Here is a 144,179-nt window from a genome sequence, read left to right as displayed (position 1 = left end):
AAATCCTCAAAAATGATGAAAAACGGCGCGCTATAGTATGCCGTACGATATGGGCTATAGCCCATAATCCAAAATGATGAGAAACGAGGATAACTTTTTTTTCCAAAATTTCAAAAAACATGGGCTATAACCCATCGTTTTTGTCATTTCGTCATTTTTTTCAAATCTTCAAAAATGATGAAAAACGGCGCGCTATAGTATGCCGTACGATATGGGCTATAGCCCACGGTCCAAAATGATGAGAAACGAGGCTAACTTTTTTTTTCAAAATTTCAAAAAACATGGGCTATAACCCATCGTTTTTGTCATTTCGTCATTTTTTTCAAATCTTCAAAAATGATGAAAAACGGCGCGCTATAGTATGCCGTACGATATGGGCTATAGCCCACGGTCCAAAATGATGAGAAACGAGGCTAACTTTTTTTTTTTTAATTTAAAAAAACATGGGCTATAACCCATCGTTTTTGTCATTTCGTCATTTTTTTCAAATCCTCAAAAATGATGAAAAACGGCGCGCTATAGTATGCCGTACGATATGGGCTATAGCCCATGGTCCAAAATGATGAGAAACGAGGATAACTTTTTTTTTCAAAATTTCAAAAAACATGGGCTATAACCCATCGTTTTTGTCATTTTGTCATTTTTTTCAAATCTCAAAAATGATGAAAAACGGCGCGCTATAGTATGCCGTACGATATGGGCTATAGCCCACGGTCCAAAATGATGAGAAACGAGGCTAACTTTTTTTTTTTAATTTCAAAAAACATGGGCTATAACCCATCGTTTTTGTCATTTCGTCATTTTTTTCAAATCCTCAAAAATGATGAAAAACGGCGCGCTATAGTATGCCGTACGATATGGGCTATAGCCCATAATCCAAAATGATGAGAAACGAGGATAACTTTTTTTTCCAAAATTTCAAAAAACATGGGCTATAACCCATCGTTTTTGTCATTTCGTCATTTTTTTCAAATCTTCAAAAATGATGAAAAACTGCGCGCTATAGTATGCCGTACGATATGGGCTATAGACCACGGTCCAAAATGATGAGAAACGAGGCTAACTTTTTTTTTCAAAATTTCAAAAAACATGGGCTATAACCCATCGTTTTTGTCATTTCGTCATTTTTTTCAAATCCTCAAAAATGATGAAAAACGGCGCGCTATAGTATGCCGTACGATATGGGCTATAGCCCATGGTCCAAAATGATGAGAAACGAGGCTAACTTTTTTTTTCAAAATTTCAAAAAACATGGGCTATAACCCATCGTTTTTGTCATTTCGTCATTTTTTTTCAAATCCTCAAAAATGATGAAAAACGGCGCGCTATAGTATGCCGTACGATATGGGCTATAGCCCATGGTCCAAAATGATGAGAAACGAGGATAACTTTTTTTTCCAAAATTTAAAAAAACATGGGCTATAACCCATCGTTTTTGTCATTTCGTCATTTTTTTCAAATCTTCAAAAATGATGAAAAACGGCGCGCTATAGTATGCCGTACGATATGGGCTATAGCCCACGGTCCAAAATGATGAGAAACGAGGCTAACTTTTTTTTTCAAAATTTCAAAAAACATGGGCTATAACCCATCGTTTTTGTCATTTCTTCATTTTTTTCAAATCCTCAAAAATGATGAAAAACGGCGCGCTATAGTATGCCGTACGATATGGGCTATAGCCCATAATCCAAAATGATGAGAAACGAGGATAACTTTTTTTTCCAAAATTTCAAAAAACATGGGCTATAACCCATCGTTTTTGTCATTTCGTCATTTTTTTCAAATCTTCAAAAATAATGAAAAACTGCGCGCTATAGTATGCCGTACGATATGGGCTATAGCCCACGGTCCAAAATGATGAGAAACGAGGCTAACTTTTTTTTTCAAAATTTCAAAAAACATGGGCTATAACCCATCGTTTTTGTCATTTCGTCATTTTTTTCAAATCCTCAAAAATGATGAAAAACAGCGCGCTATAGTATGCCGTACGATATGGGCTATAGCCCATGGTCCAAAATGATGAGAAACGAGGCTAACCTTTTTTTTCAAAATTTCAAAAAACATGGGCTATAACCCATCGTTTTTGTCATTTCGTCATTTTTTTCAAATCCTCAAAAATGATGAAAAACGGCGCGCTATAGTATGCCGTACGATATGGGCTATAGCCCATGGTCCAAAATGATGAGAAACGAGGATAACTTTTTTTTTCAAAATTTCAAAAAACATGGGCTATAACCCATCGTTTTTGTCATTTCGTCATTTTTTTCAAATCTTCAAAAATGATGAAAAACGGCGCGCTATAGTATGCCGTACGATAGGGGCTATAGCCCACGGTCCAAAATGATGAGAAACGAGGCTAACTTTTTTTTTTTTAATTTCAAAAAACATGGGCTATAACCCATCGTTTTTGTCATTTCGTCATTTTTTTCAAATCCTCAAAAATGATGAAAAACGGCGCGCTATAGTATGCCGTACGATATGGGCTATAGCCCATAATCCAAAATGATGAGAAACAAAGATAACTTTTTTTTCCAAAATTTCAAAAAACATGGGCTATAACCCATCGTTTTTGTCATTTCGTCATTTTTTTCAAATCTTCAAAAATGATGAAAAACGGCGCGCTATAGTATGCCGTACGATATGGGCTATAGCCCATGGTCCAAAATGATGAGAAACGAGGCTAACTTTTTTCTTCAAAATTTCAAAAAACAAGGGCTTTAACCCATCGTTTTTGTCATTTCGTCATTTTTTTCAAATCTTCAAAAATGATGAAAAACGGCGCGCTATAGTATGCCGTACGATATGGGCTATAGCCCATGGTCCAAAATGATGAGAAACGAGGCTAACTTTTTTTTTCAAAATTTCAAAAAACATGGGCTATAACCCATCGTTTTTGTCATTTCGTCATTTTTTTCAAATCCTCAAAAATGATGAAAAACGGCGCGCTATAGTATGCCGTACGATATGGGCTATAGCCCATAATCCAAAATGATGAGAAACGAGGATAACTTTTTTTTCCAAAATTTCAAAAAACATGGGCTATAACCCATCGTTTTTGTCATTTCGTCATTTTTTTCAAATCTTCAAAAATGATGAAAAACTGCGCGCTATAGTATGCCGTACGATATGGGCTATAGCCCACGGTCCAAAATGATGAGAAACGAGGCTAACTTTCTTTTTTTTTTTTTTTTTTTAAACATGGGCTATAACCCATCGTTTTTGTCATTTCGTCATTTTTTTCAAATCCTCAAAAATGATAAAAACGGCGCGCTATAGTATGCCGTACGATATGGGCTATAGCCCATGGTCCAAAATGATGAGAAACGAGGATAACTTTTTTTTTCAAAATTTCAAAAAACATGGGCTATAACCCATCGTTTTTGTCATTTCGTCATTTTTTTCAAATCTTCAAAAATGATGAAAAACGGCGCGCTATAGTATGCCGTACGATATGGGCTATAGCCCACGGTCCAAAATGATGAGAAACGAGGCTAACTTATTTTTTTTTAATTTAAAAAAACATGGGCTATAACCCATCGTTTTTGTCATTTCGTCATTTTTTTCAAATCCTCAAAAATGATGAAAAACGGCGCGCTATAGTATGCCGTACGATATGGGCTATAGCCCACGGTCCAAAATGATGAGAATCGAGGCTAACTTTTTTTTTCAAAATTTCAAAAAACATGGGCTATAACCCATCGTTTTTGTCATTTCGTCATTTTTTTCCAATCTTCAAAAATGATGAAAAACGGCGCGCTATAGTATGCCGTACGATATGGGCTATAGCCCACGGTCCAAAATGATGAGAAACGAGGCTAACTTTTTTTTTCAAAATTTCAAAAAACATGGGCTATAACCCATCGTTTTTGTCATTTCGTCATTTTTAACAAATCCTCAAAAATGATGAAAAACGGCGCGCTATAGTATGCCGTACGATATGGGCTATAGCCCATGGTCCAAAATGATGAGAAACGAGGCTAACTTTTTTTTTCAAAATTTCAAAAAACATGGGCTATAACCCATCGTTTTTGTCATTTCGTCATTTTTTTCAAATCTTCAAAAATGATGAAAAACGGCGCGCTATAGTATGCCGTACGATATGGGCTATAGCCCACGGTCCAAAATGATGAGAAACGAGGCTAACTTTTTTTTTCAAAATTTCAAAAAACATGGGCTATAACCCATCGTTTTTGTCATTTCGTCATTTTTTTCAAATCCTCAAAAATGATGAAAAACAGCGCGCTATAGTATGCCGTACGATATGGGCTATAGCCCATGGTCCAAAATGATGAGAAACGAGGCTAACCTTTTTTTTCAAAATTTCAAAAAACATGGGCTATAACCCATCGTTTTTGTCATTTCGTCATTTTTTTCAAATCCTCAAAAATGATGAAAAACGGCGCGCTATAGTATGCCGTACGATATGGGCTATAGCCCATAATCCAAAATGATGAGAAACGAGGATAACTTTTTTTTCCAAAATTTCAAAAAACATGGGCTATAACCCATCGTTTTTGTCATTTCGTCATTTTTTTCAAATCCTCAAAAATGATGAAAAACGGCGCGCTATAGTATGCCGTACGATATGGGCTATAGCCCATGGTCCAAAATGATGAGAAACGAGGATAACTTTTTTTTTCAAAATTTCAAAAAACATGGGCTATAACCCATCGTTTTTGTCATTTCGTCATTTTTTTTAAATCTTCAAAAATGATGAAAAACGGCGCGCTATAGTATGCCGTACGATAGGGGCTGTAGCCCACGGTCCAAAATGATGAGAAACGAGGCTAACTTTTTTTTTTTAAATTTCAAAAAACATGGGCTATAACCCATCGTTTTTGTCATTTCGTCATTTTTTTCAAATCCTCAAAAATGATGAAAAACGGCGCGCTATAGTATGCCGTACGATATGGGCTATAGCCCATAATCCAAAATGATGAGAAACGAGGATAACTTTTTTTTCCAAAATTTCAAAAAACATGGGCTATAACCCATCGTTTTTGTCATTTCGTCATTTTTTTCAAATCTTCAAAAATGATGAAAAACGGCGCGCTATAGTATGCCGTACGATATGGGCTATAGCCCATGGTCCAAAATGATGAGAAACGAGGCTAACTTTTTTCTTCAAAATTTCAAAAAACAAGGGCTTTAACCCATCGTTTTTGTCATTTCGTCATTTTTTTCAAATCTTCAAAAATGATGAAAAACGGCGCGCTATAGTATGCCGTACGATATGGGCTATAGCCCATGGTCCAAAATGATGAGAAACGAGGCTAACTTTTTTTTTCAAAATTTCAAAAAACATGGGCTATAACCCATCGTTTTTGTCATTTCGTCATTTTTTTCAAATCCTCAAAAATGATGAAAAACGGCGCGCTATAGTATGCCGTACGATATGGGCTATAGCCCATAATCCAAAATGATGAGAAACGAGGATAACTTTTTTTTCCAAAATTTCAAAAAACATGGGCTATAACCCATCGTTTTTGTCATTTCGTCATTTTTTTCAAATCTTCAAAAATGATGAAAAACTGCGCGCTATAGTATGCCGTACGATATGGGCTATAGCCCACGGTCCAAAATGATGAGAAACGAGGCTAACTTTCTTTTTTTTTTTTTTTTTAAACATGGGCTATAACCCATCGTTTTTGTCATTTCGTCATTTTTTTCAAATCCTCAAAAATGATAAAAACGGCGCGCTATAGTATGCCGTACGATATGGGCTATAGCCCATGGTCCAAAATGATGAGAAACGAGGATAACTTTTTTTTTCAAAATTTCAAAAAACATGGGCTATAACCCATCGTTTTTGTCATTTCGTCATTTTTTTCAAATCTTCAAAAATGATGAAAAACGGCGCGCTATAGTATGCCGTACGATATGGGCTATAGCCCACGGTCCAAAATGATGAGAAACGAGGCTAAATTTTTTTTTTTTAATTTAAAAAAACATGGGCTATAACCCATCGTTTTTGTCATTTCGTCATTTTTTTCAAATCCTCAAAAATGATGAAAAACGGCGCGCTATAGTATGCCGTACGATATGGGCTATAGCCCACGGTCCAAAATGATGAGAATCGAGGCTAACTTTTTTTTTCAAAATTTCAAAAAACATGGGCTATAACCCATCGTTTTTGTCATTTCGTCATTTTTTTCCAATCTTCAAAAATGATGAAAAACGGCGCGCTATAGTATGCCGTACGATATGGGCTATAGCCCACGGTCCAAAATGATGAGAAACGAGGCTAACTTTTTTTTTCAAAATTTCAAAAAACATGGGCTATAACCCATCGTTTTTGTCATTTCGTCATTTTTTTCAAATCCTCAAAAATGATGAAAAACGGCGCGCTATAGTATGCCGTACGATATGGGCTATAGCCCATGGTCCAAAATGATGAGAAACGAGGCTAACTTTTTTTTTCAAAATTTCAAAAAACATGGGCTATAACCCATCGTTTTTGTCATTTCGTCATTTTTTTCAAATCTTCAAAAATGATGAAAAACGGCGCGCTATAGTATGCCGTACGATATGGGCTATAGCCCACGGTCCAAAATGATGAGAAACGAGGCTAACTTTTTTTTTCAAAATTTCAAAAAACATGGGCTATAACCCATCGTTTTTGTCATTTCGTCATTTTTTTCAAATCCTCAAAAATGATGAAAAACGGCGCGCTATAGTATGCCGTACGATATGGGCTATAGCCCATAATCCAAAATGATGAGAAACGAGGATAACTTTTTTTTCCAAAATTTCAAAAAACATGGGCTATAACCCATCGTTTTTGTCATTTCGTCATTTTTTTCAAATCTTCAAAAATGATGAAAAACTGCGCGCTATAGTATGCCGTACGATATGGGCTATAGCCCACGGTCCAAAATGATGAGAAACGAGGCTAACTTTTTTTTTCAAAATTTCAAAAAACATGGGCTATAACCCATCGTTTTTGTCATTTCGTCATTTTTTTCAAATCTTCAAAAATGATGAAAAACTGCGCGCTATAGTATGCCGTACGATATGGGCTATAGCCCACGGTCCAAAATGATGAGAAACGAGGCTAACTTTTTTTTTCAAAATTTCAAAAAACATGGGCTATAACCCATCGTTTTTGTCATTTCGTCATTTTTTTCAAATCCTCAAAAATGATGAAAAACGGCGCGCTATAGTATGCCGTACGATATGGGTTATAGCCCATGGTCCAAAATGATGAGAAACGAGGCTAACTTTTTTTTTCAAAATTTCAAAAAACATGGGCTATAACCCATCGTTTTTGTCATTTCGTCATTTTTTTCAAATCCTCAAAAATGATGAAAAACGGCGCGCTATAGTATGCCGTACGATATGGGCTATAGCCCATGGTCCAAAATGATGAGAAACGAGGCTAACTTTTTTTTTCAAATTTTCAAAAAACATGGGCTATAACCCATCGTTTTTGTCATTTCGTCATTTTTTTCAAATCCTCAAAAATGATGAAAAACGGCGCGCTATAGTATGCCGTACGATATGGGCTATAGCCCATGGTCCAAAATGATGAGAAACGAGGATAACTTTTTTTTCCAAAATTTAAAAAAACATGGGCTATAACCCATCGTTTTTGTCATTTCGTCATTTTTTTCAAATCTTCAAAAATGATGAAAAACGGCGCGCTATAGTATGCCGTACGATATGGGCTATAGCCCACGGTCCAAAATGATGAGAAACGAGGATAACTTTTTTTTCCAAAATTTAAAAAAACATGGGCTATAACCCATCGTTTTTGTCATTTCGTCATTTTTTTCAAATCTTCAAAAATGATGAAAAACGGCGCGCTATAGTATGCCGTACGATATGGGCTATAGCCCACGGTCCAAAATGATGAGAACCGAGGCTAACTTTTTTTTTTAAATTAAAAAAAACATGGGCTATAACCCATCGTTTTTGTCATTTCGTAATTTTTTTCAAATCCTCAAAAATGATGAAAAACGGCGCGCTATAGTATGCCGTACGATATGGGCTATAGCCCATGGTCCAAAATGATGAGAAACGAGGAAAACTTTTTTTTCCAAAATTTAAAAAAACATGGGCTATAACCCATCGTTTTTGTCATTTCGTAATTTTTTTCAAATCTTCAAAAATGATGAAAAACGGCGCGCTATAGTATGCCGTACGATATGGGCTATAGCCCACGGTCCAAAATGATGAGAAACAAGGCTAACTTTTTTTTTCAAATTTTCAAAAAACATGGGCTATAACCCATCGTTTTTGTCATTTCGTCATTTTTTTTAAATCTTCAAAAATGATGAAAAACGGCGCGCTATAGTATGCCGTACGATATGGGCTATAGCCCACGGTCCAAAATGATGAGAAACGAGGCTAACTTTTTTTTTTTTAATTTAAAAAAACATGGGCTATAACCCATCGTTTTTGTCATTTCGTCATTTTTTTCAAATCCTCAAAAATGATGAAAAACGGCGCGCTATAGTATGCGCCGTTTTTGTCATTTCGTCATTTTTTTCAAATCTTCAAAAATGATGAAAAACGGCGCGCTATAGTATGCCGTACGATATGGGCTATAGCCCACGGTCCAAAATGATGAGAAACGAGGCTAACTTTTTTTTTTTTAATTAAAAAAAACATGGGCTATAACCCATCGTTTTTGTCATTTCGTCATTTTTTTCAAATCCTCAAAAATGATGAAAAACGGCGCGCTATAGTATGCCGTACGATATGGGCTATAGCCCACGGTCCAAAATGATGAGAATCGAGGCTAACTTTTTTTTTCAAAATTTCAAAAAACATGGGCTATAACCCATCGTTTTTGTCATTTCGTCATTTTTTTCAAATCTTCAAAAATGATGAAAAACGGCGCGCTATAGTATGCCGTACGATATGGGCTATAGCCCACGGTCCAAAATGATGAGAAACGAGGCTAACTTTTTTTTTCAAAATTTCAAAAAACATGGGCTATAACCCATCGTTTTTGTCATTTCGTCATTTTTTTCAAATCCTCAAAAATGATGAAAAACGGCGCGCTATAGTATGCCGTACGATATGGGCTATAGCCCATGGTCCAAAATGATGAGAAACGAGGCTAACTTTTTTTTTCAAATTTTCAAAAAACATGGGCTATAACCCATCGTTTTTGTCATTTCGTCATTTTTTTCAAATCTTCAAAAATGATGAAAAACGGCGCGCTATAGTATGCCGTACGATATGGGCTATAGCCCACGGTCCAAAATGATGAGAAACGAGGCTAACTTTTTTTTTTTTAATTTAAAAAAACATGGGCTATAACCCATCGTTTTTGTCATTTCGTCATTTTTTTCAAATCCTCAAAAATGATGAAAAACGGCGCGCTATAGTATGCCGTACGATATGGGCTATAGCCCACGGTCCAAAATGATGAGAATCGAGGCTAACTTTTTTTTTCAAAATTTCAAAAAACATGGGCTATAACCCATCGTTTTTGTCATTTCGTCATTTTTTTCCAATCTTCAAAAATGATGAAAAACGGCGCGCTATAGTATGCCGTACGATATGGGCTATAGCCCACGGTCCAAAATGATGAGAAACGAGGCTAACTTTTTTTTTCAAAATTTCAAAAAACATGGGCTATAACCCATCGTTTTTGTCATTTCGTCATTTTTTTCAAATCCTCAAAAATGATGAAAAACGGCGCGCTATAGTATGCCGTACGATATGGGCTATAGCCCATGGTCCAAAATGATGAGAAACGAGGCTAACTTTTTTTTTCAAAATTTCAAAAAACATGGGCTATAACCCATCGTTTTTGTCATTTCGTCATTTTTTTCAAATCTTCAAAAATGATGAAAAACGGCGCGCTATAGTATGCCGTACGATATGGGCTATAGCCCACGGTCCAAAATGATGAGAAACGAGGCTAACTTTTTTTTTCAAAATTTCAAAAAACATGGGCTATAACCCATCGTTTTTGTCATTTCGTCATTTTTTTCAAATCCTCAAAAATGATGAAAAACGGCGCGCTATAGTATGCCGTACGATATGGGCTATAGCCCATAATCCAAAATGATGAGAAACGAGGATAACTTTTTTTTCCAAAATTTCAAAAAACATGGGCTATAACCCATCGTTTTTGTCATTTCGTCATTTTTTTCAAATCTTCAAAAATGATGAAAAACTGCGCGCTATAGTATGCCGTACGATATGGGCTATAGCCCACGGTCCAAAATGATGAGAAACGAGGCTAACTTTTTTTTTCAAAATTTCAAAAAACATGGGCTATAACCCATCGTTTTTGTCATTTCGTCATTTTTTTCAAATCTTCAAAAATGATGAAAAACTGCGCGCTATAGTATGCCGTACGATATGGGCTATAGCCCACGGTCCAAAATGATGAGAAACGAGGCTAACTTTTTTTTTCAAAATTTCAAAAAACATGGGCTATAACCCATCGTTTTTGTCATTTCGTCATTTTTTTCAAATCCTCAAAAATGATGAAAAACGGCGCGCTATAGTATGCCGTACGATATGGGTTATAGCCCATGGTCCAAAATGATGAGAAACGAGGCTAACTTTTTTTTTCAAAATTTCAAAAAACATGGGCTATAACCCATCGTTTTTGTCATTTCGTCATTTTTTTCAAATCCTCAAAAATGATGAAAAACGGCGCGCTATAGTATGCCGTACGATATGGGCTATAGCCCATGGTCCAAAATGATGAGAAACGAGGCTAACTTTTTTTTTCAAATTTTCAAAAAACATGGGCTATAACCCATCGTTTTTGTCATTTCGTCATTTTTTTCAAATCCTCAAAAATGATGAAAAACGGCGCGCTATAGTATGCCGTACGATATGGGCTATAGCCCATGGTCCAAAATGATGAGAAACGAGGATAACTTTTTTTTCCAAAATTTAAAAAAACATGGGCTATAACCCATCGTTTTTGTCATTTCGTCATTTTTTTCAAATCTTCAAAAATGATGAAAAACGGCGCGCTATAGTATGCCGTACGATATGGGCTATAGCCCACGGTCCAAAATGATGAGAAACGAGGATAACTTTTTTTTCCAAAATTTAAAAAAACATGGGCTATAACCCATCGTTTTTGTCATTTCGTCATTTTTTTCAAATCTTCAAAAATGATGAAAAACGGCGCGCTATAGTATGCCGTACGATATGGGCTATAGCCCACGGTCCAAAATGATGAGAACCGAGGCTAACTTTTTTTTTTAAATTAAAAAAAACATGGGCTATAACCCATCGTTTTTGTCATTTCGTAATTTTTTTCAAATCCTCAAAAATGATGAAAAACGGCGCGCTATAGTATGCCGTACGATATGGGCTATAGCCCATGGTCCAAAATGATGAGAAACGAGGAAAACTTTTTTTTCCAAAATTTAAAAAAACATGGGCTATAACCCATCGTTTTTGTCATTTCGTAATTTTTTTCAAATCTTCAAAAATGATGAAAAACGGCGCGCTATAGTATGCCGTACGATATGGGCTATAGCCCACGGTCCAAAATGATGAGAAACAAGGCTAACTTTTTTTTTCAAATTTTCAAAAAACATGGGCTATAACCCATCGTTTTTGTCATTTCGTCATTTTTTTTAAATCTTCAAAAATGATGAAAAACGGCGCGCTATAGTATGCCGTACGATATGGGCTATAGCCCACGGTCCAAAATGATGAGAAACGAGGCTAACTTTTTTTTTTTTAATTTAAAAAAACATGGGCTATAACCCATCGTTTTTGTCATTTCGTCATTTTTTTCAAATCCTCAAAAATGATGAAAAACGGCGCGCTATAGTATGCGCCGTTTTTGTCATTTCGTCATTTTTTTCAAATCTTCAAAAATGATGAAAAACGGCGCGCTATAGTATGCCGTACGATATGGGCTATAGCCCACGGTCCAAAATGATGAGAAACGAGGCTAACTTTTTTTTTTTTAATTAAAAAAAACATGGGCTATAACCCATCGTTTTTGTCATTTCGTCATTTTTTTCAAATCCTCAAAAATGATGAAAAACGGCGCGCTATAGTATGCCGTACGATATGGGCTATAGCCCACGGTCCAAAATGATGAGAATCGAGGCTAACTTTTTTTTTCAAAATTTCAAAAAACATGGGCTATAACCCATCGTTTTTGTCATTTCGTCATTTTTTTCAAATCTTCAAAAATGATGAAAAACGGCGCGCTATAGTATGCCGTACGATATGGGCTATAGCCCACGGTCCAAAATGATGAGAAACGAGGCTAACTTTTTTTTTCAAAATTTCAAAAAACATGGGCTATAACCCATCGTTTTTGTCATTTCGTCATTTTTTTCAAATCCTCAAAAATGATGAAAAACGGCGCGCTATAGTATGCCGTACGATATGGGCTATAGCCCATGGTCCAAAATGATGAGAAACGAGGCTAACTTTTTTTTTCAAAATTTCAAAAAACATGGGCTATAACCCATCGTTTTTGTCATTTCGTCATTTTTTTCAAATCTTCAAAAATGATGAAAAACGGCGCGCTATAGTATGCCGTACGATATGGGCTATAGCCCACGGTCCAAAATGATGAGAAACGAGGCTAACTTTTTTTTTCAAAATTTCAAAAAACATGGGCTATAACCCATCGTTTTTGTCATTTCGTCATTTTTTTCAAATCCTCAAAAATGATGAAAAACGGCGCGCTATAGTATGCCGTACGATATGGGCTATAGCCCATAATCCAAAATGATGAGAAACGAGGATAACTTTTTTTTCCAAAATTTCAAAAAACATGGGCTATAACTGGAGGTTACGCAGTAACCGTGGTTATATTAGGGATATGAGTGAAGCGATTCACTATGGGAGCGCTCCCTCTGAGCGCGAGACACAGAATAATTATTAATAAACTCACATTCTACTAGTCGAATGGGCCTTTGCGACATGCCGTATTCCGTCACCTCCCCGGGTATAACCGGCGAAATACGCGCATGCGCACTAATTCGGTGAACATTTTCCTTCTGCCGTAACAAGCTAGAAGGGTATCTTGGTGAATCGCTTCACTCATATCCCTAATATAACCACGGTTACTGCGTAACCTCCAGTTATATAGCGGAATATTCGCTTCAGCGATTCACTATGGGAGACTTCATAAACTCCCTTCACCATATCACTGACGTGACACACCCATCCGACAGGTATACCTCCGTGGCCACCTGCGTCCCTGACACAGTGACCACAACCAGGATTCGGGAAGACAGGCAGACGAAGGCCACCCGGGTCACCGACCCGCTGGCCATGTCCCTACCTAGTGAGGCGCAGACAGCCCAAAGGCCGTCTAGAGCACCTCAGGGCTAACTGGGCTGATGGTCTTGGACCACCTCATGGCTCCAGGGCCTAAACCTATGCCCCAGGCTCTGGGCTAACCTAAGTTACCTGAACCAGGGCCTACCTATGCGAACCGCCGCGTGCAGACGCGACACCAAGGACAGCATGAGCCAGAGCCGGCTCTGCTACGTCCAGGTTATAAAACCTCGCAAACGTTGACGGGGACGACCAGCTCGCCGCCGTACAGACGTCCTGTATTGAGACACCCTTGAACAACGCCCAGGATGCCGCCACACCCCTCGTGGAGTGTGCCCTCAGGCCATCCGGCGGGGGTGTACCCGTACTAGCATAGGCCAGTTGAATGGCTTCCACAATCCACCGGGAAAGCCGCACCTTCGTGACAGGTTTACCTATCGCCCCAGCGCCCCATGCCACAAACAGCTGGCTACCCTGCCTCAAGGGAGCTGTTTTCTGCATGTATATCCGTAACGCCCTCACTGGGCATAAAGAGTGTAACTTCCTATCCTCCTCCCCCGCATGAGGAGGTGGATGGAACGACCCCAGATCAACAGGAACACTCCGAGCGAGAAAATTCTTAGGCACAAAGGCTGGGTTCGGTTTCACCGTCACCCTAAGTCCATCTACACTGAAGAACATGCAGTCCGCACTTACAGACAAGGCATGCATGTCACTAACCCGCTTAGCGGTCGTCAGCGCGATCAACAGAGCGGTCTTGAGCGATAGGAACTTTAGCTCCACCAACTCCAGAGGTTCAAACGGCGCCCCCATAAGAGCGTCCAGAACCAGAGATATGTCCCATGGCGGAGCCATAGACCGAGAGACCGGACGTGCCCTGTTCGCGCCCTTCATGAAGCGACGTACTAGGGGGTATTCACCCAAGGTCTTCCCCTCAATACCTATGTGACAGGACGAAATGGCTGCCAGATTGACCTTCACCGTGGAGAAGGATTTTCCGTCGTCCAAGAACTCCTGAAGGAAGGTCAGAACTTCCTTCACCGAGGCCAGGTACGGGACTACTTGCCCAGGCCTCTTCAAACACCACCGTTCGAAGACCCGCCAGGCTACATCGTACTGTTTTCTGGTCGACTGGGCCCTAGCTCCCTGAATAGTCGCTATGACGTTAGGAGGTAGGCCCTCATCCTGCAGATTCAACCTCTCACGGGCCAGGCCCACAGGTCCAGCGCGTGCGGTTGGGGATGGAATATTTCGTGTCTCACTTGAGTGAGCAGGTCCGCCCGCAGCGGGAGCTGCCAAGGGCGGTCGTACAGGAGCGGAGTTATCTCCGACCTCCACGACCCCCATGACGGAGCGATCAGGATCAAGGTCAGGCCCTGAGTCCTCACCCTGTTTAGCGTGGGAAGGATCAGGGACAGTGGGGGGAACGCATATAGCAGAGACCGAGGCCACCCGTGAGCTAGAGCATCCAAGCCCAGAGGTGCCTCCCCCCCGATAGAGAAGAACAGGGGACATTTCGTGTCCTCTGTCGAGGCGAACAAGTCCACCTCGGGAGTCCCGAACCTGTCCCAAACCTGTGCCGCTACCGCGGGATGTAGAGACCAGTTCGCATACCTGAGCGGACCCCTGGATAGCAGGTCGGCCCCTGCATTCAGGAGACCTGGGACGTGACATGCCCTGATCGAGAGGAGGTGCTCGTCGCACCACAAAATCAGCTGGCGTGCTAGCATGTGCAGCTGGCGTGACCTGAGTCCGCCCTGTTTGTTGATGTAGTACATCGTCGTAGTGTTGTCCGTGCGTATCAGCACGTGGCAACCACGTAGAAACCGCTTGAAACGGTGTAGAGCTAGTAGAACCGCCATTAACTCCAAATAGTTTATGTGGGCGGTTCGGAGGCCGGCGTCCCATGTCCCCCTGGCCGTCCTCCCATCGAGGGTGGCACCCCACCCCGATAGACTCGCGTCCGTAGTGACCACCTTTCTGGAGAGGACTATCCCCATGGGGACGCCCTCTGTTAGGACATTTTGACCATTCCACCATTTCAGAGCCAGCACACATTCCGCTGTCACTAGGACCCGTCTGTGTCGCTGACTGCTGGGGATCCGCAGAGATCTCAGCCATGCCTGAAACGGTCTCATATATAACCTGCCTAGGCGTACCAGGGAGATGGCCGAGGCCATGAGGCCCGCCATCCTCAGACAAGTTCCAAACGTAATCTTGTGACCTGTTCTGAAAAGAGTCAAACATGCACGGAATGACTTGACTCTCTCTTGACTCAGCCTGGCCGTGAAAGAGAGAGAGTTCAGTGTTATGCCTATATAGTCTATTATCCGTGCAGGCACTAAAATACTTTTCACGTGATTTATGCTGAAACCCAGAGAAGATAGGAGACTCACCACTAGTTGAGTGTGGGACAGCGTCTCCGGTGGTGAGCTCGCGCAGATCAGCCAATCGTCTATGTAGGTTGCGATGCGGACCCCCCGCCGTCTCAGTGGAGCGATGGCGGCTTGTGTGCATTTCACGAAAACCCTGGGAGAGAGGGACATCCCGAACGGCAGCACCATGTACTCGTATAGCTTCCCCTCGAAACCGAAGCGCAGAAACTTCCTGTGCGGTGGATAGATAGGGATGTGAAAATAGGCGTCTTTTAAATCCACGCTGGTGTACCAGTCGCCCTGGCGCAGAGAACGCACTAGCGAGTCCGCTGTCAGCATCTTGAAGCGGAAAGTTTTCATGTGTCGATTGAGAGCACGGAGGTCTAGGATAGGCCTTAGCCCCCCCCCCTTTTTTGGTACGAGAAAGTATCTTGAATAAAAACCCATCTTGCTCTCGTTCGTGGGAATCTCCCTGATGGCTCTCTTGTTTACCAAAGAGACTATCTCCGATCGTAGTACATCCGCCGCCTGACCACTCGCGTGTGACATAACAATCTTCTCGAACACGGGTGGTCTCATTGCAAACTGTAGCTTGTATCCGCGGGCGATGGTGCGCAGCACCCACGGAGATGCACCAATCTGTTTCCACTGTTCTAAATGTAGAGCTAGTGGATTCTCTATAACTACTGGAGAATTTTTCTGTGGTACTATGCTGCCCCCTGTTGGACAGGGGCTGGCAGCGGCCTGACTCACCTTGTGAGATGACACAGAATTCTCCGCCACCGGCCTGGCGCTCATTGATGGTGCAATGGCGCCCTCTGGTGGCGGGGGCGACCAATCCTGGAAAATTTGGCCGTGACGGTGCCAGCAAGTGACAGGTCTGAGGCTGTGACCTGTCACTTTGTTGACACGTCCCCCCACACTTCCCGAGAGCCGCAGTGGCTCTCTTGAAGGTGGGTTCATGACCCTCTGGGTTCGGGTTTGTATTTGGGTTTTTTGTTTGTTTTTTATTTTGCAATATTTTATTACAGAAAAAACATCCACAGAACATTTTGCAATATGACATTCTTGTACATTTACAGAATATTTCACAGTGTGGAAATTGTGTACACTCTGAACACCAACGTCGTCTACTGCGATCCGGTGTGAGCACAATTTTAACCTCTTTGGAGGTGGTCCGCCGGCGAGGTCCGAGACCACTCCCGACGGATTCAAACCCAGAAACAGGGGTGCTGGGGGGCTGGCCCTCTGCGGCCCCCCGAGGCAGGGCCAGGCCTGCTATTTATTGCGGCCACGCCCGCGTCCCCTGAATCCGCCTCTGCGTGATGGGGAGTTCTGGCGGCGGCGGTCGTCTCCACGAGGCGTTCGCTGTCTTCCACGGGTCTGGTTGAATGCACGTGACCCCTCCCCTCTCCCCGTGAACGGGGGGGGGCGGGAGGACGGACGCTCATTGCGGACTCTCCAGGCCTGACGGCTGTGCCTCTCGGCAGGCTGGCGAGCAGGAGGAGGCGGGGCTGACTGAGCAGGTCTACCCGGGCGGGGGAGGTGGCTCCCCGCTTCGGCTTGCCGTTTCTGCTCCTCTCCGGAGGCGATGAGCTTGTTTAGAGCGTCGTGGAACAGGCCCTCATGGGTAATGGACCCTCTAAGCATTACAGAGCGGACGTCACCTGGGTTTGGAATTGGAAACACGTCCAGCCATCTCACTCTTTCTTGTTGGACTGCGTTGGCCATGCCTCGTCCAACAGCCTCCGTGACGGTCAGCGTGAGCTCTATGATCTCATCGACGAGGCGTTGGGCCTCGGCCAGTTGGTCCGGAGTGGGAGCTGCACCCGCCTCGGCCAAGAGCATCGATAGGGAGCCCTGCAGTAGGGCCCCTGCGTTGGCTGACTTGGCAATGGTCACCATGTTGTCGTAGAGGCGGTTGAGAGCTAGCGAGGCGTCCTTGTCTTTCTTGTCAGGGAAAACCGGGTCCCTATCCATGGGGAAGTAGTGAGGGCTGTGAGGGTTCACCAGGTACCCTGCGGTGGCCCTGTCTATTTTTGGGAGTCCTAGCAAGCCCACCTCGTTGGCGAGCTCGGTGTCTAGGGCCAGCCCCCGACGGCGCTGTTTCTTGGCGTCAGAGGCAGGTTCGGCCCAGGTGTGGGTCAGTACACTTTTAAAACCTCCGGCGAGCGGCAGCGAGTCTTTAGGTGGAGGCTCGGTCCGCACGACTCTGCGGCATTGCCAGCCGTCCTCTGGCGGTAGGCCAGGGTCCTCTTTGGGCCAGTCTCGCCCGCACCTGACCGCTGCTGTTCTGTATAGATCCAGCAGCTCGGTCTCTCGCTTACGCAGCTCGGCTGTAGGTGGATTGGCCTCTGGTGGTGCGATGGCGCCCTGCACGGGCGCCACTTCCTGTCCAGCAGGGGCTGCCTGTTCGGCCGCCATAGCAGCTGCTTGGGCGTCGACGGCCGGAGGGTCCTCGGCCCGCTGCTCTCCGTCCACATCAACATATTCCTCCTCAACAATGACGTCGTCGTCGTCGTCGTAGTCGGAGTCGTGGACCTGGTCCAGCACTTTATAGTGTTGGTAGGAGGGAAGGCCGGTCTCCATGTCGTCGCCTTCGTCCCCGTCTCCGTCCCAATCATGGTCGGCACGTGGGGTGTGGGTCAAGGGCGGGAAGTCCTTGTCCATGTCAAAGACTGGGGGGGTCTTGGCCATCGCTACTGGGGCCCCCTGGGACTCGGAGTGCCTAGACGTGGAGGCTACTTCGTCTGGTGGAGGCCTACTTACCGTGGCCGACGCAGTGGAGCGGGGCCTGGCGCCTTGCCTGATGAAAACATCTTTCTGGTCATTATTATTATAATCAGCAGAGGGTAAGGGGATCCCTGAGCTCATTGGTACACACGAGGGACTATGGCTAGGCCGTGTGTTATTTACCGTGGCGGGGCCTGCACGGCATCCATCTTGTGCGTCTTCGAGCAGACGCTCCTCGAAGTCATCATAGTTTTCGTCGTTGTCGCGCTCGGGGGACTCGTATAACTTCCGTACACGGGTCAAACGGCGCCAAAGGTTGCGTTTGTCCATGTTCGCGCACTTAAGACATTTATCCGGAAAATCTAGGGCCTCTTCTGCGTGGTCGAGGCCCAGACAGTAGGCGCACAAGTTGTGCTGGTCCCATCCGGACATGGAGTTGCCGCAAGAGCGGTTCTTACATGTCTTTTGTTGCATCGGGTACTTGTCGCCTTGATAGCGGCGGGCTGAAGCTCTAGAACAGCTCCGTTCAGACATGCTGCTGTGGTTACAGTACACTAGCAGCTAATAGGTACAGCAACGGAGATAAACGACACGGCTTGTGCAGCACGAGACAGTGTATGGCTTATACAGCAACCCGAACAAAAAGGCTAGAAGCTATCGCTTATGCAGCGGGGCTAACTAGTTAACAAAGGCTAGGCTTATACAGCAGCTAACAGGCTAGAAGCTATCGCTTTCACAGCGGGGCTAACTAGCTAACAAAGGCTATGCTTGTACAGCAGCTAACAGGCTAGAAGCTATGCTTTCACAGCGGGGCTAACTAGCTAACAAAGGCTTATACAGCAGCTAACAGGCTAAGCAGTTTTAGCTTACACAGCGAGTACTTACTTAGCGATAGAAGTCTTAAATTCGTGAGCTTATATCACCGAGGTGAGATCACCGATAAAGGAACCTCGCGGTACAGGTCGAATTGCAGACCCGTCCTTATTGAGATTAATTGTTTTATTTAACCAATATCGGAAAAAGGATCTCAGTGATATGAAAGCTTGTGTCTCACGAGCAGAAGAAAATCGAATTAGTGCGCATGCGCGTATTTCGCCGGTTATACCCGGGGAGGTGACGGAATACGGCATGTCGCAAAGGCCCATTCGACTAGTAGAATGTGAGTTTATTAATAATTATTCTGTGTCTCGCGCTCAGAGGGAGCGCTCCCATAGTGAATCGCTGAAGCGAATATTCCGCTATATAACCCATCGTTTTTGTCATTTCGTCATTTTTTTCAAATCTTCAAAAATGATGAAAAACTGCGCGCTATAGTATGCCGTACGATATGGGCTATAGCCCACGGTCCAAAATGATGAGAAACGAGGCTAACTTTTTTTTTCAAAATTTCAAAAAACATGGGCTATAACCCATCGTTTTTGTCATTTCGTCATTTTTTTCAAATCCTCAAAAATGATGAAAAACGGCGCGCTATAGTATGCCGTACGATATGGGTTATAGCCCATGGTCCAAAATGATGAGAAACGAGGCTAACTTTTTTTTTCAAAATTTCAAAAAACATGGGCTATAACCCATCGTTTTTGTCATTTCGTCATTTTTTTCAAATCCTCAAAAATGATGAAAAACGGCGCGCTATAGTATGCCGTACGATATGGGCTATAGCCCATGGTCCAAAATGATGAGAAACGAGGCTAACTTTTTTTTTCAAATTTTCAAAAAACATGGGCTATAACCCATCGTTTTTGTCATTTCGTCATTTTTTTCAAATCTTCAAAAATGATGAAAAACGGCGCGCTATAGTATGCCGTACGATATGGGCTATAGCCCACGGTCCAAAATGATGAGAAACGAGGATAACTTTTTTTTCCAAAATTTAAAAAAACATGGGCTATAACCCATCGTTTTTGTCATTTCGTCATTTTTTTCAAATCTTCAAAAATGATGAAAAACGGCGCGCTATAGTATGCCGTACGATATGGGCTATAGCCCACGGTCCAAAATGATGAGAACCGAGGCTAACTTTTTTTTTTAAATTAAAAAAAACATGGGCTATAACCCATCGTTTTTGTCATTTCGTAATTTTTTTCAAATCCTCAAAAATGATGAAAAACGGCGCGCTATAGTATGCCGTACGATATGGGCTATAGCCCATGGTCCAAAATGATGAGAAACGAGGATAACTTTTTTCTCCAAAATTTAAAAAAACATGGGCTATAACCCATCGTTTTTGTCATTTCGTCATTTTTTTCAAATCTTCAAAAATGATGAAAAACGGCGCGCTATAGTATGCCGTACGATATGGGCTATAGCCCACGGTCCAAAATGATGAGAAACGAGGCTAACTTTTTTTTTCAAATTTTCAAAAAACATGGGCTATAACCCATCGTTTTTGTCATTTCGTCATTTTTTTTAAATCTTCAAAAATGATGAAAAACGGCGCGCTATAGTATGCCGTACGATATGGGCTATAGCCCACGGTCCAAAATGATGAGAAACGAGGCTAACTTTTTTTTTTTTAATTTAAAAAAACATGGGCTATAACCCATCGTTTTTGTCATTTCGTCATTTTTTTCAAATCCTCAAAAATGATGAAAAACGGCGCGCTATAGTATGCCGTACGATATGGGCTATAGCCCATGGTCCAAAATGATGAGAAACGAGGATAACTTTTTTTTTCAAAATTTCAAAAAACATGGGCTATAACCCATCGTTTTTGTCATTTCGTCATTTTTTTCAAATCCTCAAAAATGATGAAAAACGGCGCGCTATAGTATGCCGTACGATATGGGCTATAGCCCATGGTCCAAAATGATGAGAATCGAGGCTAACTTTTTTTTTCAAAATTTCAAAAAACATGGGCTATAACCCATCGTTTTTGTCATTTCGTCATTTTTTTCAAATCCTCAAAAATGATGAAAAACGGCGCGCTATAGTATGCCGTACGATATGGGCTATAGCCCATGGTCCAAAATGATGAGAAACGAGGATAACTTTTTTTTCCAAAATTAAAAAAAACATGGGCTATAACCCATCGTTGTTGTCATTTCGTCATTTTTTTCAAATCTTCAAAAATGATGAAAAACGGCGCGCTATAGTATGCCGTACGATATGGGCTATAGCCCACGGTCCAAAATGATGAGAAACGAGGCTAACTTTTTTTTTCAAAATTTCAAAAAACATGGGCTATAACCCATCGTTTTTGTCATTTCGTCATTTTTTTCAAATCTTCAAAAATGATGAAAAACGGCGCGCTATAGTATGCCGTACGATATGGGCTATAGCCCACGGTCCAAAATGATGAGAAACGAGGCTAACTTTTTTTTTTTTTATTAAAAAAAACATGGGATATAACCCATCGTTTTTGTCATTTCGTCATTTTTTTCAAATCCTCAAAAATGATGAAAAACGGCGTGCTATAGTATGCCGTACGATATGGGCTATAGCCCATGGTCCAAAATGATGAGAAACGAGGCTAACTTTTTTTTTCAAAATTTCAAAAAACATGGGCTATAACCCATCGTTTTTGTCATTTCGTCATTTTTTTCAAATCCTCAAAAATGATGAAAAACGGCGCGCTATAGTATGCCGTACGATATGGGCTATAGCCCATGGTCCAAAATGATGAGAATCGAGGCTAACTTTTTTTTTCAAAATTTCAAAAAACATGGGCTATAACCCATCGTTTTTGTCATTTCGTCATTTTTTTCAAATCCTCAAAAATGATGAAAAACGGCGCGCTATAGTATGCCGTACGATATGGGCTATAGCCCATGGTCCAAAATGATGAGAAACGAGGATAACTTTTTTTTCTAAAATTAAAAAAAACATGGGCTATAACCCATCGTTTTTGTCATTTCGTCATTTTTTTCAAATCTTCAAAAATGATGAAAAACGGCGCGCTATAGTATGCCGTACGATATGGGCTATAGCCCACGGTCCAAAATGATGAGAAACGAGGCTAACTTTTTTTTTCAAAATTTCAAAAAACATGGGCTATAACCCATCGTTTTTGTCATTTCGTCATTTTTTTCAAATCTTCAAAAATGATGAAAAACGGCGCGCTATAGTATGCCGTACGATATGGGCTATAGCCCACGGTCCAAAATGATGAGAAACGAGGCTAACTTTTTTTTTTTTAATTAAAAAAAACATGGGCTATAACCCATCGTTTTTGTCATTTCGTCATTTTTTTCAAATCCTCAAAAATGATGAAAAACGGCGCGCTATAGTATGCCGTACGATATGGGCTATAGCCCATGGTCCAAAATGATGAGAAACGAGGATAACTTTTTTTTCCAAAATTAAAAAAAACATGGGCTATAACCCATCGTTTTTGTCATTTCGTCATTTTTTTCAAATCTTCAAAAATGATGAAAAACGGCGCGCTATAGTATGCCGTACGATATGGGCTATAGCCCACGGTCCAAAATGATGAGAAACGAGGCTAACTTTTTTTTTCAAAATTTCAAAAAACATGGGCTATAACCCATCGTTTTTGTCATTTCGTCATTTTTTTCAAATCTTCAAAAATGATGAAAAACGGCGCGCTATAGTATGCCGTACGATATGGGCTATAGCCCACGGTCCAAAATGATGAGAAACGAGGCTAACTTTTTTTTTTTTAATTAAAAAAAACATGGGCTATAACCCATCGTTTTTGTCATTTCGTCATTTTTTTCAAATCCTCAAAAATGATGAAAAACGGCGCGCTATAGTATGCCGTACGATATGGGCTATAGCCCATGGTCCAAAATGATGAGAAACGAGGATAACTTTTTTTTCCAAAATTAAAAAAAACATGGGCTATAACCCATCGTTTTTGTCATTTCGTCATTTTTTTCAAATCTTCAAAAATGATGAAAAACGGCGCGCTATAGTATGCCGTACGATATGGGCTATAGCCCACGGTCCAAAATGATGAGAAACGAGGCTAACTTTTTTTTTCAAAATTTCAAAAAACATGGGCTATAACCCATCGTTTTTGTCATTTCGTCATTTTTTTCAAATCTTCAAAAATGATGAAAAACGGCGCGCTATAGTATGCCGTACGATATGGGCTATAGCCCACGGTCCAAAATGATGAGAAACGAGGCTAACTTTTTTTTTTTTAATTTAAAAAAACATGGGCTATAACCCATCGTTTTTGTCATTTCGTCATTTTTTTCAAATCCTCAAAAATGATGAAAAACGGCGCGCTATAGTATGCCGTACGATATGGGCTATAGCCCATGGTCCAAAATGATGAGAAACGAGGATAACTTTTTTTTTCAAAATTTCAAAAAACATGGGCTATAACCCATCGTTTTTGTCATTTCGTCATTTTTTTCAAATCTTCAAAAATGATGAAAAACGGCGCGCTATAGTATGCCGTACGATATGGGCTATAGCCCACGGTCCAAAATGATGAGAACCGAGGCTAACTTTTTTTTTTTTAATTTAAAAAAACATGGGCTATAACCCATCGTTTTTGTCATTTCGTCATTTTTTTCAAATCCTCAAAAATGATGAAAAACGGCGCGCTATAGTATGCCGTACGATATGGGCTATAGCCCATGGTCCAAAATGATGAGAAACGAGGATAACTTTTTTTTCCAAAATTTAAAAAAACATGGGCTATAACCCATCGTTTTTTTCATTTCGTCATTTTTTTCAAATCTTCAAAAATGATGAAAAACGGCGCGCTATAGTATGCCGTACGATATGGGCTATAGCGCACGGTCCAAAATGATGAGAAACGAGGCTAACTTTTTTTTTCAAAATTTCAAAAAACATGGGCTATAACCCATCGTTTTTGTCATTTCGTCATTTTTTTCAAATCTTCAAAAATGATGAAAAACGGCGCGCTATAGTATGCCGTACGATATGGGCTATAGCCCACGGTCCAAAATGATGAGAAACGAGGCTAACTTTTTTTTTTTTAATTTAAAAAAACATGGGCTATAACCCATCGTTTTTGTCATTTCGTCATTTTTTTCAAATCCTCAAAAATGATGAAAAACGGCGCGCTATAGTATGCCGTACGATATGGGCTATAGCCCATGGTCCAAAATGATGAGAAACGAGGATAACTTTTTTTTTCAAAATTTCAAAAAACATGGGCTATAACCCATCGTTTTTGTCATTTCGTCATTTTTTTCAAATCTTCAAAAATGATGAAAAACGGCGCGCTATAGTATGCCGTACGATATGGGCTATAGCCCACGGTCCAAAATGATGAGAAACGAGGCTAACTTTTTTTTTTTTAATTTAAAAAAACATGGGCTATAACCCATCGTTTTTGTCATTTCGTCATTTTTTTCAAATCTTCAAAAATGATGAAAAACGGCGCGCTATAGTATGCCGTACGATATGGGCTATAGCCCATGGTCCAAAATGTTGAGAAACGAGGATAACTTTTTTTTTCAAAATTTCAAAAAACATGGGCTATAACCCATCGTTTTTGTCATTTCGTCATTTTTTTCAAATCTTCAAAAATGATGAAAAACGGCGCGCTATAGTATGCCGTACGATATGGGCTATAGCCCACGGTCCAAAATGATGAGAAACGAGGCTAACTTTTTTTTTTTAAATAAAAAAAAACATGGGCTATAACCCATCGTTTTTGTCATTTCGTCATTTTTTTCAAATCCTCAAAAATGATGAAAAACGGCGCGCTATAGTATGCCGTACGATATGGGCTATAGCCCATAATCCAAAATGATGAGAAACGAGGATAACTTTTTTTTCCAAAATTTCAAAAAACATGGGCTATAACCCATCGTTTTTGTCATTTCGTCATTTTTTTCAAATCTTCAAAAATGATGAAAAACTGCGCGCTATAGTATGCCGTACGATATGGGCTATAGCCCACGGTCCAAAATGATGAGAAACGAGGCTAACTTTTTTTTTCAAAATTTCAAAAAACATCGGCTATAACCCATCGTTTTTGTCATTTCGTCATTTTTTTCAAATCCTCAAAAATGATGAAAAACGGCGCGCTATAGTATGCCGTACGATATGGGCTATAGCCCATGGTCCAAAATGATGAGAAACGAGGCTAACTTCTTTTTTCAAAATTTCAAAAAAGATGGGCTATAACCCATCGTTTTTGTCATTTCGTCATTTTTTTCAAATCTTCAAAAATGATGAAAAACGGCGCGCTATAGTATGCCGTACGATATGGGCTATAGCCCACGGTCCAAAATGATGAGAAACGAGGCTAACTTTTTTTTTCAAAATTTCAAAAAACATGGGCTATAACCCATCGTTTTTGTCATTTCGTCATTTTTTTCAAATCCTCAAAAATGATGAAAAACGGCGCGCTATAGTATGCCGTACGATATGGGCTATAGCCCATAATCCAAAATGATGAGAAACGAGGATAACTTTTTTTTCCAAAATTTCAAAAAACATGGGCTATAACCCATCGTTTTTGTCATTTCGTCATTTTTTTCAAATCTTCAAAAATGATGAAAAACTGCGCGCTATAGTATGCCGTACGATATGGGCTATTGCCCACGGTCCAAAATGATGAGAAACGAGGCTAACTTTTTTTTTCAAAATTTCAAAAAACATGGGCTATAACCCATCGTTTTTGTCATTTCGTCATTTTTTTCAAATCCTCAAAAATGATGAAAAACGGCGCGCTATAGTATGCCGTACGATATGGGCTATAGCCCATGGTCCAAAATGATGAGAAACGAGGCTAACTTTTTTTTTCAAAATTTCAAAAAACATGGGCTATAACCCATCGTTTTTGTCATTTCGTCATTTTTTTCAAATCTTCAAAAATGATGAAAAACGGCGCGCTATAGTATGCCGTACGATATGGGCTATAGCCCACGGTCCAAAATGATGAGAAACGAGGCTAACTTTTTTTTTCAAAATTTCAAAAAACATGGGCTATAACCCATCGTTTTTGTCATTTCGTCATTTTTTTCAAATCCTCAAAAATGATGAAAAACGGCGCGCTATAGTATGCCGTACGATATGGGCTATAGCCGATAATCCAAAATGATGAGAAACGAGGATAACTTTTTTTTCCAAAATTTCAAAAAACATGGGCTATAACCCATCGTTTTTGTCATTTCGTCATTTTTTTCAAATCTTCAAAAATGATGAAAAACGGCGCGCTATAGTATGCCGTACGATATGGGCTATAGCCCACGGTCCAAAATGATGAGAAACGAGGCTAACTTTTTTTTTTTAAATAAAAAAAAACATGGGCTATAACCCATCGTTTTTGTCATTTCGTCATTTTTTTCAAATCCTCAAAAATGATGAAAAACGGCGCGCTATAGTATGCCGTACGATATGGGCTATAGCCCATAATCCAAAATGATGAGAAACGAGGATAACTTTTTTTTCCAAAATTTCAAAAAACATGGGCTATAACCCATCGTTTTTGTCATTTCGTCATTTTTTTCAAATCTTCAAAAATGATGAAAAACTGCGCGCTATAGTATGCCGTACGATATGGGCTATAGCCCACGGTCCAAAATGATGAGAAACGAGGCTAACTTTTTTTTTCAAAATTTCAAAAAACATCGGCTATAACCCATCGTTTTTGTCATTTCGTCATTTTTTTCAAATCCTCAAAAATGATGAAAAACGGCGCGCTATAGTATGCCGTACGATATGGGCTATAGCCCATGGTCCAAAATGATGAGAAACGAGGCTAACTTCTTTTTTCAAAATTTCAAAAAAGATGGGCTATAACCCATCGTTTTTGTCATTTCGTCATTTTTTTCAAATCTTCAAAAATGATGAAAAACGGCGCGCTATAGTATGCCGTACGATATGGGCTATAGCCCACGGTCCAAAATGATGAGAAACGAGGCTAACTTTTTTTTTCAAAATTTCAAAAAACATGGGCTATAACCCATCGTTTTTGTCATTTCGTCATTTTTTTCAAATCCTCAAAAATGATGAAAAACGGCGCGCTATAGTATGCCGTACGATATGGGCTATAGCCCATAATCCAAAATGATGAGAAACGAGGATAACTTTTTTTTCCAAAATTTCAAAAAACATGGGCTATAACCCATCGTTTTTGTCATTTCGTCATTTTTTTCAAATCTTCAAAAATGATGAAAAACTGCGCGCTATAGTATGCCGTACGATATGGGCTATAGCCCACGGTCCAAAATGATGAGAAACGAGGCTAACTTTTTTTTTCAAAATTTCAAAAAACATGGGCTATAACCCATCGTTTTTGTCATTTCGTCATTTTTTTCAAATCCTCAAAAATGATGAAAAACGGCGCGCTATAGTATGCCGTACGATATGGGCTATAGCCCATGGTCCAAAATGATGAGAAACGAGGCTAACTTTTTTTTTCAAAATTTCAAAAAACATGGGCTATAACCCATCGTTTTTGTCATTTCGTCATTTTTTTCAAATCTTCAAAAATGATGAAAAACGGCGCGCTATAGTATGCCGTACGATATGGGCTATAGCCCACGGTCCAAAATGATGAGAAACGAGGCTAACTTTTTTTTTCAAAATTTCAAAAAACATGGGCTATAACCCATCGTTTTTGTCATTTCGTCATTTTTTTCAAATCCTCAAAAATGATGAAAAACGGCGCGCTATAGTATGCCGTACGATATGGGCTATAGCCGATAATCCAAAATGATGAGAAACGAGGATAACTTTTTTTTCCAAAATTTCAAAAAACATGGGCTATAACCCATCGTTTTTGTCATTTCGTCATTTTTTTCAAATCTTCAAAAATGATGAAAAACTGCGCGCTATAGTATGCCGTACGATATGGGCTATAGCCCACGGTCCAAAATGATGAGAAACGAGGCTAACTTTTTTTTTCAAAATTTCAAAAAACATGGGCTATAACCCATCGTTTTTGTCATTTCGTCATTTTTTTCAAATCCTCAAAAATGATGAAAAACGGCGCGCTATAGTATGCCGTACGATATGGGCTATAGCCCATGGTCCAAAATGATGAGAAACGAGGCTAACTTTTTTTTTCAAAATTTCAAAAAACATGGGCTATAACCCATCGTTTTTGTCATTTCGTCATTTTTTTCAAATCCTCAAAAATGATGAAAAACGGCGCGCTATAGTATGCCATACGATATGGGCTATAGCCCATGGTCCAAAATGATGAGAAACGAGGCTAACTTTTTTTTTCAAAATTTCAAAAAACATTGGCTATAACCCATCGTTTTTGTCATTTCGTCATTTTTTTCAAATCCTCAAAAATGATGAAAAACGGCGCGCTATAGTATGCCGTACGATATGGCAGTGCCGTTTCTACGGGGGGGCACTAGGGGGCGCTGCCCCCCCAGATAGACTTTGTGCCCCCCCAGTCCAGAACCCTACCCCACCATTATTTTTAATGTTTTACAGGTTTAAAATATATATAATGTGTTATTTTCATGTTCTTTGTGTTTATAATAAATTTACATTTTCTAATGAATTCATAGTAATAAAAATGCAATAATAAAAAGTACACTGGCACCTAGTCGGTGCACCTAGTCGGATTCGTTTTGATGCAGCGCACCAAAAGCTACGTCATTACCTGTGTTGACACGCAGGGCGGGTCAATTCAAATATTTTCAGACTTCAGTCACAGTGAAAACAAACCCAAACCGGTAAAATTGAATCATGGATATTAGGAACTGGCTCAAAGCCAAAACACCAAACTCTATAAACCCACCAGCACCTTCAGAAAGGCAGACTGATGACGATACTGAAACCACCGCCATGTCGCCTGTTGTTGTTAATATTGCGGGGAGTCGTTCGAGCACCGAGCACTACTAAATGCGCAACGAAATTCGGTCGTCGGATCACATTACTGGGGGTTCGCGAGTGTCGGATAGCATTATTCCAGTGAGGCAGAGGGCTGCGGTAGCAACTTCCACAGCAGCAGCTCAACTTTCAGACCTCCACCACCACCGCATGCTTCTCCACCAGAGGTTCTTGGTTCTGGCACACCGTCACCGAATCAGGTAAAACGGGACAAATACCCAAGTAGCCTTCATAATGGCAAAAAACGCTCGTTTATGAGTGCATGGTTTCAGGGCAGGGACTGGCTGGAGACAGATGTTACATTTTGTTTCCCATGCAGGAAATTCCGTGCAGCATGTAATGGCAATGTTCAGATTACATTCACGTTGAAAGAATTTCGTAATTGAAAGCACGCAACAGAATCAAACAAAGGCTTAAATAAGCATGCGCTCTCTAAAGAGCATTTGATGTGTGCCGACATTTGGAGGGAGGGAGACAGACGCGCAGATCCCCCCCCCCCCCCCCCCTTTGCCTCCCGACATAAATACACTATTGTTTTTGGTTGGTGCATAAACTTTTACTCATATTCCCCTACCGTGGAGATGGCGACATATAAAAGACACTATAAGCCTAAATGCTCAACTATTTGTTGGTGATTAATGGTTGGTGCATAGGCTATAGTCTTTTTTTTCCTACTTTCCTCCCGCCGTGGAGATGCTCATTGTGTTCATTGTGTTGTTGGTGCGATGCGATCGTGTTTCCACATGACAGTATATAGGCTATGTTTGTTTGTTTGTTCTATTGGCTACAATAATTAGGCTATATTATTTGTTTTGGTGTATAATTGGAACCTATACTTGTAGCCCTTCTCCAAGCCTTTTGTGTTGTTTTATTGTATAGGCCTATGTGAGAGCTTAATTGCTATATATGGATGTGAACTTGAAAAATCAAGTGCCCCCCTTGGAAATATGAATGCCCCCCTGCTGATTATTCCCTGGATACGGCACTGCGATATGGACTATAGCCCATAATCCAAAATGATGAGAAACGAGGATAACTTTTTTTTCCAAAATTTCAAAAAACATGGGCTATAACCCATCGTTTTTGTCATTTCGTCATTTTTTTCAAATCTTCAAAAATGATGAAAAACTGCGCGCTATAGTATGCCGTACGATATGGGCTATAGCCCACGGTCCAAAATGATGAGAAACGAGGCTAAGTTTTTTTTTCAAAATTTCAAAAAACATGGGCTATAACCCATCGTTTTTGTCATTTCGTCATTTTTTTTCAAATCCTAAAAAATGATGAAAAACGGCGCGCTATAGTATGCCGTACGATATGGGCTATAGCCCATGGTCCAAAATGATGAGAATCGAGGCTAACTCTTTTTTTCAAAATTTCAAAAAACATGGGCTATAACCCATCGTTTTTGTCATTTCGTCATTTTTTTCAAATCCTCAAAAATGGATTGCGGTGCGCTATAGCAGTGATACTCAACCTCAGGCCCGCGGGCCACATCAGGCCCGCGGGACCATTATGACTGGCCCACCAATGAAAATCTAAAAAAAAGAAGAAAAAAAATCTGGAAAATTAAATAAAAATAAATAAATCTGAATGAAGTTATCTTTAATTACATTATTATAAGTAATACTATTAGAGTTGTACTATTACTGGAACGAAAATAAAAGCTTGGGGGAGGGGGGGGGGGGAGATGCAATGCAAATGAAAGACATATAGGTGTGTGGGCCTTCCAGCAATAGCATTTATGAGATGTGATACAGTGATAATGATGTAGTTATATAATGGCACCTCTATTAATTATGTTGAAAGTTTATTTCATTTCTTAACTGACTGAACTCCCCCCCCCCACACACACACACGCGCACGTACACACACACACACACACACACACACACACACACACACACACACACACACACACACACACACACACACACACACACGCACAAAGAAAGAAAGCCCTGGAACCCAGTCATTTTTATAACATGCAAAAAAGGTATAGTTTCCCTATATCTATGTTGGAAAAGGGGGTATTATAGTTGACTGACATGGGGGCATATTCACTGCTAGCTGCTGCATTTCCACAATGATATTCCTAGTCATATCCCTAAGTCCTGTTTGAGTCCTTCCAAAGCAGCTTAATAGCATAAAGGTGTGCAATGAAAGCAAGGGCTTAATTTCACAGGTGTACATTTGATTCAAGCCCAGCACAAAAACTTTCCCATGAATATAAATAAAACATCCTACTTTGGTTATGAAGAAACATTCCATTTTTGTCTTTTGCTCTGAACTTGCTGTGGTTTGAGTCTGTGATGAAATAAGATCTACTGTATCTTTATGTATCACTCAATATTTTTGGCAATCAATTTTGAGTGTTTTTGATGTGTGCTGAGTTCTGACAATAAAATGGAATTTTATAACGTGCCCTGTCTTGGTGTAAATTAATTATGGTTGCGGCTGGTACAACACTTACACATTTGCATGTAATTTGAGTGAAAGTAGAAAAATGCTCTCTTCGGAGTGCAGATCTCTATGGACTAAATCAGTGATACTCAACCTCAGGCCCGCGGGCCACATCAGGCCCGCGGGACCATTATGACTGGCCCACCAATGAAAATCTAAAAAAAAGAAGAAAAAAAAATCTGGAAAATGAAATAAAAATAAATAAATCTGAATGAAGTTATCTTTAATTACATTATTATAAGTAATACTATTAGAGTTGTACTATTACTCGAACGAAAATAAAAGCTTGGGGGGGGGGGGGGGGGAGATGCAATGCAAATGAAAGACATATACTGTGTAGGCTATCCCTATTCCCTGACATAATTTTATAGCTAAACGGACAGAATTCTATTCTATTTGAATGATGAAACCCAGCTGCCATTAATAGTGGGAAATGGAAATTGCGGAAATGGAAATTTCTAGTTTCACAATACAATCTCCCCAAAAGCATGTTGCCTTAGAAATTAATTCCAACACACATTAAATATTTGATGTCTTTTATTGCATTTCCATCTCTTTTGTACTCCTAATCAAAAAAGTCGGCACGTTAAAAGCAGCCACTCTATGCCTAACTAAACCTGTTACATGGATAATCTACCTGGATTAAAACGTTGTCTTCTCATATACAAATTCTCCCATTACAAACTGCATTCACAAAGCCTTATGAAAGTATAGTTCCACTAAATATTCACAACAGAGGAGCTAAAAGATATAGATCCCGTCGGCAATCTCCTGTATACTAACACCATTTAGTGTGCCAAATTACTTTTTGTCTGCAAGCTTAGTAGCTATTAAATAGTACATGAGATGCATACTAAATTCTGGCAATTTTGTAGAAGTGAAAGCATACCGTTTTGAAGATACTATACAGTAGGTTGAAAATAACGTACTGTTTAGTAGGTAGTATGTTTATCATGTGATTTGATGAAACCATACAGTACCAATTTGGCTATTATCTATTGTGTGTGCTGTCTTTTCGGAAGGCAAGTAGTGAGAGGGACATGCCCTTGAACATGTTCAAGAATTGGTACCCTTGATTCTCAACCTGTAGGCCGTGAGGACATTGCAAATTATCATTTAAAATATTATGCACTAAAAACAAATGTCATGGACTGCGTCCGGAATCACATACTAACATACTATTTAGTATGTCAAATGACTTAGTATGTCCGAAAGCTTCTATACTACATAGTAAATTTAGGCAATTTTGTAGAATTCAAAGTAAAACCATACTGCTTAGTAGATACTAAACAGTAAACTGGAAATAGCAATTATGTAATATATAGTACGTTGTGTAGTTTCGGACGCAACCATGGTTTTCTTTTTTTACAACTTTTTGATACTGATAAATATAAACTTAATGTTAAGTAAACATGCCATAAAAATGCACGTGACCCACAGACCCACCCATTTCCGTTGCCGTGTTAAGTGGTCAGATAGATGGACCACGAACACTTTCAAAATTTTCAAATGATTTTCAATTTCCACGATCCAGAAAAGGTTGTGAACCCCTGTACTAGAACCATGTTGAAACATGTCAGATGGTACCAACATCAGCTGGGATCATCAGAGACAGACTTTAACATACTGGAAGTAAAACTATGGATTAAGAGAATAATTTCACTTTAAATGCTTTTGATCCAATTACATTAATTACACCAAAGGATACAGTAGAGCACATTTTACAGCATGTGGGATAAATGAGACCGCCTTTAATTTGAACTCAATGGAGCACCTTTTTAGGCAATATGTTTACATGGTAAAAAAGAAAAAAGTGAACAAAGGCCTCCATATCTCATCAATCCAATGAACCAACCTAACTATAATTTAACATGTTCGTCAGCCAAGCTGGATTTAATAAAGGCATCTTCCCAGCTACTGAGCAGACAGCCTGTGGTTCAGGCACATATCAATACACCTCGTAATCACATATTCACATTCCTTCTGAGTAAAACCCAACAGAACAGCAACCACGTTGTGGGATATTTCAGAGAGATGCCACTGAGCACTTTCGCATAGTACAGTAACGGTACATGTCAATCATACAAGACTGATGTTGATGCTGCAAGTAGTTCAAGATTTCAGATGACTGTGAAAAATGGCGATGTGGTTGCACGTTTGTTGGATTTACTGTTGAGTGTTTGGGTATGCAGCAGTTAGGATTACATGGCAGGTCAGTCACAAGCAGGCTCAACAAAAAACAAACCTTCAAGTTTCGGCTGGATAACTACATTGTTTTTCTTCCTTCACTATATACAGTACATTTTCACATCAAATTATATCCACAACCTGTGTGTGTGTGTGTGTGTGTGTGTGTGTGTGTGTGTGTGTGTGCACGGCTGCGCGCATGTGTAAAAATAATGTATGTCAGACACAGTTCACATTACAAGGGGAGTTTAAGTAAAGCAAACTTAAGGAAAGTTGTAATGAGAAGATGTATTGGTTTCTGTTCTAAATCACTGCATGTTGCTAGGCTAGGAAATGTTTGGTGTCACAACCACATAATGCATGCAAAGCAAAGTGTGTGTATGTGTGTGTGTGACTCTGTGTGTGTGTGTGTGTGTGTGTGTGTGTGTGTGTGTGTGTGTGTGTGTGTGTGTGTGTGTGTGTCCAAAATGCTTACAAAACAGAACCACAGGTGGTCTGTGAAAAAAATAAATAAAGAACTAAATATAACCAACATACATGATGTTCTAAAGACAAACCACTAACAACATACTGTATACTATAGTATAGCCATATTCAAACTCATTCCCTTTCTCACCATAAATAAATACAAAGAACACATATATACAATAAACCAGTTGCTAGCCCTCCAGACATGAAAAACATCCTTTCACTCTCCTGTATCTCCATGTATACAGACCACAACATCGTCAGTGTTAGTTTAACTCTAAGAGTGTAAAAATAGACCACTATAGTGTCACTTCCACCACGGTCACAGTTAAGAGTAACACTCAGGATTTTGCAGACATGACAGAGTTGATATAGAGAGCAACAGTGACCTTCAGTGTCTCTGCAATGGTCCCTGGAGTTTGGAAGCAAGGTCAAATGAGAGTACTGGGACTGGACGAAGTACTGCTGTAGTCTTCAAGCTCTCAGGATGTCCTACTGTAGTTGTAGTGTTATGATGAACCAAGTAGGCAAAACATGGTTTAATTTGTCTCAAAATACTGTATACAAAATGTGTCCAAAACCTGTATTTTATTTTGGACACAGCAGATAGGAGGAAACATTAGAGGCCAAAATACATCTAAACTGTTTGTGAAAATGTACTTCTACAGTATAAAGTATATTTTCAAATGTATTTTTGGTCAATCTGTATAGATATTTGTATACATACAGTATGAAGTAATCTATTTGCAGTTCAGGGACCCAGGGAAGGACAGAATGGATGGAATTAGCAGGAGTGGGTGATCTGAACAGACCTGGGTGCTAAATCAGTGTTTCTCAACTAGTAGGGCCCGACCCCAAATTCCCAAATGGGGTGGCAAATATTCAATGACTTCGTTAGAGGAATACTGTGATGTTTAACACATTAGGGCCAATGTCACTGAAGACCCAGTGGGAAACTACAGTTGCTGAGAAGCATTGTTCACTATATCACTTGTGATACTGATTAGAATGCAGGCGAGGGTGGGGAGGGCAGGCCCAGGGGAGAGGGCGGGGTGGCAGCTCTAGGGGGCGTAGGAGGAGGGGATGGAAACATAGCCGACTCAAAGGGAGAGGTGGGGGGTTTGGTAGGGGAGTACGGAGACGAGGAGGCAGCAGCAGCAGCCGCCTTGATGGGAGAAGATGGAGTTGAGGAGGTGCATTTGGTGGGGGAGGCAGGGAGAGGCCGGGTGGGAGAGGAGGGAGAGGAGAAGGCCTGTTTGGCAAGGGAAGAGGAGGTGGGGGAAAGAGGAGAGGAGGCTGGCTTAGGGGAGGTCGGTTCAGTGGGGGAGGAAGGAGAGGAGAAGGCTGCTTTTGTGGTGATGGAGAGATAGGGAGAAGGCGAGGCAGATGTTGTGGGAGAGACAGAAACCGGGGAGGCTTGTTTGCTGGGGGAGGAGGGGCTAGGGGGAGCTGGTTCTACAGGGGAGGAAGTGTATTCAGTAGGAGGAGACGGACTGGGAGGATCTGGTTCGACAGGGGAGGAGGTGTGTTCAATAGGAGAAGATGGGCTAGGGGGAGCTGGTTCGACAGGGGAGGAGGTGTGTTCAATAGGAGAAGATGGGCTAGGGGGAGCTGGTTCGACAGGGGAGGAGGTGTGTTCAATAGGAGAAGATGGGCTAGGGGGAGCTGGTTCGACAGGGGAGGAGGTGTGTTCAATAGGAGAAGATGGGCTAGGGGGAGCTGGTTCGACAGGGGAGGACGTGTGATCAGTAGGAGGAGCTGGTTCTACAGGAGAGGAGGTGTGATCAGTAGGAGGAGCTGGTTCTACAGGAGAGGAGGTGTGATCAGTAGGAGGAGCTGGTTCTACAGGAGAGGAGGTGTGATCAGTAGGAGGAGCTGGTTCTACAGGAGAGGAGGTGTGATCAGTAGGAGGAGCTGGTTCTACAGGAGAGGAGGTGTGATCAGTAGGAGAAGAAGGGCTGGGGGGAGCTGGTTCAACAGGGGAGGATGTGTGTTCAATAGGAGAAGAGGGGCTAAGAGGAGCTGGTTCTACAAGAGAGGAGGTGTGTTCAGTAGGAGAAGAGGGGCTAGGAGGAGCTGGTTCTACAGGAGAGGAGGTGTGTTCAGTAGGAGAGAAGGGGGCAGGGGGTGCTGACTTGGCAGGGGAGGAAGAGGGGGGTGAGATCAGTGTCAGGTTGGTGGGAGACGACGGAGACGGGTAAGAGCCGGATGTGGTGGGTGTGGCATGAGGGACACAGCCAAAGACAGCAGGAGGCGCAGCAGGCGACAGGCTTTCAGGTGCAGGGTTATGGTCCATGGGTGGAGCAGAAGGTGAGGTGGGGAGGATGGAGGTGAAGGGGAAGGCCTGGCGCGAGGAGGTGGGAGAGGGTGAGAAATGAAGAGCGCTTACGGGGTCTGAGGGGGGTGGAGAACAGTTGAGCCTGGAGGGAGACAGAGGGGGAGAGGACTGAGCCCTCAGAGACTCTGAGGTCCCTGGACTCCTGGCATCCTCGGTGGGTGTTGTTAGCTCTGGCGGTGGCGCTTTGGTGGGAGAGACTGGCTGGGGAGAGGGTGCCGTCTTGGTTGGCTTGACTTGGAGGGCAGAAGAGGCTTTTCCAGCTGAGGGCTGAGGTGGGCCGTGCCAGCGGTGGGTCAGTTGGATGTCCTCCTTATCTAGAGCTGTGTTCTGGCAATGACAGAGATGGGAAGAGAGACAGTTAGCGGGCACTCACAACCTGCAGACCCCATACAGTACCAGTGAGAGAGAGGTATACAGAGGGTCAATCTATGGGGAAGACGCAAAAGTCCTTGAGAGTTTTAAATTGAGATTCATCATCAACCTTTCATCCTTTTCTTTAAAGGGCTGAACTCTATTTCTGATTTGTTTTACAACTCAACCTTTTCTGCAAATAATGTAGTGACTGCTGCCCAAAAGTTTTACCAATTATGTACCGTTTAATCAAGTTCTGTGAATGAGCAAACAGAAGATGAAGCACACCAATGGATATGGACATAAATAACTGAAACATGGCCCAACAGATACATCCAGGATATTTCCCACAGTAGACTGACCCCGCCAGAAGGCAAATCACAGCGTTGTGCAGAAGGGAAAATGAGAAAGCGAGGCTTTGCTCATTTTATTCAGACTTTACACAATGTTATTGATTGATTTGGAAATAAGGTTGGGACAACCTAATCCCATTGAATATAATTTCTCTTTTTCCCTTGTGCTAAATCTTAGTAGCACAACATAGGAGGTGGAAGCGGCAGGGTGTTAGTACATACCATTGCCTTGGAGCTAATTCAGGGGATGGTAATGCAGGTTGCATGTTGGCAGAGGGGGTGAGGGAGAGAGGAAGAAGCAGAGAGGGACAGAGACTAGTCTTACTCACATCTTCACAAACATAACAAGTTGACACAGAAAATAAAGCGTGGTGGTTAGCGGACAGGTGTTGTTCCAGCGCAGTGCCAAATTGGACATCAATATGCTGTTCAACAGTCAACACCAGCTGAACTTTTTCTACGTTGGAACAACAAACTTAAATGTGTGCACTCTTCTGGGGATTTCTAGGACTGTTCGTGTTTATCAAAATGTTGAGGTTTCAGGTTGCTGTACTCGTGAACATGGTGCTCTTCAAAGTGTAAGGGAGTACACTTTGCATTCCTAGGTCAATCTTAGAGCAGTAATTAGTGCAGTACTAAGATTCGACCACAAGGTGGCGGTAAATGACTATAAATGAGTATTAGAATTGTATCAGCCAAATGTGTTTGCAGGCTTTGCAAATGCAAGTCATGCCTATTAGATCAATGTAATTCACAGTGAATGTAGATAAATATGCACAACTTAGATTTGACCTCAAATGAGCTACATTACTTTGAATGAGACAGCAAATAGGTGCAATTTAGAGTAAAATGACAAAGAGGAAGGCAAATGAAAGTGATGTAGCATTTGCAGAGTGCCAGGCTTGTAGACATGCCAATTGCCAAATAAATAACCTCAACGACAATGTTACAACATAATGCCACAAAACCCTTTAACAATTTTTTTTTTTCTCACATACATACCACAATGGAGTTGATCAGAATGAAAACAAATGGACTTTGGGACGAGAAGAAGAGAGTGAATGACTGACTATACTATAGGATGATTGAAACATGTGTGTTTATGGGCACAGGAGGTTGCTGTAGTGTAGAGAGTTAGCCATGGACCCACAACAATCTGTTAACTGAGAGCCGGCAGCCTGGGGAGGGGAGAAGAGGAAAATATAAAGAAGAAGAGAGACAGAGGCACACTGCAAAACCCTGAGTGTTCATTTAACTTTACGGGTCCATTGTTGGGTACAGGCTTTTGTTCCGACACCATTATTGGTCATTAGACAACCTACCTCAAACCATAACCTAACCATAACCGCAAACACGGGAGCAGCGCATGTTCAAGCGCTAGTCCGACCGTTGTTCCCGCATGTCGTACTAATTCCCCGTCGGAATTACCATCGGATCCCCCATTGTTACACCGGAGAAAAAATACTGGGGTTCTCTTACAAACTCAGGGTTTTTGCAGTGCAGGAAGACAAAGGTGAAAGAGAGAAAAGTGGTGATGAAGGTAGACTGGATGGAGAAGCCAATGGAGAGAATGGTAAAGGCTAAAGCGCATGATTTATACTTTGTCGCATAGTGGTGTCACACACCAACAGAAGCAGATCTACAAGTTCACCCTTTGTGAGCTTGTAGATCATCTACTTTTGGAGCACGACAAGGCACCATAAATTGAGAGAGAAGAGAGAAAGAAATAGAGAGGAGGGTGGAGCATGAAGCGTGTACCCAGCACTTTGCTGCAGGCATCCCCTCTGGTCCTGTGGGTGGAGTGGAGGAGGGGTGTGGATGAGGAGGAGATGTGGGGGAGGAGGAGGAAGAGTGGGAGGAGGAGGAGGAGGTGGAGCCTCCAAGGCCAGGCCTCCACCATTGATTCACCTCAAACTGTCAAAAAAGATTTACAACAAAATGAGGCTCCAGTGGCGATGGGAGAAATCAAATCCAATCTCCGACCAAAAGAGGCCTGTAGTGCAAGTGTCCTCAATACACGGGACGTAGGGTTGAGGAAATGCTGCCATGTCACCCCGGGACGGAGGACAGGGTGGCTGATGGGAGCATGTAGGAGTTGATGTAGTCAGCAAATCAATGCCCTACATACCCACGTCATACTACAATGTAACAGGACAGGAGCATAAATAGCCGATCTACAAGCTCACAATGCATTGCGAGCTTGTAGATCAGCCATTTTTTCTGTGATGTGTCTGTGGGTTTTTATACATATTATTTTATAACTATCGAACCAATGCAAATTTAACAAGATATTGATTGTGACTAAATAATAATGACATTGGATCTATTGGAACACAGGTTAAATGTTCCATTTTCTGACAAGTAACAGTTTTGGACATACAAGGTTTTCACCCGACATTGACAATATGTACTAGTGTGGTTCTAAAGTGTAAAAGTATAGAGACTAGAATGAACCACTATATCTGTACTAGTGCAGTACAGACAAAGGCAGACAGATGGACAGACAGACAGGCTGAGCAGCATGGCTATAGGGGAGTGACATGGGGGAGGGTGACCTGATGTGACAGGGAGGAAGAAGAACAGGGAGGACATCCGCCCCCCACCCGCCCCACCCCTCAACAATAACAGGAAGTGATGTAACCCGAGGACTTGAAAAGGAACGGGACAGGATGGAGAGGATGTGATGTTGTGTGTGTGTGTGTGTGTGTGCATACGCCTCAGAAAGGCTGTGTACCTCTGGGAGTACACTATATTTATGGCAATGAATGAAAAGCCCACTCCGCCACCCCTAGCTGGCTGTAGAATCCTGATTAGAGCAGCAAAGGTTGCCTTATCCAAGATTGTGCATTACCTTCACCCATTCATACACCAATGGCGGCGGAAACCATGCAAGGCACCAACCAGCACATCAGGAGCAATTCGGGATTCAGTGTCTTGCTCAAGGACACTTTGACACTTACTCTGTTCGAACTGGCAACCTTGTGGTTACCATCCGGCCACTCTACCCCTGGAGATTTGAGATGTTTTCACTTATATTTTGATGTCAAAACATACATCCTTCTACATTGTGGTTATGCCTCTTTAATCTGTATACTGCATCAGGCTTGTAAATAATCTTGTATATTATATTATATTATATATTTGTATGTATGAGTGTATGAGGATATACTATGTGCGCAGTATTTAAATCAACAACATTTGAGTCAAACCATCACTGCCAAGCAGTGTACTAAAACATTTGACTTTGGAAACATTTCTTTGTAAAATAACCTGACATCCAGTATTCAATTTGTCACTATCCTGTCAGACATTTAATATCAGAACTTTGCAAAGTACAAACGGCAACCAGGAGATCAAACTAGACAATTTACTGCAAAAGCTCAGCGATAAGATACAATTAATTGTGTGAGTGCGTGTTTGTTTGTTCTTACCATAATGACTGCCACCCCAGCAGAGGTGCTGTTGTGCTTGGGTGCAGTGTTAAAGTGCGTCATCAGTTTACCTGTCACCTCCATTTTCATATTGCTTTCCATGGCCATGTCATCCTAAAAAGAAACACACAGTGTACAGTCTATATAGATATAACAACATACCATACAGGTTGTATTCTGAATATAATTATTATATTATATAGTATTGTTGTCTTTTCCTTAGACGTACACACACACACACAACTATAGTCAGATGCAGGACGTTACCGTGACCCATGGGTGGCAGAGGACATCATCTGCTGTGTAACGAGCCTGAGCATTCACCTGCAGCATCTTCCCAATTAGGTCCTGCACACACACACACACACACACACACACACACACACACACACACACACACACACACACACACACACACACACACACCTTATAATATCCATGTTACTGACCATGATATACTTAGTTTGATGATGTCTTGTTGTGATCGTTTTTGACTTTGCCATCATGTGAAACTCTACGCAGACAGATCCAATTATTCAGCTCACCTCTAGCCAGCTGGAGGCGCTTTCTTCACAGTGAGAGCCATCTCTAATAACAGCCCTGCATGAAGTCGAGGTGGCAGCATAAAAGCAGCTCATTAAACTATAGGAGCTCTGCCTGGCATGGTAATCAGGGTTTGTCTCTGTAGTACATGACATTAATTTACAGGGTTCTGCTGGCTAAGTGTTCTCTTGCTAAAGAGTAGTCATTACGTGCATGTGCACGTGTGTGTGTGTGTGTGTGTGTGTGTGTGTGTGTGTGTGTGTGTGTGTGTGTGTGTGTGTACACGTGCCAAGTGGCAGAAAGAGGTTGTCCAAATGTTTAGACAAACAACTGTTAATGCAGCAGCACAGCATGCTGCCATCTTGGACCATATCAGCTGTGCTGGGATTGGCTCTCCTCTAAACACACGACAAGGATCTCTGCTTGTTGAAGAACTCTAACTGAATTTTGCTGACTTTAGCAAATACATTTAGTAATTTACCATATTTAGTAATTTGAGGACTCACTGTACACACAACGACGAGGCACTGGAGTGCGAAGTGCGAAGTGTGAAGTGAAGTGTTAACTTGGAAGTAGTGAGATTTGGCACCAGGGCAACGTGCAACAGTATGAATGTTTACAATAGCTGTCCATGGTGTGCATCAGAGCTCCCAACCTTGACTGAGTCGCTGATGTTATCCCAGTAAGGAGAGGGGAAGTCCAGCTGACCTACAAGGATCTGGTCAAACAAGTCTTCCTGCAGGTCGCTCTCACTGGACGGACGGACGGACGGACAGACACACACACACACACACACACACACACACACACACACGTATGTAAATGTAAGGACAATTGTCAGAAGTAGTTGCAAGCTTGTAGATATAGTCTATATTCACTAATTAAACGTTTTGCCCGGCTGTAGAGCACCGAGTTGGTAACAATGGATACCCGTGGTACCCGTGTCAGAGTCTGTGTCCCATTTATGCCCATATATGGAGATTTCCGTGGGCCCGACCGACTCGACACTGGGCACTGCACTCCCTGTGGGGGTGTGCAACGTGTGTGTCGAATTTGAAGTCGGCGGGGCGAACGGTTCTCGAGTACACACATACAGACAGACGTACAGAGATGTGGTGCATTTATAGATAGATATAGTTATTAGTGTATATGCAGTGATCTGTTGCATCTTCCAGTTCCTGAATTAGCCATTGATGGTGTACTGGCCGGAAATCAAATAGCTTAGAATTAAATTGGCTAGAGGCCAAACTTACATGCCGACTCCTGCTCTACTATATTATAGTAGATATGTTAACATAATTATAACATAATTAATAGTGGGATGTTAATCTATGTCACACCACACATAAAAAAAACAACACGTAGGTTCTAATCATCCGTGAATTTGCATCTAATGAAAATGCATTGGTGAATAAAAAGCAGGTGGACACACACTTGAGCTGCTACTGGATATGACGTAGCACTGAAAACCTCATTTAACATATTTAGAATTCATGGCGGCATGATGAAGCTGCACATGATAGACCAATAAGATCATATGGTTTGAATAAGTCATGCAAAAGCTTATTGAGCAACCTGAGAAAGGGCTGTGCAATTAACATGGCACGCTTTAATCAATATTTGTAAAATATTAGCAAGTTATTACTGCACTTTCATCCAATTTAAAGCATCTAGTTTTCTAGTAGATGAAAATGCAAAGATTGTTTTCTTCCCCAAAGGACATATTAGAGATTAGACTGTCAAATTGTGCCAACAATATCCTGAAAAAACATTATCATGCAGTCCTAATATAAGCTGTACCTTCTGAAGGGAGGAAAGCCACAGAGAAGGATGTATGTTATGACACCAGCTGCCCAGATATCCACCTTCAGTCCATACCTGACAAAAAGGAGCGAGGGATGGAACAAATGAATAGAGGAATAATGAGAAATAAAGAACATAGTAGAACATGATAGGGGGAAAGGATGGGGGACACCCGAGCAAAAGGTTAAAGGAAAACTTTGTAGATTGTCAACATAAATCCCATTGTTCTGATGTGAGGAAAGTAATAATTAAGTGTGGCAAAAAATCATAATACACCTTTAATCCTCTGAAGTTACTTCACATAAATTAATGAGTAACTAGCCCATTTAATTTTCAGTAACTGTAATTGTTACTGCCACAATATCACTACTACCAGGATCAGAATCAGAATCTTTATTGTCATTGTACAAGACAACAAAATTGATTGGGAATCCAGATCAAGTGCATTAAAAAAAACATACTCTATATAAAGAAACAGACATTAGGACATATCCTAATGTGCTATGACTGCTCTGCTATTTTTCATTTATGTCTATGCAGCCTTATGCAAAGGTTTAAATGTAATTTAGAAATAATAATTTCTATCTTTACCCAGACTCAGCAATGATTTCGGGGGCCACATATGTGGGGGTTCCACACACAGTGTACAGGGGTCCCTCCACCACAGTGGCCAAGCCGAAGTCCCCCAACTTCACAGACTTGATACCGTCTGGGTACTCAAACACCTACAACACACATAAAGTTCAATGTCACTGTGCTGTTGTGTGCAAAAGTAACTGGAAGTTATGTATATGTGCATATTGTGTATGCACTGGGAGTACATACAAACAAATCATGAATTGTTTTTGTCTGTATCCATGTGTGGGCGCAATGTCACAGTGAAGTTATAGGCAAACTACAAATAACATCATGAAGACAGTTTGATGTAAACTAGTTTGCTATCGTCTGCTCGTTATTACAAAGACTATTATTGTTGTTTGAGACAGAAATAATTATACAGCGTTACACTGGGTGCACATCACTGCCAACAGCTACCAGTTGTTGATTTAGGTGTGTATTCAAACCTATCAACCATTTCTGTGCTCGGAAGTAGTCTTATATGATGGTCGGACGGTACCAATTCTGGCCACTAGTGGCGCTAGTGAGCAATTTAATGCATAATTTGCATAATTAATTATGCAAATTAGTAATTAAAATTCTCGACATTCCATGAATTCCATATATATAATTAGCATAATCATAAATCATAAATATCCATAAATATAAATATCCATAAATATAATTAGCATATAATAGTTTATAATTAAATAATAATAAAAACTAATGATAGTTATTTATAAAATGCATGATGTGTGTGTGATTAGCTGATCTCATCTCTCTCTCTCCCTGCGTCTCATGTGCCATGCCTCCCCAAAAGCCAGCAGAGATGCTGACTCGAAGGTGTGAAAAACAAACAAATGTAAATTTGTTTGTTTGTCCCTGGGGGTGAGGTGGGGGGGATGGGCTCCCAGTCTTTGTGGAATGCCATGGGCCAGACATGCAAATTAAATGAAGCGCGGGGGTGGGGTGGGGGGATGGGTTCTGACCAGGTGCCAGACATGCAAATTAGATAAACAAGGGGGGGATGGGCTCTAACCAGGTGCCAGGTGCGACATGCAAATTAAATGAAGAGCGGGGGTGGGTTGGGGGGATGGGCTCCCCCCTTTGTGGAATGCCAGGTGCCAGACATGCAAATTAGATAAACACAGAGGTGGGGGCTCCACTCTTTGAAGTGAATTGTATGCATAAATTAATCAAGTTAGTATTTAAATTCCTTACATACATTGACAGTGGGTGTGTGATTCCTCCTAGTGGTCAATCTCTATATATATATATAATTACACTGCAATACCTACTATGCCCTGATGTGATCTCAGTCATCTAGGGCAATGTTTTTTCAATCAATGGTCTGGGGACCACCAATGGTCCTTGAATGTAATTCTTGTGAAAAATCAATGATACCCCCCTAGTGTTCAATCTCTATATAAATATTTACACTGCAATACCATTTATGCCCTGATGTGATCTCAGTCATCTAGGGAAATGTTTTTCAATCATTGGTCTGGGGACCACCAGTGGTCCTTGAATGTAATTCTTGTGTAAGTCAAGGATACCCCACCTAGTGGTCAATTTCTATATATATATATATATATATATATATATATAATTACCCTGCAGTACCTACTATGCCCTGATTTCAGTCACCTAGTGCAAATGTTTTTCAATCATTGGTCTGGGGACCACCAGTGGTCCTTGAATGTAATTCTTGTGTAAGTCAAGGATACCCCACCTAGTGGTCAATTTCTATATATATATATATATATATATATAATTACCCTGCAGTACCTACTATGCCCTGATTTCAGTCACCTAGTGCAAATGTTTTCAAGCAATGGTCAGGGGGGGCTACCGGTGGTCTTTGAGAGGGTATAGGTGACCCCACCAGCTAAATCATGGAGAGTTGGTAACCAAATAGGCTCCTTATAGATCTTTAACTCTATACTTTTCAATATTTGGTGTTTTGTGCGGTGTCTTTGAATTTTGTATGTTTCATATGGTACTAATGTGTCGGGGTAATGGTATGTCTAGTATTATTTTTGGTGTTTTGTGTTGTGTCTTTGAATTTTGTATGCTTCATGTGGTACTAATGTGTTTGGGTTATTGTCTGTCTTGTATTATTTTCGGTGTTTTGGGTTGTGTCTTTGAATTTTTTATGTTTCATGTTGTCCTAATGGGTTGGGTATTGTATATCTTGTATTACTTTTTGTGTTTTGTGTTGTGTCTTTGAATTTTGCATGCTTCATGTGGTACTAGGTGTTTGGGTTATTGTCTGTCTTGTATTATTTTTGGTGTTTTGTGTTGGGATCTTTGAATTTTTTATGTTTCATGTTTGTCCAAATGGGGTTGGGTATTGTATATCTTGTATTATTTTTTGTGTTTTGTGTTGTGTCTTTGAATTTTGCATGCTTCATGTGGTACTAGGTGTTTGGGTTATTGTCTGTCTTGTATTATTTTTGGTGTTTTGTGTTGGGATCTTTGAATTTTTTATGTTTCATGTTGTCCAAATGGGGTTGGGTATTGTATATCTTGTATTATTTTTGGTGTTTTGTGTTGTGTCTTTGAATTTTGTATGATTCATGTGGTACTAGGTGTTTGGGTTATTGTCTGTCTTGTATTATTTTTGGTGTTTTGTGTTGGGATCTTTGAATTTTTTATGTTTCATGTTGTCCAAATGGGGTTGGGTATTGTATATCTTGTATTATTTTTTGTGTTTTGTGTTGTGTCTTTGAATTTTGCATGCTTCATGTGGTACTAGGTGTTTGGGTTATTGTCTGTCTTGTATTATTTTTGGTGTTTTGTGGTGGGATCTTTGAATTTTTTATGTTTCATGTTGTCCAAATGGGGTTGGGTATTGTATATCTTGTATTATTTTTTGTGTTTTGTGTTGTGTCTTTGAATTTTGCATGCTTCATGTGGTACTAGGTGTTTGGGTTATTGTCTGTCTTGTATTATTTTTGGTGTTTTGGGTTGGGATCTTTGAATTTTTTATGTTTCATGTTGTCCAAATGGGGTTGGGTATTGTATATCTTGTATTATTTTTTGTGTTTTGTGGTGTGTCTTTGAATTTTGCATGCTTCATGTGGTACTAGGTGTTTGGGTTATTGTCTGTCTTGTATTATTTTTGGTGTTTTGTGTTGGGATCTTTGAATTTTTTATGTTTCATGTTGTCCAAATGGGGTTGGGTATTGTATATATTGTATTATTTTTTGTGTTTTGTGTTGTGTCTTTGAATTTTGCATGCTTCATGTGGTACTAGGTGTTTGGGTTATTGTCTGTCTTGTATTATTTCTGGTGTTTTGTGTTGGGATCTTTGAATTTTTTATGTTTCATGTTGTCCAAATGGGGTTGGGTATTGTATATCTTGTATTATTTTTTGTGTTTTGTGGTGTGTCTTTGAATTTTGCATGCTTCATGTGGTACTAGGTGTTTGGGTTATTGTCTGTCTTGTATTATTTTTGGTGTTTTGTGTTGGGATCTTTGAATTTTTTATGTTTCATGTTGTCCAAATGTGGTTGGGTATTGTATATCTTGTATTATTTTTTGTGTTTTGTGTTGTGTCTTTGAATTTTGCATGCTTCATGTGGTACTAGGTGTTTGGGTTATTGTCTGTCTTGTATTATTTTTGGTGTTTTGTGTTGGGATCTTTGAATTTTTTATGTTTCATGTTGTCCAAATGGGGTTGGGTATTGTATTTCTTGTATTATTTTTTGTGTTTTGTGTTGTGTCTTTGAATTTTGCATGCTTCATGTGGTACTAGGTGTTTGGGTTATTGTCTGCCTTGTATTATTTTTGGGGTTTTGTGTTGGGATCTTTGAATTTTTTATGTTTCATGTTGTCCAAATGGGGTTGGGTATTGTATATCTTGTATTATTTTTTGTGTTTTGTGTTGTGTCTTTGAATTTTGCATGCTTCATGTGGTACTAGGTGTTTGGGTTATTGTCTGTCTTGTATTATTTTTGGTGTTTTGTGTTGGGATCTTTGAATTTTTTATGTTTCATGTTGTCCAAATGGGGTTGGGTATTGTATATATTGTATTATTTTTTGTGTTTTGTGTTGTGTCTTTGAATTTTGCATGCTTCATGTGGTACTAGGTGTTTGGGTTATTGTCTGTCTTGTATTATTTTTGGTGTTTTGTGTTGGGATCTTTGAATTTTTTATGTTTCATGTTGTCCAAATGGGGTTGGGTATTGTATATCTTGTATTATTTTTTGTGTTTTGTGTTGTGTCTTTGAATTTTGCATGCTTCATGTGGTACTAGGTGTTTGGGTTATTGTCTGTCTTGTATTATTTTTGGTGTTTTGTGTAGGGATCTTTGAATTTTTTATGTTTCATGTTGTCCAAATGGGGTTGGGTATTGTATATCTTGTATTATTTTTTGTGTTTTGTGTTGTGTCTTTGAATTTTGCATGCTTCATGTGGTACTAGGTGTTTGGGTTATTGTCTGCCTTGTATTATTTTTGGTGTTTTGTGTTGGGATCTTTGATTTTTTTATGTTTCATGTTGTCCAAATGGGGTTGGGTATTGTATATCTTGTATTATTTTTTGTGTTTTGTGTTGTGTCTTTGAATTTTGCATGCTTCATGTGGTACTAGGTGTTTGGGTTATTGTCTGTCTTGTATTATTTTTGGTGTTTTGTGTTGGGATCTTTGAATTTTTTATGTTTCATGTTGTCCAAATGGGGTTGGGTATTGTATATCTTGTATTATTATTTGTGTTTTGTGTTGTGTCTTTGAATTTTGCATGCTTCATGTGGTACTAGGTGTTTGGGTTATTGTCTGGCTTGTATTATTTTTGGTGTTTTGTGTTGGGATCTTTGAATTTTTTATGTTTCATGTTGTCCAAATGGGGTTGGGTATTGTATATCTTGTATTATTTTTTGTGTTTTGTGTTGTGTCTTTGAATTTTGCATGCTTCATGTGGTACTAGGTGTTTGGGTTATTGTCTGGCTTGTATTATTTTTGGTGTTTTGTGTTGGGATCTTTGAATTTTTTATGTTTCATGTTGTCCAAATGGGGTTGGGTATTGTATATCTTGTATTATTTTTTGTGTTTTGTGTTGTGTCTTTGAATTTTGCATGCTTCATGTGGTACTAGGTGTTTGGGTTATTGTCTGTCTTGTATTATTTTTGGTGTTTTGTGTTGGGGTCTTTGAATTTTTTATGTTTCATGTTGTCCAAATGGGGTTGGGTATTGTATATCTTGTATTATTTTTTGTGTTTTGTGTTGTGTCTTTGAATTTTGCATGCTTCATGTGGTACTAGGTGTTTGGGTTATTGTCTGTCTTGTATTATTTTTGGTGTTTTGTGTTGGGGTCTTTGAATTTTTTATGTTTCATGTTGTCCAAATGGGGTTGGGTATTGTATATCTTGTATTATTTTTTGTGTTTTGTGTTGTGTCTTTGAATTTTGCATGCTTCATGTGGTACTAGGTGTTTGGGTTATTGTCTGTCTTGTATTATTTTTGGTGTTTTGTGTTGGGATCTTTGAATTTTTTATGTTTCATGTTGTCCAAATGGGGTTGGGGTATTGTATATCTTTGTATTATTTTTTGTGTTTTGTGTTGTGTCTTTGAATTTTGCATGCTTCATGTGGTACTATGTGTTTGGGTTATTGTCTGTCTTGTATTATTTTTGGTGTTTTGTGTTGGGATCTTTGAAATTTTTTATGTTTCATGTTGTCCAAATGGGGTTGGGTATTGTATATCTTGTATTATTTTTGGTGTTTTGTGTTGTGTCTTTGAATTTTGTATGCTTCATGTGGTACTAGGTGTTTGGGTTATTGTCTGTCTTGTATTATTTTCAGGGTTTTGGGTTGTGTCTTGGAATTTTTTATGTTTCATGTTGTCCAAATGGGGTTGGGTATTGTATATCTTGTATTATTTTTTGTGTTTTGTGTTGTGTCTTTGAATGTTGCATGCTTCATGTGGTACTAAGGTGTTTGGGTTATTGTCTGTCTTGGATTATTTTTGGTGTTTTGTGTTGTGTCTTTGAATTTTTTTATGTTTCATGTTGTCCTAATGGGTTGGGTATTGTATATCTCGTATTATTTTTTGTGTTTTGTGTTGTGTCTTTGAATTTTGCATGCTTCATGTGGTACTAGGTGTTTGGGTTATTGTCAGTCTTGTATTATTTTTGGTGTTTTGTGTTGGGATCTTTGATTTTTTTTTATGTTTCATGTTGTCCAAATGGGGTTGGGTATTGTATATCTTGTATTATTTTTTGTGTTTTGTGTTGTGTCTTTGAATTTTGCATGCTTCATGTGGTACTAGGTGTTTGGGTTATTGTCTGTCTTGTATTATTTTTGGTGTTTTGTGTTGGGATCTTTGAATTGTTTATGTTTCATGTTGTCCAAATGGGGTTGGGTATTGTATATCTTGTATTATTTTTGGTGTTTTGTGTTGTGTCTTTGAATTTTGTATGATTCATGTGGTACTAGGTGTTTGGGTTATTGTCTGTCTTGTATTATTTTTAGTGTTTTGTGTTGGGATCTTTGAATTTTTTATGTTTCATGTTGTCCAAATGGGGTTGGGTATTGTATATCTTGTATTATTTTTTGTGTTTTGTGTTGTGTCTTTGAATTTTGCATGCTTCATGTGGTACTAGGTGTTTGGGTTATTGTCTGTCTTGTATTATTTTTAGTGTTTTGTGTTGGGATCTTTGAATTTTTTATGTTTCATGTTGTCCAAATGGGGTTGGGTATTGTATATCTTGTATTATTTTTGGTGTTTTGTGTTGTGTCTTTGAATTCTGTATGCTTCATGTGGTACTAGGTGTTTGGGTTATTGTCTGTCTTGTATTATTTTTGGTGTTTTGTGTTGGGATCTTTGAATTTTTTATGTTTCATGTTGTCCAAATGGGGTTGGGTATTGTATATCTTGTATTTTTTTTTGTGTTTTGTGTTGTGTCTTTGAATTTTGCATGCTTCATGTGGTACTAGGTGTTTGGGTTATTGTCTGTCTTGTATTATTTTTGGTGTTTTGTGTTGGGATCTTTGAATTTTTTTATGTTTCATGTTGTCCAAATGGGGTTGGGTATTGTATATCTTGTATTATTTTTGGTGTTTTGTGTTGTGTCTTTGAATTTTGTATGCTTCATGTGGTACTAATGTGTTTGGGTTATTGGCTGTCTTGTATTATTTTTGGGGTTTTGTGCTGTGTCTTTGAATTTTTATGTTTCATGTGGTACTAATGTATTTGGGTTATTGGCCGTCTTGTATTATTTTTGGTGTTTTGTGTTGTGTCTTTGAATTTTGTATGTTTCATGTTGTCCTAATGGGTATGGGTTATTGTATATCTTGTATTATTTTTGGTGATTTGTGCTGTGTCTTTGAATTGGGTATGGTTCATGGGGTACTAATGTGTTCGGATTATTGTATGTCTTGTATTATTTATGGTGTTTTGTGTTGTGTCTTTGAATTTTGTATGCTTCATGTGGTATTAATGTGTTTGGATTATTGTATGTCTTGTATTATTTATGGTGTTTTGTGCTGTGTCTTTGAATTTTGTATGTTTCATGTGGTACTTCAAAATATTATATTAATACAACAGGCCGCCTGTTTGTAGACTAACCCCACCATAAATAATACAAGACATACAATAATCCGAACACATTAGTACCCCATGAACCATACCCAATTCAAAGACACAGCACAAATCACCAAAAATAATACAAGATATACAATAACCCATACCCATTAGGACAACATGAAACATACAAAATTCAAAGACACAACACAAAACACCAAAAATAATACAAGACGGCCAATAACCCAAATACATTAGTACCACATGAAACATAAAAATTCAAAGACACAGCACAAAACCCCAAAAATAATACAAGACAGCCAATAACCCAAACACATTAGTACCACATGAAGCATACAAAATTCAAAGACACAACACAAAACACCAAAAATAATACAAGATATACAATACCCAACCCCATTTGGACAACATGAAACATAAAAAAATTCAAAGATCCCAACACAAAACACAAAAAATAATACAAGACAGACAATAACCCAAACACCTAGTACCACATGAAGCATGCAAAATTCAAAGACACAACACAAAACACAAAAAAAAATACAAGATATACAATACCCAACCCCATTTGGACAACATGAAACATAAAAAATTCAAAGATCCCAACACAAAACACCAAAAATAATACAAGACAGACAATAACCCAAACACCTAGTACCACATGAAGCATACAGAATTCAAAGACACAACACAAAACACCAAAAATAATACAAGATATACAATACCCAACCCCATTTGGACAACATGAAACATAAAAAATTCAAAGATCCCAACACAAAACACTAAAAATAATACAAGACAGACAATAACCCAAACACCTAGTACCACATGAAGCATGCAAAATTCAAAGACACAACACAAAACACAAAAAATAATACAAGATATACAATACCCAACCCCATTTGGACAACATGAAACATAAAAAATTCAAAGATCCCAACACAAAACACTAAAAATAATACAAGACAGACAATAACCCAAACACCTAGTACCACATGAATCATACAAAATTCAAAGACACAACACAAAACACCAAAGATAATACAAGATATACAATACCCAACCCCATTTGGACAACATGAAACATAAACAATTCAAAGATCCCAACACAAAACACCAAAAATAATACAAGACAGACAATAACCCAAACACCTAGTACCACATGAAGCATGCAAAATTCAAAGACACAACACAAAACACAAAAAATAATACAAGATATAAAATACCCAACCCCATTTGGACAACATGAAACATAAAAAAAAATCAAAGATCCCAACACAAAACACCAAAAATAATACAAGACTGACAATAACCCAAACACCTAGTACCACATGAAGCATGCAAAATTCAAAGACACAACACAAAACACAAAAAATAATACAAGATATACAATACCCAACCCATTAGGACAACATGAAACATAAAAAAATTCAAAGACACAACACAAAACACCAAAAATAATCCAAGACAGACAATAACCCAAACACCTTAGTACCACATGAAGCATGCAACATTCAAAGACACAACACAAAACACAAAAAATAATACAAGATATACAATACCCAACCCCATTTGGACAACATGAAACATAAAAAATTCCAAGACACAACCCAAAACCCTGAAAATAATACAAGACAGACAATAACCCAAACACCTAGTACCACATGAAGCATACAAAATTCAAAGACACAACACAAAACACCAAAAATAATACAAGATATACAATACCCAACCCCATTTGGACAACATGAAACATAAAAAATTTCAAAGATCCCAACACAAAACACCAAAAATAATACAAGACAGACAATAACCCAAACACATAGTACCACATGAAGCATGCAAAATTCAAAGACACAACACAAAACACAAAAAATAATACAAAGATATACAATACCCCAACCCCATTTGGACAACATGAAACATAAAAAATTCAAAGATCCCAACACAAAACACCAAAAATAATACAAGACAGACAATAACCCAAACACCTAGTACCACATGAAGCATGCAAAATTCAAAGACACAACACAAAACACAAAAAATAATACAAGATATACAATACCCAACCCCATTTGGACAACATGAAACATAAAAAATTCAAAGACCCCAACACAAAACACCAAAAATAATACAAGACAGACAATAACCCAAACACCTAGTACCACATGAAGCATGCAAAATTCAAAGACACAACACAAAACACAAAAAATAATACAAGATATACAATACCCAACCCCATTTGGACAACATGAAACATAAAAAATTCAAAGACCCCAACACAAAACACCAAAAATAATACAAGACAGACAATAACCCAAACACCTAGTACCACATGAAGCATGCAAAATTCAAAGACACAACACAAAACACAAAAAATAATACAAGATATACAATACCCAACCCCATTTGGACAACATGAAACATAAAAAATTCAAAGATCCCAACACAAAACACCAAAAATAATACAAGCCAGACAATAACCCAAACACCTAGTACCACATGAAGCATGCAAAATTCAAAGACACAACACAAAACACAAAAAATAATACAAGATATACAATACCCAACCCCATTTGGACAACATGAAACATAAAAAAATCAAAGATCCCAACACAAAACACCAAAAATAATACAAGGCAGACAATAACCCAAACACCTAGTACCACATGAAGCATGCAAAATTCAAAGACACAACACAAAACACAAAAAATAATACAAGATATACAATACCCAACCCCATTTGGACAACATGAAACATAAAAAATTCAAAGATCCCTACACAAAACACCAAAAATAATACAAGACAGACAATAACCCAAACACCTAGTACCACATGAAGCATGCAAAATTCAAAGACACAACACAAAACACAAAAAATAATACAAGATATACAATACCCAACCCCATTTGGACAACATGAAACATAAAAAATTCAAAGATCCCAACACAAAACACCAAAAATAATACAAGACAGACAATAACCCAAACACCTAGTACCACATGAAGCATGCAAAATTCAAAGACACAACACAAAACACAAAACATAATACAATATATACAATACCCAACCCCATTTGGACAACATGAAACATAAAAAATTCAAAGATCCCAACACAAAACACCAAAAATAATACAAGACAGACAATAACCCAAACACCTAGTACCACATGAAGCATGCAAAATTCAAAGACACAACACAAAACACAAAAAATAATACAAGATATACAATACCCAACCCCATTTGGACAACATGAAACATAAAAAATTCAAAGATCCCAACACAAAACCCCAAAAATAATACAAGGCAGACAATAACCCAAACACCTAGTACCACATGAAGCATGCAAAATTCAAAGACACAACACAAAACACAAAAAATAATACAAGATATACAATACCCAACCCCATTTGGACAACATGAAACATAAAAAATTCAAAGATCCCAACACAAAACACCAAAAATAATACAAGACAGACAATAACCCAAACACCTAGTACCACATGAAGCATGCAAAATTCAAAGACACAACACAAAACACAAAAAATAATACAAGATATAGAATACCCAACCACATTTGGACAACATGAAACATAAAAAATTCAAAGATCCCAACACAAAACACCAAAAATAATACAAGACAGACAATAACCCAAACACCTAGTACCACATGAAGCATGCAAAATTCAAAGACACACCACAAAACACAAAAAATAATACAAGATATACAATACCCAACCCCATTTGGACAACATGAAACATAAAAAATTCAAAGATCCCAACACAAAACACCAGAAATAATACAAGACAGACAATAACCCAAACACCTAGTACCACATGAAGCATGCAAAATTCAAAGACACAACACAAAACACAAAAAATAATACAATATATACAATACCCAACCCCATTTGGACAACATGAAACATAAAAAATTCAAAGATCCCAACACAAAACACCAAAAATAATACAAGACAGACAATAACCCAAACACCTAGTACCACATGAAGCATGCAAAATTCAAAGACACACCACAAAACACAAAAAATAATACAAGATATACAATACCCAACCCCATTTGGACAACATGAAACATAAAAAATTCAAAGATCCCAACCCAAAACACCAAAAATAATACAAGACAGACAATAACCCAAACACCTAGTACCACATGAAGCATGCAAAATTCAAAGACACAACACAAAACACAAAAAATAATACAAGATATACAATACCCAACCCCATTTGGACAACATGAAACATAAAAAATTCAAAGATCCCACCACAAAACACCAAAAATAATACAAGACAGACAATAACCCAAACACCTAGTACCACATGAAGCATGCAAAATTCAAAGACACAACACAAAACACAAAAAATAATACAAGATATACAATACCCAACCCCATTTGGACAACATGAAACATAAAAAATTCAAAGATCCCAACACAAAACACCAAAAATAATACAAGACAGACAATAACCCAAACACCTAGTACCACATGAATCATACAAAATTCAAAGACACAACACAAAACACCAAAAATAATACAAGATATACAATACCCAACCCCATTTGGACAACATGAAACATAAAAAATTCAAAGATCCCAACACAAAACACCAAAAATAATACAAGACAGACAATAACCCAAACACCTAGTACCACATGAAGCATGCAAAATTCAAAGACACAACACAAAACACAAAAAATAATACAAGATATACAATACCCAACCCCATTTGGACAAACATGAAACATAAAAAATTCAAAGATCCCAACACAAAACACCAAAAATAATACAAGACAGACAATAACCCAAACACCTAGTACCACATGAAGCATGCAAAATTCAAAGACACAACACAAAACACAAAAAATAATACAATATATACAATACCCCACCCCATTAGGACAACATGAAACATAAAAAATTCAAAGACACAACCCAAAACACCGAAAATAATACAAGACAGACAATAACCCAAACACATTAGTACCACATGAAGCATACAAAATTCAAAGACACAACACAAAACACCAAAAATAATACTAGACATACCATTACCCCGACACATTAGTACCATATGAAACATACAAAATTCAAAGACACCGCACAAAACACCAAATATTGAAAAGTATAGAGTTAAAGATCTATAAGGAGCCTATTTGGTTACCAACTCTCCATGATTTAGCTGGTGGGGTCACCTATACCCTCTCAAAGACCACCGGTAGCCCCCCCTGACCATTGCTTGAAAACATTTGCACTAGGTGACTGAAATCAGGGCATAGTAGGTACTGCAGGGTAATTATATATATATATATATATATATAGAAATTGACCACTAGGTGGGGTATCCTTGACTTACACAAGAATTACATTCAAGGACCACTGGTGGTCCCCAGACCAATGATTGAAAAACATTTGCACTAGGTGACTGAAATCAGGGCATAGTAGGTACTGCAGGGTAATTATATATATATATATATATATATATAGAAATTGACCACTAGGTGGGGTATCCTTGACTTACACAAGAATTACATTCAAGGACCACTGGTGGTCCCCAGACCAATGATTGAAAAACATTTCCCTAGATGACTGAGATCACATCAGGGCATAAATGGTATTGCAGTGTAAATATTTATATAGAGATTGAACACTAGGGGGGTATCATTGATTTTTCACAAGAATTACATTCAAGGACCATTGGTGGTCCCCAGACCATTGATTGAAAAAACATTGCCCTAGATGACTGAGATCACATCAGGGCATAGTAGGTATTGCAGTGTAATTATATATATATATAGAGATTGACCACTAGGAGGAATCACACACCCACTGTCAATGTATGTAAGGAATTTAAATACTAACTTGATTAATTTATGCATACAATTCACTTCAAAGAGTGGAGCCCCCACCTCTGTGTTTATCTAATTTGCATGTCTGGCACCTGGCATTCCACAAAGGGGGGAGCCCATCCCCCCAACCCACCCCCGCTCTTCATTTAATTTGCATGTCGCACCTGGCACCTGGTTAGAGCCCATCCCCCCCTTGTTTATCTAATTTGCATGTCTGGCACCTGGTCAGAACCCATCCCCCCACCCCACCCCCGCGCTTCATTTAATTTGCATGTCTGGCCCATGGCATTCCACAAAGACTGGGAGCCCATCCCCCCCACCTCACCCCCAGGGACAAACAAACAAATTTACATTTGTTTGTTTTTCACACCTTCGAGTCAGCATCTCTGCTGGCTTTTGGGGAGGCATGGCACATGAGACGCAGGGAGAGAGAGAGATGAGATCAGCTAATCACACACACATCATGCATTTTATAAATAACTATCATTAGTTTTTATTATTATTTAATTATAAACTATTATATGCTAATTATATTTATGGATATTTATATTTATGGATATTTATGATTTATGATTATGCTAATTATATATATGGAATTCATGGAATGTCGAGAATTTTAATTACTAATTTGCATAATTAATTATGCAAATTATGCATTAAATTGCTCACTAGCGCCACTAGTGGCCAGAATTGGTACCGTCCGACCATCATATAAGACTACTCTCGGATGTCCATCTTTGTTATTAGCACAAACAGCATAGCTAAAATAACGTTAAACAAGGTCTCCTCGTGGTTGTGATAACGATTCAATGTCAGGTTGACCAGGTTGTCAGACACAGCCAGGAAGATCAAAAGTCCAGCGCTCTTCTCCAGGGCGCTGTGCCAAGAAAGCCTGGCATCAGGAGTGCTGAAGACGAGCGGCACACAGCTCAAAAGGCACTCTCTGTGAGACTACTGGTACCAAACTAGAGCCAAAGGTAGGTACTCTGTGTGCTAAATACACATTAGCTAACTAGTTACCTCTGTCGGTACGCTATGCTGGCCTGAAGGACTGGTAAACCAGAGGACATCAAATTGTCATTAATGCTTGATATTGTGAGCTCCTTTGAAGTGTGTGCTGTTGCCAGAAATTGGTGTGCCATGTTTTGCTTGTGTACAGTAGGCGGAAGGCAACCTACCAGCAGGTTCTCTGGTTTGATGTCTCTGTGGACTATGTTGAGACTGTGCAGGTACTTCAGAGCTCCAGCCAGGTTGAACACCATGGCACTGGCATCTTTCTCTGTATATTTGGCAGATGACGTAATGGCATCAAACAGATCTCCTCCCTGCAGCAAAAGCAATGGTCAACATTGATAAGGGACACCAATTAGAAAATAGAGACGATCGGGGCACTCAAAGTTAAAAAGGAGGAATAGCCTTTATTTAATTAAAAAGCAACTGCCAATGACTACTGAATGAGATGAGTACACAAATTAAATGCAGATTCCTTTTTTATTTTTTTGCTGGTGAAAACCGATTACATAATCTGTATTATTTTGAGACCATTCCGATACAGATATGGCATTTTTATGGCCTATATGGCCAATTCCGATTATGCTACCGATTAATCCTGTAATACATTTTAATAAAGCATGTGTGATAAATAAGCTCTTACTTAAGCATTACAATTTATATCCTTAGTGTACAGTACCTTAACCAGCTCCATGACCAGGTAGAGCTCACACAAAGTGTCCACCTCCTCAATCAACATTATGATGTTGGGGTGTTTAACCCTTCGCAGCACGGCCACCTCATTCTCTATCAGGTGCTCCTGGACGCACGCGCACACACACACACACACACACACACACACACACACACACACACACACACACACACACACACACACACACACACACACACACACACACACACACACACACACACACACACACACACAATGACTAACTACAAGGTGTCCACAGAGATTCAAGTATTGTGGAATACCATCTGAATTGTGTGTGTGTGTGTGTGTGTGTGTGTGTGTGTGTGTGTGTGTGTGTGTGTGTGTGTGTGTGTGTGTGTGTGTGTGTGTGTGTGTGTGCGTGTGTGTGTGTGTGAGTGAGAGTAAGAGAGAGAGGAAGAGCAAAACAAAGAGAGAGGGGTTCAGGGAGAGATAGAGAGAGAGCAGTAGCGTCAGAATACAGAATGAGTATACATACAATAGGAAAACAAAGAGAGAGGTTTGAGGGATAGAGAGAAAGACAGGGGCAGAGAGAAAGAGAGAGGAGTCAGAGGACAATTTACAATCTAGGCATTTAGCAGACAGGTCAGTGTAAGCAGGGCAGAGATGTCAGAGCTTTGTTCAATGACATTGTGGATTGTACTGTTTAGTAGTTGGAGACAGAGGATATACCTTTCCTCTGCACTTAGTCTTGTCTATGATCTTCAATGCATACTCCTTCCCTGTGGACCTGCAGGCAGAAACACTGCAATTAGGAATGCAATAGCTGTGTTTCACATTGACCGTCTGCTACAGAGAGATGGCAGCGCAGCGGTAAGCTAGCTCTGTCTACTGTAGCTCCATTCATACTGGCTCAGTCGAGATAATGAAGGTAGCACAAGTATAGACAAAATATGGCAGGATGACAAAACATCTGTATTCCTGAATGTTGGAGGAATCACACACATGCGCACACACACACACACACACACACACACACACACACACACACACACACACACACACACACACACACACACACACACACACACACACACACACACACACACACACACACACACACACACACACACACACACACACACACACACACAATATAAATAGCAAGAGTGGCTGCAGTGGTGGCAGTAAAGTCAACTGCAGCAATAAAGTGAACAGTGCACTAAAATGCAGTGTAATACTGGGAAGAAAATAGCAGCAATGAATAGCTATGATCTTGTGATATAAACTTGTTGTTTATATCACTTTTAGTGTAGTATTAAAATACCATAACACTATTGAATAAGTACTAATATTGAATAGTTTACTTCACCATTGGTTAATCACCTACAGGCCAAAGGCATGATCGTGTTACATAACATTTTATTGGCGAACAAACGGTTAATGCCGAGTGGAAATACATAATGTACTTAGAAGGGTAAAACGACACAATGTTAATAACAAGCCATTACATTGTGTGCATTGTAAATATAACATACTGTACATGTACATGTTTGTCTGTAGCCTCTTGGCGTGTCAGTTTGCACATTTTGCACTCATGCACTGACTCAGTTCTACTCTACAGTCGTACAGTAGAATCTCACAACACCTTGTGACAACCCTACGGTGTACTTTAACATATCTATCCTATACATTTATTCATGTTAAAATACTCTCTCGTACAATGATGTTACAACTGTTTCAAATCTCTGTCACCTACCTCTCAACACATTCCTTGACCACGGCAAAGTTTCCATCACCGAGGACCTTGCCAACGTTGTACTTGTCCAGGATGGCAGAGGCAGACACACATCGGTTACCGTTGACTGCTGGGAAGAGACATAAGGTTACAACGGGATACACAATGTTTCTTTAACCTACACTGAAGAGACATCAGGTTACAACGGGATACACAATGTTTCTTTAACCTACACTGAAGAGACATCAGGTTACAATGGGTCGGGATACACAATGTTTCTTTAACCTACACTGCAAAATGCAGGGTTCATTTAACCACTTAAAAAAGCTTGATGCACTTCATGAGCTTGATGATACAAGCTTGATAGGAAGTATTCTGAGCTTGTATATCTGCTATTTTAGCTTGTGTGTGCAAGCGTGTATATGTGTGTGTACACGTGTGTGTGTGTGTGTGTGTGTGTGTGTGTGTGTGTGTGTGTGTGTGTGTGTGTGTGTGGGTGTCTGTGTGTGTGTGTTCAAGATAAATATAATAATATAACAATATAACAATATATATAATATATAATAATAGTACCAACTTATAATCATAAAAACTATGGGTACAGGTTTGGAAACCTTGTCCATGTAACAATAGCTGGCATGACAAAGAGCAATGTTCTTTGACAAAGACTCAAAGAACTAGCCAAATTATATTGCTCTGTTTGGGCTGTTATAGGCAGTTTGTCTGTCTCTGTGTGTGTAATATTATGAAACGTTTCACCTATAATGACATTCCCAAAATAGGGATGCCGTAGGTTGAAAGTAGTTCACTTAGAGTGACAAAAAATGCACCCGTGTCCATTTTGAATTAGTATTTATTTTTACCCCGTCCCTGGACCAAGACTCTGCAGCAGTTTCACAGAATGCCTGCAGAACAGTTACTTTAGTAAGAATGTAGAATGTTGCCATTTGAAATTATGGTAATAATAAATGTATTACATCATAACTAGCAAACTGTGGTTTTCAAAGTGGGAAAGCTAATTTGCATATACTTTACTATACTGTAATTCAATATACATTAATGTGTAATACACTGGTATGTATGATACCCTGCACTGTCTGATAAAGTCTGTCTCAACGTCCCTGCAGCAGAACAAGAACCAATAGCGGTATGTTATTCACTCTCTCTCTCACACACACACACTCACACTCACACTCTCACTCTCACACACACACACACACACACACACACACACACACACACACACACACACACACACACACACACACACACACACACACACACACACACACAGCAAGGACATTTAAATGTCTTCTCACACAAGTGCTGATACAGTGACACTCATCCCTAAACCAGGTTTTCAGCAATATTGTACCCAGGCAGTGACAATGCTATTGTCTGCTTGAGCTTGACCTGCAGTGCAGAGCCACGTGCTTTGGGTGGTGAGGGGGTGGAACAGCTGGAGGTGAGTGAGTTCATGTGACGTCCTGTGTGTTGCCAAGACCAGAGGAGAGGAGAGGAGAGGAGAGGAGAGGAGAGGAGAGGAGAGGAGAGGAGAGGAGAGGAGAGGACAAAAAGGGCATACTGTACCTTCAGGGCTCAGGCGGTCGGAGTGTTCTTGGTGATGATTGGCTGAGCCATTGACATTGGGGACAGACATGTAATGTGATGGAGGGATCTGGAGGAGAAACAACAAAAAACTGCTTAGCGCTCTGACCAAAACAATAACTTTAAGAGGAAATAATAACTAACTTCTACAAACAAAGCATGAAGTTAGATAATCATCAGAGATGTTTAACAACTTAAACCCTATATAACATTAGGTTTGGTTTGATCAGAGTTGGAGCTCGAGATCACTATTTTTGACGAATGTGGTTAATTGATGCTCTCACTGAGCAGAAAAAAGTGATCAAGGATCAGAATTAGAGGGCCCTATTTTGCATGTCTTTAGTACCAGGTCTTATGACTTAACTTATGGAGACGTGGCTAATGCCAATTTGCTGCTTTGAGTGGCCAAGCAGCATTGACCACGCCTCCAGGTCTCACACACACTGGCCCGCGAGCCGCCAGTTGAGTACCCCTGTCCTAGAAGATCAGATGGTGTGTGGGAAGCGGTGAATAATAATTCTCTTGTAAAACAAGACTTAATATGCTGTGGGGTTTGGTGACATGCACTGTCTAATGGCATTATGCTGAAGGGGAGCCAATTTGTGTCTCACAACATGACAGTAAGTGAGAGGTTCATGAAGAAATGCACTCACAAAGCATTGAGCCAAAAGCCAATGCACTGTCAAGTCTTGTTAATTAATGAAGGCTTCGCGTCATAATGCGTTTGTTTTTTCTTCAGTTGCACACGCAGCTCACGTCTGTCGTCCATTGTAATATACTAGAGGTTCACGCACCTTCATCTCTAATGTTATGCTGTGTCGAGGTTACAACGCTTCTGAAGAGAAATATACTTCTTTAGTTTAGAGTATGGACGGAGTGAGTAATAGCGGCTTTCAGAAATATACGCTGGCGCGATGCTAAGGGGACTATTGGCAATGTAATGGAAATAAAGGAATGCAATGCAAGCACATTGAAAGTGGTGGACAGGGAGCGCCGCCGCGTGTGGAGATAGAACTGGTAGAATGCAGAGGGGAAGCCAGTGATGTATGAGGACCAGAAAGCACAGTCGGGAATGGCAGTTTCGCCTCCGTCACGGCGTCCTGAACTGGTGCACATTTTTGTGTGTTTTTTGTGGCCGTGGAATTCTGGGAAATAGATTGTGCTCTTTATGGAGGAATGGCTTCACTGAGTAGATGACTATGTTCAGACTCTCGCTCACTGGCTCTACGTTAGCGGTCCCTCACAAGGAGAAGAATTCAATATGGTCTCCAGACCAACAGCTAGCCAACAACATCATGCCAAACTTATCAGGTTTATTGGATGTACTGCGTAAAACTACATTGTGATTTATTGGGAACAGCTGCTCATCGGCGGTGGTGTGGTCTCTAGGTATAAAAAATGAGATGCTTTTGGCTCAGATGTGAAACAATTCTTCAGAATACCTCACAGTTTGGCCATTTGTGCACTTACAGTAAGAGCCACCTTGCAAAGACGTAGGGAAGTTATTTATATAACTGTGCTAATGGTGAATTGGCATCCAAATATAAATGTGCCCTTCACAAGTACAAGGTGTGAAGAACTATCATGATGTACTGTACTTCCTCCAAAAGCACTTATCTGAGCTGGGAAACCCATCACCTCTGTGACTAAATAATTTGTACTGCACATGTGTACAGAGAGACCATTTTCAATGAGTCTCAGCTGTAGCATTTTTAGGGCATTGTGACAGAGACCTAATTTAAGGATCCATTATATTGTCTCAGCTATTGTACATGTAGTAGATATTTCCTCCTAAGCTCGATTGCCGGTATTCTTTTTTTTTATATGTCTGTGGGTGTTGTGGTTCTCAACTTCTCATTTCCCAGCAGCCCACCTTCTAGATTTGTGGCTGCTCACTCCCACAACTACGGAGGCTCACACTCTTCCAAAAGAAGGTTGCATACGAAAAATGCACCATTCACACTATACAATATCTTTTGAAAAAGGTTCCATATGGAACCATTTAAAAAATAATAGTAGATTCCTTACAGAGAACTGCATAATACCTTATTTTACTTTCTACTATAATGTATGGCATGGTGTTTTTGATTGATTCAAAACTTTATTAACAGTTTAAAAAAAATACAGACGTACAGATATACACTAATGCTAACACAAAAAGCCCTGAGGGTTTGTTTCCATTGTGGTCCTGTGTATTAAATGCATGAAGACATGTAAAGACATACAATACTATACAAGAAACCATCAATACTAGAAGCAATAAAAGTATATATACATAAAAACTGTGGGGGGACATTTCTTTTGTCAAGCAAGAAGAATTGTTTAGGTCCAGTTGCACATTGCAGACAGGTGCTTGTTTATGGTGGCTTTGAAGAAGGTAGAGAGTGAGAGTCACACTTTTGCTGTGGCTGTTGGTAGGGCATTCCACATTTTGGTGGCAGAATAGTAGGAAATAATTCTTCCACATGTCCGTGCCAAATCTGGCTGGGAATAAGATCAATGGAGCTCCTTCTAGTGTAATTGTGCAACTTCATTTGAAATGAGCACCTTCATTTCTCCTGGGGATAATGAATACACCTCTATATGGGTTCCATCCTGATTCTCTGCATTCCGTGGATTTGTTTTGTCACTCGCCACTGGCCAGCAGGCAGCTGATACGTCACCAGCCAGCGCCACTCTATCCATGCTTCTCATCACCGTTGAAAGAAATAGCGCCAGTTTGAGACTCGAAAGAAAAAACCTACGGTAAAAAGTAATTCAGTAGACCACTGTCAGATTCAGTAGTACAAAAAAACTGACGGCTGACTGTGTCGGGTGAGTTTAGTGAATTATAAGGGGACGTTGCAGGGCAACAGCAGTAGATGCGTGGTGCGCATTGATACGACGATCCCCAACCCACACCACAGACCAATCAGAAGCCACGGGTCCATTTAACCATTTTACATGTCCCGGACCCTTTCCAGACTGAGTAGCGAATGACAAAACAAATCCACGGAATGCAGAGAATCAGACTGGAACACAGGGGTTCGTTGTAAGGTCTGAACATCGAAACGTTGCTCAATAAAATGCCGTAAGTGAAGACAGTGGGCGGGATTCCATTTATTTCTACTGGTGTCTGTCTTTAAAAAACCCTTACAGAGAATTGTATTTCTCTGACTTCTTGCCAAACCACATAAGGTGGTTTGGCCAACACCTGACCACTATGGCCTAATGGCAGTATTTTAACCACTTGAAACCTGGCATCCGTAGACGTATTCTGGGGGGAACATTCCTAAAGCTCTACAATGGATTGGCTATTTTCTGCGAAGACTTTCGAGTTAAAAAAAGAGAGGGCCAAGTACTGCGCCAACACCAATCAACTAAGTATTAGTTTACATGGTAAGTATAAAGTATAGAATAGTTAAGATTGCAGTGAAAGTGTCTCCACCTTCATCAATGCAAAAAAATGTTATGAAAGTGTAGCAGTAGTGGCTCAGAAACGCACAAGAGACCTGGGTTCGATTCCCGGGCCTTACATTGGTGCTAAGACCCAGATTGGGTTTCCCGGTGAGGGGAGATCAAGTGTAGTAGTAGTAATATCTCCCCAGTCCCATGGGCGAATTCCCCTTTAGGCTAGAGGCTAAGATGTTGGCTTTCCATGCAGGAGACTTACACACAGCCAGCAGCACAAGTAAGACATAACATTGGAATGGATGGAGGAGTCCAAATATGACTAAAAGCAAATGGATGGATGAGTCCACGTTCGACTTAAAGCTTAGTATGGGCCAGTATCTCTCTAGGGAGAGAGGTTTGGCGACCAGCTTGAACAGATAGGCACTGTGTTATGAACAAGCAGCTTACAGAAGGCCCTAGTCCTTTAATTAGAAATAACTACATTTTTATACTGAGTATACTGTAGCCTACCATAATACTAACCAGTTGCTTCTGTCAGAATTGTATCACATTCATTCAAGCGCTCACCTGTTTGTGTGTGTTTGTGTGTGTGTGTGTGTGTGTGTGTGTGTGTGTGCGTGTGTGTGTGTGTGTGTGTGCTCACACGTTCTGATTCACCTTTAAACTGCGTGTGGGCCGAGGACTGGTGGGAGAAGGGCTGGAGGACTTGGTAGATCTCGGGGTTGAAATCTGGCTTCCAGGGGCTCCATTTACTGCAGACAGTTGTGTGAGAGAGGGGGATAGAGAGATTAGCAATTTACAGAGAGAGAGACAGGAAAGAATAATCAAATGGGATGTACTGTACCGTTACTGTATATCATTTGTGGGGTTTGACCCCAGAGCTCTGTAACAAGCTCTACTGTACAGTATGTCTATATGAACCACGAGAACACAAAAACTGATGCACCAAAGGTCATTATATGAAAGGGCCTTCGACATTATCAGTGATTTTCTTTTCTTTTTTCTTTTTTCTTGCAGTATACCCACAAAATAAACAGTGTATATTCACCGCAGCCCACCAAGGAGTGAGGCTCAGTGCTCCAGAGAATAGAGCTCCTATTGTTTGAATGATTCATCCTTCTAAACAACACATTCTTTCTCTCCATCTCTCTCCGGGCTTCTGGCACCAAAACACCCAGTCATAATGCGTCAGTCTCCAGCAGGAGGCCTACCTATCTGGGTAATCCAATATGAGCTGTACAAAAGTGCTTCCAATTAAATAGAAGGCATTGCAATTACCAACTCGAAAAAGTGCCCTTCTGGGCACAGGTCTTCACCTGGAGGATAGGAGTGTGTGATGTTTGGCAAAATGTTTAGGAGTAATATAAACATATTTTTGTGTGTGCGTGTGTGTGTGTGTGTGTGTGTGTGTGTGTGTGTGTGTGTGTGTGTGTGTGTGTGTGCGTGCGTGCGTGTGTGTCTGTGCGTATGTGTGACGCGACTTGGCCTGTTGTAGTGCCACCATGAGGCTGATTTGAAAACTGTCAAGTGGCATTTCTTCCTCAGCCTAGTGGGAATATGCATGCATGTTTCACCGCAATCGGACGCTGCGTTGAGGAGTTGTGGCGGTTTGTACAAAACGGGTACAAAACTGGCTACTCCTGAAAACTTTAGAAGCCAATCGTAGCCAATCAGGATGGATTATTATGAGAAAACAAACAAACCTGTCTTGATCAATCAAATGACTATGGAGAGCATGTGTACCGATTTGCGTGAAATTTGGATAAAATCTGAAGGAGTAATATTAGAAAATGCGTTTTACATAATATGTAAAACGCACAGCCTCCTGGTGGCGCTATAAAGAGCAGATGTGAAAAATTCCAGGCAAAGGTTTTTCCTTGGCCTCTAGGGAGTGTGCATACAAGGTTTTACACAGATCGGTGCAGTTATACTGTACGTAGGTAAAAACACCTAGTGGGAATGTGCATGCAAAACTTCACGGAAATCACACAAGGTGTTCATGATTTGCAACATTTTGTTTGAAACGGAGTACCCTGCGAACTTTGGAAGCCAATCAGGATGGAGTCTGAAAAATCTGAAAGACCAGTTTCGTTGAATGGCTATAGAGAGACTGTGTGCCAATTACCAAGATGTTTGGACAAAATCTGTAGGTGTACAAAAATATGTTTTGCACAAAGCGGCCTCTTGGTGGCGCTATAACAGGCCAATGTGAAAACTGGGGCAGAGGTTCAGCTCTGGCATTCAGGGACTGTGTGTGCAGAGTATGGCTGTGATCAAGCCTACTGTGCCAGAGATTAGCTGGTCACAGACGGACGGACGGACAGACAGACGGACGGACGGACGGACGGACGGACAGACAGACAGACAGACAGACAGACAGACAGACAGACAGACAGACAGACAGACAGACAGACAGACAGACAGACAGACAGACAGACAGACAGACGGACAAACGGACGGATGGACGGAAAAACATACTGTCTCCCCATGCCTTCGGCATGGTGGAGACACTTGAATTATGAGTGTATTGTTTTTGGCCGAGTACTGTACCTGCTGCTTCTAGGGTTTCAGAGTTTTAGCCCTGCATACTGTAGTTTTATTGAGAAGTTTGATAGTTTAAAGTTTACTATGCAGCTGAACATGAAAAGGCACTATACATTTCCTCAGCACACCATTTCCAGAGTGAGTCTCTTGCTTTTAGAAGAACGAAGCAAACTCTCAAGTCTTGGGATAACAGGCTAGTGGTTAGAGTGGCTTCCAGTTTAATCTCCCTGTCCAAGTGCCTTTGAGCGTAACACTGTATACCTGAAAACTCAATGCCAGTGTCAGGCAATGCACATCAAGACCTTTATCGATTCCACCTGCCTGTTCAAAAGGTCTTTTTGGAATATGTATTGTAACACAGATTGAGTTTGGGGTAATATGTTTTCTTTTTTTGCACTTACAGCAAACACTTACACGATAAGCCTTCAACAAACTCATAGGATAGCAGCATCAATCATGTCCGAAGGTGGTGAAAGGAGGCAGATTAGATTAGATGAGGTTTTCCGGTGGTGAAAGTAAAACGGCAGTTGTCACCAAAATGTGACATGTAAACCACAAGTTGTAGAACTTGAAGTTGACTTTGAACCTGAAGTTCAAATTGTCTATCTTTCTACACCATTAGGTCTGCTATTTTCACTATTCGACGTACAACTTATATAGGACTTAAGTAGAGCTCAGATCCCAGGTATGTCGTGTTTGTTTATATTGTGTAGTGCACATCAGGCAATGTTTTATGTTTTTCTTCCAATTTAGTTGATAGATTGTTTGTTAAAATGTTGGTTTGCACCCAGTTGGAAATACAAGAGACTCTGGTCCTGTCAACACTCAATCACAGTTTAGCCACAGTTTCAAATGTGGTTTCTCCAGACCTCCATTTGGAGGGGTGGCCATGCCTGGATTATCCTCAAATGAATGTATTTTTTTTTAATTATATTTCATGAAACCTCTAAAATAGCTACAGTATACATTGCTTTTACCACATTGTTTTAAAAGTCAAGTGCCTAAACTGTAGTTTTGTTTGTCATGCAGAGCAAATAATTAACTGACGATGAGGAAGAATGTAGTGAGAATAAATCAGTTCAGGGGTTTGACTTTGAAGATTCTGCTGCATTCTGCTTTTCTTAGATTAGATGGACGCATACTGTTACAGTAGGACCGGTGACAACACCCCGAGGCTGGGACTGAGCCAGAGAGAGAACAGGGAGGGGCACAGAGGCAGAAAGTTTGAGTGAGAGAAGGAGTGAAAGACTCTAGAGTACTAGAAAAATGCACCGCTCAAAAACATAGACGAAGACAAAGGAGGGAAAGTGAAGCATTTATAGAAAGAGAGAGGGAGGTAAGAGACTCACCTGGGGATTTGATCGGAGATTGACTGGAGTAATGGGCCGCTCGTCTCACTTATGAAGAATAGGAAAGCATATTAAATAATTATACTGTATATTGTAAGAGCAGGTATAGGCCATGTTTACTGGACTCTGTAATTTAAACTTCTTACAAGTTTTAAAACATGTAAGGGCACACACGTTGGAGTGGTTTGCAGTAGCACCGCTAGCACAGATGCTGCAACCATTCCCAGACTGAAAACTGCCAAACTCTTAAAGAAAAAAGTATGTGCTTTAAATCCTGATGTAATGGCTTGTAGAATACCAATTATGCAGCAAAATGTCACTGGTTTTTGGACACCCGTGGCTGCAAAATGCTCATTCTCCAATCAGACAGTGAGCCTGGTGGTGAGGCTGAAAGGATTGCTAGGCTGAGGTCATACAGTAATGAGCATTCAACTGCCAACGCAAATGCCTTTTATAGTCAGCCTGTCACTGACGAAGTAAGGTACAAAGTTATTTTGGTAAAAAAAAGGACATTTTCCAAGGGGGTGTCTGATATGGAAGCAGAATGAGATGTGTTTCATATGGAAAAGAGTATATCAAGTTTTTTATTTTCGTCGCAGCTTTTCAGCTAAAAGAGAGACATTCAATACGGTCTCCGCGGGTAAAGGGCGCTCGTCGAGTCTCGTCACGTATTTTGTGACCCATCGCGATTGTTTAAGTCATGTAATGAGATCTTCAACTCTTGAGTGTAAAATGAAACCAAGTGGACCCTTGTGGCCCCATTTGGTTTCATTTTATGTCCTCAAGAGATAAATTATTGTTAATTATAATAATAATGAATTGCATTTTTATAGCGCTTTTCTATGCACTACGTGCCTACTCAAAGCGCTTACAATGGTTCATTCATACATTAGGAGGTGAAGCACCGAACAGTCGACGCCAGCGTCCTCACTTCCCACATTCACACACCAATGGTGGCAAGCTCACACCGACCGACTCATTGGAGGCAATGTAGGGTTCAGTGTCTTGCCCAAGGACACTTCGGAGTAGCCGGGATAGTTTTGGGTCTAAGAGGCTGTATGTCATCAAATATGGTGGTCTGTGGCTGCAATTCAGAATAAATAATGAGCCTTCATATAAAAAGGGTTGAAAATCACTGATCTACAGTATACTGTACCTGCTCCTGGGGACTTGCTACGTCGCGTGGACGCCGGGCTCTTGTTGCCTGTGGCTCTGGTTGGAGTGGCAGAGCGGCTGCCGTAGGCCGACTTCAACACTCTGCACTCTGAGGACACACAAACACAACATGACACGAGTAAGACTTCTATTTATCCCATGTAACAAGTGCACAGGAATCTGTTGCGATGGCATTAAGTACAGATAAACAGACATGGCACAACAGCATCTTTCACTTAATGCAATACAAGGAGAGTACATATCACTATAAATACAGTCAGCATTCAGCGTTGTGCAGTCAGGCAGTGAGACGCAGGCAGTAAGGTGTTGTCTTTAAGGCAACACTATTATGGGATCATTATTCCTGGCAAGTACAGTTTTCTGCAGTATACATAAAGTAATGCCAGATATGGATTTCTGAATGTTGTACTCAAAACTGTGAGTTATAGTCAACATAACCACAGAGGAGAGATGTTTGAGACGAGTAGGCCCACCTCAAAATAGAAGATTAAAGAAAAACCTGAAACTGGGTGTTGTAATGTTATGTCCCAGAATCATCTCACATTATCTAGCCATAAATCCATACATAAATCTAACAAAACATATAGTAGGATACAGTATAATATAGTAGAGTCCCACTTCAAGTGGGACTCTACTTTTTTTCTCTTTATGAGTACAACATGCATGCACACCATAAAGCTATGAAAGATTCATAAGCTTTTCGTAATAGCATTCAGTGCACACCTGGCACCAGAGTCATTTTAATGGCACTGAGCAGAGCTGCGTTCAGCAAGAGCAGATGTTGTGATGAGGCTAGTGGTGGAACTGTCAGGGATCCTGACAGGCTAGTGTTAATGAGGGTGACATGATAAACAAAGACACACACAATATACAGAGACAGGACACACACATTTTTGGATATAAAGCGTGCGCGCGTGCACACACACACACACACACACACACACACACACACACACACACACACACACACACACACACACACACACACACACACACACACACACACACACACAACTGTTTTCTCTGGCAAGCTAGCCGTTACGGCAGTCATTTATTTAATTTACATACAGACAGATACAGTACAAGTATTGTATACACTGCATAATCCTCACATGATGCCCACATGATGTAAGTATTAATAGCAGTAAACCAAGCTTTTTTTCTGAGCCATCCGTCTGAAGCTCCCATTAGAAGTTAGAACACTGCTTTAGTACGATTGTGTTGTGGATCATGGATTTTCATTAACTTGGCTTGCACAACTGTATTGCATCAAATGCCTGGTCCGGTCTATTAAATACCAATCCAGAAAGATGAATGGAGGAATGTCTGGACTTAAAACTTTAAACATTTCCAAAAAGAAAAAGCATGTTGTTGTTCCTCATGATGAGCTCTGGCTGAAAGGTCTAGGTGGCCTTAAAGTGTCACAGACAGAAATGTGCAGATCACAAGCTTGAAACTTTCACTTCTGCACCCGTCACCTTTTTGCATTTTATAAATACATTTACTTACTATGCTTTTGCATCCCAAGAGCCTGTCAGTGTGTGAGCCTCTTCCGTTTTGTTTGTGTATTGCTAAAGAAAACAATATTTTGAAAAAAAAAATAATATATATAGATTCTTTGGTTATAACTGTGTGCATAGCAATATAATCACAACGTGAACAGAGGCAGAGCAGTGGTCTGTTATCTAGAAAAACAGACGATTGACCAATCAGAAAGGCGTATTCAACCTATATTAAAGCCATGTATAAAAACGTATGTTGTCCTTGGAGTGTATCCTAGAGACACAAAACTAGAAGCCTAGTATCTTCAAAAAGAGACTACAGTTAGAAGACCTAGTTCCTAAAAGTGGAGCATGGGAATAGAAGTAGGACGATGAGTGAACCAAACAACCCCAGAACACACTCGACACTCAACCCAGAAATTAAACACTTTTTATACTTTACTTTCATTAGTGTCATCCGCTAACGGCCCATGTATTTGTTACTATATACACACCCATGTCCCATCAAACCAACAAAGGAAATCCCAGCATGTCAAGGATTGGGAACTGTTTGGTATTTGGTGCTAAAATTAGCCTACTTTACCCTTGTTTCTCCCCGTGATATTTAGGAGATGGGAAGTGTAGAGTCCCAGCTCAGATAAGCTAGGTTAGAAATACCGCATAGCGAGGCGCTGTGCAACAATGAATGGCCCTGCTGCTTTAAGGACGACACATCCTGCCTGCAAAGTTTATCTCTGAAAGTCATACACACAAGACTGGCGGGATCATTGATGCATACTGTCTGCCCACATGCACCAACACACACAAACATGTGTGTGTGTGTTGGTGGACACCACACACACAATCAGATCATAGGTCTATGGGCTCAGATCCATGCCAATATTATCTGTGTGTTCGTAAAAGAAAATGCGTAAAAAAACAATCCGTAAAAGAAAAATGCGTAAAAAAACAATCCGTAAAAGAAAAATGCGTAAAAAAACAATCTGTAAAAGAAAAATGCGTAAAAAAACAATCTGTAAAAGAAAAATGCGTAAAAGTTACAGATGCTTTTTTTGGTTCCCCAGTGATATCACTGCCAAAATTCACATGACGGCTGAGAGCCAATCACTTACGAACAGAAAAAAAGACAACCTAAATTACGGCTGCTTTTTTTGGTTCCCCAGTGATATCACTGCCAAAAATCACATGACGGCTGAGAGCCAATCACGTGAGGCCTTTTCCTCTACCCAATCAAAAAGCTCCATAAGTCTGCCTGGCAACTGAGGTTGCCATGTTTGTCTGGGGCTACGTTATAAGTATAAGTTTATGAGTTACAAGTTTAGCTATATTATATCCATATCTTGTCTTAAAACAACCACTAAATGGCATTATTGACTAATTCATTATTTTATAATGATATATATATGTATATATATATATATATATATATATGATATATGATAGCAGCCTCATCATACTATCATCATCATCACATCATCATATCATATCATATCATATCATATACTATATATATATATATATATATACACTATAATTAGTGAATCACTGCCTGCACCAATCGCTCCCACTTTTCACACGGGGGGGCAATATCGCACAACGGGCAAGGGCTAGTATAAAATAGTAATACATAACTTAAAATATATATTTAATCTGGGACTGGGCTTTTCTGTCTATAGGTTTAGCTATATATCCATAATATCTTGAATTAAAACAACCAGTCAATTACACAAATTCGTTATTTTAGTAGCCTAAAATAAATAAAATAAATTCAGCTATATATCCAATATCCATATGATATTAAAACAATCTATATCCTAATTTCTGCACACAGGCATCATTATTTTCGTTCTGACGATTAAGTAAGGCATTGTATAATTTCACCACAGGGAGACGCTGTACGTCTTGCTCACTGTCTCATGCACACACCACCCGCACCCCCCCCCCCCCTGCCTGAAACAGGATGTGATGTTTATGGGCGTTCCAATCTAGTATGATAAAAATCTTCTCCCTCAGCTGCACTCTATGGGGAGAAGCCTTTAGCCGCGAGCGAGCATGGTTCCTGACTAGATAGGTGAAGACTTCTTCTTCTTTGGCGATTTTTATCATACTAGATTGGAACGCCCATAAACGTCACATCCTGTTTCAGGCAGGGGGGGGGGGGGGGGGGGGGTGCGGGTGGTGTGTGCATGAGACAGTGAGCAAGACATACAGCGTCTCCCTGTGGTGAAATTATACAATGCCTTACTTAATCGTCAGAACGAAAATAATGATGCCTGTGTGCAGAAATTAGGATATAGCCTATTTGCCGATTGTTTTAATATCATATGGATATTGGATATATAGCTGAATTTATTTTATTTATTTTAGGCTACTAAAATAACGAATTTGTGTAATTGACTGGTTGTTTTAATTCAAGATATTATTGATATATAGCTAAACCTATAGACAGGAAAGCCCAGTCCCAGGATTAAATATATATTTTAAGTTATGTATTACTATTTTATACTAGCCCTTGCCCGTTGTGCGATATTGCCCCCCCGTGTGAAAAGTGGGAGCGATTGGTGCAGGCAGTGATTCACTAATTATAGATATATATATATATATATATATATATATAGTATATGATATGATATGATATGATATGATGATGATAGTATGATGAGGCTGCTATCATATATCATATATATATATATATATATATATATATATATATATATATCATATATATATCATTATAAAATAATGAATTAGTCAATAATGCCATTGAGTGGTTGTTTTAAGACAAGATATGGATATAATATAGCTAAACTTGTAACTCATAAACTTATACTTATAACGTAGCCCCAGACAAACATGGCAACCTCAGTTGCCAGGCAGACTAATGGAGCTTTTTGATTGGGTAGAGGAAAAGGCCTCACGTGATTGGCTCTCAGCCGTCATGTGATTTTTGGCAGTGATATCACTGGGGAACCAAAAAAAGCAGCCGTAATTTAGGTTGTCTTTTTTTCTGTTCGTAAGTGATTGGCTCTCAGCCGTCATGTGAATTTTGGCAGTGATATCACTGGGGAACCAAAAAAAGCATCTGTAACTTTTACGCATTTTTCTTTTACAGATTGTTTTTTTACGCATTTTTCTTTTACAGATTGTTTTTTTACGCATTTTTCTTTTACGGATTGTTTTTTTACGCATTTTTCTTTTACGGATTGTTTTTTTACGCATTTTCTTTTACGAACACACAGATAATATTGGCATGGATCTGAGCCCATATAGGTCCCCACTCTGTCCGCAGCACTGCCACCCCTTCACACACACACACACACACACACACACACACACACACACACACACACACACACACACACACACACACACACACACACACACACACACACACACACACACACACACACACACACACACACACACACACACACACACACACACACACACACACACACACACACACACACACACACACACACAATCATACTAGCGGAAACAACACCCAGGAATGGAATGTGATTTACACAACAGCCGTACAACCCACTTTCCCCTCCTGAATGCAGGAATGTGCACGCGTGCGTTTCTCCTTATGGGGAAATTTCAAACTATGTGTTACATTTTATCTACTGTATAATGTATATTTCTGTTTCATTCATGAGTGAAATAATGCTGTAAACGGAAATAACAGTATAGTATCCAAATAGTCCATTAGTATCCAAGCCCTGTACGACGATCGCTGCGTCAGCAAAGCTTGTGGAATCATGAAGGATCCAATCTCCCTTCCAACCATGAACGGTTTAAGATGCTGCCGGATGGAAAACAGCTACGCAGTCTCAAAGCCACTGGCAATAGACTGCAAAAAAGCTTCTTTCCATGAACAATCAGGTACATGAACAAACTGTCAAGAACCAGGGCAAAGGAAAATGCTAGCCCCTCCAATCCCTTTTGTGCACTATTATGCTTGGACCGCATCTCTACGTACCTAATATGTTGTACAATACATGATAGAATATACTGTGAAGTTGAACATACTGATCTGTTGTACATAGAATACACTGAAGTTGATTGCACCAACTTAGGTAGCAGCTACTGGGAAAAATTAATAATGCTATTACACCTCTTCCTGCGTTCAGCTTCTGAGAGGAAGACTGCATGTGCAGAACACACACTCGTGCTCACATAACATGCACGTCAGTGACGTCACACACACAACCATGTTCACTTAGTTCAGACACACCCACAAGTGCACGCACACACACACACACACACACACACACACACACACACACACAGACAGACAGATAAGGGGCGTGTATGTAGAGTTAGTTGTAAGCAGGCCTACCAGTCAGAAAGGCTGTGGAGGCCTTACCACTGTGATCCAACACAAAGTCGTCCTGGGCGTAGCGGTACTTCTCCGGTCCGCATGCTATGAACACATCATCATCCCCGAAAAAGTCCTGCAGACTGCTGATCTGCAGAGAGATGAAAAGAGATAGGAACTGGGTTCAGAACAGCAGAGAAGAAGGACAGGAGAGTATATGTTCTATGCGATTTGCTTCTAGGGCTGCCATCACCATCATCATGTGTGTGTGTGTGTGTGTGTGTGTGTGTGTGTGTGTGTAACTTATTAACTTTTAATGTAATAGACTCAGGCAGCAAACAACGTTTCAGCACAAACGTCTTCTGGGTTCTGACTGTAAAAGACCTTTTCTAGACACCCGGTAAGAAACTACTAAAATAAGGTTTCAGCTGAGGCAGAGGCTATTTGTCCGTCATTCCATACAGCTCTGTCTATCCCCCACACACACACATCAACCTGTGTGGCTGGGACAGTGCGTACGGCGCAAAGTAACCACAGTATACCGCTAATCAACTTACAAATTACATATACATACATAGTATATGTATAACTAACTCTCAATGATGACGTAAGAAATATGTGGATTAAAGGACGCAATGCCAGAGTGTAATTGGTTTTCGTTGGTGACGTAATGACGATATGTTTTAGTGTTGGGAGGATTAAAGGTAATGCTCCTGTGTATACATGCATGTAATCTGGCACCACTGCCGTATCAGGCACAATTTGCTGGGACGGTGCATACGCATCAAAAGTGGCGGGATGGCTGGGACGGTGCGTACGGTGCAAAGTAACCACAGTATACCGCTAATGAAATTACATATACATATACATATACATAGTATATGTATATGTAATTGTTTGACAGTTTGTAGCGGTCAAAAGTACTTGCGCGCTCTGCTTGCGCACTAGTTGGCCATTTATGGCCTACTAGTGTGCAACAAGCAAGTATGCACTCGACAGAGTGCAGTTCTAGTTTGTGCTGGTATCATTTTTGAGGTCATCTTTTACCGGTCTGTAACTCTGAGTGTGTTCGAATTGAACCAGCTTCCATTTGTATACACTCTCAGATTTATGCTAGTCCTTGAAATTAAAAAGTTTGAAAAACACCCGACTCGTATTGTAATTGTACAGCAGATTTGAAGTCCACATACCAGCTCTAAAAGTGTGATAAACCGGTAACGGAAACGGTTTGTAATATGATGGAACCGGATCTAGTTCCTCAATGTTGGATCCGGTTCTGGATCCCAACTGTACTGGGAGTACCAGGCATAAACCAGCGTCTGGCTAGACACAGTACTCACTCTGCATGCCCAGCAGATCCACTGTTATGACAGGAATTACACCAAACACCACTGGTCTATCAATAATGCATACAGACATCATCCATTTGTAATGAGGACACAATATAGTATCCTCATCAATTAACAAAAGCAAATGGTGCAGAATAGCAGTGAGCAATGAGCAGTGTATTTGAGAGCATGCATATTTCACTTCCCATCTCGTTTGAGAGACACCGCTTCAGATGCAGGGATTTTTGGTTGACTTGGAACCAAGGCGAATCAATATCAGATGGAGAACTTGGAGAAGTGTGTACATACTGTACAGTGTGTGGTGTACAGTATGTGTGGTGTGTACATGTGGTGTGTGAATACTATAGGTGAATTGTTGTGAGGTTCACTTCAGAGTTCAGATGTCCTTGCATAATAAATAAAAATAAATCTAGAAAGAGGGACAGTTTTGTTGGTCCTTTCAAAGATCTATTAAATCAACCAAAGTTAGCATGTGGTTAGGGTATAGGGATCCATTAAATCAACCAAAGTTAGCATGTGGTTAGGGTAGGGATCCATGATTAAATCAACCAAAGTTAGCATGTGGTTAGGGTAGGGATCCATGATTAAATCAACCAAAGTTAGCATGTGGTTAGGGTAGGGATCCATTAAATCAACCAAAGTTAGCATGTGGTTAGGGTAGGGCAGTGACATATCTCGAATAGATACCATTCTTTAGTTGGTCTGGTCTCACACAGCTGGCAGCTCCATACTGCATGTGAACAGTTGTTACAGTCACCATAGCAACAGTCCTTCAGAACAGGGTATAGTGTATACGATTTAGTTGTAAAATGTATTTCACAGGCAGCATTTACAATAACTGATGATAACTTGATGAAGCCAAATATGAAATATTTACATAATTATGCAACTTCTGTGAGTATATGTGTGGAGCTCTGTGTGTACAGTAACTAAGTTTGTATTGAACTCTGTGTGTCTACATGCGTGTGGTTTCAGTTCAGTGTGTGTGCATAGATTGGGCTGTGTGTACTGTAGGTGTCTGTGGACAATGTGTGACTGCTGAGGACAGCAGTGTCTTCCATCAGCCGTGGTGACATCAGCAGACAGATGGGAACTTGAGTCACAGCCGAAACAAACACTCATCTCCAAAAATATATCAAAATGACACTCGCTTGACAACTACAAATCGACACAGCTCAGCATCTCTGCGGCTGTGCCTAACAAGTCTTGACACATGTTGGAACACACATCACATCAAATTTATTCGCCACTCAATCTGTGTGCATGTTCAAACACAATGAGAGTCAAATTAGCTTGCCCTCACCCCAGGACACATTTGGACCACCCCCTCACTGCTAGAAACTTAGGCCTGCCCTGTTGTGAGGTAAAAAGTACTGGACAATTACACAAAACCCTTGAATATCAAGTTTTACAAGTGGCCGCACAATGGACAAAATAAGTGTTCCTACTCGATCGATTTCCTGGACATTTTGTGGTGACCCAATCATACAGATTAATCGTACAGACGACCATTACAGGTTTCAATGGGCAGGTCCGTTCAAAACATCCAATATACTGGCACTCACTAAACCAGAATGCAAGGGAACCCTGACACAGCCTCATAACACAGTGTTTCCCCTACGTACTGTATGCAATTATGCATTATCACACAATGATGACCAGCTGCGCAAAAAGCATGGAATACGGATGTGTATATTACAGGAAACTCCCTTTCCAACAAACTCCGGTAAACTCCCGAATTGTACCTGTATATATTACCGTATATTACTGTATATGCCCGCTAAACTTGAGGTTTTTAGTAGGCAGCCAAAAAAGCGAATAACCGCAAAAGACAGCAAAAAAAAAAAGCAAGTGTGCATGTGTGAAAGCTCCCCCCACACTATCAGCCTCCCACCCCCCCCCCCCCCCACACACACACCACCCCCACCCCCCCACCCCCCGTCTGTGATGGCTGCCTGGAGGCTGAGACTAGAGGGAGTGAAGTGTGCAAACAATTCCACTGTGGTGACTAAAGTGTTTGAACATAACAGGTACACACAGAAACATGGGTTACAGTATGTTTTCTGACACAGACACACTCCATAAATACTGCATCGCCCCGCCGACTGCTGACAAGGCAAAGCAACGAACAGCATAATGCATCCAGCACTGTCGGAACGGAGTATGTCTGTCTGGACCAATCAGAACACTTTTTAGGTGTCCAGGTCTAGCTGGTTGTGTCCGTCTCAGCTGGAGAGGGTTGACAGGAAATGCTGTGGCCTGTGGCATCTTTATTCTTCTCACTGCAGTTTGACCGCTAACTCATCTCACTTCTCTCCTTCATTCCTCTGACCCGTTTCTTCCTCTCACTGCCTCGTCTCTCCCACTCCCCGTTTTCCCCCTGGTTCTGTATGGCTTGCTGAGCCTAGCAACAGGCAGAATATGGGGCAAAGGCTTAATCGTGTGTGTGTGTGTGTGTGTGTGTGTGTGTGTGTGTGTGTGTGTGTGTGTGTGTGTGTGTGTGTTATTCCATGTACTTGCTTGATTGTGGTTTATTGATTTTGTCATTTGACTCTCGTTTTACTTTTGTCATCTTGATACTGTTATTCATTGGCCAGGTCTCAAGAAAAAAAAATTGTCTTACTGTGAAGAAAATGTAAATATATTCACTTGAGTGAGCAGTAAAAGAGTACTTGCTCACTCAAGTGATTAACCGTGTTCAAAAATAAAGAATAAACAAAAATAATGTGTGCTCATATATTCACTCAAAGAACATGTGAGATGTCATATAGTCTTTGCAAACCATTGAGCTTTGAATTCACATATAACTGACGTTAATGAAGACAACTGAGCCAATAATCAAAGGACAGATTACTGGAATTTCAAAACAGGCACTGACATTGATTCTGATTATTACTGTGATTATTCAGAAGGTTCTTGATTCTTGGATAAGAAAGTGAGCCGACATTTCAACCATGAAAACAATGTCCAACCACATCAATGCATGATCACTGCACCAAATGTTACTAGCAAAAACTATTTCCAAATATTTTCTAGAATTACTACAACCTAATAAATTGTGTGCCTTGTATCACGGTATACTGAAAGGCACTGTACCGCAGGTTGCAGCATACTGCAGGGGATTGCACCATGGCTTGCCTTGCCCATTTTAATGACGGTATCTGTGAGGAGCCAGTCTGTAAAAGCAACAACTTTGTCAATCAAGGACATACTGTAACTCGCCTTAAAAAATAAGGCGTAAGAGTAATTTAAGTAATTTTTTGTGCCATTAAACTAAGTGTACGAGTCCCACTTTGGTCGAAACTCGCCAATTGCTCTCCATTAACCCTGACAAGATGTCATTTTCATGATAGAGGCAGCTCGCGTTAGCAGGTGTTGATTAATGGTTGAACTCTGAGGCTGCCAGAGGCCGCATGCGTTAGGCTGCGCAACAGTGACACTTGGTGGTCAACCAACGCCATTTCCGTACTCAGACACAGGGTAGGACAGACATAGCCACTCCTATGAGCTGTTCATAGGAGTGGCTAGCACCACTCAAAAAAGAAGGAAAGAAAATAAAAGTAGAGACAGATGGATAACAACACTGTGAGAGAGAGTGAGTGGGTGAAGGAATGGTATGAAGAGAAAGACGGAAAAAAGGACATAACTTATGAACAGTACAATGAGCGTGCCCTTGCCCATAAACTTGCATTAGCACAGAAATTGAGAGGCTAATGCATAGTCGGTCATGCATTCATTACACAATCACCTCACCTCACCCCTCATGCATACATTTTAATACTGTATGTATGGATCTGTACGAATTGCAGGATAATTACAGTTATCCATAACAGTCAGATACAGTACATACGTAATTCTCATAACCTCTGTGATTCCTCTCTCTCACACACACACACACACACACACCCACCCCCTGGATTAGATTGACAAGTAAAACAAGGCAGGGTCACAAAAACTATCAAGGGTGAATATAAGCCTATCATTGGGCCTATCAATTCAGGGAGTTTGTGTGTATTCCACAAAAAAACAACAACATAGGGCTCTTCAATTATTAAATGTGACAGGCCGAAAGATAAATGCTCAGGGCTACACAATATGATACTGATGAATACGATCCATATTTCATGAGCCACATTTCATCCTCATGAGGATCACTGATGTCTTTCATGTCAAATCTAAAACAGACTAAATGAGGGGTGCAGGCATGTGTTCCGACATACCAAGAGTCCGACAGTCATTAGTCCAACACCCAACCTAAACACTAAACTAACCCTAACCGCATGCAAATGCCATGGGTGATTTGTAACCGGCAACGCATATCGGGAGCCACGGGTGATTTGTAACTGGCCACAGGTGATTTGTACCCGGCAACGCGTGTTGGGTCTGTCTGGGTCACCTCAGTGACAGTCTGGTGACCACTTCCCACATCACACCAGTCTGTGCTTGGTGAGTCAATGACACAACTGTGTCCACTGTGAGAGGAAAAATCTGCCCAAGTAGTGCTAAACCATCTTTGATTAAATTTTGAATTTCCCTTCACTTTATTTCTCAACAACAAAACAAACGCATTTGTGCGTGGTACTGTAGGCCAGAGAAAACTCAGGGTGGTCTCGAAAACGACGGAAAACTGGCAGAAAAAGACTTGCTCGCTGCATAAGATATTAAGGAAGACTCCTTAAACAGAAAATAGTATTCATTAGATTTTCTAAATCTGTTCATAGTGAGGGGTGAACTGTGGGCCTAAATGTATTTTGTATTGGCTGTAGAGTTAGCCAGCCAAAACAGTTAAAACTTGGTTAACTACTTTATTTTCTTTCTTTTTTTAAGATACATTTTTGGGGAGACATGGCCCAAGTATTTGGTTGAGAAACCCTGCTCTATCTGACCGACTCAATGCTGGTCTGCGACGGTCAAACGGACTGTTCTCGAGATACATGAACTACAGATACATGGACAGACATTTCAATGACTATTTAGACGGTACGACCTACTGTAAAATACTAAAAGGGTGACACAAGTGTATGGTTCCAAGTACGATACAGGAGTGGATGTAGCATCAGATGATGAAATGTGGCCCTAATCAGCCCTAAAGCATGAATGAACACAATGAAAATAAAGACACACATGGCTCTGCCATACAATAATGGACTCATGCTGAGATGCTTCAGTGGATCCAACAATAGACTCTCGAGCCCTGAGGTTCCATAGCTTAAACTATGGGTAGTTTAAATTAGTGGAACAGATCCCCAGCTATGCACAGAGAGAAGTGCAGGGGGTGTTGACTAGCACGCACATTGGGAAAGGGGGGTGCTGTGTGTGTGTGTGTGTGTGTGTGTGTGTGTGTGTGTGTGTGTGTGTGTGTGTGTGTCGTACAGCCTTAGTGTGCGACACTGATAAATTGTGGCATCATGTCTCATGACTCGCTCCTAATGATGGCCTCCTGGCCTCAATATTTCACTGAAGCAACCGAGAACCAGCGTCTAAATGCACTAGCTGCAGGGACACGCCATGCTGCCAGGAGATTAACCTTTAGCAGAACATCATTCCCTGAAAGGAACCAAAATGATGTTTACTGGATCAACTCAGCGACACTTTGTTTATTATTATCTATTTCACCCCTTTGCAAAAACATATGTTAAAGATGTTTAGGAAACAACAAACACTTTCCTGAGGTTTTGAGATATTTAGGATTTAAAATGTCTGATTTCTCAGACATTGGTCTCACTTCCTTCCTGGACGCAGTAAGACTGCCCTCCCCCTCTCCACACGGAGTACAATGCTTTGGGACAAATTTCAAATTTCAAAATTCAAATTCAAATTCAAATTCAAATTCAAATTCAAATTCAAATTCAAATTTCAAATTTCAAACTGTGCTACTGTTATCTTTATTATATTTTTTATTCTGTTTATTGATACAGTTGCAGAACTGGGAGAAGAGTGAACATAAAGATTTACAGCATTATTGTACTTTTATTTTGTTTTTCTCCATACATTAACCCTCCCCACTCTGTTCCATTAAAAAAAATCACATGTGCCATGATTTTTTCATTTTTCTATATGCATGTGTATACATACAGTACATACATACATACGTAACCCCCCTCCCGCACCAGAGTAAGTGTCCAAGTGTTCGTACAGTCTGTTCAATTTGCATAGAATGATGTGTGATGACAATTGTATGAGAGTATAAATACAAAGAGAGAAAATAGAACCTGTTGATATAAACATGAGACATAGTGATGAAGGTAACAATACTATAATAGTGTTAATCACTGTATGCGTAAGAGGTCCCTGATTACACCAGTTCCATGGATGTAAGATATTAATAATGGTAGACATAAAAAAAACAGGAAAATAATAGGCATGGTCAGGCCTCCGAGAGTCACTAGATGTTTCCTATACTGATTTTATTTCTTCCGTTTTCTACACCCCCCCCCACCACCACCTTGCCGCCTGCCGCCCTGAATGGACAGGGATGTAGTCTGCATAAAGTATCAGAAGGGTGCTACCGTTATCTACTACAAATACTATTAACGTTGAGTGACTGCAGTTTCTTCCTGCGGTTGATGAGATGAGATAATACTTTATTGTCCCACGAGGGGAAATTTGTCTTGGGCAAAAAAAAGTGCATTTGTACATACATCAACGCTTTTTAAAACAGACAGACAGTACACAGACAATACACAGTAGCAGCAAAGTACAAGTCACAAGAGTATCACAAGAGAAGTGCAAATTGCAATAAGAGAAGGTATATAATATAAAAAAGTGCTAGAGTATTCACAGTTTATAGTATCACAGTCCCTTCCCCACTAAGAACTATGAACTATGTGGCGGTTGTTTAGTAGAACAATTGAAGTGGGAACAAAATAAATTTAAAGTTAAAGGAGCATTCAGTGATTTGGGTTATTTCGAAACCCCCCCGGTCTGCCCCGGTAACAAGATGTGCACATGCACGCACTACAGTGGGGGGACACACAACAGACCCGCACACCAAGGCCCGCCCCCGCTCGATCATGATTGGCGGAAACCAAAAAACCTACCCAAAAACGAAACCTAAGGTTTTTTGACCCCAGGGGTTAACTGTGGACAGGGAGGAACTCCTTATGGTCAGCACACTCTATAGTGGGGAGGATTATCACAACAAAACAAAAAAAGAAGTGATATTTGAATTAATATAAAATTTGAGCTTCGACACTACAATTTAGGCATTTAGCAGATGCTCTTAATCCAGGGCGATTTACAGTAAGCAAGGATAATACAAGCGAATACATCAAATGCATATTGCATAGAAAATATGGGTCCTCCTCTTCCATCTGATTGTCTGGCATGACTTGCTTTCAGGGCCATGTCTGGATTAAACACAACCATTTAGGTCAACAGCCATGAAATGTGCATGGCCCCTCCATTGTTCTGCGCTGTCATTAGCATACAGCTCCATCTGACAACAGCATGTTGATTATGCTCTCAGTCTCAAGTTGAGTTATGCGTTTGTTACGTTAGGACTGTATGTCATTTTTACTGTAGTATTGATGAAAAATAGTAAAATACTATACTAATAATTCTGTTTACAATGATTGATAACAGTAGTTTCTTACACATGAAACACAGTGATTCGGTTCCAGAAGCATACCTTCCAGATATCCTTCTCAATTAAAATGTTGAAATCAACACAAAGTGAGTAGAGGGTCTGTCTTTCTGGGACTATATTTCTTAGGACCTCAAGTACAGTAGACCACACATACCACACAAGTGGCCCAACAACGGCTCTACTGCCTCTGGCGCCTGAAGAAGCCCCTGCATGCTCAGAGCATTCTAGAGCAGCACCATCGACAGCGTCCCGCCGTCCTGACAAGTGGCACCATCGCCTGGTTTGGCAACTGTACCACTGCTGAACGCAAGGCACTACAGAGAGTGGTGCTTGATGGGAGGCGATCTTACCCCTCCCCAGAGACAATGTGTGGCTAAGGCTGAAAGTATCATCAGGGACATTTACCACTCCACTGGTGCATCCACAGCCAGCCAGGAGCAAGACCACCATACTCCTGAACACTTTCTATCTATAGTAGCAGCAATTAGACTGATAGCCTCGCGGTACTCAGGCTTTTATTTCCGTTCGCTACGGCTCATAATATAATGAAAGCCTGGGGGAACGTGAGACATTTCCTGGTCTAGGAGTGGGAGTGAACTACAGTGCAGACTAGGGGCGTCGCTCTCAATATATTGCCCTCAGTTTTCTCCGCCGTTTTCCACCAGGGAGGGGAGGGCGGAGGGGGGGTGCTGCCACTGCACAGATCTGAACTGTGTTTTATTGCACAGACTGATGATCTGATATGTCAGTAAATGTGTGCATATTAGCCACTTTCTTACACACTTTATGCTCTAATTCTCCATCTTTTACCTGCATTGATGATCCTTCTGAAATTCAGCCGTTTTACTTTGCAACATGATGTGGCAAATGACAATAAAGTTTGATACTGATACTGCACACCGCTGGGCCATTCAACGCCAAAGTAAATTCATGAATGTTTCTCACATTTTGTTTAACACCCTACTCTCTGAAATATTTCACTTTTTTAAATCTTAATTTTATACTGGGAAATCAATGTCGGCCAGATTGGTCTGAAACAGACATTCACCACAACGTTCAAGACAGATCAATACAGGACAAAACATGGAGACTCGTTGTAGGTCAGGGCTATTCAACTGGCGGCCCGCGGGCCAAATGCGGCCTGCGGAGCACCCCCTAGTGGCCCTTGCTATAATTTTCACAAAAAAAGGAGAGAAAGTTACAGGTATGATGTGTGCAATATATATAGTGCTAGATTATCATAATGACATAGTAATCCTAAATTTTATTCTATCATATTCAAGGGCTTTTGGAGAGAAATTAGACAGACTCCTGCAGTCTGTGTGTGTGTGTGTGTGTGTGTGTTTTCAGCTAGTGCTCGTTGACGCTCGATTTGTCAAATAGATCTATTCTAAGGTATAGCATATACTTGTATAGACATACTGAATATCACCCTGTGCTCATACTGTGCACAAATGTATTAGCCTACATAAATCTTTGTGTTTGAACACAAAATGCATTTGTAGAATCAAAAAAAAAATGCGCTTCGCGCACACTGTGTGACCCTCCACACACACAATCATTCTACAATTGTGGCCCCCGACCTAATCTAGTTGAATACCCCTGTTGTAGGTGTTAAAAATTAAATTGAAATTAAATAAATACAAACCCTGTGAAGTCAGCATCACTCTCTTTCTGCCACCCCCCAACATATGGCTCACAAATTCCCCTTTCTCTGCCAGACCCTTTTCAGCCCCCACAAACTGTGGGTGTGTGTACTGTATAGTGTATGTGGGAGGGCACGAGGCTGGTGGCCGCCAAAAACGTGTGTGAGGCCACAGGCAGTGGTGGGTGGTGGAGGGGATGTCCATTGTGTGATCTCAACCACTTGTTTTGTTTTGTTTGTCCAGTCCTGGCGCACGTCCATTCTTTTCAGCTAGCCCTCGCTCCAAGGTTTAGACGCTTCCAACCGCTTTGGTAGAGTCGACATTGTGATGTGGTTTATTGTTTGTCTACTTCAGCTTAATCATGCAAGGGCTGACTGCCTTATCAAGTGTGGTGCTCTAATGGCATGTACAGTACAAGTAAGTACGGTAATAAGTACTGTATGCACAACTGAACTGTCTAAGTGACCTTCATAATTGTGATACAGTGTCTATTACAGATGTGTTTTGTCTCATGTGAACATGAGCTAGTATTCCATTTTGCTGTGATCCCTGGGGCGCAGTTCTTGGCTTGAAAGAGCAGTGTGGTGATGTTCATATGAGTGGACAATATGACAGTGGCAAAATAAAAAGCCACATGCTTAAATAGCGCAGGCCTTTTCCACTACTCTAGGTGTTAAAACAGTAGCCATTTGAAATGTCTAATGTCAACATTATTGGAACCACCTGCACAGTGAAATGTTGAATTGAAGTGAATTTGGAATTTAAATTTAACTCAGGATTTTACTGTGACTTGGCATCATGGTGCTATGAGGGAAGCCAATCTTAGCTAAATCTCATAAATAGTCCTGCACTTCCTAGGAAGGCTTCTACTGTATGTAATCAGTTCCTTTCCATCTAGTGAAAAATCCAATCTCTATCGCATGTACAATATATTTGTTGGCAATTCATCTCCTGGGCTTCACTCTGTATAGTTTATATAAAATACAGTAGAAGACTTCGTATTATCTCATAAATGTCTAGGTAAAACGAATAGCACAATGGTTTAGATTTATAGTTAGACATTCACTCCAAAACATTGCTGGATCTTACAGTCATTACAGAAGCTACATCCAAGTATACATATTCACTATATGAGGCATGTAAACACCGCTGACAAGGAAGCTATGTCTGAGCTTTTCATAATAACCCATTTTGATTTCCTCCTTAAACAGACTGTCCAATTATTAAGGACGAGTCCCATTTCCTCTCCCATCGCTTCCTGTATGTATTGAAAAGGACTGTTGAGTTTTGCTGAGGGATGCATGGCTCCTTCAACTCCATCTGCTCAGTGGCTCTAACTGGAGCAGTGCTGCATACAGCTCGCCTCTAGATAACCAATTGGCTCTCATTCTGATAACGTCACTCACCGACATAAATGGATCGAGAGAGGAGCCAAAAGCATCTTAGGTATTTTATCCATGTTGGACTTTAGAAGATTTTCCACTGGCGAGGGATAAAGTAATAATGTCAAAAGGAGGCGGTAAATGAATATCATTTACCATAGCCTATTAGAGATGCAAACTATCATAATTTTATTCTCTATCTATTAACAGCAAAAGCTGAATTTGGTTGCTAATGTTAAAAGATAAATGGAACCAGATAGCATTTCAAAATAAAAGCACAAGCACAACATCTGAGAAATGTATTGATTCAGTTCTCGTACTGGCACTGTAGTATTGCCTATTAACACACAGGTTACATTAATGCACCCAACCCCGAACAGATTGGCTACTGTTGATTAATGTACATTACACCAGTAAGAGCGTGTTAACACAGTCTCTGCGGATTATCCAACCAACATTTCACTGCTTGTACCTGTATGAGTCACAAAATCAAGAACTCTTCTTGTGGTGATAAAGTTCTTTCAAAATTATACTCTCTTGGGGCATGGTTTCTTTAAGGGGTTTTGGGGTGTGTGTTTATTGTGTTAGTGTCAGTGTAAGTGTAGTGTCAGTGTAATAAATGTCGTTCTGTGTGCCCAACGTGAGAAGTTGCTATACCTTCATTCTTGCAACTCCTACATGCTTGTGAGGTTTCAGCACATACTATCACAATGACGGGTGACTGTCGTGCGTGTGTGAATCTGTCTATTGAATGTCTGGATAGCTACTGTGCATATACAGTATTGCAAAAAAGACCAACAAAATAACACTCAAGCTGACAGGATACTATGCTGCTGACAAATTAAACCGGTCTGCAGTCAGCGAACACCATTACCCACTAGAGTCTGACGATGCCAGATTTATGGGTCCGATATTGATCCCTATTTTAGAGAGTACTAACTAACCTCCAATTGACATTATTGTCTGCTATTTGATTTAAGTTTTTCTGGGTAGGTCAGCCAGTGGAGCTCTCGCCTTTAGATCACAAGGTCATTGGTTTGATCCCAGGCACCGCCAACTCAGTGTATAAGTAGCACGGCTTGGTTGCGGCAAGTCGTGCGGTAAATCCATCTCCCAGGGGTCTAGCGCATTGTAACAGGGACAGACTCCAACGTTATCGGCTGATACTGACAATAAGCCTCTCCCGACCTACAGTACTTAAAAATAGAAAAACCAAGAATAGCCAATCTACAAGCTCACAATATACCATGTTGCGATGCACTGTGAGCCCGTAGATCAGCATTTCTATTTTTATTCTTTGTCCATAATGACAAATTGGGATCGGCTGCATAATTGCTGATGCCGTCAACTACATGGACTATGCAATTGTTGTCCATTACCTGCCTATAATGTACATTTCCCCTGAATGAGAGAGATGGGCACACATTTGATGTGGTCTTTCTGGCCATGTTAGCTTGATATGGTCCCCATCTACATCCCCTCCCTGTCCCCCAAAGTCAACAAGCCCAATTCAAAGGTTACATTACACATCTCCCTGCAGCCATTCAATTGGACATTTAAAAAGTTAACATTGCCCAGGATACAGACTCACACAGACATTCATAAATATACACAATAACCTCCACCCCACACATGCACGCACGCGGGGTGCATACTTAGTTTAGACTAGTCATTGGTTAGACATGGGTTAAGGTTAGGTTTAGGTGTGCTGCCCCGTGGGAGGTTAGGTTTAGGGTGAGGGTTTGAGATAGGTTGTAGTTGTAGGACTAATGACTGGTCTAACCAATGACTTGTCTAAACCAAAAACTGTCTAAACTATGTACGGCACCCACGCACTCACTGTATTCCTGTCCGTTATGTGTCAAACATGTTTTCAGAAAAAGCACATTGTAAATAAAATTGCCTGGACATTGCCTTGGCTGTGTGAAATCAGAAGGTTGAGGGTGTTATATTTTCTCTGTGTAAACATGTCAGAGCAGAGGGGGCTGTCAGCTGCTCTGCACAGCGGGAATATTAAAGGGGAGGAGAAGGGGGCATGGGAGGAGAATGACTGTGAGAGTCTGGCTGACCAGGCTGGGGGTAGGGAACCCAGCCAAAGACTCTCTCTCTCCCCATCATCCACCTTCTTATTTCTCTCCTTTCTTCCCCATTAGATCCTCTCCTCTGATTTACTACTGTTAACGCTCCAGGAAAAGAAAACAAATGTAAACATGCTAAATAATCAGTTCCATTGTATTGTTATTTCAGCAGAAAGGCCAAAGAGGAGGTCTGCGTATTCAATGAGAGAGGACATGCAGGTCTGGAGTGACTACCGGTAATAGTAATGTGACCTTTTTATAATCGAGAAGCCGTTTTAAAAAATATAAATTATTTTTAATTTCTTATCAAAAAATCAACTCGATTTTTTTCAAAATCATTCCCTAATCTAAATCGATTAGTCTGATTAACCAGTATAATTATATATATATATATATATATATATATATATATATATATATATATATATATATATATATATATAAATTACACAGACGTGACTGTTATGTCCCCGTCTAGTCATGTTGCCCAGCTCTAGTGAATGTGACAGTATTAGGCCTTTTGGCTACTTTTCATCTCAAGTCAGAGTAATTAATTATTTGGGCCTGTAGCTGCAGATTTGATATCTCTACTAAATCAAGATATATATCAAATGTCTCTCAGATCCAATGTCAAGTCAAATAATATTGGCTTCCCTGCTCTAATGGTGAGGATTCAATAAGAAGAGTACTTATTAGGCAGTACACGTCAGTGTACAGTATATTAAGCAGTGGTTTGTGATATACCATGTCTGCATGGTCACTGGAAAAATGGGGTGTCAGCATGAAACTGGCTGAGTACCACATTTTCCCCTTAAGCCGCATGAATAGGCCCTTTGCCTCTTCATCACCCTCTGCCTAATCTCCTGCTTATCAAAATGATCAAACTTGAAGAGCCTGGACCACTTAACTGTCTTCTGAACCGAATTTTGATAAATAAATATGGAAATGGGATTCCCCCCGGGCCCGGTCAGCTTTGAGATGTTAAACAGAGTTTCAATTTGTTTTTGTTTCTCTGAAAGGCGGCAGCTGACTCTGTTGGCGCTGATAACTGAGAAGTTCAATTAACATTCATTCAGAGGAAGGAGCTGGCCCACTGAACAGGGAGAAGTGCACTGAGTGGTGTATTGTATTTACGCAGTCACTCACTCACGCACGTAGTTGCATAGGCGCACACACGCACACACCTGACAGCTGCACTTCCATCGTATACTGTAGGTCTAATTATCCGGTGATGGCCACACTGGCCAGGCCCTAACTAGAGGAGAGGGCTGTGTGTGTGTATATGTGTATGTGTGTGTGTGTGTGTGTGTGTGTGTGTGTGTGTGTGTGTGTGTGACAGAGAAAGAGGGGGTGGCAGTGCTGCAGACAGAGTGGCAGTGGGGACCTATGATGTGATTGTGTAGAAGCAGATGGCAGGCTGCTTTTGTGTGTGTGTGTGTGTGTGTGTGTGTGTGTGTGTGTGTGTGTGTGTGTGTGTGTGTGTGTGTGAGAGAGACACGTGCGGTTAGAACCACTAAGCCTAGATAGTCCGGGTTATAACTGGTCTAAAAGTGAACAGTTTTGTCTGGCTTAGTTTAGACAATTTTTAAGCCTCTATATAGACTGTTAAATCAAGTCAGATTAGCGAGACACGTCTGGACTGGAAGAGTTACCTCATCTGCTCTTTCACCAGACTGATAGAGTCAGGTAGGAGGATAGGTGAACGTGTTGTATTAGAACATCTTGAACATGTTTCTGTTGATGAAGCTATTATGTGATAAACAATCATAAATCCACAAGTCAGCGATTGACAAAAGTAGGTGTCACAAGCTATCACTGATTACCGTAATTTCCGGACTATAAACCGCTACTTTTTTCCCATGCTTTGAACCCTGCGGCCTACAATGGTGCGCCTAATCTATGGATTTTTACAGCTAACGGCCACTAGGGGACCTTCTAAATCTATCTCTATGGCCACCTGCGGATTATAGTCCAGTGCTGCTTGTATATTGTACACATTTATTTTTTCCCCTAAATTTAACTGGTGCGGCTTATATTCAGGTGCGCTTTATAGTCCGGAAATTACGGTATATCGGATGTACAGTCATTAAAATCAGATGGTGATTCGAACAAAATAAAAAAAGAATCACATTTCCAATTCCTAAGCTTCCATTAATCATCATGAACAAGATGGACATCCGGTCACCTCTGGCCTCCAAATGTTGGGTAGTTTAGACACTAATCAAATTGGGAGACCGTTGAAGCCAAGGAGAGATTTATGTGAGGCTAGATTGAACACACTCATCTCTACTGAATATGGAATTAGATCTCATGGCATGAACAGCCACATGTCCCCTCACCATTGAGAGTCTGTGTCTGTTTCTGAAGCACACGGCAGGTGGTGAGCAGTGAAATAGTTTCCTCAGTTGATCACTAACAACTGCTACAAAAGGGAATTAATTAGTTTTCCTGGGCAGCACCTGCATGCCGTGTATAATTTCCCATAATGAAGAACTTCAGTTTTCACTTTGAGAAAATCAACAATACCTCTTTACTTGTGATACCTTGAAATCAATACATTGCACTTAGCAGATGCCTCATTTTGCTCCATGCTGATTAGACAGTAATTTAGACATGGCTATTCCCCGCAATTATATGGAAGGACGTGTCGCTGATGTGTGCTCTTCCCTCATACACATTTCAACATTAACCTCCAGGATTGATCTGCCTTTTAAACAGGAACTATTGATTTTCTCTAAAAGCCATGATGGTTGAGGCAGCCAAGCATTTCATAATACAATGCTGGTATATAACACAGATGCAGCTTTAACATTTGACAGGAAGAATCTTAAGTATATTTTAGAAGAGAATGGGAGCAACCAGGAAACTACAAGTAACTCAACAACGCCTGCCGTCTTATCGCTGCAAAACATATATATACTCATATTTTGGAAGAAAGAGGTGCCCACAATCAAATCTTCTTGATCTTTCACTGAGAATTTTTTTAAGCATTTACTCTCCTTTCTAAAAAGGGTGAACCATTAATGGTCGATATTAAAGTGTACTCAAAATTGTGTGCTATAGTGTGAAACTGAAACACTAGACTCTGGGCTGGGGATCCCAGAGTAGATTTGACATTTCTCCCAGATGAATTACCCATAATGCTGCATTTAGGATTACAGTATATTGCAGCGTCAGGCTGGGCGAAGTAAAGTATCATGATATTGTTGCCAGAATATCTTGATAATCTGACAATATTTTGTGGAAGAGTATTGGTATTTTACATAAGAAAATGTAGAGATTATAATTGGATATGCTGGCCAAACCGGTAAAAGCATTTGTTTTCATTTCGCTCATGTACAGTGGAGGAATACCGTAGACATTAACAAGCGATGTTAATCGATTTACAGAAAATGCCATATTGACCATAATTCCTGACCACACAGTCTATCATCTCTTTAGAAGGACTTCACTCTGAACAATAATTGATGTAATCACCCATGTATCACACATGAGAAAAATGTCTTTGTGCCATCTAGCTATTCTACAGGGGATAACCACAATGATTATGTGAATTAGCATACGTGTAAGCTGGAGGGTAACTTGCAAGTTGCAGGAAGATAAAGAGTGGAGCCACAAAGGGGGTTATGGGGTGGAGGAAGCTCAGAACATCTGTGGGGTACGTGGGGGCTGGTTCACTGTGAAATGATATGGGTAGACACTTCTTCCAGACAAGCCCTGGATCCCTCGTTTTGGATTCACCCCTGGAGAAACTGTATACCCCATTCCCTACGGAGATGTAATCAAATCCCGTTTTGATGATTTCGCCACATTCCTACACAGTATACACTACAGTCAGCCGACTTCCAGCTGCAAAGTATTTGCTTGGGGTAAAGGAAACCCTCACTGGAGGAAGAGGAGGGAAGGGAGGGGAAGGGAAGGGAACCTCTTTGATTGTCTCTCAGCTTTGCTCTTTAGTTGCTTGGTTCAAATGAACCCTGAAACATTGCAGGGGGACTGCATTCCCCCTCACTCTCTCCATCTGCCATATGCTTCCTCAAGCTTCCTATTTTCTTTCTTTCACATTTCATCATAAATTAAGACTTCCCACCACCCTCCACTGTGTTTCAGAAGACACGGGTTAGCTGGTAAGAAAGTGTTAAAGAAAATATTGATACACTATACAGTATATTTATTTTTATTTTACCTGATACAGGCAAAAGTTAATTCCTTTGCTCAGATTGAACAAAATTATTGCAAGTGTCGTATCACCAGATTCTTCCCAATACACATTCCTAACAGAAGGGCCAGCTGTGTGTGTTGGCTGATATAAATTACCCTAAAGTGGTGGCTACTGAGTTACTATACAACAATAGCTTCAATATATTGACGCTTCAGGCTGTAAACAATGACACAGAGCTGCCTGCAGTGTAAAAGCAGTGTACTACGAGTCGCAGATGGTACAACTGAACCACATGGTAGATTTCTCCAGTTGGGCCACCAAGGTTACTAATACGTTACTTGTAAAATGTTATATGCAGTGGTGGAGAGTAACTAAGTACATTTACGCGAGTACTGTACTTAAGAAACAGTTTCGAGCAACTTACTTTAGTATTTGTATAATATTTGGATACTTGTGACTTTCACACACCTACAGTGAACCTGAGATCTGGGGTGCACCAAGGTCTTTTTGCCATGGGTGTGGGGCTGAATCGGTAATAGAAGTGTGTTGCTGGGTCTCTCATTAGATCCATTGCGAATCGATGCACAGCTGTGATGTGAGCCCTGTAATTTTACACTCACACATTTTTTAAACACACTCACCTGATGTGACTGTAATTGATACATAAATATTGTAAAACACTTGTTTTCTATCATTGTGCTGTCAGACATTTTGGTGCAGTGCTGCAGTTACAAATTTCCCCAATCAGCTGAGCTGTCAACCGTTACAAAGCTACAAATCATATTTCAGTCTCAAATACAAGGTGTAGAATAGACCAAAAAAAACACATGATATTATATACTCTTATGTATAAAGGTCATCAAATTGACCCCTTCATAAGAGAAACGTTACTGAAAGGTGATGGCCATTTTCAAAAGTTCAGCTCTCACTATCCATACTAATCCATAGGGCAAAGGGAAAAGAACATTTCAATGTGGTTGGGAGGCCAAGACAGAGAGAAAAGTGCATTTTCAATGATGGCACAGTATGTGACCAAAAGCTCTAAATTCTGTCCACCTACAATGACGTGCACAAAATAGGAACACCATGTTGAAAGTGGTTAATTAAGCAATATTACACGAGAGGGTGTAATAATGGCACACCTGTGTTGCTACAAGAACGAGCCGAAGGCGAGTTCTGTAAACATTGCAGAAGTGCCATTAATGACAGTAACACACACCCTCTCGTGTAATATTACGATTATACAACAGTTACTCTTAAAACTAAGATAGTCGCAAAGAAAATCATAATTTTGAATGACAGATTAAGCCACTACGACCACAAATGTCTCAAGAAACTAGCTAGCCTAGCCACCAAGTCTGCTGCGCTCTGGGAGAACAACGTGGCTGAATTATTTGTTTTAATTAGGTGTTCCACGATACTGGTTTGAAGCACAGCTAGAAGGCTGTTTCAACCAATCGTATAATCAGCTACAAGCTTTATGAAAGCAGCACAAGACGAGAACAATTTCTACACTGGTCTCAAACACAATGGCTGCTATTCTCATGACTCATTTCTCTGGCCTGTGCTGGTTATAGTGGTTTGCACTGCACAGTCATCTCTATTGGATTTTAGGGACAAGAGGTGTGTGTGTGGGGGTTATTCATCCTTCTCACCTCCCCTTATTATAGTTTCAGCACAGCTCTGTGTGCCTGCATGTGTGCCACCGTCTGTTACCCTGAGGGCTTACCATGTCAAGGAGGATGCATACAGTGAGACACAGAGGCCTGTGTTTCAGCCCGAAAAAACCTATTGCCCTGTTTTCTAGTGCCGATTCTTAATTCACATTTTTTTAAATACCCACAGTTGTGAATGTACCCCGTTTGACAAAAGTATGACTGGTTCCAATCCTGAGAGTTTCAAAAATATATATATCAAAATATATGACAGAATAAAACCCTTGCCTCATTTAATGCGGAAAAAGATATCCTGCTCGCACTGCTCATCTTGAAAATAAAAGAAAGTTGATACCCCTGCTTTTGATGCCCAATCTGGCATATTGATGGGCTCTGGAACCACACGTACACCTGCCAATTTAGGATTGAATCCAGCCAGCCTTCTATCCCTGAGTCTTCCCTATGCTGTCTCGTATCCTTGATATAACTCCATGCAAGACAACAACAAAGTGTTAAAATATTAGTACACCCATGTCTACCAACAATGCTTCTTATTTGCACAGACAGAAGAACCTCACTGCAGTTAATTCACCATAATTAACTATAAATGTGTAAAATAGTTTTACAAACAGCCATCCATAATTTGAATATAGGTAGAATCCTCTCCTTGCCGTGTGAACTATTCCTGCCCCAATAACCAACGGAAAAGAAGCACTGCTGCTCACAAGGCCTGTGATATATGAATACAGGGCTGGCGGCCAACATTAACATCAGTCTATAGAACTGCAAGAGGAAGGGGACCATGTGCTCAAAATCACCTCATCTCATAACACCAGGGGAGCCATAGATGAGAAATCCAAATGTGAGCATTAAATTACAATGTTATGTGTCCCAGATGAATAGAACTGAAGCTCGGAGGCTGAATAGGGCTGGGTCAGATAGGGATGGATCACGTCATGGATATGGTCAAAGGGACTTACAGAGTATTCATTCATGGCTGGTTGAAATAATTGTAGCATATAATTATGTTTGGATGATTAAGTAGAGAGTTATTACCTAAAGCGCTGGCACAGCTGAACCCTGTATAGATAAGATGATAGAGCTTCTTAGTGATAATAAGGCATGTGGCTGGAAAGTGTTAGCCTAGCACATATCCCATCTGGTATATGTGTGCCTGTTCTCTTACAGTGTTGGAGATGAACCAGTGCTATCAGTTTGTTTAATTTACTGTAAATAACTTCAAATAGCCGGTGAATCATCGCTACATGGCCTTATGCAACCCTGTAGTTTGGCTTTGAAAATGCATATTAATTAAGGATCCAAATAGCAAGATCTGCTGTTTCTTTTGGAGGGAACAGTGGTGTAAACAGCCTCATAGCTTTAAGCAGAATAGCTGTAACAACCCAAATGTTAGCTTCTAATTGAAATTATATTAAAAGCAGCATCCACGCATCAAAATTCAAAACACAATATGGAGAAGATAAAATGCTGCTTAAAACTCTTTCAGCGCCACCTGGTGGTCACCAGTTTAGGCTGAGTGCCAATTCTCCCATTATAAAGAAAGAAAGAATTTGTAATTCTATTATGCATGTAATGTGCATGTCATCACCTGTACACCAGATTAGAGGAATTTATCCATTGAATTTATGGCATCCATTACATAATAGGCAATTAGACGTCTTGACGTTTTTGGCTACTAAACAGCTAGAAGTCCCTTCAGATCATATTTTTTTCTCAAACAAGCCATACCTGTCTACCCTCCAGGGTATACAGCCTCTTCACGGCCCCAGAATCCAGCTTGATGGCGTCGGTAATGTCAGTGAGCACCTGATCGAAGGAGTGGGCCGTCTTCTTGTTGAGGAGGATGCGCACCGCTTTGCGAGGCTTCACGCCACTGCGGATGACTGTCACCAGCTTGGGTTTGATGAAGTCGCGCAGCAGCTGCTCGCTCTTCAACGTGCTCAGGGACGTCAGGGAGCGTGACGCGCCCGTCTTGCTGCCTACTGTCCAGTTGGGGTTGACATTCTTGGTGTAGTCCACTCGACGGAAAGGCTCATTGGAGGCACAGACATAGCTCTCACCTGGAGGAGAAACAACGGTCACCACATGAAGCACTCGCAAGTCAAAGTTATCAACTCTGAAATTAAAAAGCAATTTCTTAAACACCAATCAAAGTAGTCATTTTGCACATCATAAGGACACTCATAAGGACAGGTGTGTAAAGGGGGAACAGCCAACGTAAATTTCTATCCGATACCTGATAAAGGTCAATTGATCGAAATATAGTTCATCAATAAATGTAAGTGAATTTATTGTTAAGTGAAGACAGTGGGATTACTTCTATGTTACACACACACACACACACACACACACACACACACACACACAAAATATGGAGTGTAAAAGGTCCACTAGCAAGCCCTAGAGGCTGTGCTCCTGCTTACGCCCAACTGGAAATTTGGAGCAAAGCGTGGAGGTAGAGGGTAAGTCAATAGCTAGATCCTTTTGCCTGATACAGTATGTCCTTGGTCCTCTATCGAACTGGGAGTTCAACTCAGCCCTGCACCATTTTGGCTGTCATGTCAGGTCTCTTATCATGCCTGTTCCAAGTAGCAGCAAGGACTCAGGAGTGAAGGCATCTCTGTGGCAAACAACATGAGTGCATCCTTCCAGGAAGTCTTTCCAAGTTGAACAGCATGACGTTAATGACTCTGTTAATGACTTCTACTCCCCTACAGCTGACAATGTTATGTTGCGTGGGCATCGGTGTTGCACATCCACTGACTGTCCATGTGAAGCATGAAGGTACAGAGCAAGTTCTATGGGGATACAGCCATGGAATATTATGTGTACAGATGTTGTTTGAGACACAAGTGTCAGACTGACACTGCCATCCTTAGAATAGAGCCCCACTACTAGTAGGGCTAAACAATGAACAATATGACAGAAACCCAATGTACACTGGATAACTACGAGTTAAAATTCCAGTGAAGCCAGACGGCACACCGAGAGGCAAGGCCTGTATAACCATTCCTTTCTCTTAACTCGAGCTGCTGTGTTGGCCTCTGTCCAAATCAAAGATGTTTTGCTTATTCTTTTCCGTACCCAGCATTCCATTGTTCTAGTTAGCCAGCAAGTGCTTCCCTTCATGTGACGACTACAAGGGAGTTTCCACAACAAGTGGGAAGCTAGGGAAGTCTTGACAAATATGTTTTTTTGTTTCACCATTTCTTCATTGCGGAGAAATAATTGGAAAGAGGGAGAGACAGGGACAGAGAGAGGCTTTCTCTTTCACTTCTAACTATATCACACATTATCAAAGCAGTCTGCCAGAGTGCAAGAGCAACTGATCTCTCTCAGAATCAGATCATTCCTAATGAGATCCTTACAATACCTTCTTTCTGTTCAAGCAAACACTGAATGCCTTCCAGTGAAGTGACATAAAGCAATGCACACGCAGGCTAGTGAGGCTACAACACAAAGGTCACCATGTTCCTCACCAAAAGGTCTTGGCTGTAATGATAGCACAAACCATGTGACAGAAAGAATATGTGAAAATGATCTAACCGGCAGAGAAATTTGTGTAGCACTAGTAGCAGGTGCTAAGGAAATGAGCATAGCAGATATAATAAGTTTCCTTGCATGAAAAACACTGTTAAGATTAAACAAAAAATAAAATAAATATACAGTATACAGTACAATGAGTACAAACAAAGTTACCAATGGTAACATGACATAATCAATCTTACCTCATCGGATGCGTGTCAAGACAAAATGAACTGAGAGACAGACACCCCTATGAGACGTGTCCCATGATACATAGCTTTTTTAAGCTATTGCAATTAACCAAAGGCTAATTAACAGGCTAGGACACAGCTGGGGGGACCTTATGGCAGAGAAACTGTGACAAAATGGGAACTGGGACTGTTATCAATTCAGGGACAATGACAATATGACATAAGTGAGGGTCTGCTCACATGGGGCACTGCATGAGTGACACGTCTACTCCCTGGAGGACTTGGGGGTCTCAGGTGCAACTTCCCCCCAGCTCCACCCCTTAGAGGACCCTGGCCCTGAGCAAGCTCAACTGTCCTCATCTGCAACATAGCTGAGCACGCCTTTAACAAGGTCATTTAGAAAGACCACAGCTGCTCACAGCACTGGAACATTAACTTGACCAGTCATTGGTGGCGCACGCACACGTGCACAGTGCACACACAAAGTTGAATAGAGAAAAAGGTAAATAGGGAAAGAAGTATAAGCTCTTTGCATTTTCCGATAAACAGGTTTATTTTCTAGTAGCGAATCTAACGGTGGTGTTGGTTGATTTTCGCTTTTGCAGCTCAATATTCATAACATTACTGAATAACTATTGGGACAAAAAGGATCACATGATACCAAATGTGTTCAATTCAATCCCACCCAATATCCAAATAACGATAATAAATTCACGATAAAAATAAACTCTGGACAGCAGAGTTTTTCAACTGAATGATGAACTGAAGCTGTGTCTGAGACCCAGAACCGCATCTCCTGAATCTCTTTCCATGTTCACTGTTCAGTTTTACAAGCGCAGTCATTCCAAGTTTAACTTGGAATCCTATTCAGCCATAGAGCCTCACATGTGAATCATGTGTGCTCGATAGGGTTTCTACACAACACAAAAGGCTCCAGCAGTCTCATGGCTGGATAGTGGATAGTACTATAAGTGTTCCCAACGCCCAAAGTTCTCTTTGGAAAGGTCAGGTTTCCAAACTGACAAAAAATGTCAGAAAGACAATGCAGTCCAAAATTCCCTCTTGTAAAGGGTAGCTCTCCCTCGTCTTGTGAATGGCAGTGTTGCCAAATCTGCTTGGCTATTTTCAAAAAGCAGATGTATATAGATTTCAAGTGGTTAAACTGATCTTGATGGCATGCTATGTTGCCAGCTGGGGGTGTGTGTGTGTGTGTGTGTGTGTGTGTGTGTGTGTGTGTGTGTGTGTGTGTGTGTGTGTGTGTGTGTGTCTCTCCCTCCCTCTCAACTGACCGTTGAGCTGTGTATAAATGTCCTCTCTCTTGACAAGAGATGGTTGTGTAAACAAAGACACGTGTAATCGTACAGTTCAACTTAAAATGTATTATGCATGTTATGTTAATTTGAATAAAGAACCTTATCAGTAGCTAATCCTTAAAACCCCTTTATAGAATGTACAATAATTTCACTCCCTGCAATGTTGCAACAGCTGAATTGCAAGTTAATGTGAGAATAAAAGCCTTGAACTTGCAACCATTGCATAGAAAGCCAGAATAGCCTATTAGCCAGTTAAAGCCTAGTGTTTTTATTGGAATTATGGGCCTATAGAAACAGACTGGACTTTATCGAGACCATGATGTACCTTTCCTCACACACTGAGTGATGTCACTAAAAATATTCCTCCATATTTGTGGGAAATCAGCATGTCTTGTGCATAACTCAAAGACTGCCTGACCAATATTGACTTAAAACTTGGCATGTGTATCAGTGTATCACAGAGGACCAGTGGTTGTCCAGAACTGGTAAACTGATTTATCCCGATCCGATATTTATATTTTTATAAAACACTTATGCCATATCACAATAGTACAATATCCAAAGCAACAGACAATGTCCTATGATATGGACATAATATTGATACTAGTGATGTCCCAATCATGTTTTTTTGCTTTCCGATCCGATTTCAATCATTTGAAAATGACATAATCCACCCCTGATTTCCAATCATGTGATCGGATCAGGACAACCCTAGGCATAGTACTGATTGGCCTCCAATGCTTTCATGATACGGAGATCCCTGATATCAATATGATGTCATAGTACTTGACATTTGCTAACAGTCCTATATGTCATTCATTGGAAAGCAAGTCATGAGTGCAGGCGCAGAGACACACGAATGGTCAGCACCAGATTATGAGATTGGGCTCAGTTTAACTCAGCAAGGACAATATACTGTATATATATATATATATATATATATATATATATTCTGCCTTTACTTGGATAGTACCGGAAACAGGACAGAGATCCGGGGAGTGACACGCACTCACACAGCAAATGGCTCAGGCTTCGGAGCGGGAATCAAACCCACGACTCGCTGTCAGGCTGCAGTAGAGCCATGCAGTATGTATGTGCCTTAACCACTAGGCCATCGTCGCCCCTTCGCACTTGAACTCTGAACTGATTTCCGTTGCCGGAATAATTATGTTTCTGCCAAGTGCCAACTCATCCCAAGTGAAGCAGGCAGCAGCCTAGCCGTTTCAATGCACCAAAACATCCTCACTGCTCTATTTGCCAAAACAAGTGGTGCTATGCGGCTCTCATCAGGCCACTGCCTGGCCTAAATCTTTCCACCGAGTCCCTCTGGAGATGGGGCACAGAAAATGACTACAGCATAGAGCAGCAGCCTCAAGTTGTGCCCAGTATGTATGACTGCAATAAGAAGCCAGTAGATCCCAGGCCTTTCCATAACCCTGTGTCAGTCCCGCTAGCGACAGGAATAAAACAATGGCAATCCGAGTCAGTCGGTGCAACACTTGTTTCCACACAGTTATCTCTAAAACTACTTGCTGATTGAAATGTAATTTGATATGCACCTGCAGACTCCACGAAGGATGATTATTTTGGTGACCTTCCATCTAGCATCACCCTTTAGGACAAAATGATACTGATAGTATTAGTGTATGTATAATTTAATATCCAGACACTAAGTTAAAAGCCTAGGTGCTGTTGTTTGTACAAGCAATACAAGCTAGTACAAGCAATAAACATATCAGATTGTCTGGCAACGATAGGGATTGTGCGGACAATGTGTGGCCAAGCATTGGCCCGAGTTAATGTATCTGTAAAATAGGCTCTCTCCCCATCTTCCTTTTCCCCTCCTTTTTCCCTCCCTCCGATCAAGCTCCCTCTGGGTTGTGCAGTTCCCCCCATACCAGGTGATGATGCCGTTCTTCAGGAGTGTATCAGTGGTGCTGAAGCTGAGGATGTGGGGGCTCACCCTGAATTTCTTCAGGTCATGTGATAGAGGTAGTTGAGGCGTTACTTGCTGAGCCTTTTTCACCATGTGCGTGGTATATTTTTTTTGGGGGGGGGGGGGGATGGAGTCAAGGAGGTAGGGAGAGAGGTAGGGAGAGAGCTTGATCAACGTGAGATAGAGAAATAGAGGGGGATAGAGGGAGAGTGAGAGAGATGAGGAGAAAGAGAGCCTATTTTGCACATTTTCTGCATATCATTTATTTTATTTTATCACAGACACACATTAAAACCTGGGAGCTGACCAGTACAACCACAGTCTTATACTGTTGGCCACCAAGCAGCTCCACTGGGGCAGTTGGGGGTTCAGTGCCTTGCTCAAGGACACTTCAGCAGTGTTGGGTGAGTGATGACAATCACTTCCCGACCCAGATTTTTCCTGCTCGTCCGGATTCTTAAAGGCAAAATTATATCAGCGAGGCTCAATAAAATAAATGATACCATGGAACCCTACCTATACACCAAACCTCTCATCATTTGATAAAGTCGTTCAAATAATTCAGACTCCCATCAAACGTCCTGTATAAACAAACGTCTCAGTCTGTACGCTACAACAACATTGGACAGAGAGAGAGTGAAACTTCCATATTTAATGTCCCATCATGTGTGAGATCTCGCTAAAAGGTCTGCTTTAACAGTAACAATCAATAAACTATAAACTTCAGCAGCAGCAACAACACACTCACATTTAGGCCTACTCATTCATCATCACTCACTCTAATTCACTTGCAGGCATACACACATGCACTTACATAATAGTACCTCTCTCTCACACACACACACACACACACAGTCACACACACACACACACACACACACACACACGGATCAATAAACATTAGTGCAGACTTGTGCTGGAACACAGACCCAATTAAAACGTCCTGCAGTCAGTCTGTCTGCTATAGGCTCTTGCAGATGCAGCTCCACACTGGGTCATGCATGTCAAAACAGTTAATGCAGAGTCACTTTCCAAAAGTCCTCAATGCTCAATGAGTTCAATGAAATAATAAATGGATGATTCCTAGCAGCAGCAGAGTTAGTAGCCCCGCAAGCAGAACCCGAATGTAGTAAAGTTTCTGACACTTTGTTTACTTTACCCCGCAAACAAATTTCATAAAAGCTTTATGTAGGGTTCCGAGAGGGGCTACAGAGTTAGGTGGACTAGAGTTAGGAGTTGAGAGGATGATGGAACGGTGTCCTCGTCCTCCTATAATGTAACAACAATGTTCACACCACACATCAGCATGCTGATGTGATGTTCATCTGGTTTTAGTGTTTTTGTACACTTAACTCGCCTGGGTTTAAAGGGCCATTTTGTCAAACACTCATTTTGTCAAACAACTGAGAAGACAAGGTTGTCAAGGACCTGGATATATGACCATTGACTTTACTTAGGGGATTAAATTTCACGACTTCTAGAGTAGTAGTATTTTATTATAGTAGCTTGTATCGGGGCAAACCTAGCTGTTAGACTATAATTCAGAACAAAAAACAGTTATAGGAGAAGGCGCGCTCTATAATTCAGCCAGACAAATCCAATGATCCGTATGTCTGCAGTATATGCAAACCAATCAATTTTAACAGTAGGCTATATTGATCTCCTTTCATGATAGATGGTTACACGGGATGAGAGATGTGTTAATGACCTTACCCCCCATCAACTCCTCCAGACTGGTGATCTTCTTCCCTCCATCCAACGTGTATAAAGACCGGACTCCTTGTGTTAGGTTGACGTTATCCGAAAGAGATCGGGTGAGCTCCATGAGCAAGGCATCCATGGACCTAAAACGGTCGCTGGACACAGCATACACCAAACCCTTGAAGTACTTGTCTCCATTTCGGTAAAACCGCACTTTTTTGGCTTTCTTCTCCGACGTGAGAGCCTGGAGGGTGCGCGTACGATAGAAACTACAGTGCGCACTGTGCGCCGGGCTAGGCACCAAGCCGTTCCCCCTGGAGCCTGAATGGGACCCCGAGCCGCTGCCGGTCCGTGATGACCGGTGCGGCTTTTCTCGCTCCTCGAAATGTTCGAATTCAATACTTCTGCTCAATGACATGTCTGTCCGCCAGTCCGCCTTTATTTAAAATAAATAAATACAAATATATATATTTTTAAAGTATGTGACTGCAGTCCCAGATGACACACGTGCGAGCGAGTCTCTCCAATCGGTACAGTCTGGATGCAATTAGAGCAGCTGTAGCTCCGGCCGGTAAGCACTGTGTCCTGTTGGCAACAGTTGTTACAACCTTCACTTCCGAAGTAGAGGACGAGAGGGGAAAGAAATTATGTTGCAGTCGGAGAAAACAAACACTCTACTGATTCTTCCAATGGCTTGTCAATAAACGGAGAAGACTCGGCAGTCGGCAGCCTATTCCAAGTGACGTCGCCGATTATCCGATTGAAAATGTGGTAAACGGCAGACAGTTTTTTGGGGGAGACATTGCCGTGAAGATGCATGCACTAGCGGCCTATTCACGCCACAATTATTTGTAACAAAACTTCGTCCGAACTGCAAAAGACGCAAGCCTCGTCTTCTTCCCACATCCTTCTTCCTCTGGCCAGGCCGGTGCTGGGTCTGACACTGTCTGGTGTACAATCTATGGAGAGCTGTCAAATCAGCACAGAAGACAGAGAGAGCTCCGTTCGCCTCAGGGTCCTAATGCTATTGGATAATGATCTGCTGTACAGTCAGTGTAGTCATTTTATGATGGATTCCTGTTCTGTTCTTTGACAACAAAGTGTAATGCTTAATTGGGTCGTCCACTCACAGTTAACAGTCTTTGTATTGAGTTTGTGCTTGAAATGTACTGTAATTCTGCAAACTGTTTGTCAATCAGTCTGCCAATGCGCAATCTTCAAACTACAAATTATATATTTGGGCTATTCAAAGTTTCATGGACACTTAGACGTGTGGATATGGGCTAACATAAATATTACAACATTCAACAGAATTATAACAAGGCTCCAGACTTCCCAAAATAAACTGGTCAGGCCTGACTTGGCCTCACTCCCCGAACCTACCTACCTCACCCCTGCCCATATTGACAGGCTGGAATGGCTTAGCCTTAGGGTTGATGACAGAGTAATAGTAGGCTACAGGGTCTGGTCCACAAGATTCGCTATACACCACCAAAGATACCCATGGCATGCTGCATACATACCTGTCTAAATACTTCCTTAATGTCAACAAAGTCCACACCCACAACACCAGAGGGAGTTCAACAAACCATGTGCAACCCAGATTTGGCACAAACAAGGGACTAAATGTATTTCGCTCCTATGCCACCAAAATGTGGAACGGGGGGGGGAAAAATCTGATTTTACGGGGGCCAGTTTCGAATTGCAGCCGTCCATAGGTGCCCTTTGAGAGCGGTTTTGAAGGAGTCAAGGGATACACATGTCTTAATGACTGTTGGTAGGGCGTTTGGTGGCATTAGGAGCTAAATAATTTAGTCCCTTGTTTGTGCTGAATCTGGGTTGTACATGGTTTGTTGCACTCCCTCTGGTGTTGTGGGTGTGGACTTCGTTAACATTAAGGAAGTATTTAGACAGGTACATGGGTATCTTGGTGGTGTATCGAATCTTGTGGACCAGACCCATTGCAAGATGATGTACTCTGTCGTCGACCCTAAGCCATTCCAGCCTGTCAAAGTGGGTAGGGGTGAGGTGGGTTTGGGTGGTGAGGCCAAGTAGGAGCCTGACCAGTTTGTTTTGGGATATATGCATACATACACACACACACACACACACACACACACACACACACACACACACACACACACACACACACACACACACACACACACACACATACATGTGACAGACCTGGACTATCCAGCCTGCTCTCCAACCACATAGAACAAGCACTGGAGCTTCTGAACAGAGTGGAGTCAGAGCGTGCCACACTTGGCCTTTGGCTAAATGTCAAGAAAACTGAGGTTATCACCTGTCCTATAACATCCTATCATCCACCTCTGACAATAACAGGGACCTGAGCTCATGAGCCAACTCAACTGAGCAAGATTTTAAAGTGAGGAAGGCACGTGCATGAAGGGCCTGAACGGCATGGCCAGTGTATGGAATTCCAACCTCCCCCAACAAATCAAACTCAGCTTCTTTCATGCAACGGTAGAGTCTGTTGTCCTACTAGCAGGACACTGCCAAAGACATCAAGAGCTGCGAGCCAGCAAAGCTGTGGGAACGAACACACCGCAATGGTCATGAGGACGTCCCACTTTAACATAATATGTTAAAGTGGGACGTCCTCATGACCATTGCGGTGACCATCCACGTATATTACTATAGTAGGCTACTCAAGAAAGACGCAGGAGCACAAAGCACCAATGAGCTGACCAGATCTAGAGAGATTTTATATATTTTGTATCGTTGATTAGTCGTGTTTACAACAAGGTATAACTTGTAAGGATTGTTCAATCGTGGAATACAACTAAATGTGTTGCTCATAGTGCCCATGGCAGAAGAAAGCCCATGCTTCCTCAGTGAAGCAAGGTGAGGAGCCGGTCTTCTTGGGGTCACTTTGGGGTCTGTCTGTGAAATTCACCAGTCTCACAGTCCTAAGTTTGGAAATTGATACCAGAGCTGACACCAAATAATGCCCAGATTGCCCTATTGCACAGGCCTTATCCTGAAGGGACAAACGTGACATCTTTGCAGGACCCATGCTCAGGTGCCATGCAGGACCCATGCTCAGGTGCCATGCAAATTCTTTGGGGGGCGCTACCTACATGTTTAGCTTTGTTGCTCATTCCACGATTACAGTATCCTTACAAGTTATAACTTGTTGTATTATGGTGATAATCAATAATAATAATCAAAGCACACGCACGCACGCACGCACGCACGCACGCACGCACACACGCACGCACGCACGCACGCACGCACGCACGCACACACACACACACACACACACACACACACAGAGTACAGTATGTCTGCTTAATGGGGACCAGTAACTGCATGTGAATGCCAAGGTCATGGCTAAACAGTGATAGTGGATTATTCAGAGTCAGGGCTGTTTCACCTTGCCACCATCACTTAATATTCCTGCATCACCACTTGGCGCAGTGCCACACTACGGAGTCTCATTTGGAGTACTCTACACAGATACTGCACCCCTGGCAAAGGGAAAATTGAGGGATAATCTGCAGGCCAAATGGCAAGTTATTAACTTGAAGTTAACAGTTTCTCTATCTTTTTTGTGTACCTACTGTAACTGAAGGGATTTGTTCCAAAAATGTATGTACAGTATATAATATCAGTCACATTCCATAATATTAAAGAAATAAATTATGCTTTCCTGTATCCAGTAGAAAAACAATCATTGAAGCCACTTTTCTCTCAGCTTTAGATTGTGGAGACATTTTTTATAAAATTGCTGCTCCATCAGTTTGAAAGTGCCTCGACACTGTGTACTATTCTGTTCTAAGATGGGTCACTGGTGACAGCTATGGTACCCATCATAATACACTTTTATGGGAACGCATGCAGGCTTATCCTCTCTGTCTTATTTTTAAAGCCCTCTCAGGAATGCTCCCACTTATATTAGTTCTATGTTAGATACCCATAGTAGCTACCAGACCAGCTCAAATGACTTCCTGATGCTCAAGGTTCCTTTTGCTCAGCAAGGCAGCATTTTCTGTCGGTGCCCCATCTGCGTGGAATGAGCTCCATAAGTCTTTAAAATTCAGATCACTTCCATCTTTTAAAAGATGTACATTGTTAAATGTGGGTCGCTCTTCAGCTCTTTAGTAAAAAGAAAATATTTTTTCCATATCGATTTGACCCAATTAGAAGCTAGATCTCATACATGATACATGATAAATGTGAAAGTGTAATAGGAAAAACAAAAGGAGCAGACAAAATTGGAAGTGGAACACTATACAATTGAAACTGATGAGGCTAAATCCCAGTGGGACTAGTTTAACTTCTACTCAGTCATTAACCATTGAATACCTATTTGGGCATGCCATATTATATTCCAGTATATAAGATAGGTAGTATACTACAGGATTTATTTAATTTTATTTAATTTTTTGTACTATTATGTGCATGACTGTCGGACATGTTTTGATGTGTGAGATAATGAGAATAAGTCTTGGACTTTATTGTGTTATCCACGTGAAGTTTTAACTGTATGTTGATTCTTTTCGAATAAACTAAAACAAATACATAGGTGAAATATCTACAAAATGTTGTAAAATAGCAAGAATTGCAGATCTACAAGCTACGTACATGTGAGCCAGAAAAGTACACTGTTGGATGGATTGTGTGGGCTTTTTTTGAAAAATTCCATTTGAATAGAAAACACGATGAAGGAAGTAATATTTCTGGAAACAAAAATAAATACTATTCCCCAAGCAGGGGACATCTGGAACAAAATGACAATGAACAAAAGAATCCCCCAACAAAACAAAATCATCCCTCTCCGAAATGAGAGGTGGGGAAATGACTCACTATTAAGTTGAATATAAAGCTTAAGCCCTCTCTCTATGCTCTTTTGGCTAAGCTGTCTGTCAATATACATAATGATTTGAATTTTAGGGGGTTTAGAGAAACTGTTCACCACAGGAATTTGAAAATCACTTAGGGAAACAATAATGTAACATTATGTGTCAATAAAGAGGAGGTGGAGGATTTGGGTGTTTGAATAATGGGGAGTGGTTAAATGAAGGTCAGTGGGGGCACGGTAGCACAGTCTGTATAGTGCTGTCGCCTCACAGCTAGAAGGTCCTGGGTTCGATTCCTGCTAGGGACGCTGTGGGCGTGCTCTCTCCGCTGTGTCATCAGTGCCCATACTCGAGGCGGGGTTAACCGCGGGGTTACCCGTGTCCCCTAGGGTAGGTATACCCTCACCAAAAATTTGCAGTAATCCTGGTCTCTAAACTACCTCCCCCTGGCCAGCCAGGGCGCCTGATGGAGGGGAAAGGAACTGGTCGGAATAACGTGTTCCTTGCACTCGCTACGCCTGGCCCGAGGAAAGTCTCCCCTGTCGGGTGAAAAGAAGCAGCTTGGACTCCTCATGCATAGAAGGAAGCATAATGTCAGTCTGCTGCCCCCCCAGGTTGGCAGAAGAAGTGTAGATCACTTATGATTATAAAGAGTGATAATTAAAAAATCTATTATTGACCTTGAAACATTAAGAATGGTGGTCCCTTATTTGCCAAGGGTTTCCACCGACAGCCGATTTGCTTCGGTGGTGGATTTGCTTCGATTATACACTATAGCTGTTTATAGGAGGGGCTAGCACCCCTTAAAAATCATTATCATATTATTATTATCTTATCAGCATACATAATTCCAGCCAATCACAATTTGTGTCCTCACTTTTGTGTTTACGCAAACCCATCCATTGCCAATGGCATTCAATGTTTGTGTTTGCACAAACACTCAAAACTGCATGGACATTCATAGTGGCAGACAATGTTTGTCTTTACACAAACCCTCAAAGCTGGACATGACCTAAGGGTTAGATGAGCGCCCTTGTTGCGGAAAGGTTGCCGGTTCGATTCCTCAGACGGGCAGGAGGCCCTAAAATAATCCATCTTAAATGTGTACTAATAATATAGGCCTAATGCTGCACTCCACGGCACCATTGCAGCTTCTTTCTTGAAGCCAACCAGCTCCATGCACCACAGCTGCTGCTGCCCCCCCAATTCCTGTGACATAGCTAGGCTACACTGAGAGAAAAAAATAACTATATTTTATTGTTATAGTTTCTGTACTGTACTGTACATTCCTGCTTAACTTAGCTGGTGTCCTGCTGTGAAAGCCGGCCTGGGCCGTGGCTCAGCGGTCCAGGCACCTTGGCTGGTAATCCAGTCTGGCAGTGTGCCGCGTGTTCGACTCCCGATCCAGACGGCCTTTACTGCATGTCTTCCCCCCCATCTCTCTCCATTTCAGTCAGCCTACTGTTACTGTCTGTCCCTCCATAAAAAAAATATATATATATATATATATATATAAAATAAAGGCGAAAGCCACAAAAAAAAACATTAAAAAAAAAAGATTGTGACCCCAATCAGCTTCAGTGGTCAGTGGGTCATGCTCAGACACACACACACACACACACACACACACACACACACACACACACACACACACACACACACACACACACGCACAGTCACTCTTGAGAGTAGCTGGCACCGCTCAAAAGTGACTGAGTTCTGAGTCTGAATGAGTTCCATAATGTCTTCAGTATACAGTGAAGCCATATTGCTCATGTTAGGTCAACTGGTACTGGAAACAATCCTTTACTCAAATCGCATATGAGTTGTAGAGTTAACTTTTTGTTTTACCATACAAAGGGATTCTTTGGACAAAAACGGATCAGGCAAATTATTTAATTAAGGGCTCATACAGTAGTAGCCTACTTCTATTTAAATACTCTGCTGCCCTCTAGTGCCCACTGTTGAATAACGGTTTTGTACAGTTTTGCAGTACAAAAGTTAATACTAAATCACACTTATCCTTCAAGCTTTCATGTCGCCCAAAATGGAAATGTAGGGTGGCCCTCTGGTGGTCTGCAGCACTTTTGAAGAAGATAAATGTGGTGCAGTATGTTAATATAATGTAACTTAATGTTCCGTGTTGATAATTAATGTTCTACAGTATGTTGTTGGCCAGGTCAGCGTTACATCTACTCTAGCCCTAGGATGTGTTAGGCCTACCATAAACACAGTAAAACACTGGAGTAAAAAAATAGCTTTATCAATTATCTTTTTAAATTATTAATAATCAAATGGAAATTAAGAAGGTTATTCGTTTTAGCAATGTATTAAAAACCATCTATCTATCTGGTTCGGCCCTCACACCTATGTTGCGATCTGACCAATATGTCCGATTGTACCCAAAGCCCATTGTGCCAATCTGTCCATATATGGAGATCTCTCTCTTTGTATCTGTCTGTCTACCTATATATGCCAATATGGATATCCCTGATCAGTATTATTTTCCCATATATTGGCATGACCATGGTTGGACAACTGTATAGACAATATATATACGGGCATATTGGTCAGAATGGCAGTTCTGGACAACCACCATGCTGACCTTTAGGCCAGATAGCTATACAATGGCTTATTGTAACCACCCATCCAAGCCGGATTCCACAGTGCTCAAACAAGTTCTATGTAGGGTATTTGTCTATGTGATTTACAAACTCACTTTAAATTTAAATTACATTTTGGAGCGTGTGCTTGCGGTTAAATCTAATTAGGCCTACTGCAGAATGCTTTACTGCTCTTGTTCAGAACCGCACAAACTGCTCTATAAAGTAATAGATATTATGTATACCAGTGGTAGCATAGTCATAGTCAAAGTCATTTTTTCAAAGTAAATTATCTTAAATAGTTGAATTAACACTTCATCTGCACTATATTATGTGCAGAGTTTACAATAGTAAATACTGCACATTAGTTAGTTAGTTAGTTAGTTAGTTAGTTGGTTAGAGTTACAGTATAGGCTGCAGAGAGAGTGAGAGGGGGGGGGGGTCTTGTGCACTGTGCCAGTAGGCCAAAGATTACTGTAGCCTATTTGCCACATTTGAATTACCGGTATCCATTTTTTTTACAATATTTACATTTTTGTAAACTTTCATTTCATACTGGAAGTCATTGGAAGCCTTTTATCACTTAAAATAAATCCTTGCCAGAGTGCTTTCATTTCTCAGGCTGCTCTCTTTTCTTATTTACAACAAGAAGCAATATTAGGAGTCCTAATTGGCGGAGACCAATATTGGAAAAGGTCACAGGAAAAATGGAGAGACGAATGAAGGACTATATTGCACTGGAAAGTGTATTTGGATGGCTGGTGCAAGGAGAAGTCACCATGCACGCCAAATAATGCCAGATCTGCAAGTTCAGCGTCTTGAATCAACTGCCCGAGTGTTGACCGGGACAAGACAGAAGGATAGCACACAGTACACCTGTTATAGTATGATAAGCACATGGAGTTGCATCTGAAGTATGACTTGCTGCTGTATACAGTTTGATTGATTGATTGATTGATTAAAATGTTTGAGCTGTCCTAATACAATAAACAAGCATCTCAATAATCCTAAATAATCCTAAACAAACAGCAGGTCACAGTTGATTTTGATTTAATCAGGCTTACTGTAGCAAGGTGCATCAAATGGGAACAGAACAGAGCTAAAAACTAAAATAATTTGCTGATGCTGTGTGTGTGTGTGTGTGTCCTCTCTGCGAGCAGTGATAAATCACTAGCTGTCTCTGTCCTTGGTGCTGAAACAGACCCTCTGTCTATAAAGTGGTGCTGAAATAAGCCCACCAGCTGATCACCTGATCCTGACATTTCAACACCGTGACATGTGCCTATTTTGTAAGTAAAAAAAGCCTAAAAGGTGTGATACCTAACAGTCAAAGCTAAAAACATTTCTCCATTAGGCCTATCTCATATGTTTTTGTTATATATATATATATATATATATATATATATATATATATATATATATATATATATATATTTTTTTTTTAAATACTACACGTTTAATCTGGTTGACTATTCAATAGGGCTACCTTTAGTCTAATTATGGTTCTGTTGCCATAGCAGAAACTGGTACCAAGCACAGACATTGCTCACATTGAGGTACGACTCCTGGTGGCTGCCAGTCCACACTACAAGTAGTCATGTGAATTACAGTAAAGTGCCCCCCAAAGTCCCTATCGCATTGCCTAATAGCATCATCATGGCTGGGTTAAATCATCCTATGACAACATTTCATTATCACATATACATTTGATTTCCCTCTATATTTCCTCTCAGCAACTGCATCCCGGCAGGGAGGCAGGGGTGCATAAGCCTCACCATGATCAAAGACTCAGGTAGGGCAAGTGCCAGACAATGTAGGCCAGTCAGTGACTGCATGGCCCTGGTTAGGGGGCGCCTGAAGTGAACCCAGCGTTCCTTTCACTATCGACACTAATTGAATTATAGCAGGTCACTTCAGGTTTTACACCAGCTGTGATTTAGAGGGGCCTCGTCTTCCCACCATGACCCAGATCTCTCACTTTCTATTATAGGAATGCGGAGGGCTGGTGCTGGTGGCGGTCTGCTCTGCAAAGCCAGAGAGCAGCAACAACATGTGTAGTATACTGTATGTGATAAATTACTACATAAATTACACAGTCAAAACCTCAGTGTGTTACTGTAGGCCTATAGGCTACACATTTGTAACTCCAGCAGTATACAAATGTACACTCTCAGAGTTCAATTAACAGGATTTTAGAGTGTAGGCTACAATACTGTGTAAAAGTAAAAGCATTGTTAAAAACAGAATTGTTCGTTGGCATGGATGCCATTTTGGTATAATATACCAAAATGGCACATAATGTGTAACCTTTGACAAAAACAATTAAAGAGAAGGTGAGATGGCAGGGTCATGTTGGAATGGAGTAGCGGTGCATTAAGGCTCAGCAAACAATAATATAGGCCTATAATGTACGATACAGCCATGTACTGTAACTGCAATGTTGTTATGTTATGTTCTTATTATGTTATCCTGTCCTCTCTGCCTTCACTTTCAAGTTATTAATGACCAATGATCATGTCCTTTCTGTATCAGTGAGATTCCCAAGTTTTATTAACCATAAAAACTATGAAATGAAGTGTTAAAAGAACAACACACAATAGGCCTAAATAATTACAACATATCCATTAGAGCAATTACCATGGCCTGTATAAGAATATTACCATATGAATATGCAAGCCAATTAGCCTATTACTACTACTACTACTACTACTACTGGTGGTAGTAGTAGGCCTAGTATATCTTTTTGAAGTCAGAATAGTAGCATCGGAAACCGCAGGCGTTTAGGGAGAAGAAATAATCCTCATTTCGTGGCCATAATTGCAACTCTGTCCACAAGATGGCGATGTTTCACATCTTTAGCCAAATTGAAACAGCACACTATTCAAGAGGAAGGATTTTGATTCAGGGTCGATTTATAGGAAGATATTTGGTTTCTCATCATGTTTTAAATAAACCAGCTTCTATTCTCACACACACACACACACACACACACACACACACACACACACACACACACACACACACACACACACACACACACACACACACACCATGTGACCTTGGGCTAAGTATGAATCACATCCTCATCTCTCCTTGGACGTCTCTCCCTTTCTAAACAGATTAATGATATAGGTTTTCTGTTTTTAATCCAGTTTAACTCTGAATTCAGTGCTTCACTGGGTGAAGGAATTGATCGAAGAAAAGTCATTTTGGGATTGAAGTATCTATAATCTTTCCATTTGCAGAGAGTACATTCAGACCAAAAGGACCTGTAAGGGCCCATTTGGTTACATTTGTACACTCTCAGAGTTAAATGAACACAGAGGATTTTACTGTGTGCATGCTGTGACCCAGGGGAGCAGCTCAGTCAGTCCCATTCACCCACCAAATGTAATCCAAGTTGACACATGTCAGACCACGCTACTGCTAAGGCCCGGTCTCAGGACTGACACTCATCATTGGCTGATAGGGGACGATGTGTGGGATGCAGGTGGTCCATCCTTCAGCTATAGGCATACATAACATAACCCCATCATATGACCCACCCATTCATATTGCGGGCTTGGACACATGGTAACATAATACTGTACCATATATTCCACTCATATTCTGTAGCAGCAAAGACTGTAAAAAAATGTACATTCAAATATCGATTGTGGTGTGAATTCACCTGCAGTGAGCCTTCTCTCTGCCTGTATTTTCTTATTTTACTTAAATAATAATATATTTCTGGCTGGCATAAAACTCCAGGCAGAATGTTGAACTAGGGTGTCGTTGAGCCTTGTGAGCAGCTGGGTCCCTCATTGACTAATTCAAATCACGGTGCATAGATCAACCAGCATGAAAATGAGTAAGTCATACTCATAGCATCGCCAACACATCTTGTCACAAACTCCTACACGATGTCAGGGTCCATGCATAACTCCAACACTCCCGTGCAAACATGTCGGCTGTTGTATCCAAATCTTACATTGGTTTGTGACATGGATTACATTTGTAATTGATGATCCAGTGATACTTGGCATCCCTTTTCTGGGGGGGAACATGGTGAGAAACGTGTTGCAACATGACTATTGTAGATCGAACCCAGTAGCCTACAGAGACGATCGCGGTCAAGTACTGTAAGTATTGGTTTAATATTATGGATGGTTTAAGTGCATGGTTAAAACAAACAGGTCAAATTAAATTGAATTGATCATACACACTTTCTGACAATGCTTTCAAGGTCATGGTCAATTGGGTTGTTAACACCTACTACCAAATTATGTCTCATGTCTTGTTTAATCCAATGTTCTGTAATAAACACCTACTACCAAATTAAGTCTCATGTCTTGTTTAATCCAATGTTCTGTAATGGGGGGCTATATGCTATATGCATAACTATATTACTGGGTTTCCAGACGGTGCAATAATGTCCTGTACCAGTTCAGTGTCCCTTCGCTTCATTCTGGAAAGACATACGGTCTCATATTGTACTGTATGTATGACTTACTCTTGTACGCCCATCTACTTTGTAGTCTTTAGGGTATTTTTTTCTTCTGATGTTGGGTTGTCACTGCACGAGTTGGAGAGAGAATTCATTTTGTTGTAGACATCCAGGCAGCCAGTTGAAACTGAGCTTCATCTACCATGTAAAGTTGGCCGAGTGGCAAGGCTCCAAAAAGTGACAGACTCCAGCAATACCTCTTAGGGTGTTTTATTTTCCCCGGTTGCAGTGTATTTACAGTAGAAACACCGGTCTAACAAACAAAAGAAACACTGAAGACTAAACTTACACAAGACAGAAAATTACTTGAAAGCAAATAGGAAACCAAACCCAGAACTTGAGAAACTCTATCAGGCTAAAACCCTTCCATCAAGGGCCCCCTAGCAGCTCTCCCTGGGTGTTACCTTCTGGTTGCCCCAACTGAACTGACTCACTGCCCCTGCAGCCTCCCTCTTATACTAGGCAAGACTGTACCAAGGAACAGTTCTGTAATTGGTAACCCACTTAACTCAACATCTGGCTAACCATGGCCCATGAGTTAACTTACACAATTATCTAGTTTAACTAAACCAATTCGAATACCAGATACCTTACACCACATCAAGATAAATAGAAAATATAACACAAGATCTCTTGTAACACAGTCAGACACCCCTCCTGCTCTCTAGCACTTGGTACCTTCCTCCACTCAATCAAGAGGATCACCAGTACTGCAGGAGAGCCAGGTGCCAAACAATCATAATTAAACACAAATGACACCAAACATATATGCTGTGACAATATTTGCAAAGTACTCTCTTTTACAATTCACTGTGAGCTACAATAATAAAAAATATGCACTCATGTCCATTAACACAGTCTTCCAAGCCGGCCGGCAAAGTTAGGGATGCAACTGTGTAATTTAGGTATGAGCATCAGTGTATGTGTATAGGGCACGGGCTGCCCCGTGACATACCACACAAGGTGTGTTTTCCAGGTTGCAAAACGAAACGTATAATAGTGCATTCATAAGTACTATAGACGAAGAACAGTTAAAGTCCACACTAATTATCCATAATGTATAAATGATGGATAAGGGGTCAGGACAACGAGGCCTTTTCGTGGAGGGGTCAGAATAAAATGTTGACTTACCGGTAAACTGTTATTCGTCTATAGTACTTTGTAGATGTTATTGTAACGTGGTGTCTACAGTCTGTTCGAAAACAACACATGTTTAATTTTTGGCACTTTATGCATGACTTCTACCCACTGTCACAAACAATGCATGGTATAAAAAATAATGTAGAAAATGAAATTATTTATTTGTTTAAACATGTTTATACAACAATTATTCACATTTTCCCCCCATACACACAAATAATGTTAACTAAAATATTTATATATTTTAGTTAACATTTGGGACCATATACAGTATATAGTGAAGTATTCAATAGATGGCACTGTTAACTAAGACTTGGCTTCAAAAGTTTGCAATTTCATTAATCAATTTACAGTATGATTTCTGTGTTTACCAGGACACTAAAGTGGTCTACAACTTTCGTCAAGAAAATATAGAGCTGACTGTAAATATAGGGAAAGTAAACAAAATATGAAATGGTTAATGGAAAGTTATGCACACTTTACTTTACTTTATTTGTTTATTTAGTTGGGACAGTGTACTGTATATTGATGAACATTACATTAAAAATGCAGTGTAAATATAAACATGCTAATTTCCATCTGCAGTCCCCAGACATCAGACAAGACATCAAACAATACAAACAGGACTGACATACAGGGCATAGCATAAAAATACCTAGTACATTAAAAACGTAATAAGACTAGTAAGAATAAAAAATAAGAAAATATTATTAGGGTTGGTTTACTCTATTTTGGACTAAGCGTCATACAAGACTGGTTATTTTTTAACCATTGTTTCAATTGTGGGGATCACCCTCGGTGTGAGAGGGAGCTCATATTCCAGTATTGACAACCTTTTATGGACAGTAGATTTTGACTGAAGGTACTGGTAGACTTTCTGCCATGGACCTCACAGTCTCACAGACCTCACAGGATGCAGACCTGGTGTCATACCAGTCTGTCTCTCTTTTATTTTATTTTTATTTTTATTTTTAGGAAATACAGGAGGGTTTAGATCCTATGGTACATGTGGGTCCAGACTCGGTCAGTGGGCAGATATGGAGAGGTCACTATCAACCAGACAACAGGGACACTCAGAGGGAAGCAGCACAGAGAAGGCGTTGCCAGATTGGACCCTATACCAGCTAGAAGTGAAGATAGAGCTCTTGTAGAACTTTTGATGCAACAATATTCACTTTTTATCATGGACAACACAGTACAAATTCAGATTAGGAAAATACACAAGATTGGGAACCAGGCCAGTTTACCCCAGTTAATCTCTGACAGAATGCAAGACTTCCTCACATTCTACTAGTTTACAATATTGATAAATATTAAAAAGTTAATTAATGGTAAAGTAGAATGAATGAATAGGTTTGCAAGATGAGGAAATGAGAAAGAGGTGCTGACTACAGACCCCTAGAGTAGTGCAATCAATAAGGAATGTCATGCTTCATTTACCAGACTGTGTACAGTTGTGTACAGTGTACAGTTCCACTGATAATTAGTAGAGCACACTGCACACTGCAGCACACTGCACTGTGGTTTGTATCCACTGTATAAGTATCATCTGCTGCTTCAATAAAAAAAATAAAAAAGAGAAAGAAATCACACCCATGTGAAGTGAGGGGCGCTCTTATCATCTTACAACATCAATTACAACATAATGTTGTTGCAATGGGTGCTAATTTTTGTTTAAGTCCTCAAAACCAACATTAGATTTCTCTTAAACAAACACCTTTGAAAAACAAACATTAAAGCCATATATAGGAGCGCCCCTCAAAAATAAAAATAAATACAGCCTTTAGAATTTTGAGTGAAGTCTAGTCTAGTTGCCTGAGAGAGTTGTACAGAGTTCACTTCAAGAAATAAGTCATAAATGCACAAAATTATGGTTGCCATTGTGCTTATAGAGAACTCTTTCCTCTTCCGATTCAGTTGTGCCTTTTTTAAGATGAAGACACAGTTGTGATTCATTCAGAGCTACCATACCAAGGACACACTAAAACATAGTTATAGGAAATAACCTATTAAACCTTGTCCTGGGGCTCTTTGATCAATCCAGACTGTTGGAGTGTTCAGCAGTCAGTTTGTGTGGAGAAGGAAGTTGAGTACTTTTTTTTTCTTGATAGATGCAAGAGATAGTGGAGAATAGCAAGACTACAAGCTTACCACATTGCCCAATAAAACCTTGACGCTCACCAGAACCTCACTCTGGCAAAAATAAAAATAACATGAACAGAATAAATTTACTATCCCCCAACTACTGAACAATTTCTTCTGCAAGTACAGTATGGAGGGAGACATTGCAATGCAAACGGCATTGGGGAAAGCAGAACTTGCTGTAGTATAAAAATGGATAGGTTCCAAACTACTTAATGCACATGGGACTACCATTCCCTTGTAAGCTACACCTGGAGCCTGAGACTATTGTGGTGGTTGCTAGGGAACGGGTCTCCTCATGGTCCCTGCCGTGAGCTTGCTAGCTTAACAGAGTTATTGCTGCTGCGTGAATCACCGCTTCCACTATATAGACAGAGAACAGACACACAAGGGCGGATAATGAGAATGAGTAAAACAAGTGATAGAAACTATATAGACTACCAAGAAAGTATAGAAAATTGTTAGTGAGGCATATTTCCATGTCTGTGTGCAGGAAAAACATCTGACATGAGAATATTTAGCTGCTTCTGTCTGTTTTCTTTAGGGTTATGTGACTGTCTCAGGTTTAGTGCTGTGAATAGACTCAGGGATGGGTTAAAGCTATACTTTCTGCAAATGGTTAGAATCAGGGTTGGGTTAAAGCTCAGGTTAGACAATGAATGCTGTCAATCCACTATAAGTATTGACTGTCCTTATTTTTGTACCATGGATAGAATGGATATATAAATATTCAACTAAAGAGGTTGAATGCACATTGCACAGCACAGACAGAAACAAGAGATCAAAGCAAACGCTCTTAAAGCAGAAGTGGTGTTGTGAAAACATTTTGAAAAGCAAAAGGTAGTATCAAGGTGTCTCAATCACATCCATGTGCCCTTGAGCAAGATAATTAAGCACTGTATGGCTCCACCGCCATCACCGTGCATCACTAAATGCCCTGAATCTATGTAATGTGATGTTTCTACACATCCTTCTACTTTTACCAACAGGGCAGTAGTTGGGGTTTACCTGATGGATCACTTCACTGCCGATTTATCTTGTAGAAGGACGGTGTTTTGGTGCCAGAGTTTGGCTCCAGTGTCACAGCTGCTCTCATAAAATGTTTTGATACCCCCAATAAGTCGGCGATGGCTGAGATTAAATCCCTGGGGATTGTAAAACCATCTCTCTCTCTCTCTCTCTCTCTCTCTCTCTCTCTCTCTCTCTCTCCCCCCCCTATATCTCTCTCTCTGTATATGTAAATATCTCTCTGTCAGTCTGCTGCCCCTCTCCTCCACACACTTTCTTTCACTCCAACTCTGTTTGCCTCTCTGCTCATTCTCATTCTCTTCCACTTCCTCCCTCTCTCTGGTGACCCAGACTCACAGAGGCATGGGTCACTGGGTTCGAGGCTGTGCATTCGCTACAGCGAGCCTGGTTAAAAACCCCCATTACTGCCCCTGACTGCAGTCACAGCGAATAAATACAGACGTTTTCATGTCAAATCGTATTTTTGGGTAGTTTATGGATTTCATAGTGTTTACAGTATCCCAAACAAATTAAATCATGTTGGGACATTGTTGGTTCCAATCCCACAATGAGTGTGTCTGTGTGTGTGTGTGTGTGTGTGTGTGTGTGTGTGTGTGTGTGTGTGTGTGTGTGTGTGTGCGCGTGTGCGTGTTTAATTACTTGCGCAAGCAGAGCGCGCAAGTAATAATTTCGCTTGGTCTCTTCAAAGTGACAGCCAGTTTTTTTTCAACCACATTAAGTCATCACATACATATACACACCATGTACTCTGGTCCCAGCTCTCAACGATGACGTAATGTGGTATCTGGTCCCAGCAAACCAGGCACAGACTTGCATACATAAAAACGGTTGAAAAAAACTTGGCTGTCACTTTTTGGAACCAAGTAACCACAGTATACTGCTAATCAAATTACAACTACATACTCTGTATGTAGTTGTAATGTGATTTGTAATTTGTAAATCTGTGCCTGGTCTGCTGGGACCAGACTACACAGATGACCATATCTCTTACGTCATCACTGAGAGCTAGTCATACATATACACACCATGTACTCTGGTCCCAGCTCTCAACGATGACGTAATGTGGTATCTGGTGGGACCAGATTACACAGATGACCATTTCTCTTACGTCATCACTGAGAGCTAGTCATACATATACACACACCATGTACTCTGGTCCCAGCTCTCAACGATGACGTAATGTGGTATCTGGTCCCAGCAAACCAGGCACAGACTTGCATATACATAAAAACGGTTGAAAAAAACTTGGCTGTCACTTTTTGGAACCAAGTAACCACAGTATACTGCTAATCAAATTACAACTACATACTCTATATAGTATAATGTATATGTATACGTATGTCTAGTCATTAGTCATTGCTGGGACGGTGCATACGCATCGGAAAGGCTGGGACGGTGCATAGGGCGCAAAGTAACCACAGTATACCGCTAATCAACTTACAAATGACATATACATAGAGGCAGAAACTGAGATTTGACAGTTTGTAGCGGTGTTTAATTACTTGCGCAAGCAGAGCGCGCAAGTAATAATTTCGCTTGGTCTCTTCAAAGTGACAGCCAGTTTTTTTTCAACCACATTAAGTCATCACATACATATACACACCATGTACTCTGGTCCCAGCTCTCAACGATGACGTAATGTGGTATCTGGTCCCAGCAAACCAGGCACAGACTTGCATACATAAAAACGGTTGAAAAAAACTTGGCTGTCACTTTTTGGAACCAAGTAACCACAGTATACTGCTAATCAAATTACAACTACATACTCTGTATGTAGTTGTAATGTGATTTGTAATTTGTAAATCTGTGCCTGGTCTGCTGGGACCAGACTACACAGATGACCATATCTCTTACGTCATCACTGAGAGCTAGTCATACATATACACACCATGTACTCTGGTCCCAGCTCTCAACGATGACGTAATGTGGTATCTGGTGGGACCAGATTACACAGATGACCATTTCTCTTACGTCATCACTGAGAGCTAGTCATACATATACACACACCATGTACTCTGGTCCCAGCTCTCAACGATGACGTAATGTGGTATCTGGTCCCAGCAAACCAGGCACAGACTTGCATATACATAAAAACGGTTGAAAAAAACTTGGCTGTCACTTTTTGGAACCAAGTAACCACAGTATACTGCTAATCAAATTACAACTACATACTCTATATAGTATAATGTATATGTATACGTATGTCTAGTCATTAGTCATTGCTGGGACGGTGCATACGCATCGGAAAGGCTGGGACGGTGCATAGGGCGCAAAGTAACCACAGTATACCGCTAATCAACTTACAAATGACATATACATAGAGGCAGAAACTGAGATTTGACAGTTTGTAGCGGTTTGTAGCGGTCGAAAGTACTTGCGCGCTCTGCGCACACACTCTGCAACAAGCAAGTATGCACTCGGCAGAGTGCAGTTCTAGTTACTTGCGCAAGCAGAGCGCGCAAGTAATCGTTTCGCTTGGTCTCTTCGAAGTGAAGACAAGTTTTCTTCAACGGTAAATCTGTGCCTGGTTTGCTGGGACTAGTTACAACATTACGTCATCCTTGAGAGAGTACATGGTGTGTATATGACGTAATGTTGTAACTAGTTACAAGTTACAAGTTACAACATTACGTCATATACACACCATGTACTCTCTCAAGGATGACGTAATGTTGTAACTAGTCCCAGCAAACCAGGCACAGATTTACCGTTGAAGAAAACTTGTCTTCACTTTTTGGAACCAAGTAACCACAGTATACTGCTAATCAAATTACAACTACATACTCTGTATGTAGTTACTTGCGCAAGCAGAGCGCGCAAGTAATCGTTTCGCTTGGTCTCTTCGAAGTGAAGCCAAGTTTTCTTCAACGGTAAATCTGTGCCTGGTTTGCTGGGACTAGTTACAACATTACGTCATCCTTGAGAGAGTACATGGTGTGTATATGACGTAATGTTACAAGTTACAAGTTACAAGTTACAACATTACGTCATATACACACCATGTACTCTCTCAAGGATGACGTAATGTTGTAACTAGTCCCAGCAAACCAGGCACAGATTTACCGTTGAAGAAAACTTGTCTTCACTTTTTGGAACCAAGTAACCACAGTATACTGCTAATCAAATTACAACTACATACTCTGTATGTAGTTGTAACTAGAACAACTACATACAGTCTGTGCCTGGTTTGCTGGGACTAGTTACAAGTTACAAATTACAACATTACGTCATATACACACCATGTACTCTCTCAAGGATGACGTAATGTTGTAACTATAGTCCCAGCAAACCAGGCACAGATTTACCGTTGAAGAAAACTTGTCTTCACTTTTTGGAACCAAGTAACCACAGTATACTGCTAATCAAATTACAACTACATACTCTGTATGTAGTTGTAACTAGAACAACTACATACAGTCTGTGCCTGGTTTGCTGGGACTAGTTACAAGTTACAAGTTACAACATTACGTCATATACACACCATGTACTCTGGTCCCAGTTCACAACGATGACGTAATGTTGTAACTGGTCCCAGCAAACCAGGCACAAACCTACGGTTGAAAAAAACTTGGCTTCACTTTTTGGAACCAAGTAACCACAGTATACTGCTAATCAAATTACAACTACATACTCTGTATGTAGTTGTAATGTGATTTGTAATTTGTAAATCTGTGCCTGGTCTGCTGGGACCAGACTACACAGATGACCATATCTCTTACGTCATCACTGAGAGCTAGTCATACATATACACACCGTGTACTCTGGTCCCAGCTCTCAAAGATGACGTAATGTGGTATCTGCTGGGACCAGATTATACAGATGACCATTTCTCTTATGTCATCACTGAGAGCTAGTCAGTTATTCAGTTAGTATGGTAGGTCGGCTGTGAGGTCCTTGGCAATGTCACTTGCGTATTCAAACGTATCAAACGTTCCTTCACAGAGATACTGAGATGTGATACTTTCCAGCGGTCGAAAGTACTTGCGCGCTCTGCTTGCGCACTAGTAGGCCATTTATGGCCTACTAGTGTGCAACAAGCAAGTATGCACTCGGCAGAGTGCAGTTCTAGTTACTTGCGCAAGCAGAGCGCGCAAGTAATCGTTTCGCTTGGTCTCTTCGAAGTGAAGACAAGTTTTCTTCAACGGTAAATCTGTGCCTGGTTTGCTGGGACTAGTTACAACATTACGTCATCCTTGAGAGAGTACATGGTGTGTATATGACGTAATGTTGTAACTTGTAACTTGTAACTTGTAACAACTTTTTGGAACCAAGTAACCACAGTATACTGCTAATCAAATTACAACTACATACTCTGTATGTAGTTGTAACTAGAACAACTACATACAGTCTGTGCCTGGTTTGCTGGGACTAGTTACAAGTTACAAGTTACAACATTACGTCATATACACACCATGTACTCTCTCAAGGATGACGTAATGTTGTAACTAGTCCCAGCAAACCAGGCACAGATTTACCGTTGAAGAAAACTTGTCTTCACTTTTTGGAACCAAGTAACCACAGTATACTGCTAATCAAATTACAACTACATACTCTGTATGTAGTTGTAACTAGAACAACTACATACAGTCTGTGCCTGGTTTGCTGGGACTAGTTACAAGTTACAAGTTACAACATTACGTCATATACACACCATGTACTCTCTCAAGGATGACGTAATGTTGTAACTAGTCCCAGCAAACCAGGCACAGATTTACCGTTGAAGAAAACTTGTCTTCACTTTTTGGAACCAAGTAACCACAGTATACTGCTAATCAAATTACAACTACATACTCTGTATGTAGTTGTAATGTGATTTGTAATTTGTAAATCTGTGCCTGGTCTGCTGGGATGTATATTTCAACAAATTTGAAAGTATTATTACAGAAATTGAAGTTAGAGACACATATTACTCTGATCATGATTTAGTATTAATATCACTATAGTACAAAATGAAATACATTTAAAACAATTGACAATTTACAATAAGTAATAAAATAATTATACTGTATAATATATTTTAATTCAGTTTATATACCTTTTTTTTCATCACATATCAATGATTCATTTTTCTGTAAAAAAGTAGTTAGGTAGCAAATAGTTACACGTAATGATTATACATTTCAAACGTTCCTTCACAGAGATACTGAGATGTGATACTTTCCAGCGGTCGAAAGTACTTGCGCGCTCTGCTTGCGCACTAGTAGGCCATTTATGGCCTACTAGTGTGCAACAAGCAAGTATGCACTCGGCAGAGTGCAGTTCTAGTTGCTACTGGGATTACTATGAAAACTTGCAAAACCTCAGTCGGTCATTCGGTCGGTCGGTTGGTCGGTTGGTCACGCCTCCATATATGGTTGTCAGTCCATTACGCCTTGTCACATCACGCCCCATGACATCACGTCACACCTCGTGACATCACATCACGCCTCGTGACATCACGCCTCGTGACATCACACCTCGTGACATCACATCACGCCCCATGACATCACGTCACACCTCGTGACATCACATCACGCCTCGTGACATCACGCCTCGTGACATCACACCTCGTGACATCACATCACGCCCCATGACATCACGTCACACCTCGTGACATCACATCACGCCTCGTGACATCACACCTCGTGACATCACATCACGCCTCGTGACATCACGCCTCATGACACGCTTCATATATGGCTGTCTCCATATCTTGATCTGACACACTGACCTCATCAAACCATGGATAGCAATACACAGAGAAGACTGGATCATCACCTACAGTACATCTGCATATAAGCTGGCCACTAAATCTACAATCTACATCTGACCTCACTGACACCAGATTAATAGTTTAACTCCTGCTTCTCAACTGTGCCGTAACCGTAACTATGTCTCATGATAACCAGTGGGTGCCGCGACGTGAGTCACACATGGAGTCACATATCATGGAGCTGACTATCATCACCTGGATCTATATGAAGATCACGACACTGACCTCATCAAACCCTGGATAGCCATATGGTTTGACATACTAGATCTGCATATATGAGCCGGCCAGCAACTCTACATCTCACCCCACTGACACCAGATTCATTGTTTAACTGCTTCTCAACTGTGCCATTTAAAAGTTGTTTCAGCGTGACGTCGCTCTTTAAGCCGAGGTCGCTTCTCGCCCTCAGGCGTCATATATATATAACCACTCTGTGCAGTCATCCTTTAGCCCCAGATTTAGCCCCCATGGTCTTAGCTCTCTCTCCCTTCCCTTACAGGCCACAGGCACTTTTCCACTACATGATACCAGCTCAACTCGAATCTACTCTACTCGCCTTTTTTGGTTGCCATTGGGCAATAAAATGTATAAAATGGCATAAAATGTAATGTACATGTAAGTGTTGTTTGGCGCTCTCCTACGCAGAGGCATGGGCATAGCTGACAAACAGCTAACTTGAGGGAGTCCTATAGTATGTGCAGTAGAAAACAAAGTTATTACTGTAGATGAGACTTGAGTACAATGGAGTTTAGCCAGTACCATGCAAGTGAAAAAGAACAAGACCTTTGATGATGATGGATTGTTAACCAAATGGCCTAATTGTTTAATTTGGTGAGGGCCAAGGCGCAGCGACAGATGTGCCAGTGATTCATGTTCACTCATTGTGCTTTCTCCCGCAAGACAGTCAGCCACAGCCAGCCAGCCCGCTAGCTAGTCAGTCAGTCAGCGAGATAGCCATGACCAGCCAGCCAGCCAGCCAGCCAGTCAGTGATGGGTGGTCATCACTTCTTGACGGATGGAAATGGATGGTGTAGGTGTAGGGAGAGTGAGGGAGGTCACAGAGTGACTGTGCATGTGGCCTTTGGCAGACATTCTGGCAGCTGTCACCCATGTCAGTGTCTTAAAAAATAAATGCTGCCAGGTAAAGCTACCGAAGCTACCATATTTTGTTCTCGACATTACAATAATCCATGTGTTGTCTACAAATGTAGACCAGAATAACTCACAAAAGCTGTAGTTTATGGAAATCACCAATTCAATTTGCCATACTTTTGTCATCAGGCGACTCCCTCTGGGCCCTTTGAGTAGTATGATATGGTGTCTGTTCGGTACCTTTTTTGGCCACTGGTGGCGCTAGTGAGCAATTAATGCATAATTTGCATAATTAATTATGCAAATTAGTAATTAAACATTCCATGAATTCCATAGATATAATTAGCATAATCATAAATAATAAATATCCATAACCAATAAAATATCCATAAATATAATTAGCATATAATAGTTTATAATTAAATAATAATAAAAAACTAATAATAGGTTATTTATAAATCTATAAAATGCATGATGTGTGTGTGATTAGCTGATCTCATCTCTCTCTCTCCCTGCTTCTCCTTGTGCCATGTCCCTAACATGTAAATTTTGTCACTGGGGTTAAGGTGGGGGGGGGGTGGTCGCTAACCTCAGGCAATATTTATTTAGGGAAGGGGGGTCACTGTTTTGAAATCGTTTGAAGTTTGGTGGGGGGATGGGTTCTAACCAGGTGCAAGTTAGATAAACAAGGGGGGGATGGGCTCTAACCAGGTGCCAGGTGCGACATGCAAATTAAATGAAAGCGCGGGGGTGGGGTGGGGGGGATGGGGCCCCCCCCTCTTTGTGGAATGCCAGGTGCCAGACATGCAAATTAGATAAACACAGAGGTGGGGGCTCCACTCTTTGAAGTGAATTGTATGCATAAATTAATCAAGTTAGTATTTAAATTCCTTACATACATTGACAGTGGGTGTGTGATTCCACCTAGTGGTCAATCTCTATATATAAATATTTACACTGCAATACCATTTATGCCCTGATGTGATCTCAGTCATCAAGGGCAATGTTTTTCAATCAATGGTCTGGGGACCACCAATGGTCCTTTGAATGTAATTCTTGTGAAAAATCAATGATACCCCCTAGTGTTCAATATCTATATAAATATTTACACTGCAATACCATTTATGCCCTGATGTGATCTCAGTCATCTAGGGAAATGTTTTTCAATCATTGGTCTGGGGACCACCAGTGGTCCTTGAATGTAATTATTGTGTAAGTCAAGGATATCCCCCTAGTGGTCAATTTCTATAAATATATTTACAACTGCAATACCATTTATGCCCTGATGTGATCTCAGTCATCTAGGGAAATGTTTTTCAATCATTGGTCTGGGGACCACCAGTGGTCCTTGAATGTAATTCTTGGGTAAGTCAAGGATATCCCCCCTAGTGGTCAATTTCTATATACATATTTACAACTGCAATACCATTTAGGCCCTGATTTCAGTCACCTAGTGAAAATGTCTTCAAGCATTGGTCCGGGGGCTACCGATGGTCTTTGAGAGGGTTCAGGTGACCCTCCCCCCAGCTAAATCATGGAGAGTTGGTAACCAAATAGTCTCCTTATAGATCTTTAACTCTATACTTTTCAATTTTTTGTGTTTTTGAATTTTTATGTTTCATGGTGTCCTAAGGTGTATGGTTTATTGGCTGTCTTGTATTATTTTTGGTGTTTTGTGTTGTGTCTTTGAATATTGTATGCTTCATGTGGTACTAATGTGTTGGGGTTATTGTCTGTCTTGTATTATTTTTGGTGTTTTGTGTTGTGACTTTGAATTTTTATGGTTCATGTTGTCCTAATGGGGTTGGGTATTATATATCTTGTATTATTTTTGTGTTTTGTGTTGTGTCTTTGAATTTTGCATGCTTCATGTGGTACTAGGTGTTTGGGTTATTGTCTGTCTTGTATTATTTTTGGTGTTTTGTGTTGGGATCTTTGAATTTTTTATGTTTCATGTTGTCCAAATGGGGTTGGGTATTGTAAATCTTGTATTATTTTTTGTGTTTTGTGTTGTGTCTTTGAATTTTGCATGCTTCATGTGGTACTAGGTGTTTGGGTTATTGTCTGTCTTGTATTATTTTTGGTGTTTTGTGTTGGGATCTTTGAATTTTTTATGTTTCATGTTGTCCAAATGGGGTTGGGTATTGTAAATCTTGTATTATTTTTTGTGTTTTGTGTTGTGTCTTTGAATTTTGCATGCTTCATGTGGTACTAGGTGTTTGGGTTATTGTCTGTCTTGTATTATTTTTGGTGTTTTGTGTTGGGATCTTTGAATTTTTTATGTTTCATGTTGTCCAAATGGGGTTGGGTATTGTAAATCTTGTATTATTTTTTGTGTTTTGTGTTGTGTCTTTGAATTTTGCATGCTTCATGTGGTACTAGGTGTTTGGGTTATTGTCTGTCTTGTATTATTTTTGGTGTTTTGTGTCGGGATCTTTGAATTTTTTATGTTTCATGTTGTCCAAATGGGGTTGGGTATTGTAAATCTTGTATTATTTTTGGTGTTTTGGGTTGTGTCTTTGAATTTTGCATGCTTCATGTGGTACTAGGTGTTTGGGTTATTGTCTGTCTTGTATTATTTTTGGTGTTTTGTGTTGGGATCTTTGAATTTTTTATGTTTCATGTTGTCCAAATGGGGTTGGGTATTGTAAATCTTGTATTATTTTTTGTGTTTTGTGTTGTGTCTTTGAATTTTGCATGCTTCATGTGGTACTAGGTGTTTGGGTTATTGTCTGTCTTGTATTATTTTTGGTGTTTTGTGTTGGGATCTTTGAATTTTTTATGTTTCATGTTGTCCAAATGGGGTTGGGTATTGTAAATCTTGTATTATTTTTTGTGTTTTGTGTTGTGTCTTTGAATTTTGCATGCTTCATGTGGTACTAGGTGTTTGGGTTATTGTCTGTCTTGTATTATTTTTGGTGTTTTGTGTTGGGATCTTTGAATTTTTTATGTTTCATGTTGTCCAAATGGGGTTGGGTATTGTAAATCTTGTATTATTTTTGGTGTTTTGGGTTGGGTCTTTGAATTTTGCATGCTTCATGTGGTACTAGGTGTTTGGGTTATTGTCTGTCTTGTATTATTTTTGGTGTTTTGTGTTGGGATCTTTGAATTTTTTATGTTTCATGTTGTCCAAATGGGTTGGGTATTGTAAATCTTGTATTATTTTTTGTGTTTTGTGTTGTGTCTTTGAATTTTGCATGCTTCATGTGGTACTAGGTGTTTGGGTTATTGTCTGTCTTGTATTATTTTTGGTGTTTTGTGTTGGGATCTTTGAATTTTTTATGTTTCATGTTGTCCAAATGGGTTGGGTATTGTAAATCTTGTATTATTTTTTGTGTTTTGTGTTGTGTCTTTGAATTTTGCATGCTTCATGTGGTACTAGGTGTTTGGGTTATTGTCTGTCTTGTATTATTTTTGGTGTTTTGTGTTGGGATCTTTGAATTTTTTATGTTTCATGTTGTCCAAATGGGTTGGGTATTGTAAATCTTGTATTATTTTTTGTGTTTTGTGTTGTGTCTTTGAATTTTGCATGCTTCATGTGGTACTAGGTGTTTGGGTTATTGTCTGTCTTGTATTATTTTTGGTGTTTTGTGTTGGGATCTTTGAATTTTTTATGTTTCATGTTGTCCAAATGGGTTGGGTATTGTAAATCTTGTATTATTTTTTGTGTTTTGTGTTGTGTCTTTGAATTTTGCATGCTTCATGTGGTACTAGGTGTTTGGGTTATTGTCTGTCTTGTATTATTTTTGGTGTTTTGTGTTGGGATCTTTGATTTTTTTATGTTTCATGTTGTCCAAATGGGTTGGGTATTGTAAATCTTGTATTATTTTTTGTGTTTTGTGTTGTGTCTTTGAATTTTGCATGCTTCATGTGGTACTAGGTGTTTGGGTTATTGTCTGTCTTGTATTATTTTTGGTGTTTTGTGTTGGGATCTTTGAATTTTTTATGTTTCATGTTGTCCAAAGGGGGTTGGGTATTGTAAATCTTGTATTATTTTTTGTGTTTTGTGTTGTGTCTTTGAATTTTGCATGCTTCATGTGGTACTAGGTGTTTGGGTTATTGTCTGTCTTGTATTATTTTTGGTGTTTTGTGTTGGGATCTTTGAATTTTTTATGTTTCATGTTGTCCAAATGGGGTTGGGTATTGTAAATCTTGTATTATTTTTGGTGTTTTGGGTTGGGTCTTTGAATTTTGCATGCTTCATGTGGTACTAGGTGTTTGGGTTATTGTCTGTCTTGTATTATTTTTGGTGTTTTGTGTTGGGATCTTTGAATTTTTTATGTTTCATGTTGTCCAAATGGGTTGGGTATTGTAAATCTTGTATTATTTTTTGTGTTTTGTGTTGTGTCTTTGAATTTTGCATGCTTCATGTGATACTAGGTGTTTGGGTTATTGTCTGTCTTGTATTATTTTTGGTGTTTTGTGTTGGGATCTTTGAATTTTTTATGTTTCATGTTGTCCAAATGGGTTGGGTATTGTAAATCTTGTATTATTTTTTGTGTTTTGTGTTGTGTCTTTGAATTTTGCATGCTTCATGTGGTACTAGGTGTTTGGGTTATTGTCTGTCTTGTATTATTTTTGGTGTTTTGTGTTGGGATCTTTGAATTTTTTATGTTTCATGTTGTCCAAAGGGGGTTGGGTATTGTAAATCTTGTATTATTTTTTGTGTTTTGTGTTGTGTCTTTGAATTTTGCATGCTTCATGTGGTACTAGGTGTTTGGGTTATTGTCTGTCTTGTATTATTTTTGGTGTTTTGTGTTGGGATCTTTGAATTTTTTATGTTTCATGTTGTCCAAATGGGGTTGGGTATTGTAAATCTTGTATTATTTTTGGTGTTTTGGGTTGGGTCTTTGAATTTTGCATGCTTCATGTGGTACTAGGTGTTTGGGTTATTGTCTGTCTTGTATTATTTTTGGTGTTTTGTGTTGGGATCTTTGAATTTTTTATGTTTCATGTTGTCCAAATGGGTTGGGTATTGTAAATCTTGTATTATTTTTTGTGTTTTGTGTTGTGTCTTTGAATTTTGCATGCTTCATGTGATACTAGGTGTTTGGGTTATTGTCTGTCTTGTATTATTTTTGGTGTTTTGTGTTGGGATCTTTGAATTTTTTATGTTTCATGTTGTCCAAATGGGTTGGGTATTGTAAATCTTGTATTATTTTTTGTGTTTTGTGTTGTGTCTTTGAATTTTGCATGCTTCATGTGGTACTAGGTGTTTGGGTTATTGTCTGTCTTGTATTATTTTTGGTGTTTTGTGTTGGGATCTTTGAATTTTTTATGTTTCATGTTGTCCAAATGGGTTGGGTATTGTAAATCTTGTATTATTTTTTGTGTTTTGTGTTGTGTCTTTGAATTTTGCATGCTTCATGTGGTACTAGGTGTTTGGGTTATTGTCTGTCTTGTATTATTTTTGGTGTTTTGTGTTGGGATCTTTGAATTTTTTATGTTTCATGTTGTCCAAATGGGTTGGGTATTGTAAATCTTGTATTATTTTTTGTGTTTTGTGTTGTGTCTTTGAATTTTGCATGCTTCATGTGGTACTAGGTGTTTGGGTTATTGTCTGTCTTGTATTATTTTTGGTGTTTTGTGTTGGGATCTTTGAATTTTTTATGTTTCATGTTGTCCAAATGGGTTGGGTATTGTAAATCTTGTATTATTTTTTGTGTTTTGTGTTGTGTCTTTGAATTTTGCATGCTTCATGTGGTACTAGGTGTTTGGGTTATTGTCTGTCTTGTATTATTTTTGGTGTTTTGTGTTGGGATCTTTGAATTTTTTATGTTTCATGTTGTCCAAAGGGGGTTGGGTATTGTAAATCTTGTATTATTTTTTGTGTTTTGTGTTGTGTCTTTGAATTTTGCATGCTTCATGTGGTACTAGGTGTTTGGGTTATTGTCTGTCTTGTATTATTTTTGGTGTTTTGTGTTGGGATCTTTGAATTTTTTATGTTTCATGTTGTCCAAATGGGTTGGGTATTGTAAATCTTGTATTATTTTTTGTGTTTTGTGTTGTGTCTTTGAATTTTGCATGCTTCATGTGGTACTAGGTGTTTGGGTTATTGTCTGTCTTGTATTATTTTTGGTGTTTTGTGTTGGGATCTTTGAATTTTTTATGTTTCATGTTGTCCAAATGGGTTGGGTATTGTAAATCTTGTATTATTTTTTGTGTTTTGTGTTGTGTCTTTGAATTTTGCATGCTTCATGTGGTACTAGGTGTTTGGGTTATTGTCTGTCTTGTATTATTTTTGGTGTTTTGTGTTGGGATCTTTGAATTTTTTATGTTTCATGTTGTCCAAATGGGGTTGGGTATTGTAAATCTTGTATTATTTTTTGTGTTTTGTGTTGTGTCTTTGAATTTTGCATGCTTCATGTGGTACTAGGTGTTTGGGTTATTGTCTGTCTTGTATTATTTTTGGTGTTTTGTGTTGGGATCTTTGAATTTTTTATGTTTCATGTTGTCCAAATGGGTTGGGTATTGTAAATCTTGTATTATTTTTTGTGTTTTGTGTTGTGTCTTTGAATTTTGCATGCTTCATGTGGTACTAGGTGTTTGGGTTATTGTCTGTCTTGTATTATTTTTGGTGTTTTGTGTTGGGATCTTTGAATTTTTTATGTTTCATGTTGTCCAAATGGGGTTGGGTATTGTAAATCTTGTATTATTTTTTGTGTTTTGTGTTGTGTCTTTGAATTTTGCATGCTTCATGTGGTACTAGGTGTTTGGGTTATTGTCTGTCTTGTATTATTTTTGGTGTTTTGTGTTGGGATCTTTGAATTTTTTATGTTTCATGTTGTCCAAATGGGGTTGGGTATTGTAAATCTTGTATTATTTTTGGTGTTTTGGGTTGGGTCTTTGAATTTTGCATGCTTCATGTGGTACTAGGTGTTTGGGTTATTGTCTGTCTTGTATTATTTTTGGTGTTTTGTGTTGGGATCTTTGAATTTTTTATGTTTCATGTTGTCCAAATGGGTTGGGTATTGTAAATCTTGTATTATTTTTTGTGTTTTGTGTTGTGTCTTTGAATTTTGCATGCTTCATGTGGTACTAGGTGTTTGGGTTATTGTCTGTCTTGTATTATTTTTGGTGTTTTGTGTTGGGATCTTTGAATTTTTTATGTTTCATGTTGTCCAAATGGGTTGGGTATTGTAAATCTTGTATTATTTTTTGTGTTTTGTGTTGTGTCTTTGAATTTTGCATGCTTCATGTGGTACTAGGTGTTTGGGTTATTGTCTGTCTTGTATTATTTTTGGTGTTTTGTGTTGGGATCTTTGAATTTTTTATGTTTCATGTTGTCCAAATGGGTTGGGTATTGTAAATCTTGTATTATTTTTTGTGTTTTGTGTTGTGTCTTTGAATTTTGCATGCTTCATGTGGTACTAGGTGTTTGGGTTATTGTCTGTCTTGTATTATTTTTGGTGTTTTGTGTTGGGATCTTTGAATTTTTTATGTTTCATGTTGTCCAAATGGGTTGGGTATTGTAAATCTTGTATTATTTTTTGTGTTTTGTGTTGTGTCTTTGAATTTTGCATGCTTCATGTGGTACTAGGTGTTTGGGTTATTGTCTGTCTTGTATTATTTTTGGTGTTTTGTGTTGGGATCTTTGAATTTTTTATGTTTCATGTTGGCCAAATGGGGTTGGGTATTGTAAATCTTGTATTATTTTTTGTGTTTTGTGTTGTGTCTTTGAATTTTGCATGCTTCATGTGGTACTAGGTGTTTGGGTTATTGTCTGTCTTGTATTATTTTTGGTGTTTTGTGTTGGGATCTTTGAATTTTTTATGTTTCATGTTGTCCAAATGGGGTTGGGTATTGTAAATCTTGTATTCTTTTTGGTGTTTTGGGTTGTGTCTTTGAATTTTGCATGCTTCATGTGGTACTAGGTGTTTGGGTTATTGTCTGTCTTGTATTATTTTTGGTGTTTTGTGTGGGGATCTTTGAATTTTTTATGTTTCATGTTGTCCTAATGGGTTGGGTATTGTAAATCTTGTATTATTTTTGGTGTTTTGGGTTGTGTCTTTGAATTTTGCATGCTTCATGTGGTACTAGGTGTTTGGATTATTGTCTGTCTTGTATTATTTTTTGTGTTTTGTGTTGTGTCTTTGAATTTTGTATGTTTCATGTGGTACTTCAAAATATTATATTAATACAACAGGCCGCCTGTTTGTATTAATAATATTTTGAAGTACCACATGAAACATACAAAATTCAAAGACACAACACAAAACACAAAAAATAATACAAGACAGACAATAATCCAAACACCTAGTACCACATGAAGCATGCAAAATTCAAAGACACAACCCAAAACACCAAAAATAATACAAGATTTACAATACCCAACCCATTAGGACAACATGAAACATAAAAAATTCAAAGATCCCCACACAAAACACCAAAAATAATACAAGACAGACAATAACCCAAACACCTAGTACCACATGAAGCATGCAAAATTCAAAGACACAACCCAAAACACCAAAAAGAATACAAGATTTACAATACCCAACCCCATTTGGACAACATGAAACATAAAAAATTCAAAGATCCCAACACAAAACACCAAAAATAATACAAGACAGACAATAACCCAAACACCTAGTACCACATGAAGCATGCAAAATTCAAAGACACAACACAAAACACAAAAAATAATACAAGATTTACAATACCCAACCCCATTTGGCCAACATGAAACATAAAAAATTCAAAGATCCCAACACAAAACACCAAAAATAATACAAGACAGACAATAACCCAAACACCTAGTACCACATGAAGCATGCAAAATTCAAAGACACAACACAAAACACAAAAAATAATACAAGATTTACAATACCCAACCCATTTGGACAACATGAAACATAAAAAATTCAAAGATCCCAACACAAAACACCAAAAATAATACAAGACAGACAATAACCCAAACACCTAGTACCACATGAAGCATGCAAAATTCAAAGACACAACACAAAACACAAAAAATAATACAAGATTTACAATACCCAACCCATTTGGACAACATGAAACATAAAAAATTCAAAGATCCCAACACAAAACACCAAAAATAATACAAGACAGACAATAACCCAAACACCTAGTACCACATGAAGCATGCAAAATTCAAAGACACAACACAAAACACAAAAAATAATACAAGATTTACAATACCCAACCCATTTGGACAACATGAAACATAAAAAATTCAAAGATCCCAACACAAAACACCAAAAATAATACAAGACAGACAATAACCCAAACACCTAGTACCACATGAAGCATGCAAAATTCAAAGACACAACACAAAACACAAAAAATAATACAAGATTTACAATACCCAACCCATTTGGACAACATGAAACATAAAAAATTCAAAGATCCCAACACAAAACACCAAAAATAATACAAGACAGACAATAACCCAAACACCTAGTACCACATGAAGCATGCAAAATTCAAAGACCCAACCCAAAACACCAAAAATAATACAAGATTTACAATACCCAACCCCATTTGGACAACATGAAACATAAAAAAATCAAAGATCCCAACACAAAACACCAAAAATAATACAAGACAGACAATAACCCAAACACCTAGTACCACATGAAGCATGCAAAATTCAAAGACACAACACAAAACACAAAAAATAATACAAGATTTACAATACCCAACCCCATTTGGACAACATGAAACATAAAAAATTCAAAGATCCCAACACAAAACACCAAAAATAATACAAGACAGACAATAACCCAAACACCTAGTACCACATGAAGCATGCAAAATTCAAAGACACAACACAAAACACAAAAAATAATACAAGATTTACAATACCCAACCCATTTGGACAACATGAAACATAAAAAATTCAAAGATCCCAACACAAAACACCAAAAATAATACAAGACAGACAATAACCCAAACACCTAGTACCACATGAAGCATGCAAAATTCAAAGACACAACACAAAACACAAAAAATAATACAAGATTTACAATACCCAACCCCATTTGGACAACATGAAACATAAAAAATTCAAAGATCCCAACACAAAACACCAAAAATAATACAAGACAGACAATAACCCAAACACCTAGTACCACATGAAGCATGCAAAATTCAAAGACACAACACAAAACACAAAAAATAATACAAGATTTACAATACCCAACCCATTTGGACAACATGAAACATAAAAAATTCAAAGATCCCAACACAAAACACCAAAAATAATACAAGACAGACAATAACCCAAACACCTAGTACCACATGAAGCATGCAAAATTCAAAGACACAACACAAAACACAAAAAATAATACAAGATTTACAATACCCAACCCCCTTTGGACAACATGAAACATAAAAAATTCAAAGATCCCAACACAAAACACCAAAAATAATACAAGACAGACAATAACCCAAACACCTAGTACCACATGAAGCATGCAAAATTCAAAGACACAACACAAAACACAAAAAATAATACAAGATTTACAATACCCAACCCATTTGGACAACATGAAACATAAAAAATTCAAAGATCCCAACACAAAACACCAAAAATAATACAAGACAGACAATAACCCAAACACCTAGTACCACATGAAGCATGCAAAATTCAAAGACACAACACAAAACACAAAAAATAATACAAGATTTACAATACCCAACCCATTTGGACAACATGAAACATAAAAAATTCAAAGATCCCAACACAAAACACCAAAAATAATACAAGACAGACAATAACCCAAACACCTAGTACCACATGAAGCATGCAAAATTCAAAGACACAACACAAAACACAAAAAATAATACAAGATTTACAATACCCAACCCATTTGGACAACATGAAACATAAAAAATTCAAAGATCCCAACACAAAACACCAAAAATAATACAAGACAGACAATAACCCAAACACCTAGTACCACATGAAGCATGCAAAATTCAAAGACACAACACAAAACACAAAAAATAATACAAGATTTACAATACCCAACCCATTTGGACAACATGAAACATAAAAAATTCAAAGATCCCAACACAAAACACCAAAAATAATACAAGACAGACAATAACCCAAACACCTAGTATCACATGAAGCATGCAAAATTCAAAGACACAACACAAAACACAAAAAATAATACAAGATTTACAATACCCAACCCATTTGGACAACATGAAACATAAAAAATTCAAAGATCCCAACACAAAACACCAAAAATAATACAAGACAGACAATAACCCAAACACCTAGTACCACATGAAGCATGCAAAATTCAAAGACCCAACCCAAAACACCAAAAATAATACAAGATTTACAATACCCAACCCCATTTGGACAACATGAAACATAAAAAATTCAAAGATCCCAACACAAAACACCAAAAATAATACAAGACAGACAATAACCCAAACACCTAGTACCACATGAAGCATGCAAAATTCAAAGACACAACACAAAACACAAAAAATAATACAAGATTTACAATACCCAACCCCCTTTGGACAACATGAAACATAAAAAATTCAAAGATCCCAACACAAAACACCAAAAATAATACAAGACAGACAATAACCCAAACACCTAGTACCACATGAAGCATGCAAAATTCAAAGACACAACACAAAACACAAAAAATAATACAAGATTTACAATACCCAACCCATTTGGACAACATGAAACATAAAAAATTCAAAGATCCCAACACAAAACACCAAAAATAATACAAGACAGACAATAACCCAAACACCTAGTATCACATGAAGCATGCAAAATTCAAAGACACAACACAAAACACAAAAAATAATACAAGATTTACAATACCCAACCCATTTGGACAACATGAAACATAAAAAATTCAAAGATCCCAACACAAAACACCAAAAATAATACAAGACAGACAATAACCCAAACACCTAGTACCACATGAAGCATGCAAAATTCAAAGACCCAACCCAAAACACCAAAAATAATACAAGATTTACAATACCCAACCCCATTTGGACAACATGAAACATAAAAAATTCAAAGATCCCAACACAAAACACCAAAAATAATACAAGACAGACAATAACCCAAACACCTAGTACCACATGAAGCATGCAAAATTCAAAGACACAACACAAAACACAAAAAATAATACAAGATTTACAATACCCAACCCCCTTTGGACAACATGAAACATAAAAAATTCAAAGATCCCAACACAAAACACCAAAAATAATACAAGACAGACAATAACCCAAACACCTAGTACCACATGAAGCATGCAAAATTCAAAGACACAACACAAAACACAAAAAATAATACAAGATTTACAATACCCAACCCATTTGGACAACATGAAACATAAAAAAATCAAAGATCCCAACACAAAACACCAAAAATAATACAAGACAGACAATAACCCAAACACCTAGTACCACATGAAGCATGCAAAATTCAAAGACACAACACAAAACACAAAAAATAATACAAGATTTACAATACCCAACCCATTTGGACAACATGAAACATAAAAAATTCAAAGATCCCAACACAAAACACCAAAAATAATACAAGACAGACAATAACCCAAACACCTAGTACCACATGAAGCATGCAAAATTCAAAGACACAACACAAAACACAAAAAATAATACAAGATTTACAATACCCAACCCATTTGGACAACATGAAACATAAAAAATTCAAAGATCCCAACACAAAACACCAAAAATAATACAAGACAGACAATAACCCAAACACCTAGTACCACATGAAGCATGCAAAATTCAAAGACACAACACAAAACACAAAAAATAATACAAGATTTACAATACCCAACCCATTTGGACAACATGAAACATAAAAAATTCAAAGATCCCAACACAAAACACCAAAAATAATACAAGACAGACAATAACCCAAACACCTAGTACCACATGAAGCATGCAAAATTCAAAGACACAACACAAAACACAAAAAATAATACAAGATTTACAATACCCAACCCATTTGGACAACATGAAACATAAAAAATTCAAAGATCCCAACACAAAACACCAAAAATAATACAAGACAGACAATAACCCAAACACCTAGTACCACATGAAGCATGCAAAATTCAAAGACCCAACCCAAAACACCAAAAATAATACAAGATTTACAATACCCAACCCCATTTGGACAACATGAAACATAAAAAATTCAAAGATCCCAACACAAAACACCAAAAATAATACAAGACAGACAATAACCCAAACACCTAGTACCACATGAAGCATGCAAAATTCAAAGACACAACACAAAACACAAAAAATAATACAAGATTTACAATACCCAACCCCATTTGGACAACATGAAACATAAAAAATTCAAAGATCCCAACACAAAACACCAAAAATAATACAAGACAGACAATAACCCAAACACCTAGTACCACATGAAGCATGCAAAATTCAAAGACACAACACAAAACACAAAAAATAATACAAGATTTACAATACCCAACCCCATTTGGACAACATGAAACATAAAAAATTCAAAGATCCCAACACAAAACACCAAAAATAATACAAGACAGACAATAACCCAAACACCTAGTACCACATGAAGCATGCAAAATTCAAAGACACAACCCAAAACACCAAAAATAATACAAGATTTACAATACCCAACCCCATTTGGACAACATGAAACATAAAAAATTCAAAGATCCCGACACAAAACACCAAAAATAATACAAGACAGACAATAACCCAAACACCTAGTACCACATGAAGCATGCAAAATTCAAAGACACAACACAAAACACAAAAAATAATACAAGATTTACAATACCCAACCCCATTTGGACAACATGAAACATAAAAAATTCAAAGATCCCAACACAAAACACCAAAAATAATACAAGACAGACAATAACCCAAACACCTAGTACCACATGAAGCATGCAAAATTCAAAGACACAACACAAAACACAAAAAATAATACAAGATTTACAATACCCAACCCCATTTGGACAACATGAAACATAAAAAATTCAAAGATCCCAACACAAAACACCAAAAATAATACAAGACAGACAATAACCCAAACACCTAGTACCACATGAAGCATGCAAAATTCAAAGACACAACACAAAACACAAAAAATAATACAAGATTTACAATACCCAACCCCATTTGGACAACATGAAACATAAAAAATTCAAAGATCCCAACACAAAACACCAAAAATAATACAAGACAGACAATAACCCAAACACCTAGTACCACATGAAGCATGCAAAATTCAAAGACACAACACAAAACACAAAAATAATACAAGATATATAATACCCAACCCCATTAGGACAACATGAACCATAAAAATTCAAAGTCACAACACAAAACACCAAAAATAATACAAGACAGACAATAACCCCAACACATTAGTACCACATGAAGCATACAATATTCAAAGACACAACACAAAACACCAAAAATAATACAAGACAGCCAATAAACCATACACCTTAGGACACCATGAAACATAAAAATTCAAAAACACAAAAAATTGAAAAGTATAGAGTTAAAGATCTATAAGGAGACTATTTGGTTACCAACTCTCCATGATTTAGCTGGGGGGAGGGTCACCTGAACCCTCTCAAAGACCATCGGTAGCCCCCGGACCAATGCTTGAAGACATTTTCACTAGGTGACTGAAATCAGGGCCTAAATGGTATTGCAGTTGTAAATATGTATATAGAAATTGACCACTAGGGGGGATATCCTTGACTTACCCAAGAATTACATTCAAGGACCACTGGTGGTCCCCAGACCAATGATTGAAAAACATTTCCCTAGATGACTGAGATCACATCAGGGCATAAATGGTATTGCAGTTGTAAATATATTTATAGAAATTGACCACTAGGGGGATATCCTTGACTTACACAATAATTACATTCAAGGACCACTGGTGGTCCCCAGACCAATGATTGAAAAACATTTCCCTAGATGACTGAGATCACATCAGGGCATAAATGGTATTGCAGTGTAAATATTTATATAGATATTGAACACTAGGGGGTATCATTGATTTTTCACAAGAATTACATTCAAAGGACCATTGGTGGTCCCCAGACCATTGATTGAAAAACATTGCCCTTGATGACTGAGATCACATCAGGGCATAAATGGTATTGCAGTGTAAATATTTATATATAGAGATTGACCACTAGGTGGAATCACACACCCACTGTCAATGTATGTAAGGAATTTAAATACTAACTTGATTAATTTATGCATACAATTCACTTCAAAGAGTGGAGCCCCCACCTCTGTGTTTATCTAATTTGCATGTCTGGCACCTGGCATTCCACAAAGAGGGGGGGGCCCCATCCCCCCCACCCCACCCCCGCGCTTTCATTTAATTTGCATGTCGCACCTGGCACCTGGTTAGAGCCCATCCCCCCCTTGTTTATCTAACTTGCACCTGGTTAGAACCCATCCCCCCACCAAACTTCAAACGATTTCAAAACAGTGACCCCCCTTCCCTAAATAAATATTGCCTGAGGTTAGCGACCACCCCCCCCCCCACCTTAACCCCAGTGACAAAATTTACATGTTAGGGACATGGCACAAGGAGAAGCAGGGAGAGAGAGAGATGAGATCAGCTAATCACACACACATCATGCATTTTATAGATTTATAAATAACCTATTATTAGTTTTTTATTATTATTTAATTATAAACTATTATATGCTAATTATATTTATGGATATTTTATTGGTTATGGATATTTATTATTTATGATTATGCTAATTATATCTATGGAATTCATGGAATGTTTAATTACTAATTTGCATAATTAATTATGCAAATTATGCATTAATTGCTCACTAGCGCCACCAGTGGCCAAAAAAGGTACCGAACAGACACCATATCATACTACTCCTTTGCAGTTGAAAATGAATGGGAATTCTGAGCAAAACAAATGTACTCATATTGTGGTGTGATTCTGGGTTTTGTCACGATGTCCACAAACATGGTTTTCATTCATTCGTCAAGTTCTGACATCACTCGTTCATCCCCTGGGTCGCAGAAGTTTTTCTCTATGGAGAATAACATTGGGTCATCAAAATAGTCTCATATAAGCATTGTGCTCCAACAATAAACAAATTCTCGCAGTCTCTGCAATATTGTCGGGGGATGGCCTCTGTATTGTTTCAATCATAGCCTATTTGATAGTCTGTT

The 144,179-nt window shown here is 40.0% G+C and overlaps 1 protein-coding gene across 4 annotated transcripts; it reads right to left on the bottom strand.

The window, feature by feature from the left end:
* Window positions 1–35,205: 35,205 nt before the first annotated feature.
* On the bottom strand, window positions 35,206–105,758 carry dclk2a (doublecortin-like kinase 2a). 4 transcript variants are annotated; one of them, XM_080760575.1, is made up of 18 exons: window positions 104,898–105,758; window positions 97,948–98,279; window positions 76,360–76,489; window positions 70,493–70,600; window positions 69,337–69,384; window positions 66,101–66,195; window positions 62,033–62,120; window positions 60,464–60,569; window positions 59,437–59,494; window positions 58,732–58,851; window positions 58,220–58,366; window positions 43,625–43,758; window positions 43,031–43,108; window positions 41,886–41,982; window positions 40,955–41,035; window positions 40,688–40,801; window positions 39,015–39,170; window positions 35,206–36,879 (listed from the first exon to the last, which is right to left on the bottom strand). In XM_080760575.1, exons 1-18 carry the CDS (start codon window positions 105,301–105,303, stop codon window positions 35,218–35,220), a joined length of 3,960 nt encoding a protein of 1,319 aa, XP_080616701.1. In that variant the 5' UTR covers window positions 105,304–105,758; the 3' UTR covers window positions 35,206–35,217. The 4 variants fall into 4 exon arrangements, with proteins under 4 accessions (XP_080616701.1, XP_080616702.1, XP_080616703.1 ...); XM_080760576.1 differs by having other exon boundaries at window positions 76,387–76,489; XM_080760577.1 differs by lacking the exon at window positions 39,015–39,170.
* Window positions 105,759–144,179: the final 38,421 nt, after the last annotated feature.

The sequence above is a fragment of the Protomyctophum bolini genome, assembly GCF_963924005.1.
Source record: "Protomyctophum bolini genome assembly, chromosome: 3".
Classification (NCBI taxonomy): domain Eukaryota; kingdom Metazoa; phylum Chordata; class Actinopteri; order Myctophiformes; family Myctophidae; genus Protomyctophum; species Protomyctophum bolini.
The sequence above is the reverse complement of the archived record's forward strand: the minus strand, read 5'-3'. Positions and strand labels throughout refer to the sequence as shown.

Bases quoted from the DNA above. Each gene is read 5' to 3' on its own strand.
- dclk2a (XM_080760575.1), bottom strand. From the start codon at position 105,303: ATGTCATTGAGCAGAAGTATTGAATTCGAACATTTCGAGGAGCGAGAA. The intron at 70,601-76,359 runs GTAGGCCTGCTT...GTGTGTCCTCAG, and splicing joins CTCCACAGCCTTTCTGACTG to AGTGCAGAGTGTTGAAGTCG. The intron at 41,983-43,030 runs GTACAGCTTATA...CCGTCCGTCCAG, and splicing joins GGCTTTCCTCCCTTCAGAAG to TGAGAGCGACCTGCAGGAAG.